The 139,220-nt window shown below is 52.9% G+C and overlaps 5 protein-coding genes across 6 annotated transcripts in view; 1 reads left to right on the plus strand and 4 right to left on the minus strand.

Annotated features, from left to right (window-relative positions):
* The first annotated feature begins 13,122 nt into the window (after positions 1-13,122).
* Positions 13,123-31,273, plus strand: LPO (lactoperoxidase). Its single transcript, XM_058675669.1, has 13 exons — positions 13,123-13,146; positions 17,597-17,674; positions 18,483-18,567; positions 20,877-21,037; positions 21,380-21,491; positions 21,784-21,913; positions 22,424-22,630; positions 24,098-24,422; positions 25,016-25,176; positions 28,439-28,691; positions 29,232-29,405; positions 30,321-30,558; positions 30,745-31,273. Exons 2-13 carry the CDS (start codon positions 17,599-17,601, stop codon positions 30,950-30,952), a joined length of 2,130 nt encoding a protein of 709 aa, XP_058531652.1. The 5' UTR covers positions 13,123-13,146; positions 17,597-17,598; the 3' UTR covers positions 30,953-31,273.
* A 481-nt stretch (positions 31,274-31,754) lies between these two features.
* MPO (myeloperoxidase) lies at positions 31,755-40,724 on the minus strand. The gene is made up of 13 exons (XM_004591200.2): positions 40,649-40,724; positions 40,428-40,521; positions 39,594-39,769; positions 39,344-39,467; positions 39,124-39,253; positions 38,827-39,033; positions 37,781-38,099; positions 36,634-36,794; positions 35,373-35,628; positions 34,780-34,950; positions 33,812-34,049; positions 32,968-33,182; positions 31,755-31,861 (listed from the first exon to the last, which is right to left on the minus strand). Exons 1-12 carry the CDS (start codon positions 40,722-40,724, stop codon positions 32,975-32,977), a joined length of 2,160 nt encoding a protein of 719 aa, XP_004591257.2. The 3' UTR covers positions 31,755-31,861; positions 32,968-32,974.
* A 7,205-nt stretch (positions 40,725-47,929) lies between these two features.
* TSPOAP1 (TSPO associated protein 1) lies at positions 47,930-70,159 on the minus strand. The gene is made up of 32 exons (XM_004590987.2): positions 68,957-70,159; positions 68,179-68,286; positions 67,869-67,997; positions 67,174-67,353; positions 66,402-66,614; positions 65,185-65,262; positions 65,009-65,092; positions 64,724-64,813; positions 64,461-64,583; positions 64,140-64,244; positions 62,967-63,017; positions 62,623-62,643; positions 62,084-62,288; positions 61,356-61,528; positions 60,341-60,456; positions 59,988-60,097; positions 57,127-57,960; positions 56,827-56,978; positions 56,120-56,497; positions 55,804-56,043; positions 54,993-55,160; positions 53,617-54,453; positions 52,965-53,064; positions 52,715-52,866; positions 52,039-52,207; positions 51,630-51,701; positions 51,240-51,272; positions 51,029-51,135; positions 50,871-50,942; positions 50,582-50,692; positions 49,924-49,983; positions 47,930-48,070 (listed from the first exon to the last, which is right to left on the minus strand). The coding sequence occupies exons 1-31, from the start codon at positions 69,287-69,289 to the stop codon at positions 49,954-49,956; spliced, it is 5,574 nt and encodes a 1,857-aa protein (XP_004591044.2). The 5' UTR covers positions 69,290-70,159; the 3' UTR covers positions 47,930-48,070; positions 49,924-49,953.
* A 15,427-nt stretch (positions 70,160-85,586) lies between these two features.
* SUPT4H1 (SPT4 homolog, DSIF elongation factor subunit) lies at positions 85,587-91,251 on the minus strand. The gene is made up of 5 exons (XM_004590985.3): positions 91,113-91,251; positions 90,699-90,805; positions 86,715-86,770; positions 86,386-86,439; positions 85,587-85,695 (listed from the first exon to the last, which is right to left on the minus strand). Exons 1-5 carry the CDS (start codon positions 91,179-91,181, stop codon positions 85,628-85,630), a joined length of 354 nt encoding a protein of 117 aa, XP_004591042.1. The 5' UTR covers positions 91,182-91,251; the 3' UTR covers positions 85,587-85,627.
* Positions 91,252-93,408: 2,157 nt separating this feature from the next.
* The window catches only part of RNF43 (ring finger protein 43), a 67,891-nt gene continuing 22,079 nt past the window's right edge, over positions 93,409-139,220 (minus strand). For both annotated transcript variants that reach the window (XM_058676577.1, XM_004590986.2), the window contains 8 exons: positions 109,109-109,231; positions 101,761-101,835; positions 101,539-101,670; positions 100,750-100,854; positions 98,961-99,122; positions 98,414-98,516; positions 96,491-97,840; positions 93,409-94,046 (listed from right to left, as the gene is read on the minus strand). In XM_058676577.1, the coding sequence (XP_058532560.1) occupies positions 94,003-94,046; positions 96,491-97,840; positions 98,414-98,516; positions 98,961-99,122; positions 100,750-100,854; positions 101,539-101,670; positions 101,761-101,835; positions 109,109-109,231 (2,094 nt within the window). In that variant the 3' untranslated portion in view covers positions 93,409-94,002. The remainder of the gene's footprint in view (positions 94,047-96,490; positions 97,841-98,413; positions 98,517-98,960; positions 99,123-100,749; positions 100,855-101,538; positions 101,671-101,760; positions 101,836-109,108; positions 109,232-139,220) is intronic.

The raw sequence follows: 139,220 nt of genomic DNA on the forward strand, positions 1-139,220 counted from the left end.
CGATCCCAGTCAATGCTTTTTCTCAAGAAGCAGACTCAGCTCCTGATACCTAATGGGTTTCATCTTGGACAGCCCTCTTCTCCCAGCAGTGTCTTCCAACATGTCAACCTGGCCCTTCGGTGACATGCCAAACCAGAGGGGGGTGGGCGGGGCAACAGGAGTGTTCAAATGGCAGGACTTGATATTGGTTCCCACGATTCCACCCTCTCCAAGAAGAGGTTTCGATTCTCTAGAAATCTAAGGCTGTTTAAATTCACCTCTCATGCTCTTCCCTTTGAGATTAATCTTTAACAAGTGGGCCTTTTCTTTGTAAAATTCTTTTTCTCATCTTTTTATAATTCCCAGAACTTTGTATCACCTGCAGTGTTCTTTCAGATTCATCTTTACTTTACAGTTCACTGACATTCTCCAGATCATCAGTAATCTTTTGAAAATCCACATTTATCTCCACACAGCAATTCTGAATCAAGCTTTTGGCTATTACTTCAACAGAATCACTTGGCTCTGGGCACTGAAGCTGAAATTGCATGATGAAGCAAATTGCTTTTGGTGAGAATTCTCAGTCCTCCAGTCCCAGACCGTAAGATGTGTAGTTATGTGGTTGCTCCACAATTCATTCATTCAGTCAATTAATTCCTGCAACAGAGACTGGCATAGTGGTGTAGTGAATTAAGCTGCCACCTGCGATGCTGCCATCCCACCTGAAAGCTCATTTCAGCCCTGACTGTTCCACTTTCAGCCCAGCTGCCTGCTAATGTGCCTTGGAAGTTGGCTTGAGTTCTTGGGTCTCTGCCATTCATATGAGACACCTAGATGGAATTCCTAGCTTGTGGATTCAGCTCGACCAAGTCCTAGATGTTGGAAGTTTGATCTCTGCTTGTCTCTATGCCTTTCAAATAAATGTAAGTACACTTTTTAAGAAAAGAAAGAACACTTCGGCTTCAGTACCAGGAAGTTGAAGGAACAAACCTGGAGATAGAGAGGTTCTGTGGGAACTTGTTGCATCACTTGGGCAAGAATCAGTCTAAGTGGTACAAGGAAGCAGCTCTGAACCTGGGGGTGGAGAGCTAGTTGCTAGTTGCTTTGGAGATGCAGGACCAAAAACAAGGAACTTCAGCTGCCAGGCTGTGTCAAGCTCGGGCCATGACCCACCCAGCACTGACCTTGCTTTCCAGGGCCATGGTCATGACTGACACTGGACATCTCAGCTGTGCCGAGTGGGAGTTTCGAGCCAGACTTCACTACTAATGCATGTTATCATAAGTATGTGTTTGCTTACTGACAGCTTCAAAGAGCTGGAAAGCCCACTCATGCCCCAGCACCCATGCCCCAGCACCCAGCTGTGCTCTTACTCTTTGCCCTCTGAGGTGCTCATTCCCAGGGTACTCATGTGGTTTGCTCACTCACCAGTTTGGACATTTGCTTAAAAATTACAAGCCCAGAGCCAGCTGCCACTTACTGCCTGCAATGCCAATATCCTATATAGGTGCCAGTTTGAGTCCCAGCTGCTATATATCCAATCCACTTCCCTGCTTATGGCCTGGGAAAGCAGCAGAGGATGGCCCAAGTCCTTGGTTCCCTGCACCCACATGAAAGACCCAGAAGCTAAGGCTCCTAGTTTAAACCTGCCCCAGCCCCAGCCCTTGCAACTCGTTTAAGGAGTGAACCAGCTAATGGAAGACCTCTCTCTCTCTCTCTCTCTCTCTCTCTCTCTCTCTCTCTCTCTCTTCCTGTAACTCTGCCTTTCAAATAAATAAATATCTAAAAAATAAAATACAGAGTGTCTCTCCCTCTCTCCTTTCAAGAGGCACCCTACCTCCTGGCTTTCTCTCGGGAGGTGCATTCCCCTTCGCTCTCCTTTCCCCACTCACCTGGTCATTTTGCAAATAGATTTCTCTGTCTGAAACCAGTTCCTGGCTTTTTATTTCTATATTAAGCTGAGGAAAGAACTCACCAAGCTTTTGTGGTAACATATTTTCCCTGGTACCCCATATGAGGTGTGAAAAGGAGACTTAGACTGGAGCCACGTGGCCCCACTCAACCAAAAGAAGACTTCACAAAGGGTCTTCAGACTCCAGGTGGTCCCGAACCTGCAACCTTGTATGATGACTAACTTCCGTCACAGCAACTTGATGACCCAGACCATCTTTCTGTGGATCCCACACCTCCAGGGGCTTCTTTACCCAAACGATGCCCCATTTCAGCAGGAAGTAGCTTTACTCTTTGCCTTTTACTCTTACAGAAGGAGGATGTGGGATTCCAAGAAGGGGTCTCAGACCCTCCACGCCTGCTGAAATCTTGGCTACCCTTGAAGTGGGTGACACAAGCATTGCCCACCCATTTCCTAACTGGTTAAGAGACCACCAGTAGGGAACCTTTCACCTATGGGTTCCCGCCCAACAAGGAGTGGCCAGGGAAGTCTTAAAACCCTGAGACCCTTCCTCAACCCTTTGGTGTCTCTCCCTCTCTTGTTTGGAGAGGCACCCCACCTCCCAGCTCTGTCTTGTGAAGTGCTTTCCCCTTCCCTCTTTTTTCCCCACTCACCTGGTCCCTTTGCAAACAAACTTCTCTGTTTGCAAAAATAAATTAATTAAAAGAAAATAAAATATAGACTCTGAATGTTTCCTCACTCCCTTTTTAAAAATATTCAAATCCTTTTCATCTCACTATTTTTATCTTTCTTAAATATTTATTTATTTATTATTGCAAAGTCAGACTTACAAAGAGAGGAGAGACAGAGAGAAAGATTTTCTGTCTGCTGGTTCACTCCCCAACTGGCCGCAACAGCTGGAGCCGAGCTGATCTGAAGCCAGGAGCTTCTCCTGGTCTCCCACATAGGTGCAGGGTTTCAAGGCTTTGGGCCATCCTTGACTGCTTTCCCAGGCCACAAGCAGGGAGCTGGATGGGATGTGGAGCATCTGGGACATGAACCAGCACCCATGAGATCCCAGTGCATGCAAGGGGAGAATTTAGCCACTAGGCTATCACACTGGGCCCAATCTATCTTTGCTGTATTTTCTTTATGGAATTGATCATTGCTTTGCATTGTGTTTTACTTTTAAAATTTCTTTGTTGTTTATCTATTCACCCCAACTATATGTAACTTTCATTTGGTTAAAGACTGTCCAGTATACGACATATTGCAAGAGTACCAATGCTTAAATATTTATTGCAGGACCTTTTTTTGAAAGGTTTTTGTTTTAAAGGCAGAATACAGAGAAAAGGGTGGACAGACAAAAAGAGAGATCAGAAAGATCTTCCATCTGCTTGTTCACTCCCTAAATGGATGCAATGGCCAGTGTTGGGCCAGGCTTAAGCCAGAAACCTTCCAGGTTTCCCATATGATTGCAGGCACCAAACACAAGGGCCATCCTGTTACTTTCCCAAGCACAATAAAAGAACTGGATCAGGGCCCGGCGGCGTGGCCTAGCAGCTAAAGTCCTTGCCTTGAACGCGCCCGGATCCCATATGGACGCCAGTTCTAATCCTAGTAGCTCCACTTCCATCCAGCTCCCTGCTTGTGGCCTGGGAAAGCAGTCGAGGACAGCCCAAAGCTTTGGGACCCTGTACCCGCATGGAAGACCTGGAAGAGGTTCCTGGTTCCCGGCTTCAGATCGACGCAGCACCAGCTGTTGCGGCTCACTTGGGGAGTGAATCATCGGACGGAAGATCTTCCTCTCTGTCTCTCCTCCTCTCTGTATATCTGACTTTGTAATAAAAATAAACATATCTTTTAAAAAACAGAGAGAACTGGATCGGAAGTGGAACAGCTGGGACTGCAATGGGCTCTCATGTGGGGGTGGTGGCATTGCAGACGGTTGCTTAACCCACTGCAAAATTATGCCAGTCCTGTTGCAGTCACTAAGTGAATCAGTGAATCAACTGTGCAGCAATCTCATAGCTAACCATCTTATGTCTGAAACAGGAGACACTTGAGCCCCTGACACCCACAGTAAGACCTGGATTTGGGTTTTGTCTCCTGGCTTCATCCTGGCCCAACCCAATGTGTTGTTGGGGAGTGAATCTTTCTGTCTATTTCACTGCCTTTCAAATAAAGTGAAAATAAATAATTTTAAAAAGTTGGTGGGAGATGCATATAATGAAAACTTATGCATGCATTTCAAACAATTCTCGCACCCAAATAAACATTGCTAAACACCGTTTTCTATGAGCTGTATGAAATTTTGTCTTAGATAGTTGGCCTCCCTCCTGCAGTTTCTTATGCAAAAAGTCGCTTGGGAATCTTGCTCTAATGGAGGGAACCAAGAACTCTGCATTTCCAACAAGCATTTGCATGATGTCAGGGCTGCTAAACCGTGGGCCAGATTTTGGACAGCAAAGAATTAAACTGCGGTGTCCTGGGGTAGGGACCACGTAGGCATGCAGGCTGCTGCACTCAGAGGAGGCAGAGGCAAGTTCCAAATGTCACCTCATATTAGCATCATCTGACTGCCCTCACTGAGCTCCTACAAAGAAAGAGACTCTCAGCATCATGCTGGCCCACATGAAAACAAAGGAGAAAATCTCAGGAAAGAGGCCCCTCTGTCCCAGAGCTGCACATCAAGTGGCTGAAAGGCAGTGCTATGCCTCTGCCTGTGGTGCCCCCCTCTTTAGTCTCCCCATGGATTTGTGAGCATGGAAGTGAGTGAATTTGACGTGAGAAAGCTCCATACTACGACCTGCCTGGCGGTACATCCAGTTGCCATGTAAAATCACAATCCCCCTCCTCCCTCAACCCAAGAACCGTTCCAACAGTGACTCGGTGACCATCTGTCAACTTGAATGTGAATGGATGCTGGCCGGGCATTTTGTGAAAATGCAGATTCTGATTCCACAGCTTTGGGTGAGGCCTGGGATTGTATATCTCTGTACAGCTCCTAGACCACTACTGGTGAGAACTCCACAGTGAGTAGAAAGTTCAGCTGAGTTGATAGTTTCCAAACCTGCCAATGCATTAGGCTCACTTAAGGAATTTACTGGAAATGGAGTTTCTTCAGTGCCAATACCAGAGATTTGAACTCTGCAGATCAGGAGCCTGATCTAGACACATTTTTCCCAGGCTTCTCATGGACGCAACGTGGGAAGCGTTTGGGAGCCACTGAACTAGGAACTTACCACATGGATTTTAAACTCCAAACTTGCTTTTCTTAAGGCTCTGACAAGTACCAATCAGGATGGGGCGATGGCAGACTTAAGGCACAGCTCCTGCCACATCACACAGTGAACAGCGTCAAGATCAAAACACTCCCGTGCTATTTATGACTCCTCCATCCTCACTCATCACTTTCCCAAAGATCTTAGACTCTGCCATCCTTTTGAAGATTCAACTTATGAGGGGCTCTCAAAATAGCACAATGAATGATTTCTCCTTCAACTCACGGTGATACGACATCATTATGTTCAAAAGAGGAACTTCCTCATTGAGTTACTTGGAGAATTTTTCAGAAGACAAAAATAGCAGGGAATGCTAGGGTAGTGTGATATACTGAAAACTTTCCACAAATAGGACTCAAACAGTCAGAGCCTGTCAAAGCCACGGTATTCCTGGTGCCATGGTGCTCCTGGTGCCACGGTGCTCCTGGTGACATGGTATTCCTGGTGCCACGGTGCACCTGGTGCCATGGTGTTCCTGGTGCCATGGTGCTCCTGGTGCCACGGTGCTCCTGGTGCCATGGTGAACAGGGACTTGCTGGTTTCTACTCCTAAGGCTAAGCAACTTCACCACAGCAAATGTCGAAGAGTGCAGAAGTACACACAACTGGGCCTGGCGCAATGGCGTGGTGGCTGGGGTCCTCGCCTTGAACTCGCCGGGGTCCCATATGGGCACTGGTTCTGATCCCAGCGACCCTGTTTCCCATCTAGCTCTCTGCTTGTGGCCTTGGAAAGCAGTCGAGGATGGCCCAGGGCCTTGGGGTCCTACACCTGCATGGGAGACCTGGGGGAGGTTTCTGGCTCCAGGCTCCTGGCTTCAGATCGGCTCAGCTCTGGCTGTTGCGGTTGCTTGGGGAATGAATCATCGGATGGAGGATCTCCCTCTCTGTCTCTCCTACTCCGTATATATCTGACTTTGCAATAAATACAAATAAATCTTTTTTTAAAAATACACACAACTGTTAGCAACTCCTGATTTTCTTACAGAAAATTTCTTTCATCAGTAGCCTCTGGGGTGATGCAGCAGCTTTAGGGAAGGGTTCCTGGAGCTGGGTAGGGGAACCAGCTGCAAGAGGTGGGACTTATGTCCTACTGCATGGGGCGGGGAGATGGGGGCAGCGATTAAGAGAGCACTGATTAGTAGGACGTGAAATCCAGTGAGGACTGAAATGGGCTCCAGGTGGCAAGCGCAGACAAGAAGAGCATTTGCCAAGAACAAATACTCAAGAAGACCAGTTCGCCCTAACAGGTGTCCTGGCAGGTGGACAACGGCCAAAGGGAATAGGTGTCGAGGCAGATTGTACCTGCATCATGAGGCCACACTCACCCGAGACTGGTGAGGCGACCCTCCAGTGTTGTTCCTGCACACAAAGGTGTTTTCTGCTCCCATGCAAGCACTTTGTGTCCCTCCGCCCTTGCTTCCCTATTTCCCCTTCTCTCTTCCATTCTTACCTCAATGCATCTTTCCCAGGGAAGGGTCTTCACCCCGTGACTGTGTTAGGCTCACTGTTAGATGCTGTGAGTTCGTAAGCTGGTTCCCTTTCGTCCCAACATTCTTTAGTTTACTATTACACGATGTGATTTGTGTATATATAAGTCACTGTCAACTCTAAACCACACAAGAACAGACATCAAGTCCATGTTAAATCCCAAGACATTCCCAATATGTAAGTGCCCAGCATATCGCAGGCATATGTTCAATGAATGAACGATGCTTTTATGTCTTTCTGTTCCCTTAATCAATAAGGTCCCCAGGAGCAAGAGTCAGGCTCAGTCTCTCTCTCTTTAAGATTTATTTATTTTTATCGGAAAAGCAGATTTAAAGAGAGAAGGAGACACACAGAGACACAGAGATCTTCTATCTGTTGGTTCACTCTCCAAATGGCTACAATGGCCAGAACTGAATTGATCCAAAGGCCGGAACTCCTGGCAAGGAGAACAAGGACCCAAGGACTTGAGCCATCCTCCACTCCTTTCCCAAGCCATAAGCAGGGAGCTGGATCAGAAGTGGAACAGCTGGGACTTGAACTGGCATCCATGTAGGATGCCAGTGCTGCAGGCTAAGGCTTAGCTTGCTATGCCATGGCGTCAGCACTTAGTCTCTCCTTGCATCCTCAGATAAACCAAGCAATTGCTCAACACAGAAGTAACTGAACAGAACAGAGCTGAATGGGATGATTAGGAGAAGCAGTGTCCAAGGCATTTGGCTCAGCGCAGGATCTGGCCAGGGGCAGCTGAGAGTGAGGTCACTGGCTCGCAGTGGAGCTCCCATCAAGATGAGTCACTGAAGTCTGCAATGAGTTGGGAAAAGAGACCATGTGGGTTGCAACTGAAGCCAGGAAATCCTGCCAGGCTTGACTCCAGGAGATGATGCCACAGACTGTGTGGTCCCCAGGTCCACAGGACTTCCAGGAGGCAGGGGCAGCCAGCCCAGACTGCTGAGTCCAAGAGAGGAAATATGGGACCAGCATTGTGCAAGTTAAGCTGCTGCCTGCAATGCTGGTATCCCACATGAATGTCAGTTTAAGTCCCAGAAGCTCCAACACTGATTCAGTTCCCTGCCAATGTGCTTGGGAAAGCAGAAAAATGGCTTAGGATCCTGCACCCACATGGGAGACTCAGATGAAACTTCTGACTTTGACTTGGCCCAGTCCTAGCCACTGTGGCCATTTGGGGGAGTAACTGGCCATTTGGAAGATCTCCCTGTCTCTCTTGCTCTCTCTCTCTCTCTCCCTCTGTAATTCTGCCTTTCAAATAAATAAATCTTAAAAAAAAAAAAAAAGGAGCAAAAATCCTGCCTGTACCAGCTGCTCGGCCTCAACATGGTATAGCTCATACCCACATAACCAAAAAGCAGGTTCCCCAGGAAGTGACAGTGGACCCCATAGGCCCAATTGTCTTCCTTTCTCCCCATCAGACAGCAAGCAAGCAGCCCATGGGAGCCACACAGTTACAAGGACGGCCAGGCAACCCCGCAGCACAAGCCAAAAAAAGAAACCCATTCCCTGCCTGCTGTCTGACACGCAGCCCAGCAATGAGGACATGGCACTTAAGCCGTTTCCTTTCTTAGTTTCTGCCCTGATCCTCCTTGGATTGTAAGTGGGGATTCAGACGAGGCTGAGACGCCAACGGGTGGCCGTGTGAGACTGAGCGAGGCTCAAGTAGTTGCTCACCTCTCATGACTCCCAGATCAGCCTGGGGAGTCAGGCCTTGCACACCGGCACACACTGCCAGGGTCTCACAGACCCTGGAATGTTACTCCCAGACCCTGGGGTTGTTACTCCCGTGGACTAGAGGAGGAAGCCAGGACTCAGGAGCCTGTGTGACTTTTCTGGGGTCCCACAGCTGCTGAGCTGGGTAATCAGCCTCTAAATCCTGCTTTGAGCTCACCCCACCAAAAATTTTTTTTTAATTTTTTTTATTGTATTTTTGTTGACAATATTTACATAGTTAATTATGGTAATTTTTTTTTTTTTTTTTTTTTTTTTTTTTTTACAAAGTCAGATACACTGAGAGGAGGAGAGACAGAGAGGAAGTGGAGCTGCCGGGACCAGAACCAGCAGCCACATGGAATCAAGGCGAGGACCCTAGCCACCAGGCCAAGCCGCCGAGCCCCAAAAATCTTTTAAACATTTAATTTTTAAATTTTGTTTGAAAGAGAGAGTTACAGAGAGGAGAAACAGAGAGATCTTCAATCCTTTGGTTCACTCCTCAAATGGCCACAATGGCTAGAGCTGGTTCAGTTCAAACCAGGAGTTTCTTGCAGGTCTCCCAAGTGGGTGTAGGCTCCCAAGGCTTTGTGTCATCCTCTATTACTTTCCCAGGCCATAGCAGGGAGCTGGGTGGGAGGTGGAGCAACCAGAACTTAAGCCAATTCCCTTATGGGATGCCAGTGCCATAGCTTAGTCTACTACAGCATGGCATCAGCCCTTTATGCTGCCCATGGGGGAGATCTGAATGGATTTCCTGGTCTGGCCCTGGCCCAGCCTCTAGCCATTGCATGTATTTGGAGAGACAGCTGGAAGATGGGAGTTCTCACTCTCCCTCTCACCTAAATAATCATGATTTTTAAGTGTGTAATGTTAAAGTTCCTCTGGAGGTGTTTGGTCACAATCCTCTTCTGTTGGCAGTACAGCAGAGGCCATGGCTCCAAAACATGCTCCCCACCCGATGGCTTACCCACTGCAAGGACTTCTCACACTCATGAGTCTTTATTGAGAACAGGATTCCCTACCTCCCTGTTCCCAGTTTCAGGCCCCCTCCTAGTGCTGTGAGAAGAGTGAGAAGCAAACACAAATAACCACTGAACCCTCCCCAGGCTCCTGCGAGGGTTTCTGTGGCTCCTCGCTCTGAGCCAGCCTCCATTCCAACCTTCCAGAGCTTCTATTAATCTCACGTGCCCCAGGTCACCCGGGTGGAGCTTCAGAAAGAAAGTAGTATGGGAGGGTTTGGGGTAAGGGGGGGAGAATCCCAGTACCTATGAAACTGTGTCATGTAATACAATGCAACTAATGAGTAAATGAAAAAAAAAAAAAAAGAAAGAAAGTAAGTAGTGTGAGCTCAGTCATTTAGTTCCAGTGAGCGCCCCTGCCCTAGGACTCAGAAGGTGCCACCATCGCAGGTGAGTCATCCAGGGAAACAGGTGCCTTCCCAGGGGTGACCACCCAGAGCCGCAGCCTCCATCGGGCACAGAGACCCAAGAAAACAACTTTCCCAGCCCTGGAGGCACATGGCTCTGTGGCTTCTGAGAGAGTCCCTGAGCAAGTAGGAAACAAGCAGTGAAGTTTCATCCCAAAGCTATAATGGGCTCAAGCTACCATTTTCTTCCAACTGTAGATGGGCCAAGATCCAGAGGTCCCACCTGATTTCTTGGGGGTCTCTGTCTCTATCCAGCTGGAGATGAAAACTGGGTGATCTAAGTCCTGGGAAAAGGCAAGAGAGGATAGAAAAATCCCAGAAATCACAGCCTCTGGCTACCCTTTATGTAGCCGCAATGATTCAATCAGGCTGGAAAAGTTTCCAGGAACAGAACTGAGGGTTAAGAACTCAGACTTATGGGCCTGGCACAATAGCCTAGTGACTAAAGACCTCACGTAGTATGTGCTGGGATCCCATATGGGCACCAGTTCATATCCCAGCTGCTCCACTTCCCATCCAGCTCCCTGCTTGTGACCTGGGAAAGCAGTGGAAGACAGCCAAAAGCCTTGGAATCCTATCCCCGTGTGGGAGACCTGGAAGAAACTTCTGGCTCAGCTCTAGCCATTGCAGCCACTTGAGAAGTTAGCCAGTAGATGGAAGATCTTCTTTTCTTTCTCTCCTTCTCTCTGTAAATCTGCCTTTCCAATATAGATAAATAAATAAATAATCTTTAAAAAAAAAAAAAACCTGGAACTTACAAGACCCAGCTAAGCCAAGGCGATTTTTATGCCACTGTCATCATCTTTATCATCAAAACAAACATTAAGAATTGCTCAAGAGACTTATTGGAGCCCTTGAGGGGTTTCTGCTCTACTTTGGACAATAGAAAAGATAAAGAAAAAGATAATAAGAAAACCAAAGGGGAGAAGAAGGGATCTAAAGGGTAATGCTTTATGGAGCTTAGCAGGTAAGGGAGGCTTGCTGGAAAAGCACTTGAGCCAGATACTGGACTTGAACAAGAAAGAAGAGAATCAGCTGGGTGGGCGATGGCAGAGGGAAAAGCTCCTAAGCAGGCGTGAGCATGGTGTGTTGGGGAAGAAGGAGTGGGTTTGTCTGAGTAGAAGAAAACCATGGGTGAGGAGTGATGGGCAGCAGGTGGGGAGAGAGGTGCCCTGGCGGAACAGGGTCATAAGATCTTGGACAACTCTGCAGCTTGGTCCCACAGGCAGGGGTGGGGGAGCTGTGCACTGAAGGAGGGGGTGTAGGGTAGAGAGAGTGGTGGCAGAAGAGCAGTGGCAAAGGTGTGCATTAGAGCAAAATCAGACCATGTGAGGACATGTGCACTCTGACCCCTTCTGTATAAGGGAAGCCTGGGGCTGCATGCAGAGTACAGGGTTATAGGATAGGGCAGAGTGTGCCCCAGACCTGGGGGTCCCTGGCAGAGTTCCCAGCCTCAGAGCCCACAGGACCCACCCAAACACTTAGTGAACCCATTCTCTTTGCACGCAAGGAAACTGACGCCTGCAAATGAAGAGTCACTTTCCCAGCTGACTTGCCCAGTATTTCATGGCTGTAACAAAGTGCTGACCCTTGGCACTTCACAGGAATGGGAGGTTTATTTAGTTCACAGAGCTGGATGCTGAAGTGCGTTAGACCTGTGGCATATCATGGGGACAGCACAGCCAGGCCAGATGGAGCAGGAGAGAGGGACCCACACACAGGCATCTGGCTGACTCCTGTGCGACAGCTCACTCCCATGGGCACTGAGATCCCCACAAGACCTGCTTAATCCCACCTGAGCACTTCCAGGCGCCTAAGCATCACCCATAGGGCTGCAGCTCTTAAAGGTGTCGCTACCACCCCATGTAGCCACTCTGGGACGAAGCTTCCAACACATGGCTTCTTGAGGGCAATACCACACGCAAACCACAGCCCAACTGCATGCAGATGAGGAACAGGAAGTTAGGAGGGAACCCAGCTTGCCAAGTCTTCATCATGCAATGTGGCTTGCATCTCTACCAACAGTTCAGAGTCATCTGTGTGGATGTCTGTGCATATGTACATGCACAAGTACTTGCTGAAAATGGGGTATTTAACCAGAATGCTGCATCCTCTATGGATTTACCATCAAACCTACCTCTTCAGACTCCTCACAAAATCACAATAATAGTCAAGACAGCTTTTGTTTCAAATCCCATGTTTGTGACTTATATGATAATTGATCACCCCATCTCTACTGCAATCACTCAGGATTTATTTTGGCTCAACTGCCTTGGCTGAGTTCTGAGATCTGTTATCTTTCCCAGCGATATCGCTGCACCACCCTGCCAAGGCAGGAAACAGATCTGACAGTTTTTTCATCTGAAGCAAACCTATCAGAATTCATAATGTGTGAGCTAATGAGGAAGAAAAAGAACTGGAAGAAAAATTGGGAAACCCATAATATTAGATAGTTAAGAGGGAGAGAGGAAAAAAGGAGGAGAAATGGAATATTGATGGGAAACAGGAGGATGGCCTTAATAAAGAAAAAAAAAAGGATGCTGCATGAGTGAGATGAGTGAGAGTGGAAAGAAACAGCACTTCTGCCACCCAAGCAGGCTGGGTCCTGGGGTGCCTCCATCTCCCCAGAATCCTTATGTTGTGCTCATCTTAGAAGCCACCACACACCTGCTTAGTTGGGAGCAGGCGTTTGGTACAGCAGTTAAGATGCTGCTTAGGATGCTCACATCCCTTATTGGAGCATCTGGTTTTGAGTCTCAGTTCAGTCTCTAATGCTGACATTCTGCCAAGGCAGCAGGTAACTGGGTCCCTGCACCCATGTGTGAGACCCAGATGGAATCCTAGGCTCTTGATGGCTTGGCCAGCTCTGGCCACTGTGGGCTTTGGGGAAGTTAACTGGCAGATAGAAAGTGTGTGTGTGTGTGTGTGTGTGTGTGTGTGTGTGTGTGTTTGCCTTTCAAATAAATACAAGTAAATACTTTCGAAAATCTGATCAACTCCCTCAACAGCACACTTGATCCGTGCCAGAATCTTCTAGAAGGAAACTATCTTTTCTTTCCATGACTGGTACAGGGCTGCATGTTTAAGCTGAAACACCGGAAGAAGCGGAGTTGCCTTACCCAGCTTCAGTGGCATTGCGACACCCATCCTGACCTTTCTTGCGTTTCCTTGTACTTCTACCTGAAGTCACAAGATGTTTCCTGATGAACCAAGTGTCTACACCAAGCCAAGCCAGCCCCTGGAAACCTTTTCTCTGGCCTTTTCCCAAGATAAATACTTGCTAGAAGGTATAAAAGACCAATATCTCCCAGCAGACCAGCTCTGCTGGCCACAACAGGTGACCCAAGCCCCCAGCAGGTAAGACTTGCGAACCTCACTCTGTCCCTGTTTCTGCCAGGAAATCAGTGATAATATTCCTAAAGGTTTCTCAGAAAGCTTAGTACACATTTGGACTGGCCTTCCTAGTGCTAGAGTTAGCCACCACCACTGCAGGTCTTCGTTGTTTGGTGTGACAAAATGGGATCCACTGGGGGACAAAAAGGCTTTGTGCTCCTGAAAACCACGTCTCAGAATCAGTTCTGAGAGCAACGAGGCATCCTAGACCTCTCCTTCCATCTTGCTTGGAAAGTGAAGCCTAGGAGGCATCGTGTGTCCAGAGTCACAGAGAAGGCTGGGACGGACAGCTATAGGCTGCTGCCCCATGCATATTCCTGAGACTCATCTGACAGGATGGGATCCAGCCACCATCGTGGGGGTTGTGCAGTGTTTGAAGGGCTTCCCTAAGTCATGGTTCTCAGATTCTCACTTTGTTGCCACATCTCACACCTGCTGTCTGCAGCTGATCTGAACATACACTCAGCTCTAAGTGTCTGCTCCCGTTGGCTTAACAGCCCTGTGGACAACTGACTCCCGCTCAGGCTCAGGCATGCAACAGGATTCATGCTGGAATGCTGGGAATCACATAAGGTTTCTTTGTGCAACTGAGTGCCCCAAGCCTTTTGGCCCAGGTAGATTATTCCTTCTGTGGAGGACTTGGTAAGAACCACCGAGGATGTAGAAGGAAAACAGACTCAGTTTCCCTTCCTCCACACTCACGACGCCCTTGTGCTGGCCTCCTGCCAGTCCTGATGCAATCTGCCAGGGTAATAAGTCAGAGCCCACAGACAGAGCCCTCAGGCTCTGCATCGGCCCCGCTCCTTCAGATACCAGTGGCAAGCACCCTGCTCCTCCTTTTCTTCCAGCTAACCAGCTGGCTGTGCCTCAGGGTCCTTCCAAGTCCCTCTCTTGCCTTGATTAGTCTGTTAGAGGAGCTCACAGAATGCGGGGAGACACTTGCACTTACTGTAAAGGACACTACTAAAAGGGGCACAGATGAGGAGGCACTTTGGGGGAGTGGAGGAGGAGGGGGACAGAGCTTGCACACCCTTGCTGGGCTGCCACCTCCAGGAAACCACACCCCTGTCCCCTGACCCTGAGTGTACCCAGCTACCTGGAAGCTTGCTGCATCCTGTCCTTTCAGGCTTTCAGAGAAGCACACTCCACACACTCCACACACTTGCACAGTTGTGCAGACCTGGTGTTAGGGGACTGCAGAAGGCAGGCCAGCAGGACCCATCTGTTTACATTCCTCCTGGCCACTCTAGCAGTATACCTTCTTCCAACTAAGGGGGCAATACACCCTCATGAAATGAGGGTCTTATGTACCATCAGACAAGGTAGATTGGTAAATTTCTTTGGGGCTGGGGAAATGAGTTTGCATTGCCCACACTGAGGAAGAGGAAGTGTGGTTGCCATGGCCTGACTCAGAAAGGGAGTAACGAGCCAAGAACCATGGATGAAAACCTGTATCTATCTACGAATACATCTCATGTAGCCATTCTCATCACAGCATTCTGCTCTTGAGCCTGCAGCTGCTCCCAAAGACCAACTAGCATGCTCCTATGGGGGCCAGGGTTAGCTCTTCTATCATTTCCTGCCAGTACTCATGAAGAAACTCTGTCATTCATGGAAAAGATGGCTGGTAATTTCTTCCTTTCTCAGGTCCCCTTCCTGGTTCCTTGCCAACTGCTTACCCAGCGAGTCTGTGCGGAAGGCCTAGGGGCTCAGAGTGAGACTCTGAGCACCCAGTTGCACAAAGGAACCCCTAGAAACCTCAAAGCACGGACTCTTGGGTCCCTTCCATGGCATTCTAAGAACCTGCAATTGCCAGGATGCCCAGGCCATGAGTAGGTCTTTGACGGTATGAGGTGCCTGCTACAAGCCCTCACCTTTCTCACTCTCTGCCACCACCCAATGCTCGGCTCCTCCCCTATTCTGGGAGTCTCATCCGCTTGGCACATACCCCATACCTTTTAATGTTCTGACACTCTCCTTGGGCCCTGGGAAAACCAAGAAAATAAGAGAGGACCTTGAGGAACTCATGGTCTGACAGTAGAGCCAGATATGAAAGCAGGGATGCATGAGTTAAATCCTACAGAGAACCTAAAGAAGAAATGACCTAAGCTTTCATGGAGAAATCGGGTGACCTTCACAGAGGAAGTGACATGTTGCCTGGGTAGAGATGTGGCTTGTGGACAGCTTGGCATGAGTGGCCTGGGCCTTACATCTACCTCCAGATACTCACACTGAGGAGAAGGCTCCAGGCTTGGGGAATGTTTCTATGTTGTCCTTGGTAATGGGAATGTAGGTAAATAAAAACACAGCACAGAAGTCTCTGGTTGGCCTTGCTCGTTTGAAACCCCATGCCCCTCTTCCCTGCTTGGTTCTGGCTGAGGAACGTGTCCCTGTGGGACCTTCTTGCACGTCCCTTTTTCAGTGGCACAGCCCCCCATGGGCCTGTCTCTGTCTCCTGTTGCATGCCCTTCACCCCCATCAACCAGGAACAAGGTAATGGAAAGCAGCTTGACCCAACAGGTCGGCAGCTACGGGTTTCCACCTCAACTCATCTCAGATGACGACACATTTTCATTGATGAACCTTCTAGTCTCACTTTCTGATGGTAATTTGTTATACACCACATTGGTCATTCAGAGAATAATGACATGGCTGCACAGAAGCTCCCTAGCGTTTTGAGAGAACCAGTGCTGTGATGCTTGTTGGGGTCGGGAGCTGGGGTGGGAGTGGGGAATCAGTTTTTATTGGATATAGAGTTCTAGTTTTGCAGGATGACAAAGTTCTAGAGATCTGTTGCACAACAGTGCAAACAAGTGAACATACCCTACAGTGAAAATGGTTGTGGTTCAATGTTATATGATTTTTTGAAAAGCTAACAATACCTTTTATGCCCAAACTCTTATTTTTGTTTGCCTGAAAGGGCAGATTTCTGCTGACTCAGCAAACCTTGCCTTGGGTCTCCTGGAGTCACAGGAAAGAATGACACAGGGAAAGGAGGCGGTCATGGAATGAACTTTTCGGGGCTGGCACTGTGGTACAGAGTTAAGCTGCCACCTGCAACACTGGCGTCCAATAGGGGTGTTTGTTTATGTCCTGGCTGCCCCACTTTTGACTTAGCTCCCTGCTAATATGCCTGGGAAAGCAGTGGAAAATGGTTTAAGTGCTTAGATCCCTGCTGCGCATGGAGACCTAGATGGAGTTTTAGCCTCCTGGTTTTGACCTGGCCCAGACCTAGCCATTGCAGTCATTTGGGGAGTGAGCCAGCAGATAGAAAAATCTTTTCCTCTCTTCCTGTTTCTGTACTAAACTAACATATATATAAATATTTATATACTATATATGTATATATATAAATACTTGACAGAGTTATACACAAAGAGGAAGAGACAAAGAACAAGAGAAAGAGAATCTACCATCTACTGTTTCACTCCCAAAGTGACCCCAACAGCTGGGGCTGGGACAGGTCAAAGCCAAGAGCTGGGAGCCAGCTTCTGCAGCTTTCCCAGGCCATTAGCAGGAAGCTTGATGGAAAGTAGAGCAGTCAAAATTCAAACCAGTCCCATACAGGATGCCCATGTGGCCCCTTAAACTGGGTTCTTGAAGGAGAGTAGAGCCGCTGGCAGAAGGGCAGAGCTGGGGACTGCTTGTCAGGCACACATGTCTGGTGCTGAACCTGGGAGACAAAAGGACAAGGCAGAAGGCAGGAGAATATTAGAGACACACTTTAGGCTCTAACAACACTTTTCAGGTTCAAGAAGACCTGGGAATCGGGCCCTGGCTTGTGTCACAGCAGATTAAGCCACTACTTGAAACACCGGCTTCCCATGTCAGAGTGTGGCTTAAAGTCCCAGCTGTTCCACCTTGACCCAGCTCCCTGCCAATGTGGCTGGGAGAATCTCTCTCTCTCACCTCCTTCCATCTTCCTCAGCACCCAGCAGGAGCCTGTGCATGTAGCAGATGCTCCATGAGCGAATGTGACTGTCCCTTGCAGGGCCCGGTCTCCCAAGGGTTAACTCCACAGCTTAGCTTGTTTCTCAAAGGTGTAACAGGGCATGCAATCTTGGCATGACACATTTAGCCCCCCAGCCTAACTGCAAGTTCCTGCTTCCTGTTTGTCAAGTTATATCCCCAGGGGATTTTAGGGTGGCCACTTGAGGATTGGATAAATACTGGGAGGAACTAGGCAGAGTATAAAAGGCAGCCTGGAGCTTCAATAAATGGCATTCAGCATTCTCCTTACACAAATGACGCAGTGCGTGTTGTCTTCTTCTCAACCCTAGTCCCTCCGCTCGGCTCGGGATACATGGTGATGCGGGCATTGCCAACAGTCCCTTACTGGTCCCCTTGTTCTGTATGCAGTCCTTCCCACTGGGGCTCCCGTGAGACTCCTGCATGACTCTGCATGTCGTTTCAGGAATGAGGCTCCCTCTGCACCACCCTGCGCTCCTGGCTGTCCTGTTCTCACTGCAGGCTGCAGCATCTGTCATAGGTGGTAAGTGCCTCAGGGGGCACTGTACTAAAGGCAGGTGGCTGAGGACAGTAGATGCCCATCATCTTGCAGTCTGGGAGGTGAGAACCCCAGAAGGAGGGGGCTGGCAGGAGCCATGCGCTTCCAGCGGCCCTAGGTTAGGGAGCCTTGCTTGGTGGCTCTTGGCTTCCTCGGTGTTCCCTGGCTGGTAGCTGCGTCCTGCCAACCGTCCTGTGACTCCACACAGACTTGCCTGCGTGTCCTCTCCCTACAACACCCACCACTTTAGGGCCCATCTAATCCAGTCTGAAAGGATTGCACCTGCAAACCCTATGTCATACAGGGTCCCAAGCACACATGGATTTCAGGTGTGGGTGCTGTTTAACCCCTTCCGTTCTCCTCATCCCAGGAAGGGGTCCTGTGACCACACTGCAGACCTCAGCCTGAGTGCCACCAAAAAAATCCCACCGCTCCCCTCACCCCACCCCAGCCCCTAGTCAGAAGTTGGTGGCTAGCATGCCTTTTGAGGGTCCGGGAGACCACCTCTCCCGGAAGAAGCCCGAGTCTTGTGCTCTGCTGGAGGCCACCTGAACAGTCATGCTCAATTGGTTGGAATTCCAGAGCGCCATTGGGATGTCACGTTGAGAACCCAGCATATGCTTCCCGTTCCGAGCTTTTCCCTTTAGAGAGGCTCGTGAGCAGGTCCCAGTCTTGGATCTACCCCCTGCCCAGACATGAGGGGTGGAGGAGCAGCTGACAAGGAGGGACACAGATGCAGAGGGCGTCTCACCGGAGCGGAACGTGATACTGTCCTCACCCCACCCCCCAACAGGGACCACCAGAGCTGCCGCCATCTCTGACGCTGTGAGCCAGGCCAAGGACCAAGTCAACAAGGCCTTCCTCGACTCCCGAATCAGGTATGCTTCTGTCTCTCTCTTGCTCTCACATCCTCTCCACCTTCTACCTACACACACACATACACTTCCCTTCACATGGCCCCTGGGAAGAACAAATGTCTCCATGCCAGCCCTGACCAAAGCAGAGTTCAAACTTGCCCTTCTACCCCTCCCCACTCACCAAACCCTCTGCTTTGGGGGTCCTTGGAAGAGGACTTCTGATCTAATCTCATACCGACTCTCTGACCTGGGACATGGGGCACCCTCAAGTCACACAGGAGGTTCCCAGGTAAAAATTCTGCCCTTGTGCAAGTAATGAATGACCTTGGGCCTGGTTCAAACCCTGGCTTCAGGCACAGATGACTTGGAAAGGGAGTGCTCTCAGGGACACCACAGTGCAATAAGGGAAGCAAGAAAAGCACAAGGAAGAAGCTAAGCATGCATGTGTCTTCAGGTCTGGCCTCAGTCTGACCTCACAGGGACACCTGGGGTATAAGGTGCTCCCTCAGAGCCTGTCTCCCCTCGGAGCAAGAGGTGGGCTACCTGCTACAGGTGAGGAGTTGGGCAGGGTCCCACAGCTCATCTCCAACTCCCAGGAGCCTCAGACCAGCAGGGCTGCCAGCACAGGGATGCACAGCCCCATGCATCTCACTGTCCTTGGCTCAGAGCTGCCCAAGGCCTGGAGGAAGTGCAAGAAGCATTGGCTAGCTTCCCTTCCTGCCTCCTTGCCTGGTTCTCTGACCCCCTGGGGGTAGAGCATCAGGAGGGAGCCCCTGGGAAGCCCCTGGGCAGGGTGAGGGAGCACAAAGACTCCCACCAGGGATCCTCCAGGGTGAAACCTGGGAGGGACTCACCTGGTCATGGCAAGAGTGCAGCTCTAAGGCTTCACCTTCATGCCGAAATCCCACAGAATTCTGAATGGAACTATATACAAAAGAGCTACTTTGGAAGTCAAAAATGGTCAAACAGCACAGTCCAGCCTATGGTTATAATCAGTATCCTCACTTCACTCATCAGGAAAGTGGGTGCACAGAGGCTGAAAGCTACCCAAGTGCACACACCTAGCAGGGGGCAGTCAGGACTAAACCAGCCTATGGACTGCTAAGGCCGCGGGAGGTCTGCAAAGGAAGTCAGGCCAGAGGCAAGGGGATGCTCACTCGGTGGTCAGGCACTGAATTCAGCCGATCCTGGAGGGACCTAGATTCCAAGCAGGCTCTGCCTGGTTCCAGGCTCCCGCTCCAGGCCAGCACTGCCCAACAGGATTTCCTGTGATAGAAAGTTCTGTATCTGTCCATCCAATGTGGTGGGCCCTGCCCACAAGTAGCTGTTGAGCACTGAATTGTGGCCTGTTTTCCATTGTGTTTCACTCTAACATGTGTCTGTCTAAACAGCTGGCAGCACCAGGCAGCAGCCTGGGCCTCTGGGCCACCTAGTCTCTTGCAAGAGCAGCAAGAACAATGGGGCTTATTTCCTGAGTGTTGTTCCCCACCCCAGGGTGGGGGAGGCTGGCAGTGAATAGGCCTACTGAGCGCTCCGTTGTGTCAGGGCACCAACACGTGCCTACCCTGCTCACCCCTATAGTCCTGCAAGCAGAGACACTGTGCTGTTGGCACCTCACACAGAGGTCATGGCGTGCTGCGCAGTCACAAGTCTGGCTGTGTGGTCAGAGCCAGAAGTCACCTCTCATCTCATACCTGGGGAAAGTGAGGCACAGTTGGGGGTACAAAGTCCTCAGTGGGGCAGGGAAAACTGGGGGAGAACTTTCCTGACACCTCCCCCTGGATCCACCTCCGTGCTGTCACAAACTTCACAGTGGAAGGATTTTGGTTTCCCGTGATCCACATGGAACATCAAGGCAGAAAGAGGCCGAGCTACAGGTCCGAGGTGTTCGACCCCAGGCTGGGCGTTTTGGCCCTTGCCCCCAACTCCACACCAGCTGCCCCGAGGCCAGATGCAAGGAGGGATGCCTTCAGGGGTGGGGATGGAAACCCAGCAATACCTTATCTTCACAATGCTCCCCAGATTCAGTGGCATGTCAGCTACAAGCAGGCATTCTTTAAAAGTCTGAATCGGGATGCCCCAGGAACGTGGTGGTTCTGGGGTTCCCTAACACACCCCAGCCACAGCCACTCCAGACAGAACTGAACGGCTGCAGGCGAACTCCCAGGGCATGAAAGATGGCCAGGAAGGGGTGCCGAGGTCCGCTGGCTTGGCCTCCTGCACTCCGTGCCTCCCTGTGCCCACACCACCTCAGGGCCCTCTGTAGGTGGCGAGCCACCAACCCCTTGCACAGGGACCAGGTCAGGATGCCCCACGGTTCTCCTCCACAGGCTAAGGGCCACCATGAGCTCTGGGACTCCCACCACACCACGGCTCTCAGAGTACCTCAAGCATGCCAAGGGCAGAACACGCACCGCCATCCGCAACGGGCAGGTGTGGGAGGAGTCCTTCAAGAGACTGAGACGGGCCTCACCCTCATCCAACATCACAGGTAAGGGTGCTCCTGAGGGCAGAATGGTGTCGTCATCCCATGGCTGACGGGAGCAATTCTGCACTCCAGGAAGCACTTCTCGGAACCGCAGTCCAAGCCAGCAGAACTAGCAGTCGCTTAGAGAACAGCTGTCTCAAACCAGTGTGGCCACTTCTGTCAGGGACGGGGGCATCAAAGCCAGCTGCATGAGGGGATTTGCAGAGAATTTACCGAGACTGTACCCTGTTCTTGTGCTAGAACATCGGGGGGTGTGGGTACCCCTGGCTCTGATTTCCTGCCTCCCCCAAGCCCCCTGATGGAGACCCAACTTAAGCAGCCTGCTGTGGTCTGTTTCAGGCCCAGCCCTCGACTTGGCTTCGCTCTCCTGGGAGGTGGGCTGTGAGGGCCCTGCGCCTGTCCTGAAATGCGACTTTGACAGCCCTTACCGCACCATCACCGGGCATTGTAACAACAGGTGACCATGAGCCAGAGCCCCAACCAGGGCCCAGCCCCTGGGGGCGAGGCTTGAGGACTCCCACCATCTTATCCTCAACTCCCCACCGGGACCTCTGCACCTGCTCCTGGGCCTGGTCCATTCCCCAGTTCTTAAGGGGAGGCATGGGAAAGGGTGGGGTGGGGGCAGAATCCCTGAGTTTGAGGGACACCTCCACCGCCTCCCACCCCTTCCTGTCCTGGACGCTCCTATGCTTCGGAACCAGGGGTCCACCAGCCTGCCCAAGGCTGAGCGCTGTCTCGCTGGGTTGCAGGAGGGAGCCCGCGCTGGGTGCTGCCAACAGGGCGCTGGCACGCTGGCTGCCGGCCGAGTACGAGGACGGGCTCTCCTTGCCCTTCGGCTGGACTCCGGGGAAGACGCGCAACGGCTTCCCTCTGCCGCTGGTGAGGAAGGGCGAAATTGGGCAACCGGCACGGCCTGGACACAGGCGCGGGCAAGAGACCTGGGCGCTCCCTGGCGGTGTTCACGCGCCGCACCACTGGAGGGCAGCAGAACCCAGCCGCCCCAGGCCAGACGCCCTGGGGTCCCAGAACAACCGGCCTCCCTGTTCGGCACTGCCCCGGTTTCCCCTGCTCCAGCGCCTGGCGCGCATCAGCTGTTGTCTGCTGTGAGATCGTGTCTGTTGGCCTCATCCGAGCTGACAGCCGCTCCCCTGGGCCCCCGCTCCTGTTTTCAGGCACCTGGCACTCCCAAGCCTTTATATGAGAGAGACAGCAGCCTGGCTTTGTTCTCCTCTCGAGTGGAAAGGGCACTGGCTCGTGCAGGGTTGCAGTTCTTCCAGAACTGACTTCACTTGTCTTGGAATCAAATCACGGGGCCTCACAAGCTCCTCCTGGGGGCTAAACGGGCACTCTTCCTGGGTACTCTGTGACCTCCCCTCTCTCCACCTGCAGGCCCGCGAGGTATCCAATGAGATCGCAGGCTATCTGAACGAGGAAGGTGCTCTGGACCCAGACAGGTCCCTGCTCTTCATGCAGTGGGGTCAAATTGTGGACCACGACCTGGACTTTGCCCCCGACACCGAGCTGGGCAGCAGTGAGCACTCCAAGGCCCAGTGTGAGGAGTACTGTGTCCAGAGTGGCAACTGCTTCCCCATCACGGTAGCCCCCATCCTGGTCCCTGGGGGGGTCCCCAATAAGCCCCTCGCCCAGGTGACACAGCAGAACACCCCAGTGCATCCACTAGTGTCTCTTAGTACTTGGTAGGTCTTGAGTGCTCATTAGATCGCTTCCCAGGCCTCATAAATTGTTATTTATTCAGTAAGTGGACATAGCCATCTACCCCACGCTGGGCAGTATGCTAAGCCACCAGAGATTCCAAAGTGAGAGAGATGCTGCCCCTCTTCCCAAGGACAAAGGGCGACCCTGGGGAGCCCTAGGGAGCAGTCTTGTCGCCTGGTGAGGTGGGGGAAGCCTATAAGCAATGCCTCATCCCAGACGCTGGCCAAGAGAGTCCCCACCTTACCAGGGTCCCCCGGAGTCATGTTGCCCATGGTGAGGCTCTTGGCACGCTGCCATAAACCGTGACTTCATCTACTGTAAGGACCGCCTCATCTCCTAGAAAGGGCTGAGACCAGACGGATGGCTCCAGTGAGCAGCAGGGATCTGCAGGACTTTATCCAGCAGGGAGAAGCATTCCAAGTGCATCCCTCTCCTCGTGCCACAGTCAGAAAGCCAGACAGCCACTTAAACTGCCCATCAGGGCACAGGCCGGGGTCGAGAGCATGAGCTGTGGAATGCACTCTGCCTCCCCCTTCCAGCGTGAGGGTACTTGGGCAAGTCAATCTTGTGGAGTTTCCGTTTTCTCACCTGTGAAATGGGTCTGAATTGTCTAACTTCCAGGGCTCTAGGGACATCAGAATGGGATAAAATGTGATCATCTCTGGCACATGGTGGGCCCAGAGTGATTAAATGGTAGCAGGTATGCATTCCTTCTGAACAGACATTCCCAGATCACATCCTGCTTCCCCGTCCAGGCTCTTGGGCTCTTTTCACATCGAAACTGCGAGGCCTAGCCATGAAAGAATGAAGGATTAGACTGCAGGGTGCCAGGAGCATCAGTGTATTAGGGGCCCAGGGAGGGTAACAGTGGCTGGGGGCATCTTGGGACAGTGTCTGGTGCCAAGATCTTAGAAACATGCCACCACTGTCTTCACATATGAACTGGCCCTCTAGGGGAGCTGCCAGGGCCCCCAGCTATGCCATTCCTGCCGAGCTGCCAGAGCCCCCTGCTATGCCATCCCGGCTGAGCTGCCAGGGCCCCTGCTATGCCATCCCGGCCGAGCTGCCAGGGCCCACTGTGCCACCCCTGCTGAGCTGCCAGGGCCCCCCACTATGCCACCACTGTCAAACTGCCAGGGTCCACTGTGCCACTCCTGCCAAGCTGCCAGAGCTCACTGTGCCATCCCTGCTGAGCTGTCAAGGTTCACTGTGCCACCCCTGCCGAACTGCCAGAGCTCACTATGCTACCCCTGCCGAGCTGCCAAGGCCTCCCGCTATGCCACCCCTGCCAAGCTGCCAGGGTCCACTGTGCCACCCTTCCAGTCACCCAGCCCAATCTCCCCACAGTTCCCACCCAATGACCCCAAGCTGGAGACTCAAGGGAAATGCATGCCTTTGTTCCGGGCCGGGTTCGTCTGCCCCACTCCACCTTTCCAGTCCCTGGCCAGAGAGCAGATCAACGCTCTGACCTCCTTCCTGGATGCCAGCCTTGTGTATGGTCCCGAACCTGACCTGGCTAGCCGCCTGCGCAACCTCAGCAGCCCCCTGGGCCTGCTGGCCATCAACCAGGAGGTCTCCGACCACGGGCTGCCCTACTTGCCCTTCGACAGCAAGAAGCCAAGCCCCTGCGAGTTCATCAACAGCACGGCCCGCGTGCCCTGCTTTGTGGCAGGTGAGCCCAGGCTGGGACCAGGAAGGCCAGGGGTCCAGGGCGGTGATCTGCCTGTGACCCTTCTGGAGATACACACCAAGCCACTGATGTCCCTGGCGCCAGTCCTGTTCAGGACAAATCTAAGCCCCATGGGTTGATCTCCAAAATCAGTAGAAAATGAGATTGGAGATGAGTATCAGAGTGGGTGTATGGCCCAGCGGAAGAGACACAGGTTGGGATGCCCTCACTCCACATCCAAGTACCTGAATTTGAGTGTTGGCTTCACTTCCCATTCTAGCTTCTTGCTCCTTTTATTTTGAGGATACCTCCTGAACCCTCTTCCACAGTCCTGTGCGGTCAGCCAGATTCTCCCCATTTTCACAGACAGGAATACAGAGGTCCAGCACTATTAAACCACTTGCCCAGCTAAAAAGCGTGAGTGTAGAACTGAGATTCCAATTGGTGATTCCCACCCACTCATCCCCATCCCTCTCCAGTCAACTTCCCTTAAGTGTATTGGAGGAGGGGCTTAGGAGAGGGGCTAGGGGCGCGGTCAGGGGCTGGGACCTAGAGTTGTCCCAGGAGGATCCACCTGCCTGCATCTGGACTTCTAGGAGACTCTCGGGCCTCAGAACAGACCCTTCTGGCTGCGTCCCAGACTCTGTTTCTCCGTGAGCACAACCGGCTGGCAGGAGAACTGAGGGCACTCAACCCTCAGTGGGATGGAGAGAAGCTCTACCAGGAGGCCCGTAAAATCCTGGGCGCCTTCATTCAGGTATGCCCCCGGGGGAGTGGGCACCTGCTTGTGGCTCGGCCCCCTGCTTCACGTCACACACTGTCCCTCTTCCACAACCCTCTGCGGCTTCACCCCTATGACCTCAGTCCTATAATTCCTCCCTCCCTCTTTCCATTTCTTCAGCAACTCTAGCCAAAATCAACTGCCCAGATGCAGAGTGTTGGAGAGTATTTCAGGCATTGTCCCCTCAGGGTCCCCTGCCCTGATGCCATTGTTGGGGTTGTAGGCACTGTCACTCCTGGGATTGCTACCACGCTGTGATTTGGGCTACTTTGAGTTGATTTTCTTCCTTTTGAATTCCCTGCTCCTAAGATGCATGTCATATGCACACTCAAGTGACACAGTTGCTTGGCTGACTAATCAGAAAAGACATGTTGATATTAACCACATATTTTAAGCAGCATTTTACTTCAAAAGGATTATACCGTCTTCGAAAGTTACAAAAACTACAGAAGGAGGTCGCCTGCGCTCCTCACAAAGCCTCCCTCAGTACTAACACTGTGCATAAGCCTGGTACAGCAACAAAACCAGGCATCAGGCATTCCAGTAAGCCAGACAGCATATTCGTATTTCACCCTTTACAAATGCAGTCGTGGTGGGGGATGTTGTCCATGTAACTGTGTCATATAACCACCACCAGCATAAGGCTGCTTAGCTGGACCTCACCACCTGACTCCCTCCTGCTACCCTTGATGGTAAAGCCTCAACAACCTGCTCCTCCCCGACCCTCACACAGGTTCTCCAGCCCCATGGTTATACTCTCTCACTCCTCTGATGAGAAATGGAATCAGATAGTGTGCGTGCATTGACAGGGGCTTTTTCATGAAGAAAAAAATCTTCCAAGTTCATTTCAACCAACTTGCTGCCTGTATCCATTCATTCAGTCTTTCCTAAGGCTGAGCGTAGACCATGGGGTAGATGTGCTGTTGTACATGAACCATTTACCTACTGCCAGGCATGGGTTAAATGCGCAGATAAATACCTACATGAAACTACATGCTTCACTCTGGAGAATTTTCAGGTGCTGTTTCTTCACATAGTTTTTCAGTGTCACACCTTTTTCCTCTGCATCTGGGATTCTGTTAATATGAATATGAGCTCTGTTGTCCGCGTGCCACAGAATGCTGGGCTTCTGATTTTTAGAAGATCAGTTTTCTATCTGTTGTTCAGATTCAACAAATTCTTTCCTATCCCCGATTATTTTCACTGTTGGTTCTACCCAATCTTTATTTCTTCTTCTTAAAGATCTGTTTACATGCTTAATCAATAGGCTGAAAGAGAGAGGAGACAGATTTTTCCATCCACCAGTTCACTCCAACCAAATGGCCACTCCAACCAGGTCTAGGCCAGGCCGATGCCAGGAGCCAGGTACTCCATTCTGTTCTCCCATGTGGGTGGCAGGGGTCCTAGGACCTGAGCCATTATCTGTTTTTGCCTTGCCAGGCATGTTAGCATGGAGTTGGATCCCAAGTGGAGCAACCAGAACTCTACCAAGCATTCTGATACAGGAGACTGGCTTTAAAATCAGCAGTTTAACATACTGTACCACAACACTGACCCCCAGGATTTGTTTTTGTTTTTCAATTTCAGTTAGTTTATTTTCAGTGTTAAAGTTTCATTTTACTTCTTTTTTTTTTTTTTTTTTTTACATATAGTTCCTACCATCTTGCTAAGATGTTCTGGCTTTATTTGTTTCAAGAGAATCATTCATTGATTTTTTTTAACCATTTTTTGGTCTGCTTTAAAATCTTTGTTGAATGATTTCAACATCTGACTTGTGTTACTGTTGGCTTTTGATGATTTTGTTTTCTCACTCAAATGATGTAGCTTTGTCTTGGTATTAGCAGTGACTTCCAGGTCGATCCCAGGCATTCCAGTTTCTATGTTAGGAGACTTGGTTCTAATTTCTATTTCGGTACGTGGTGACCTTGGTCAAGGTTAGCCTGGAGGTCCTGGGCTGCTCCTGCAGCTTGTCTGCTCCAGTAGTAACTTGGTTGGCTGAGCCTCACGCTGCTCTCCTGGCCAACTGCATTCTAATGCTTGCATACTTGCTACTCCATGCCTGTGCTGCGCTCTGCAGAGCCGAGAGGTACTTCTCTGGCTGCCTACTGTTGCTAAGTAACCTGTAAGGGAGTAGATGCCTCTAGACCTAGACCTGCTCAGTGAAGAGACACAAAGGCCTCCCTGGGGCCACCACTCCAGGATCAACAGAGCAGCCAGTGGCCTGGAACATGGATCAGGCTGGGTGGCCAGAACTCACAGAGACTGGGATGTGTGTGCCAGGGCCTACAGCCGACTCCCCTGACCCGTCCTTTCTCTTGGCTCCTTATTTTTCTGTTCCTATGGGAGATCCCGGAGTACCTGCTCCTCCAGCCCTGGTCCAAGGGTGTGCACCTCAGAGCCTTCACATCCTGGAGCCCTGGAGTTCCCCTTGAGACACTTTCTTCTTCCCAGCTCTCACAGTCCTTTACTCGCTGCCTGTTGCATCAACACCCAAGAGGTGCGGGAGAGGGCGTCTGTCACATAATGAGTGAACAGGAACAGAACAAAGTGAGATGATGGCATCTCATCCTGGAGCCCAAAGTCCTGTGCATGGCCTGTCGGTCGGCTGCCACCGAGATCTCATTCTCAAAAGCTCCATAGTTCTATATTTATTATTTAAAAATTGGACCCAAGAAGTAAGGCTACTGGCGAGGTTCGCAAAACTCACCCAATGTCTAGGGAGTAGAAGAGGGACGGCCTGGGCTGGGCGGCTTTAACAAAATGTCAGAGAGCACAGCTCAACACAGCATCCTGCAGCTGTACGTGCAAGGTCAAGGTGCTCCTGAAGCCTGCTCTTGGCTGGCAGAAGGCTGATCGTCATCCTGTGCTCGTGTGTGTCCTCTTCTTACAACGTCACCAGCCATCTTGAGTTAGGGGCCCAGGCTTAGGACCTTGTTTGGCCTTCATTTTTTCCTTAGAAGGACCACGACAGGGTTTCCTTAAAGTGACACACAAGGACTGCCACTTTAGCCTCCAATTCATAAGCTTAGAGCAAAGATGGTGATGGGGCTGCACCTCAAATGACCACATCCCATTGTGTGTTCAAAGAGGAAAAGTGGCACAATCAATTAGCACTGTGTGCCGTGGTCACAGGAGTGGGAATTGTGGATTGTGATTGTCCGTCCGTGTGACCACAGACTTCCTGAAGTCTCCCTGTGCTTTCTCACACCCTTTCCCTGGGACTTGCTTTTTTCCCCAGATCATCACCTTTAGGGACTACCTGCCCATCGTGCTAGGTGCCGAGATGCAGACATGGATCCCCCCGTATCGAGGCTACAATATGTCGGTGGATCCCCGAATTTCCAATGTCTTTACCTTTGCCTTCCGCTTTGGCCACTTGGAAGTCCCCTCTACCGTGTCCCGCCTGGATGAGAACTACCAGCCATGGGGTTCAGAGCCAGAACTCCCCCTGCACACCCTCTTCTTCAACACCTGGAGGATAGTTCAAGATGGTACGTCCCTCCAGGGGAGCGTTCGCTGCAGGACCCCAGACAAGAGCAGCAGATCTCTGCTCCTTAGCATCCCCAGGGTTCCCTGCCTCCTTTCCAGGTAGGCTTCTCTGACCTCAGAAGAAGGAATGAATTATGCGATTGTCCAATAAGTCACTCTCCTCCATTCTCCCTGAAAGCCTTCTGCTGGCATTCAGGACCCTTAGGTTGGACCTGGCCCTCTCGCATCCCTGGGCTGGGCTAAAACTGGCTTTGCTTGAGGCCTGCCAGAGGAGGGTTCATGCTGCCCCTTTGTGTGTTGCTGGGCTTTCCAGGGGCGTGTAGAAAAGGAGAAGGTCCTGACACAATGACCTGGAGCTTGGTGTCCATACTTGTCCCTCATGCCGCAGGGCCCGTCCCCAGCCGCAGGCAGTGTGGACTCCCCCCCCCACCCCCAGCACACCCCACCTGCTGCCTGCTAGGCTGCTGGAGCCAGGACTCAGCTGCATGGCATGTCCCCACTCAGCCACATCTGAAGGATAGCCGCTGGGCCTCCCTTTGCAGGGGGGCTGGATCCTCTCGTGCGGGGCCTACTGGCCAGGAAGGCCAAGTTGATGGATCAGAATAAAATGATGACAGGAGAGCTGCGCAACAAGCTTTTTCAGCCAACACACAGGATCCACGGCTTCGATCTGGCTGCCATCAACATCCAGCGGGGCCGGGACCACGGGCAGCCTGGTGAGTGGGCTGGGCTCTCCCCAGCTGGGAGGAACATTTAGCTACTCTCTGGGCTCCTGGGGACTCCCCTCTGAAACCTTGGGAATCCAACTTCGAAACTAAAAGCAAGACATGTTGGGCTTGTTTGTTTTCATTTTTGCCTGAGAGGCATAGAGATGGAGAACAAGAGGCAGAGAGACCATCCCTTGGTCCACCCTTAAATTCCTGCAACAGCCAGGGCTGTTCCAAGGTGAAGCCTGGAGCCAGGATCCTAAGTAGGTTTCCCATTAGGGTAGCAGGGAACTAGGTAATTGAATTACCATCTGCTATCTCCCAGTGTGCACAATAGCAGGGAGGCAGAAAAGGAAGCAGAGTGAAGACTTGAGCCCCCTGGCACCCTAATTTAGGATGTGGGCATCCCAGCCGGGGTCCTCACCCCTGGGCAAATGCTCCCCTCAGCCCGGTTTTTAAAACTTCACTCTGCTTATCCCTCATGCAGAGCCAGGTGCATACATCTGCTTCTCTCTTGGAGTTGCTCAATTAAAAAACAACAGCTAACCTGTGAAACCAGCTTAAAAGTCCAGAAAAGATGAAGACCAGAAAACTGGTAGCTATCGGGTCTTTCACCCCCATGGAAGGCAATTGCCTGGGCTCAAATCCAAGCTACACCTTTTTCTACCTGCAGGCCCTGGGCTGCCTTGTTCTGCGCCCTCTTCCAGCTAACCACTCTGTACAGTTCTTAGAGTACTGCCTGGAGCCACAGTAGGCCCCGTGGAACCTACTAGACACTAAAGTGCCAGTCACTGCCTCTGTCATGCCAAAGGCCATGAGTTCAGATGTTCTGGGCTGTGCGGCTGGAAGGGACATGTCCCCAGTGGGAGCCGTGAGCAAGAGCGTCCCGCAATGACGTGGCCTCATGGCTTTTCTTGGCCCTAGGGTACAACTCATGGCGAGGCTTTTGTGGCCTCTCACAGCCCAGGACCCTGGAGGAGCTGACTGCTGTACTCAAGAACCCAGAACTGGCTAAGAAGTTACTGGATCTCTATGGGACCCCAGACAACATTGACATCTGGGTGGGAGCCACTGTCGAGCCCCTGGTGGAAAGAGGGCGGGGCGGGCCTCTCTTGGCCTGCCTCCTTGGCAAACAGTTCCAGCAAATCCGCGACGGTGACAGGCAAGGGCCGCCTGGCTAGATGGAGGGCACAGGGGACCCCTTATCCCAGGTGGGGGTCCCAGGGCCACTGGGGAGGGCCAATTCCAGGCCTTAGCACAGGTGGGGCTATTTCATGCCCCCCAGGGGCCTCCTTCTCTCCCTTCAGCAGTACGAGCAAATGGAGAGACCATGTCTCTGTCTCCACAGGTTCTGGTGGGAAAACCCCGGGGTCTTCACAGAGAAGCAGCGGGATGCCCTACGGAAAGTGTCCTTCTCACGTCTTGTCTGTGACAACACCCACATCACCAAGGTCCCCCTGCACCCATTCCAGGCCAACAGCTACCCCCAAGGCTTTGTGAATTGCTCAACCATTGATAAGCTGGACCTCACACCCTGGGCCTCCAGGGAGGAGTAGGGCCTGGGACCCATAGTTGCCCATACTGCTCAGTAAAGCTCCCCCTGGTCCATGACACCTCCCATTCCTCAAAGCTCCCCAGGGACACCCCAGTCCCAGCCCTGGTTGTCAGCCAGGCTTCTGTGCACTCACCAGCCAGCAGCTGGCCCTAGCCCAGCAGACAGACACCTGTAGCTCTACCACCCGGCCCCTCCACCTCTACGGAAACCCTGTTTTCTGTCAAGCTTAGTGCCTGTGAGACGCCCTTCTGGTCTGGGCTGTCAGCTCCCTGAGCCGACAAGGCGATCAGTGCACTAAGTAAACAGCTGAGGATGGACTTGAGCCATTGGCAGTGATGTACTCGCCCCCTTTGGAAGCTGACCCCAGTCCTGCATCTGAGAGGATATGTGCGTGGGGAAGGAGCGGGGCAAAGGGGCAGCTCCAAGAGTTCTCAAAGAAGGGGAAGGCGCACAGGGCTCCTGGGGAGAAGCAGTGGCCATCGGGCAACCAAGAGAGGGGCTTGGAAAGTGGTCAGTGGTGCCAAATGAGAAAACAGAAAGGAGAACCAAGCCAGGATCCCCCTGTCAGGCAAATGCATTTCCTTTCAGAAGCCATTTCGGAAAACACCTTCCCTCGAGAAGGTTCTTGGAGTCAGTGAAGGCTCGGAGGGGACATCCCAGGAATAGTCCCTGAGCTGCTGCCCAATAGACAGACGCATGGGCTTTAAAAAAAAAAAAAAAAGATTGATTGGTTTATTTCAATGGCAGAGAGGTAATGAATGCAGGAGAGAGATCTTCCCTCCACTGGTTCACTCCCCAAATGGCCACAACAGCTGGAGCTGGATTGGTCTGAAGCCAAGAGCCTGGAGACCTCTCCAGAGCTCCTCCTCAGGTCCGCTTCCACTGCCTGCCCACTTCCATCAGCAGGGAGCTAAAACAGAAGCAGAGCAGCCAGGACTCGAACCAGCATTCTGACATGGGATGCTGGCATTGCAGGTGGTAGCTTAATCCACTGTGCCACAACACCAGCTCCATGTGTGTGCTCTTTTGAATTGAAGAATATTTTTGTGCAGGTGGGGTTAGGGTGGTGAAGCGGGTCCAGAGAGGGTTAGTGCAGTAGGGCCTCCAGGCCCCCTGAGGGATGGGGTGCATGTGGGAAGGCCTTATCTGTCCTGCAGGCAGAGCCCCAGAGCACAGCCCCATTCCCAGCCCCACTGCCCTGACCCTGGTGCCCTGCTCTTGGAGGGGCTGGGAATGAGCAGCCCTCTCCCACGTGTGAAATGGCAGGAGGAGGCTCCCTTTTGTGTTCTCCTCACAGAGGGCTCAGCTTGGCCTGGAGTGCTGGGGAGCAGGTGAGCCCTCAGGATCCTTCACACCTTCTGGTCCCATATGGGGAGGAAAAAAGGAGGGATGCGGATACTGGGGAAATCTGCTGCCCCTCCTTGCTCAGTCTGGCCCACACCCCCACCCCACCCCCCACCAGGCCCAACCTCCCAACCCCTCCTCCCCGTCTGGCCCAGAGCAGAGATCAGAGGTTCCCGCCCTCTAGGGACACAGTTCTAGAAGTCCCATCATGCAGGGCAGGGGGTGGGGATGGCCCTGCTGCCCATCGAACTTCTGCTGCTTCCTCCCATTCCCTTCCCAGCTTGGGCAGCAGGCCTGGAACAGAGTGGGCAAGGGGCAGAGACACCTGCTGTAGCAGTAAATGGCCAGGAGGGTGTGGGGACTGCCACTCCTCATATGCAGGAAGCGATGGGTATGGAAGCGAGGAAGACGGTTCTGTTCTGCTTGGTCTGGGCCCCACACTGGCAGGAGCCAGCCAGCTGCCTTCCGAGGATGCAAAGCCCAGGGAGGGCTCCCCAGGATCCTCATCCACAGCTCTGAAACATAACATGTACACACACGTGCACACACCCATGGGAGAGGAACCGGCATTCGTGGTCTCAGAAGGACAAATGGGAGCAGGCTCACCTACAGACAGGGATCTGTATTTCTAAACATCCAGCCAGGTACCCCCTCCCTATAGCACCCCCTTACCCAGCCTCTAGGCCCTCTCCCTCCAGGAAACCAGGTCCAGCGCAGGGAGTGAGCTGCAGTTGACAAAGTCCCGGGGGAATATTTTGGACAAGAAGATGTTGTTCCCGGACACGGTGGTGATGCCTGTGTTGTCGCAGATGATGCGGGGCAGGGAGATCTGGGCCAAGGCCGCCCGCTGCTGTGCGCTGAAAACACCCTGGTTCTGCCACCAGAACCTGCATGGGGAACATAGCAGTCACTGTGCCCGGGTAGCTCCTGGTACTCATGGGAGCACCGAGGGAGTCCCAGCCCCTGGCAGCACAGAGGTCTTCCCATCGGTGGCCTCCCACTCATAGCCCCCAGGTCCAGCACTGCTTTCCTCTCGTCCCCAGCCCTGTGGCCTCTGCCTGACCGAGAGCCATCCCTGCAGTCAGTCACTGGGGAAGACCCAGGCCGGGACTGCCCATGCAGGAGTAGAACTCCTGCCACTCTGAGAGGAGGTCCTCTGTGCTCATGTCCCCAAGGAGGTGCCTGCAGAATAGCCAAGACCTGGATGTGAAAGTAGCAGGACCACAATGGAAGGGAAGTCATGGGAAACCTGGGCAGCGGCTTCAACAGCAACTGACACTTCTCGGGGTACACAGTGGCCCCACCAAGAACAGACAACAAGGCAGGCCTGGTTTTCATCTTCTGGCATGACCATGGCACTGGCTCTCTTCCTGTTACACCCCCACCCCCGGCCCCCTGCAGGTTCAGGGCAAGTAAAAGTCCCCCCTGGAGTCCCTTTAGGACACATCAGAAACTCCCCAACTCCCACAGCCCCTCACCCTGATGCCCCCATGCCCTGCCCCTTGCAGCCCCTCACCGGTCACCATCCCGCAGCTGCCTGAACTGGGTGCCAATGAGGCAGGCAAGCAGCGGGCCCACACGGCCGCCAGGCTGCAGGGGCTCAGCCACGCCGCCCATCCAGATGTCAATGTTGTTGGGCGTGCCATACTGTGCCATCAGCTTCCTTGCCAGCTCCAAGTTCTTGAGCACTGTGCCCAGCTCACCCACTGTGCTGGGCTGTGGTAGCCCACAGAAGCGTCTCCAGGCATTGTACCCTGCATGCAAGTACAGTAGGGACAGGTGGCTTGGGTAGGTCCATGTGTTACAACTCCTGAGGTGGCAGGTAAGATCTTCATGCGCACCATCAGCCCACAAAACCCACCCTCCCCAGCACCCAGGGGAGCGCTGAACCCCTAGAACTAGGTGGGGGAACTGAGGGATAACGGCCGGGCATCTGAGGACCCTCACTTTCTTCTCTTGCTCTCCCAGTTTCAGGCAAGGCCTGAGTTGCCATAAATCTTGCCAGGTCCAAGAATAAGGCTAGGGCATCCCCCAGAACAGTGCTGTGCATCCGTCTCTGACCCAGGTTCAGCCAGGCTGGCCACCCTGTACATAGGCTCTGGCTGGAGGCAGAGGCTGAGCCACGCTCCAAGGGCAGTGTGGTCGCTGATGAGGCCAGAGCCCATGGCCAGGTTCTGAACATGCCCCACCATCAGCCTGCTCATCAGTGGGGGTAGGAGCAATCATTATCTCTCCCCCTCAGAGCTCATGCATGACAAGCCACATAAGGTGAGGATGAGGGGGACTGAGTTTCAGGCTGTGGTTACTGCTGTCACGCTGATGCTCTGTTTAGGGGTTCAGCATGCAAAGGAGTTAGAAATGGAACACATACACCCAGAGGGAGAGGCAGGGGTCTGAGTCAGCTGGCCAGGGCCACTATGGGCAGCAAGGTGCACAGAAGAAGGCAGGGAGATGGGGGTTCCCTAGGTGGTGGCTTGCCCTCACCTGGCAGGCCATGGTCCCTGCTCCGCTGCATATTCAGAGCAGGCAGGTCCAGCCCAATCCTCATGACCTGCTTAAACAGCTGTTCCCGGATCTCATCCACAGCAATTTGATTCTGGCGATTCAGCTTGGCGGGGGTGGCCATGAGGCCCCGCAGGATGGGGTCAATGCCACCTGGGGGCAAGAGGAGCAAGGTAGGGGGAAAGATCTGGCTCTGTGTCCCAGTTCCGGTCAGAGGCAGGGCAAGTCCAGGTGGGCTGAGGGAGACTGGAGCAGTGGGCGGGCCACACACAACACCTGGTGCCACGGTGGCCCCCAGGAGCAAGCCCTCACAGGGTCCTGCTTGGCTGCAGCGGTACCTGACTCTCAGATGATGCAAAGTGGCCTGGACCTTCTGGGTCACAGAGGGAGAAGTCAGCGCCCTCTGAGGACCACATATGCTGCCCACTCCTTACTATTCCCCAAAGATAGTCAGGGGCTCTGAGGCTGGAAAGGCAGAGCTCCAGAGGCCCCTCCCCGCTCTGACGGCTGTCCCCAAGCCCACCCCAGCCGCTTCAGCTACCAGCCCGCCCTCTGCTGGCCTGGGGCCTGCTCACCTTCCAGCACTACCCTCCAGGTGGCAAAAAACACCGTACTGAGGGGCACACGGGAGCTGGGCCCTGTGGGCTGGTACCGGTGGTCCAGGCGGAATGTGAAGGGCTGGATCAGGGTGTGGCCATAGCGGAAGGCATTGGTGAAGACGTTGGCGATACGTGGGTCCACCGAATCATTGTAGCCGCGATACCTGGGCATGTACTTCCTCATGGCTCCCGGCCCAAGCACCAGGGGCAGGTAGTCCCGGTAAGTGATGATCTGAAGCAAAGTCACATGGAATGGCCTGACCTGTGGGCATCCCTTTTGCCTGCTGTGGTTGCCACCACAGGGCCAAGTCTGTGTCTAACAGAGTGGCACAGGTGGGCAGGCACTCTGCTGCTTACTGGCTGTGTGTCCTTGGGCAAGCTATCACCTCTCTGAGCCCAGGTCCCCAAATGTATATTAAGGATGATGACATGGTCCATTGACTTAGGTGACCCAGTAACAAACACCTTGTTGGTGACCATTGCATGGCCTTGTGTTTGGGTTTCTGCTGTCTCATTTCTCCTACCCCACAGGTGCCTTGAGAGTCAGGAAGTGAGAATTGCTAACACTGTTCACGGTGCCCAGCAAGGCCCCATGACAGGGCTCCATTCAGGTTCATGGACAGGGAAACACAAGGCTACCTCCACCCCGGCACAATCTCCCCTGAGCCAACGAGAGTTAAAACACGGGCTCCCTCTGCAGCTGACCCATGAGTTCCCTCTGGTGCTCAATAGAATCCCACTTGAGTCCTAGTGCGAGTGACCCCACCCCAGCACCTGTGGCTGTCTCTCTGGAATCTCCATGTGTGTGTGTCTTGGAAAGCACTTGAGGATGTGGGAGCATCAAAATGGAGACTGAGGAACACTTCCTGGGATAAATGAGGCTAAAGACGTCGGAGGTTGGGTGGATGATGACAGAGGCAAGGTGGGGGGGAAGAGCCAAGCATGGCAGTGAGAGAAGGGAAAGGAGGAGCGTTTACTGAGCCACTCCAAGAGGCAGCCATCCAAGAGGCATCGATTAAATGGTCCCGACACCATTCCTGGACTCACGGGAAAGAAGAAAGCCTAGGAAGGAAATGCTGGAAACAAAGTCGCCTTTGTCAGGTGTGTCCAGTGGTTGGGCATATAGCTTTATGGCCCCATACTGAAGGAGCCACACAGCTCAGGAGGGTCAGTGGCTTGCCCGGGGTCAGAGAGCCCGGATGCTTCAGGAACATTCTGGGCACCCAGAATGGCCTACCTGGACCATGGCCCCCACGATTTTCCGGGCTTCCTGGTAGAGCTTCTCTCCATCCCAGCAGGGGTTCAGGCGCTTGAGCTGGGAGGCCAAGCGGTTATGCTCCCGCACGAAGAGGGTGTGCATGGCAGTGAGCTCAGGCATCTCACTGGAGCGGGTGTCCCCTGGGGGGGGGGCAGCAATGATGGTCTCTCCCAGAACAGATGGGCTCCACGGAAACTGCCCAGCCAGCCAAGGCTGGAACCTCCCTCCGTGCCCCTGATCTGCCCTCAACTCTGCATCCTGGGCTCCACCTTGCAGTCCCCTTGGCAGCCTCCCTCCCACAGGCCCTGATCAGGGTCTCCCTCTGCCAGGCCGCTGCTGGTCAGGTGCTCACTCAATAGGCATCAGACCTGACGCATGACCCCAAACTAGGAGCTCTTTGAGGACAAGAACCATGGCTTATGTCTTTCTGTATTTTGCCCCCTCTCCTAATTCACACACAGATGCATGGGGCTTGACTCAGTACCTGGTACAAAATACACGATTCATAGACATTAGCCTGTTAACTGATCCTCCGGATTCAGGGAAGGCTGTTAAGTGGCATACACATTAGCACACCCTGTTTTCTAGGTCTTAATGACCACAACATCCTATCCAGCTAACATTGGCTACCACCTCAGCATCCTTCTCAACACAAGACTCTGTAAGGTTCCATTTCTAGAGAGTTATCAGTCCCACCTTTGTCACCTGCCAATCATGAAGCCCAGCAACGCTTGGGACACAGCTAGCACAGCTGAGAAACACTTTTAATTTCATTTAAAGCAGTAAAATGAAAATAGCCCCATGTGGCTAGTGGCTGCTGTACTGGACACACTGTGTCTGTCACACCATGCTATGTTATGGTTCTGAAGGCTGAGGGAGCCACGTTACCCTCTCTCTTTTCAGGCTCCTGTTCTTGAGGAACTCAACTCCTTCCTGCCAGAGACCAGAGAGACACAGACAGAAGCTCCTCAGCCATCTTAGGCTGGGAAGAAGCTTGTCTTGTTGCCTGCTTGTCACCATGGCAACTGATGAACTTCTGAAAGCCCTAAACTGTAGTTGCCCTTGTGGCCCCAGCAGGGTGCACGCCCTGTGCCAAGCCCTCCACGCCAACACCCTCAGAACTCACCTGCCAGGAAACAGGGGATGCGCGCCGAGCGGTTGGTGAGGAGGCAGGGGTCGTCGTGCAGGTTGTCGAAGGGCAGCAGGGCCCGGCCGTGGTCGCTGAAGCGATGGTTGACGGCCAGCAGCCCCAGGTGGTTGGTCTGGTTGCGGAGCCGCTGCGCCAGGGCCACCTCACTGCCGTACACCATGCTGGCGTCCACGAAGGAGGTGAGTGCATTCAGCTGATTGCGAATGGTGATGTGGTTTCCAGGGCAGGCGGGGCATGAGCGGAAGAAAGGGATGCAGTCGCGCTGGTTCTTGATGCGGGGGTCGTTGGGTGGGATCTGCAGCACAGGGAGGGAGAGGCTGGCTCCCTTCCTTGAGGCAGGTAGGTGGGCGGGAAACACCACTCCACACCCCTCAACCGGAACTGAGGCCTCTCAGGACCTGGGGTTGCAGGACAGAGACCTCAGAACTTCTCAGGAGATGAAGGGAACACCTGCGGGGCGGGGCTGTGGGGCACCCCCTGGAGGGCAACGCAGCCCTGCTAACTCCCCCACCTCTGTCTCTTCTCTGCGTCTGCCTCCCCCCTTTCTAATCTCGCTTCCTCTGTCTCTCACTCTGGCCTTGTCATTCTCCCTCCCTTTTCTTCCTCCTCTGTGGACCCCCACTCTCACCCTGCTCCTACCCCAGGTCACGTGAGGAAGCTCTCCTCCCTGGGGATGCACCCACAGAGGCTTGAGAGGCATGAGGGAGGAGCCAGGACTGGGCCCTGAGTCACAGAGCCTGTGGCTCCATCAATGCCACTCAGGCAGCCAGGACAGACGTCCATGACCCCCAATGGGCAACACCCCAGTGGGTGCCCTGGCTGGCAGCTGGCTGCAAGGAGGGAGGCAAGTTCCGTCTGACAGGCGTTGAGTGCGGACACATCCAGCCTTCCTCCAGGAGGGGCTGGAGATGAACACTTGGCCCCATCTGGAAGGCATGCTTTCCTCTCCCCCCACCCCACACTCCCCTGCCCACTGTCCCCACCCGCAGGTGGCTGTGGGCGGAAAAGGGAGTAGCAGGCACCTTGAGGGGAAAGCAGGGCGCCTGCTGCAGGCAGCTGGTCTCGCAGTTTAGGCCAGTGGTAAAGGAGACCCGCGCGGCCGGCTCGGGTGTGAAGTCCAGGTCATGGTCGATGAACTGGCCCCACTGCATGAACATAAGCGAGCGCTCCCTGTCCCCTGTCAGCTGCTCGTTGGGGAAGCGCACAATGGCGTTGGAGACAGCACGGGCCTATGCCACACGGGAGAGCGGGGACATCAGGGTCGCAGGGTCCCGGGGACTCCGGGCCTCCCCGCGGCCCCGCCGCCCGCCTGCGCTCACCAGCGGCACCGGGAAGCCGCCGCGCTTGGCTCCGGGCGTCCAGCCGAAGGGCAGCGAGACGCCATCCTCGTACTCCGCTGGCAGCCAGCGAGCAAAGGCCCGATTGGAGGCCCCCAGGGTGGGGCTGCGTCTGCAGGAAGAGGACAAGGAGCTGTGAGGAGGGGGCGAGGGAGGGACGGGAACCAGGAGGCCCCTCTGCGCCGCTGCCCCGGGGCTGCACCTGTTATTACAGTGCCCGGTGATGGTGCGGTACTTGTCATTCTCCGGGCACATCATCCCCACGTCCTGGTAGGCGCAGCCGCTTGACATGGACAGCAGCCTCAGCTGAAGGGGAGTCAGAACATCTGCCGGGGAGTTGGAGAGAAGTGTGAAGGATCCCGCCCATCGGGGCCCTGGGGATGAGTGGCAATTGCGGTTACTAGCAGGGGTCTCTAATGGAGCAGGGACCCGGATGAAAGGAGCCCTAGTACCAGTGACATTGAAGGGCTGGGGTTGCAGGGTTCGCAGCTTCCTCTCCAACAGCTCCAAGGCCACATGCAGATAGTCAGCGGCCCTCGCGGCTGTCCTGGTGGCCGCGACTGGCTGCTTGAAGTAGGACAACAGGTCCATGGGGCTGGCCGAGCCGCTGCGGAGCCGCTGCTTGATGCTGCTTGGAGAAGGGGAAGAGTGAGGAGAGCAGGAGGGGATCCAGCAGTGCCCACCAGGTGGACATGCAGACAGGGGAGACAGGGCCCCAGATGGGGAAATGAGTGGTTGGTTGGTGTTTTTTTTTTTTTTTGTAAGTATTATTTTATTTATTTGAAATACAAAGTGACACAGAGAAAGAGAAGCAGAAAGAGATCTTCCATTTGCTGGTTTCAATGGTTGGGTCTGGGACAGGCTAAAGTCAGGCGCCCAGAGCTCCATCGGGGTTTCCCATGTGGGTGACAGGGACCCAGGCATCAGGCCCCTCCTGCTGCTGTCTCAGGTACATTAGCAGCAAACTGGCTCACAAATGGAGCAGCCGGGACTGGAACTGGCTCTCGTATGGAATGCCAGTGCTAGAGGGGGGAGCTTAACTTGCTATGCCACAATGCCAGCCCCAAAGGAGCTTTTTAATTTTTACACAAAGAGTTGAGTGTCCAGACAGAAACAAGGCCCTGAGACGATGTTACAGACTTTTTCATGTCCAGGGTCAGAGGAACACAGACAGACAGGGTCTAGCATCTCACATAACAGGCCCACCCTCCATGCCCAGAAATTGCCCAGTGCCTGCTCCTTCTCCAAACCGCCTCATGCTGCGCCAGCAGGGAGCACCTCCCCACCTCTCCCGCCGCTCCTTGTAGGCCTTGTCCACCAGCCACTTGGCCTCCTCCATGCAGCTCAGCACCACTGGGGTCTCTACCTTTCCCAGCACGGCTGCCCAGAACAGAGAACACAGCATCAGCAACAAGCCTGAAGCACCCCACCAAGGCCCAAGAAAAGAAGTGCTGGGACTCAGACCCCCCACGCCCTCACCACCTTGCCTGTCTTCCTAAGCTGTTACCTGGAGTGACGCCATCACAGAACTGGAGCATGGCTGCCATGGCCAGGAGTCCTGCTAGGGTCAGGAGCAGCCTCATCTCTACAACGAGACCCCCAGCCCAGCAGGTGCCCTGAGGAGACAGTCCCACCAGCCCTCACCCTCTGCAGTCCCACTTCAGTGGGCCCTGGCTGTGGTTGAAGCCAGGCCTGCTCCATCGAGGGGTCCAGGCACTTCCACCCCCTCACCAGCCATGACCACCCAGGCCCCGAGGAACGCACCTCCACAGCACACCTAACACTGACAGCATCTCCCATCTGTATCTGAGCTTTTATGGCCTCTAGGCTGGTAGTGGGGCGGGGCTGAGGGAGGTCTGTCCCCAAAGGCTGCACCCTCTTCTCTCCCTCCCCTACTGATGTTGCAGTGCCCAGAAAAGAACGCTGAAACGGAGAGGAAGGACAGGAACAGGGGACTAGCGACGTTTCTGGTATTTGAACTTGGCACCCCCACTCAGGGGCTTCTCAGTTCCATATTGTTTGTCTAGACCAGTGCTATTTGCAGCAGGTACACACAACTAACCCCTCTGAAACCCTGGTTGAACAGAGTGCCCAGGGTCCCTGGGAAAGGAATAGGAGTCCAAAAGCAGGAACTGTGAGGAATAGAATGGCCTAGGGGAGAAGGGATGCCGGAGGGGAGACCCATTGTGATAGCCACCCATCAGCCTTGGGGTGTCACCCTGAAGTGCAGCCCTGGTTCCCGCCAGGCCTGAGGAGACAGGAAATCTGGCTGGAGGCCGTTGGGCTTTGCAGGAAGAAGGACCCTGGGAACATGGGCTCGGGACCAAGGTAACTTCCCCTCTCCATCCTCCTCCTGCCGCATGTGTGCCAGCTGGCCTGAATTTTACGAACGAGGAGAAAGTGGAGCTGCTTGTGGTTAGCGGTCAGCCCAGGGCCTCTCTGAGACAGCATCCGTGCCATCAGGAGAATCTGGGTTAACGGTTCTGGGTCAGTCTAAAACACAAGGGCAAGTTGCTTTCCTGAGAAAGGCAGACCAGGAGGCCACCATTCTTGGCAAGGAAGGCAGGGCCCCATCTCTTAGGACTCTGCCCACTCTCCTGGCCCTCTCAGGCTGGGCACTGGCCAACTGTAGTTCCCATGTCCCATTCTGCTAGCCTACCTTCAGCCACCTTCCTGCCACCCACTCTTGTTTTCTACAAACAGGCCTGGTCTTGGCAGAGGAACAAAGGCTGGTGACACAGCTGGGCCATCTTCCTGTCAGCTGTGGGGTGCAGGGCCCGAGGTCCTTGGAGAGAAAGCACTCCTGCAGCCTAGCTCTGCCAGCCTAGCTCTGCCAGCCTAGCTCTGCCAGCCTAGCTCTGCCAACTGCTTGCTGTCTTGTGGTCTTGGTCGGATGGCTGTGAATCAACTTCTAGAATTGTATGACCTTTGGGAAATGCTTTTTTAATCTCATGAGTAACCTATTTTCATTGATGAGAAGTTAGAGAATACTAATAAGCATAAGTAAAAATGAATTGAAAATACAAGAAGTTAGATTGTGGCTAATATTTTTTTCCTTCAACACTGAGCATTGTTTTTCACTTCAATAAGGAGGAAGGAAAAATGTTTCATATTCAGGTGTGCACATTTTTTGTATGTTTTAAAATAATAAATTCATTTTATTTTTGATGATATTTATATAGTTAAAAGGGTTGCATGTCCATGTGGACCTCCAATTAGGGTGGGGCGGGTCAAGCAATGGGGGAAAGTAGATGAAACAGCTGCCTTCAATCCCCTTTTTTCTTCTGGTATCTGGGGAAAGTGGAGTGAGGAGAGGGCCACTCCCAGCAACCCAACTGCATCCATACCCAGGAAGGCCACCCGACGTCAATCCAGGGTTCCCAATGAGGAACCTGTTCTGAGGATACTGCTTTAAGTGGTTTTGATAGTTCTGCAGGCCCAGTGCAGTAACCTAGCAGCTAAAGTCCTCACTTTGATTGTGGCAGGATACCATATGGGTGCCAGTTCTAATCCCGGCAGCCCCACTTCCATCCAGCTCTCTGCTTGTGGCTTGGGAAAGCACTCAAGAATGGCCCAAAGCCTTAGGACCCTGCACCCATGTGGGAAAACTGGAAGAGGCTCCAGGCTCCTGGCTTTGGATTGGCTCAGCTCCAGCCACTGCGGCTGCTTGGGGAGTGAATCAATAGACAAAACATCTTCCTCTCTGTCTCTCCTCCCCTCTGTACATCTGGCTTTGCAATAAAATAAATAAACCTTTAAAAAAAAAAGATAGGTCTGAGATACTGTTGATTTCATTGCTCCAAGGTTGAGGAAATCCCTCCCAGGTCCACTGGCTGATTTAGCCCACCTTAGAGTCTCAGCTCACTCAGATACTTACCTGGGAGAGCTGTCCAATTTGTTCTACCCTCTATACTACTAGACATCCTCTGCAGGCCGCGATGAACTGCTTGTCATGTCGCCCATGAACATCTGGGCGTGCCGCTCACCACACAGGCCTCAGCAACCATGGAGACCTAGTTCTGACACAGGTACTCCACAGTCAGACCACAGATCCTATGATTGTCCTATGATTGACGGTCCTCCTCCGTCTGTGTCTGGCGGACACCTCCTCCACCCCCTCCACCCTGGATCCCACGTGCCTGCTTTGGGTGTGTTGGTGACTCAGCGCGGCCAGACATGCCCCAGCCATGTCTTGTCCCACGTCTTGTCTTGTGACCCACCAGCTCCCTGTCCTGGGGGGTAGCCTTGGCAGGCCACAGCTGAAACTGATATTTTAGGATTGTAAAACTGTGGTCAGTATGACAGGTGTGGGCACACACACACATACACACACACACACACACACACACGCTATGCCCTCTGGGCTCCCTACTCAGCTCAGCTTTCCCTAGTCTGTTCCTCCCGAGGCAAAGCCGAGAGGTTGTGGGATAACGGCCCCCCTTGGCTACTGCTTGCAAAACAGCTTGCTCTTTTTCAACACTGTTTAAGAAATGCTTCAGTTGGGATTACAGCTAGGTTCCGTGTGTGTGTGTGTGTGTGTGTGTCTGGAGAGAAGGAGGCAGCCTAGAAGGCTATGGAAGGTGAGGATGACAGGGGTGAGGGGTGGTGAGGGGTGCTGATCTGACACTACAGTCACACTCAGCCATACTGTGTTTTCTCTGATAATTTTTTAAGTTAATTTTGATTTCTACAGGTAATATCTTGATGTGTTTTGAATCGACATTTTGTCAAGGTTTGTTTATCTTTTCAAAAGGCAGACTCAGAAAGAAGGAGAAAGAGGCAGACTCTGTCTACTGGTTCGCTCCCTAAATTGTCACACCTGGACCAGGCTGAAGCCAGGAGCCAGGAATTCCGTGTGCCTCTCCCAGGCGGGTGGCAGGGACGCAAGCACCTTGGAACATCTTCCTGTGCTTCCAGGGGCATTGGCAGGGAGTTGGATTGGAGGTTGGGTGTACCCACTTGGGGACCCAGAAGAAACTCCCAGCTCCTGGCTTTGGACCAGCCTAGCTCCGGCAGTTGTGGCCACTGGGGAGTGAACCAGCAAATGGAGATGCTATCTATCTATCTAGCTAGCTATCATCTCTCTAGCTATCTATCATATAGCTATGTGTCTCTCCCTTTCTTTCAAATAAATAAAAAGAAAACTTAAAACAATCTTTCCTACTTTAAGATCATAAACATATTCTCCTATATACTCTTATAAAACCTTAATGCTGATTTTTTATGTATAGGTCATTAATCACTCTATAATTTTTTTGTGTGTGAATAGCACAAAAGATTTGCCTTTCTTCCCAGATGGTTCAGTTATCCTGATGCCTTTAACAGAATAATCTGTCATCTTCCCACCGATCTGAGATCCCGCGTTTGTCATTTACCATCAATTTTGCATTTCCAGATAGTTTTGTTTTACTAATCTGTCTATTTCATTGCCAATATCATATCACTGTAATGACTATAATTTCCTAATACGTTTTGATTTCTGGTAAGATAAATTCCCCTTCCTCGTTCTACTTTTCAAAAGAAACTTCCACATTCTGATGTATGTACATTTCTTCGGAGTCTTTGAATGCTAGGCTTGTTCCATAAGACATCTTGTTGATTTTTATTGCTATATATACAAACGTGGCAGCGCTGATATCTGTGTAATGTTGAGTCTTCTCATCCTTGTTCATTCATCCACTCCACATGTGTTTATTGGGTCTCCAACACTCTTCTGGGTACTGGGACACGATCACTAATGGGTTATTGGGTGTGTGAAGTATACACCCTGGCTAACACATTCCAGTTATTTGTCTTCTTCTATATCCTTCACCAAAATACTATTGTTTTATTCATAAATGACTAGTCTCATTTCTTGATAGGTTTTTTTTTTCTCCTTAAGTATTCTTTTTAAAATTTTATATAAACTGATGAAATTTCTCCTCAGGACTTGTAAAATTTTATCAGCATTTCTTTTTTCTCAAAAGTATCCAGGTAAGTATCCAAAGAAAAGAAAGGAGGGTCAGTGCTCTAGCATAGTGAGTAAAGTCACCACCTGCAGGTACAGCATCCCACATGGGCACCAATTTGGGTCCTCGCTGCTCCACTTCTAATCCAGCTTCCTGCTTATGGTCTGGGAAAGCAGTGGAGGATGTCCCAATTCCACAGGACTCTGCACCCACGTGGGAGACCTGGAAGAAGTTCCAGTCTCCTGGTTTAGATTGTTCAGCTCTTGCCATTGCGGCCATTGGAGGCGTGAACTAGCAGATGGAAGAACTTCTCTGTCTCTGTCTCTCTTTCTCTCTATATAAAAAATCTTCCAAATAACAATAAAAATTTTTAAAATAAACTAAAGAACTGTTGAACTAAAAGAATTAAATCTCACCTTTATTAATCAGACTCATTAAGGTTTTAAAAAGACTAATAAACTTAATGCCAGTTAAAACATGAAAAAAAAATCTATTGGTTCCTGGCTGTGAGGTGCGAATTTGGCAAAGTCAGGCAAGCTTCAGCTGGGTGGCTTTCTCTTCCTGCCAGCACCACTTGTTTCTAATTGCAGTGGCCCAGCCCAACAGCAGCAGACTGACCACAGCAGAGTGGGCCTCGGTCCTGGCCCCATGCTGCACTGATCTGGGTGGGCTGTGGGTTCTGTACATGACCAGACATTGCAGCACTGGAGCCATGGGGCTCCATCTGGTACCTGGGCTTTCCTTGCAAGTGGTCAAGAGTCCCTGCTGGAAGGCTGGTGAGAGCAGCTGCTGGAACTTGGAGGGTGCACAGGGAAGGGGACCACCATACCCTGGAGATTAGATGGTGATACTTCCTGTGCCTGCCAGGACCGCCAGCCAGCTGTCACTGACCTGCGACTCCCACCCACAGACATCTTCACTTCTCCGCCCTTGGCCCCTGGGGAGAGGGACAGTAGGCAAAGACAGTCCAGCCACCTGCTCCCCATCATGCAGCTGCTGGATCTCTTTGGCCACCCTCTGCACCCCCTACACGCCCTGCTCTGAGGTTTCTGAGTATCATTGCCTCTTTCATCAGAATCTTGCTGTCTCAGAGAGACCCCTTTTTTATGTCAAATGGAACTACGTGTAGCATTTGCATGCTGGTTGGGCTCTTCTCACATCTAGTACTTCTACAGAAGTCAACCCGAGATGGAGGTGTGTGCTCTGCCCACATCCTCAAGGGGATGTCTTCTCTCTGTGTGTCTCCCCCGTTCCCTTCCCCAGATCTCTTTCTGATTCCATCACCAACCTGCCCCAGCCCCAAACACCTGGAGCTCAAGAAGCTGCCTGCCTACTTAGAAAAAATACAACTTGTAGAGCAGTTGGTACATACAACAGGTAACTCACCACTTGGCTGCCTGTATCCATAGTGGAACTCCTGGTTTGTGTCCTAGCTCCTTTGCTTCTGATCCAGCTACCTGCTAATGCACAACTGGGGAAGCAGCAGGTGATGACTCAAATTCCTAGGCCCCTGGCACCCACATAAAAGACATGGGTCAAATCCATGGCCCTGATTGTTGGGGACATTTGGGGAAAGAACTAGCAGATGGAGTATCTGTGTGTGTATGTGTGTGTGTGTGTGTACATGCGCACCTTTCCAAAAGAGAGGGAAGGAATGAGTGTGCAAGAGAGGGCAGCCTGTTTAGTGTGGATCAGCCATCGCCCATCGCTCTTTGGTTCTAACCTTCAGGGTCTCAACTTGAGTTCAAAGCCCAATAGGCCTGACCCCCCACCTCAAGAAGACCCCTCCCTGGTACAGTCCAACACAGATTTTGTGAAAATAGACTTTATTATAATAAAATGTGGTTTTAAACAAATTCCCCCACCAGCCCACACTCCTGGAGATCGAGGAGAGGGTAGCGTCCAATCAGACGAACTCCCACCACGGCGAAGGAAACATGCAAGACACACTCACGCTCCAAGGGCAGGGGCTGGATAGAGGGTGCAGGGCCCTCATCCCATGATAGATGTGTAGGAAATGTATGAAAATAGGTGCATGAATCTGGCCTTCCCCTTGGCCCCCCAACTCTGACGGGGGTGCCAAAGGAAAGCGATGCAAAAGACAAGTTGAATTCAATGAACAAAATAAGGCAGACTGCTGCTTGCTGCCCACCGGCCCTTGGGGTTTGGGGCCAGAAGACCCTGGGCAGAAGGGGTGGAGCACTGTGGGTGGGGTCAGGCAAGGCCTTTCTCCTTCCCCAGCAGTGGGCAGGCTGGGCCATGTGGGGAAGCGGGGGGAGGAAGCTGGACCGAGGCACTGAGTATGTACAATATATACATGGCTCCACGCACGCAAAGGGAAGCGAGCTGGGGAGGATCCAGTGCAAATGTTTCCTTCAGGGCAGGGAAGACTTGATCTGGACAACCAGAGCCACCAGACGGAATGGGCCCCCTCTCCCCCAGGGTCCCCAGCCTGGCTTGGCGAGAGCTCAAGAAGGGACCTGCACAACATGGTGAGAAACCAGGAGTGGTCGAGGGGGAACAGAGCCCGGATTCCAGTCCTGGCCTGGCTGAGGCGTCAGTGGCCTTGACCATGCTACTTACTCACTATGGGCTCAGTCTCCCCTGCTGTAGGAAGGGGTCCAGCTAGACGGTTCATCCATAAAGACACCATCTGGACCGGACCCTTACTGAGTTTCTGATTCTCATCAAAGGCCCCAGCGCCAACACAGATGTGCCAAAGTCCTGTGCCCAGCCCTGATGGCCACAAGGTCTCAGGGGGCTTCTTGAAGCCTCTTCAGCCTACAGGGCTGGCCACAGCATCACTCCTTCTTCCCAGAGCCTAGGCTCCTGAGGAGCTGCTTCCCCTTGGAGAGAAGGCTCCGTACCATCTTGTTTGTGCCCTGGGGCTGCCCTGGTTTGATCTTCATGGGGCTGCCAGGACCCGGGACACAAGCCCAGCCTGGGGGCCTTGAGGACCCTGGTGTGGTGCTGACCCAGTCCTAGAAAGTGAGAAAGATGGGGCAGAGTCAGGGTCGACTCCTTGGTCCACTTATGACTCCTCATCTATGCCGGCTCAAGGACCCAACCTCCAATGCCCCGGAACCAGGGCACCCCAGCCCCCCACCTATCCCTGCCCAGACACACAGAACACAGGAGGGATGAGAGGGAACACTGGATGAGGAGTCTGATGGAAATGCAGTCTCAGCTCTGTCCACCTGTGACCCTAGGAAAGGCCCTTCCCCTTCCTGGGTCTCAGCAGACAATGATAGACTGACAGCTCAAGAGTTCTTGAGGGGCTAGCTCTGTGATATAACAGGTAAAGTCGGTGGTATCAGCATCCCACACGGTTGCTGCTCCATGTCTCAGTTGCTCAACTTCCAGTCCAGCTCCCTGCTAATGATCTGGGAAAGTGGCAGAAGATGGCCCAAGCACTTGGGCCCTGGCATTCATGTGGGAGACCTAAAAGGAGCTCCTGGATCCTGGCTTCAAACCGACTCAGCACCATTACACTCATCTGGAGAGTGAACCAGCAGATGGAAGATCTCCACTTGCCCCCGCAAGTCTGCCTTTTGAGTAAATAAATAATCATTTTTTAAAAAGAAGAATGCTCAGATCCTGACCACTGAATGGGTATCCTCAGCTCCTCAGCTTGTCCTCACTCTCTCTCAATTGAAAAAAGCATGGCATGGGCCACGTAGTGTGGCTGCCCCCACCAGGGAGGGCATCCCCCCAGCTCTAACCCACCTCTGGCATTTCACCAACAGGACCTCCCTCAGCCAGCCCAGTGAACAGGAGCCCAGAGCCTGCTCCACATGGAGGCAATGGGGACTCTCCTTTGAATTTCCTGAAGTCACCCTTGATTGGCAGAGGTGGGGGTCCCCAGGGAAAACAGTCATGGGTAGCCTGCAGCGCCCCCCACAACACACACACACACTCCTGGAGGCCTCCCTTCCTTTAGCACCCCCTCGCCAAATCTCATCCTCCTCCTGTAAGCCACTGGGCTGCTGCTTGTATCCCTGGCCACCCAGGCAGAGTCCCTCAGGGGCCTAAGGATAGGGAGTGGGCACGCGGGGGAGCCACCCAAAAGCCCTCCTCTGTGTGCTGATGTCCTCTCCACACCCCTGCACCTGGCCCTGCATTTTTGCCTCCTGCCAGCCTGAATGGCCCCCAACTCTCCCTTCCCCCAAATCCCATCCATTGCCCAGAGCTCAGGCCAGGAAACAGGTGCACAGCCAAGGTCCCAACCCTGCCCCGCAAGGCCTAGAGGCCAAAGTACCTACTGCCTCTGGCCAGGCCTGCCGCTCAGCTGGGGAGCCCAGCCCCTCCGCTCCCTCCCAGGGTTCCTCCCATTGCATCCCAGGAGGACAGGATTGCTGGGAAGCAGGGGGAGCACTGGCTTGGCACTGACTGTGGGTTTCAACTATTCAGGTTTCTGTCTTGTCCTCCAAGCAGACAAAATGACAAGAGCCAAAAGGAAATTAGACATCTGGTCACCCCATAGGTCACCACCATGCAGAAGACAAAATGGGGAGGCTCTGACTATCAGTGGCCTGAATGTGCCATCCTTCTGTCCCCAGTAATAATCACAGCCTTATAACACCAAGGCCATGTGGCATTACACTATCAAGGATGAGTCATGGCTTGGGTGTGTCACAGTGGGCAGCCAAGCTAAGGAGACAGCTGGCACTGCCCAAGGTAAAGAGGAGGGATAGTCCTGGATCCAAACTTGGCTCATGGTCAGATCTCATTCCCTTGCCTGGAAACAACACATGAGACAAGGCAGAGGGCGAGGGTGTTATCTGGTCATGGTGGAGGGGGTGGCACAGGACACGGGGGCTGTCTCCCCACTTACATGTCGCTCTCTACATATATCTATCTCCAGCTAGCACTGGACTCTTCTCCTCCTCGTTCTCTGAGAACAGGCAACAAAGAGAGGAGACGGGTTACACACAGGCCCACGCGCTCTCCGCCGGCAGCAGCAGATAGCCCGGGCACAGGGGCAGGTCCTGCTCCATGTACCCTTTGCATTTGGAACTGCTGCGCTTCAAAGCCCTGAGTTTCCTCCAGCAAGTCGGGCCCCTCACCCAGGCCCTGCCCTGAGGCTGCCTGCTAGGCCGCCCAACTCAGGAGGGACACATGGACCTTGCAGCAGGGTGGAGGGCAACCCAGCTGGGTGGGGACACCCTGAGGGGACAACGCAGATGATGACCAGCCAGGGGTGAAGGGGCAGGGGCCTTCTGCACATGAGTCCCTCACCTCTGGCAGCACTGGGGTGCCGTCAGCAGCTCAGATGACCTAGGGGTCAAGGTCACTGCTGTCATACCTCTGCAGCCAGAGGTTACATGCTGGGATGCTTGGCTGCCTAGCAGTGGCTCAGCAGTGACACCCTGGACACAGGGGGCACCTGTGTTGTTGTCCCAGCCATGACATGGTCCTGATACCACCGCCCCCAACTGCTACCAGCAAGGCACAAACTAAACTGCTCAGCTGGGATTCAGTTGCTCACTGACCTGAACCTCGGCCTGGGGTGCGCTGGGCTGCCTGTCGGGGCCTCCTGCCTCAGGCCCAGGGTCCTCCAAGAAGTTGGATGGAACCAGGCCTCTCTGTCCATTCAGCTCTCCCTGGGGAGGAGAAGCTGGTGAGACTGAACCCAGGAAAGAGGTCCCGGCCTTGGCCTGATCCCCTTGACCATGAAGTCTCCAGAGAGCAACAGCCAGAGCTAGAGGGCCAGGAGCCATCTCTGCCCCAGCCAGCTCTAAGAGGCACTTCCCTGCCCCCATCCCCCATCAAAGCTCTCACGTAGTAGAAACCATCGTCGTCCATGCTCCCGAACACAGTGATGATGTCCCCTGCCCGGAAGGGCAGCTCCGCCTGCCGGGACAGCAAGAGACAGGTGTGTGGCCCACGGTGGTCATGCCATTTTCCCCTTTACTGGAGATGTCCTGGGGGTCCCTCACCTCCACATCCATATTGGGGGAGTTCTCCCTGGGATTGTAGTCAAACGCAGCTACCATGGAATGGGCTGATTTCAGGCAAGCCGAGGAGATGATGGGCTGGGGTGGCCCTGTTCAGGGAGAGAAAGCTTGAGGCCTCCCTACCCCAATGCTACTCCCTCCTACTGTGACCACCACCTCCACCCCCATCCTGACCTCAGGGGTCACCCCTCACCTGGGCCGGGCTGGGCAGAGTTGTCCGTCTCTGCTGTGAAAGAGCCAGCCAGTGAGTCCTGTGCCACCGGCCCGAGCTCATCTCCACGGCGGGGGTGGGGGGGTGGGGGCTGGCACCAGGCAGGATATTGGCCTTGTGCCAAGGATAGGGAGGCAAGGATGGGCAGAGAGAGGACATGCCAGCACCCTCCTCCCATGCCCAGAGAGGGATGAGGTGAGCGCCAGGCTGCACAGGACTTGCAGTGGTGGCAAGGGGAGCTTTGGGGAACAGGGGTCCCCAGCAGCATCAAGCCCCCCACGGGACAAGAAGCCTTGATCCCCTCAAGTGCCTTCCCGAGGTGGAACAGTGCCACCCACCCACAGGCACCAGGGAGGACATGGTCCTTCCCACCTTTCTTGGCACGTCGGGGCTTGGGTGGAGGCCCTGCTGTATGAGCTGTGGAGTACACAAAGGGACCGTTTCCTGATGGATGAAGACAAAGAGACAGGAAAGAGAGACTGAGGCAGGGCAGGTGTAGAAGAGGACAATGAATACTTAGGGTCAGGTCAGGGTTCCCTAGCTTGGCCTTTAACGGCTGGCAACTCCCAGCCCCAGCAAGAGCCAATCCCCCTCCCCTGCAGGACTCCAAGCACAAGTCACAGGGCATCATGTTTTCCTGCAGGGGCCCACTTCCTCAGCCACAGACTTCCCCATGCAGGGGCTTGGCTGGGCCCTGCTGGGGCTTGGACAAATGAGGCTGCCCAGGCGTATGTGACCCCTGGGGTGGGTCTAGGCTGGTGCGGTGGGAAGCAGGCCCTACCTGAGGCCTCGGCGAGCACCTCTGGAGACAAGTAGCCCTGCCGCAGCAGTTGCTGCTTCCCCATGGCACTGTCCACGGCCACCTCGGCCACCATGTTGCAGGGGATGTAGCCTGTCCGGCCCCCGCTTTCACCCCGGTAGAAGCCATCAGCATCCTTGTCCCCAAACACCTGGTGGCAAAGACCAGTTGCCTCAGGAGACCAGTTGGGCTTGCTCCCTGTACCCCAGACTCTCAACCCAGCAGCTACCCGCACCCTGAGGCGGGGGGAGGGGTGCCAGAAGACCTTTCTCCTCTGTGAAATAGAAATCAGGGATAATAGCAAGCAATGATCCCAGGGCTCAGGGAAGATGACTTTCCATAGCAGTCACTGCCTGTAGGCCTGATGCCCCCGACCCCAGCCTGAAGCCCCGAAACCTAGGAGCAGCAGAACCATGGAAGCAGCAACACCAGCACAAAGGGCTGGGCGTTTGCACACTTCCTGCACAACCCACAGACCATCCGGCAAGAGTGACATTCATGTTATCTCCATTTCACCAGCCAGCAGACAGGCCCAGAGGAGTGAGGGCCTCCAGGGTCACACACTGACCCTTGTGGTGCCAAGCGAGAGGGAGGAGGAAGACGTAGGCCAGGCTGGGCTTTGCGGCAGGGGGTGGGGGAGGGAGTGGCTCAGTCCTACCTTCAGGATCTGGCCCTCCCGAAAGGGGAGCTCCTCTTCTCCAGCATCAGGGTTGGGGGACATAGACACGGGGTCATAGTCAAACAGAGCCACGAAGAGCCGGACAGGGAGGTCCTGGTGAGCTGGTGCTTTGGAAGGACTCCTCGGAGGGGCTGTGGACAGCCCAGGGACTCGATGAGTTCCAGCGCAGGACTTAGGAAAGGCCCCCCTCAAGTCCATACCAACCCCCACCCACCGCACAGGCACTCACCCAGCTCGTTGACTCCTGGCCTGGGGACCCGAGCCCCTCTCCTCTGCAGGACCCTCCGCCCAGAGCTGTCCTGCCCCCTGAGTTCCCCGGGCTCTACTGCCTGCAAAGAGAAGGTCCCAGAGGGCCAAGGTGACACAGCACCCTGCCCGCCCATGCACCCTGGCTCTGCCTGGCAGCAACAGCAACAACAGCAGCAGCAGCAGCGTAAGCAACACAGAAAAGCAACCACATAGCAGGTCTCACCCAACCTTCCCAGAAACCCTGGGGTGGGGGTCCAGTCCCAGTCCCCCTAGAAGGTGAGTGCAGCAGAGGGGACCAGACTTGGCCTGAGGAGTGTGGAGAGGCTACGCCAAGGATAGCAGCCTCCAAACATGCTGCCATGGTCCGTGTCCTGAAGATATCGCTAACTCTGCACAAGCGAGGGTCACTAACAGGCGGCCAAAAGGCGATGCCAGATACCCGAATACTGTGCCTCCCGGCTGCAGGTGGCAGAAGCAGCAAAGCAGTGAGATGTGGGTGGGAGGAGTGCGTGAGAGAGCCCTGAGGCCCAGCCCCCCTTCTGCTGATGGAGGCTGCAGAGTGGAATGGGGGTGACCAGTGGCCAGCAAGCAGCAGGCAGGGGGGCTGTCCGGGCTAGGGAGTGGACACAGACCCGCGAGGGAGACTCCTTGGCTCGGCCAGTCGTGCTGCGGCCTCTCCGCTCTGGCTCCCCTTTCTCCCAGGCTGGGAGGCGTGGGGAGGGGCTGGGGCCTAAACTGGCCTTCAGGGACCCCCTGGGCCTTGCCACAGGTGCTGTGGCCCAGGCCTCCCCATCTCCGGGGTAGCAGGAGCCGCTGATGCTCAAGCCCCCGCTGCCTGCCTCCTGTTCGTCCTCAGAATCGTACTCGATGCTGATTTCCAAGCATTTGGACGAGAGGCAGCTGGCCAGGCTGGATTCTGGGGGCCGGCCTCGGGAGCACCTTCGGGAGAGCCCCAGCCGCCCTCTCCCACCAGCCTCTAATCCGGTCTTGCTGCCCTCTGCCACAGAAGGGCTGCCCCGATCCCGCATGGGACCCGGCCGCCCAGAGGCCTGGGACGGACCATTGCTGAGAAGCCGGCTGCAGTGTTCCCGCGGGTCAGGAGGCCGTCTGCGGTTCGGGGGCTTCTCGGGGGAGCCCCCTCCTCTCCTCCGGCCATTTCCGCCAATAACTCCTGGCCCATCCTCCAGGCGGTCGCCAGCCCTGGAGGGCTCCAAAGACAATGGACCTGGGCAGGGGCCTTGGAGCTGGCCACTGTCGAGCCCCAGCAGAGCAGGCTCCAGCAGGCCAGGGGCTCTGGAGGACGGGCTTGCCCCCTGTAGCTGTTCCTCCTCTTCCTCCTCCTCTTCCTCCTCCTCCGGGATGCTAAACAGCTCCTTGCTGCAGAACTGCTGGAAGGGCAGCTCCAGGATCTGTTCCAGAATCTCTTCATCACTGTCAGCCTCACAGAAGGCGTCCAGCTGGGGCTGCGCCTGGGGGGAGGGCGCAGCAGACAGTGGCAGGGACAGGCGTCCATGTGGAGGGGCGGGGGGGGCGGGCATCGGGAGCTGTGATCTTTGCCCTCAAATGAGGACAGGGGTAAGGAGCCCACAACCTGCCCCCAGCCACTTCAGAAGGAAAAAAAAAAAAAGACTGAGGCTGCCCTGAAGTCACACCCACATCTAAGCAGAACTGAGGAGTATAGAGATTTGCCCCCATTGGGCAGCTGCCACGCCAGTCATAGTGGAGAGTTCCCCTCCTCGCCTGAAGCTCCCAGCACAGGGCTCACAGATGGCACCAGTTCCCCCTGCCAGAGCCCTGGGTCCCACTACCAGAGAAGGCTCAGAAAAAAATACGGGCTCCCCCTCCCCCGTTTCCTCCCAGGAGGGCAGAGACCACTCTACCTCCGCTGTCTAGGTCAGGGCCCTTGTCACACACCTAGAACGTCGTTGGCACTCAGGGGCGGTGGGAACAGCTGCCAACACCCGGAGTCTGAGGTTTGGGACCCACCAGTCTCTCCCCACCTCGTTACCTTGGCCCTGATCTCCCTGCTGCTCTGGCCAGCAACCTGCTTCTGAATGGAGCAGGCCCTGGAAGCCAGATCCTCTTCTTCCTCTTCCTGGATATCTGACAGGTCTGAGTTGCGGCCATGATCCACGAGGGAGTTCACCAGACAACCCCCGAGCCCTGTCGTGTCCTCCTGCAGGAGATCAGCAGGAAGCAGCAGGGTGGGAGGGAGGGGACATCAGTGAAGGCCACCAGGGGCCACAGGGTCAGGTTAGCCCCTGCCGGAATGAAAAGGGTCCCTTGTGGAGGCTGTCTGGCTAAAATGCTGCCTCGGACACCTGCAGCTTTTACTGAGTGCCTGGATGACAGCCCCAGCTCCGTTCCTGACTCCAGCTGCCTGCTAACGTGCATCCCAGGAGGCAGCAGCTGATGGCTCAGCACTCAGATTCCTGCCACACTCAAGTGAGAGACCCAGACTGAGTTTCTGGATTCTGGCTCAGCTTGGCCCAGCCCTGGCTATGCAGGCAATTGGGGCAACATAAATAAATAAAACCAAGTAGATGGGAATATTCTCTCTCTCTCAAATTTAAAAAATAAATAAATGTTTTTAAAAGGTGACCTGGCACAGGGAGAAAGAGCCCAGAATGGAGGGTGTGCTGGAGGTGGAGAGGAGGATGGAGGATGGGAGCCAAATGAGAGAGAGCTGGGAAGAGAGATATAACAGACAGAATCAGAGCACAGAGAACGGTGTAGCAAACAAGCAGAGAGGGTGCTGGATATGGGTGGCAGAAGATGACCACATCTTTGAGGTGGCCCAGCATGTCCCTGATTCCTACCTCAGCCCTGGATCCCAGCCCGGACCCTGTATCTCCTCCGCAGCAGGCCTCTGAACCGGGTGGCCTCTGGATCATGGCCCCCTGAATGGAGCAGGAAGCCAGGCAGGCCTCTCTCGCCGTCCACTCAACCTCCTGCTTGGCCAGGGAAGGAGCTGCAGGGGCACAGCCTCCCTCGGCCAGGGCTGGTTCGCTGGCCCTCATCTTGTCTGTAGTACCCACAGCAGCTTCCCCAGCTTCCTCCTGAAATGCAGGACACTGAGGCTGCATCCCAGCCCTTCTCTCAGCCTGCACCTGCCCAGTCTCCCCAGACAGGTACCTGGGAGCAACGTGCCAGTGTTTCCTCTTGGGGTCCTCTTGGCAGCTCTCTGCCAGGGCTTGCAGGAGGTCCCCCTGGGGGATCTTGCGTTCCAAGGGGAGCAAGGCGCTGCAAGGGAGGGCCAGGGTCTCCAAGCCCTGGAGAGGCTGGAGCAAGAGGTGATCTGGCCTCGGGGCTTGGTCGTGGAGAGGGGCAGGAGGCCCTGGCAGGCAAACAGGCTGGAGACAGGGCAGGGGCAATAGGAGCGGGGATGGAATCAGCCGACTCGCCGTGGGGCGACATGGTGCGCACGGTCACCTGGCGACACACCTGCAGCAGCTGCAGCTGGGACAACTCCACCAGCACACTGCCTGCCGTCGGTGAGGCCACCTCCATGATCTGCAGTGGGGAGGGAGCACAGGAGGCGGCAGGCACGCTGAGCCACCAAGGGAGGACGCAGCAGCAGCTGGCGTTGCAGTGGGCCGGTTGCCCGTCAACCTTCCGCATGCCTGCTCACAATGCTTCTAGCCTCACAGCTTCAGTGCTGTCACCGTTTTCAAATCTATCACCTGCTGCCAAGGCCCATGCTCTTACCCAATCTGCCATGCAGTGCCCAAATGCCCGGGATCGGACATCCGTGGATTGGGCCCAAGAAACCAGGCCTCTGAACAGAGCCAGCCCACAGTTTAGGACCCCAAGTCTAGGCAGGCAGAATCCCTAGGCCATACCTTCTGCCCATCGGCATAGACAGCATAGCCCATGACCCGGACACCGTTGGAGGTCCCAGCAGCATCGATGGTGACTGGAAGCCAGCTGATGATCAAGATTCCAGGGGAGGGCCCTGGCTCTATCTGCACATCCAGGGGAGCATCAGGTGGGCCTGGGATTGAGTGGGGCACAAGACCCAACAATGCAAATAAAGCACTCCTGGCTAGGAAGTCCCGCCCCTTTGCTGAATCTCTCCTCCCACTACACCCCCAGGTCTAGTCTGAGGCAGGTGCTGGACCCCTGTGCTCAAGCCTGCACACCTGCTGGGAGTGTGGTGAACTGCAGGGCTGCAGCTCGTTGTTCCAGCCTCTCCCAGCCTGGGTCCCAGGGCCCTTGGGTTGGGAGCTGGGCCTCTACTCTGGCCTGATAGAGTGTGCCAGGTCGCAAGTTGCAGAAGGTGGTCCAGTAGGTGCTGGGGCGGGCAGGTGGGCACTCCTCCCCGTTGAGGTAGATGGCATGGGTCAAGTTGCTATTGCCGGGCACCCAGGTGATCTCAGCAGATGTGGCTGTCAACCGGTGAACCCGCAGCTGGCTCGGGACCACCCCGGCCCGAGCACCCACAGCTAGGCAACAGCGCAGAGGGTCTGAGCCGCCTCTGCTGGTCAGGGCCTGGACAGAAACATGGAGGGGCTCAGCCTGCAGGTCCAGGTTCTCAAGCACAGCCTTGGGGGTTGCCCCAGGTCCTAGGGCCTGCCGCAGCTCCCCGTTCACGCAGATCCGGAAGCCAAGCAGCTGCACACGCTCTGGTGGTGGCTCCCACGCCAGCACCACACTGCGGGCCAGCTGCTTGAGAACTACCAGGTGGCGGGGGTAAGGCACGGCAGGCGGGTCGCCCAGTCCCTCCAGCGAGGGGCTCACACCCAGCTCCTCGGTTGTGTCCTCCTGCTGTTCATATCTAGGCTGGTTCTGGCCCCCGCTGTTCTGGGCCTCACTACGACAGCCGCTCCCACCTCCACTCAGGAAACTGAGTTCAGGCCCTGAGCTGTGGGACAGGTCGGCCAGCTCCGGCGGAAGGGAGGTCAGGAGGTCATCATCGGACACACGCTCTACAAAGTTGGAAGGGACCAGGCCCCGTCGGCCGTCCATGAGTTCCCCTGGCAGGGGTGGGGGACGGGAAAGGGTGGGGAAAGGGCAGACAGAGAAAGGAGAGAGAAAAAAAAAAACAGGCCAATGATGCAGCAAAGCCACTCGCTGGATTCCAGTCACAGGTTCCCTGTCAGTGTAGGGAGGGGACAGGAGGAGTCACTGTGTGAGTGACTGGGAGCGAGGCTGCTGGCATGCAGGCTGGTGAGAAGCACCTGGAGGCTTGCTGAAACGCCCATCCAACGCCGCCGGGGTGGAGCTGAGCACACAGCTCCAACCAGCTCAGCACAGACGGAGACGCAGAACAACCACGTCTAAGTGGCCAGGTGGAGAAGAGCTATTTCTAGATGCAAAGCCACGGTGTCTAGCAAGCCGTGCCTCGGGCCGTCCCTTAACTGCCACCTAGCACAGGGTGCACAGCTGCTGGCCCTGGGTGGAGGTTCTATGACTGTGGATTACGACCTTCTTTGGAAACTCTCAGGTCAAGTTGAGAAAACAGAGTAAAGCTCTGGCAGTGGATTTTACACAGACCTGAGGACTTGGGGCAGGGTGGACGTGCAGCCAGGCAAGGCAAGTCAGGGTGGAGCTCCAGGTGCCTGGCCCAGCCTGGCCCAGCCCTGGCTGTTGCAAGCATTTGGGAAGTGAACCAGCAGATGAAAGTGCTTTGTCTCTCTTTTTGTCAAATAGGTGAATAAATCTTTTAATTCGAAGGTATAACTTCTGACCTGGTTACAGGGAATTAAAAAGCAGTTACCCAGAACCCTGTCTTAATCCCCAGAACCCTAGAATATGCCCTTATTTGGAGAGAGATGTTTGCAAATGCAATGAAATTAAGGATGTCAGGCTGAGATCCCTAACTAGATCACTTGGTGGGAGTCTAAACCCCTCCTGAGTGGGAGTGTTCTGAAAAGACAGAGATCCTATGGGAAGCAGGGCAGGCAAGGCGACCACAGACACAGACTGTGTAGCCATGGTCATAGCCAAGGGACACCTGGCAGCACAACTGGGTTGATAGTGGTGCTGAGCCCGGGATTCCCACCTTGCAGCCTCCAGAAGAGGGCAGTGAGAGAGTCAAGAAGCCTACGCCTGCCGTGATGGCGTAATGGTTAAGGTCCTGTGGACGCCAATTTGTGTCTGGCTACTCCACTTCCCATCCAGCTCCCTGCTTGTGGCCTGGGAAAGCAGTCGAGGATGGCCCAAAGCCTTGGGACCCTGCACCCATGTGGGAGACCCAGAAAGAAGTTCCTGACTCCTGGCTTTGGATCAGTGCAGTACCAGCCGTTGAGTGAATCATCAGACAGAAGATCTTCCTCTCTGTCTCTCCTCCTCTCTGTACATCTGCCTTTCCAATAATAAATAAATCTTAAAAAAAAAAAAGCTGCCAGTATCTATCTATCTATATATATATATATATATAAAAAGAAGAAGCCTATCCCAATCTAGCCCGGCCGTCCAGCGCAAGTGCCAGTTCCTGGTGGTGAGTGCACCAGGCGCTGCCTGCTTCCAGAAACAGGTATTTAGGATTGACCTTGACTTTCTTCCCAAAGTCCAGTTCTCTGGGAAGCTATAGAATTCTGCTCCTATGGAGAGTTTCACTGCTTAAGCCACAAAACCAGGCCCTACCACTGTCAGAAGCTGCTCCAACCACAGACACAAGGCCCAGGGGAAGTTGTTGAGCAGGCTCTGACGCCTACGGACCCATACCAACATCTGTCCTAGACCCTCCATAGAGAAACATGGCCCCTGCCCTGCCCTGCCCAGACCTCACCCAGTGTCATCCTTAACACTGCTGGAGGATGCCACCTGGCACCAGGTCAGGGCCACCCTGAGCAAGTGTCCCTAAGCCCTTCTTCCCACAGGCCCTGCCCACTCACTGCAGGAGCCCTGTGGCTATGGCTCCCCCATATTGACTGCAGAATCTTCTTAAAGCTCAGGTCTCCAGTTTCTCCTCCCTGCACTTGAACAGAGGGGACACCGAATGGGCACAGCAGCCCAATAGCAGAGGAAGGGACAGAGTGACCCCTTGCTGCCTTTATACCTTCAAAGAAGCCATCCTCGTCCATGCTGCCATAGACATAAATGTATTCACCGGCTGTCAGCGGAAGCTCCGCCTCTGGATTTTCATTGGGGCCCTCAAAGGGGTTGTAGCTGTGAGAAGAGGAACAGAGGATGAGGAGACGGTGGAGGACAGGGACCTGTCCGGGCCTGCCATACCTGCCTTCCCTCCCCATGGGCCTTCCCAGAGAAGTGGCTCAAGGTGCCCACCTTGTCCCACCTAGCATGTCCAGTGGGGACCTCCATACCATCCATAACAACTCCGTCCCTGCCCCCTCCTCCAAATCCCCTTAGATGTTGGACAGGAATCGGGTAGAGTGAAGGTGACAGGCTCACCTATAGCGTGCTATGAAGACCTGAATCCTGGCTCCTCCCCGGCTGCCCTCTGGCACTGCTGGGAGCAGGGAGACGCTGTCTGCCTCAAGCTCCTCCACCTCGCTGGCTGTGTCCACCTGGGGGGTAGACACAAAGGGCTGGATCCTCTCCAGGGCCCAGGGCCAGAGGCAACACAGGCAGGTGGGCCCACTGAGGGGAGCCGCCCAGTGCTTTGAGGCAAGAAAGAGAGCATTTGTGTGCTGGATGAGGCCAGTGGCAAACAGCTGCCTGACAACATCTCCATCAGAAAGCCTGGCAAAGCCCCTGCCTCTAGCCTGGTGACAATGCTACTGCGGTTTGGCCCTGGAGCTCAGAACTTCCTGTCCACTTGCCCGGCTCATGACTGGGAGTACTCTGGATCCTCTGACTCTGGTTCAGGTGGCTGAGGCTGGCTTGGAAGCAGGTGGTCCTCTCTTCTGGGCCAAGCAAGGCCTGGCAGAAGGGGCTCCAGGAGGCAGCCCCTCAGGGCCGGCTACACACCCAACAGTACCGCTCCTTCCCCCCAGGGGGCAGGAGAGTTTCCCTTTCTGAAACCCTGGAAAGCAGGGCTGCTCCTGATCCGCATCCCTCCCCCTAGGGTTTTTTCAGGGTTTATGGGTAGGAGGAAGGAAGAGATGAAAAAAAGAGGGATGATCAATGGCTGAAGAAGGGATGACAATAGATGCCACATGTCTGGCACCGGCTGTGTGTTCCCACAGAGACAGGCTCCCTGCAGGTGGCTTGGCATGTCATCCCTCCTCCAACCACCAGAGAAGGCGGAGAAACTGAATTCAGGACAGGTCTGGTGGCTCCTGGACAGTCACCACAGCTTCCACCTGCACTCCCTGACCGCAAGGTAGAATCTACCTCCCAACTTGGGACCTCCCTATAGCCACCCAACTCCCCAGGGACACCAGGAGAGGTCAGACTCCACCGCCCCCGCCGACCTCTTCCCCACACTGGGGTCAGAGCCCCAGTCTCTCTCCGCAGCACAGACCTCGGGCGTAGGGCAGGACTTGGGGCTGTTGTGGATGGATTCGGAGCGAGAGGAATTAGAGAAAGATTCTGTTTTCTTAGCTGTCCTTCGAGAGATTCCAGTGAGCATGGCAGGAGTGGGCTCAGAAGACTTTGGGGTGCAGCGCCCTGGAGAGCCTGGCGGGAGGTCAAGGTCTAAAGAGAAAATGGGAGGAGGCTTGGGATGTGTGGCCTGAGGTGAGACCAGGAAGGCAGGACACAGCCCCATGGCTCTTTATCCAGCCTGATGCCTCCTTATCCAGATTTCCTTCCAGAAGGGAGGTCTGTGAAGGGAAACTTACTAAGCAGAGGGACACTGATGCCTACAACCGTAGGAGCAGCTTGATGTGATCCGTGTAAGGATTCCTATTGGCCAGCATAGGGCCTCAAATCTCACAAGCCCCACCCACAGCCATGTGGCCGGTAGGTGAGCAGAGCTGGAACCACCATATTTGACTGCTCCCCAGTCCCTGACTCCCCATGGCCACATGAACCCCTCGCAGCTATGGCCACAAGGTCTTGCTGGTGGGAAGAGCAGTGGCCTGAGCTGCTGGGCCAGTCTCCCAGCAGCCGCTCCCCTGGAGCGCTGTTTATCTTCATCAGTGCTTGCAAGGCACGGCTGGGACGCTGTGTGAGCTGCTGTCCTTCCCGCTTTCTACCAAAGCTACAGGCCTGGGGATTCCAGCTCAATGTTCCTATGGTCCAGCTTACCTTTGGGGCCAGACCCCTGGCAGGGCTGGGGGGCAGAGCAGCAGCAGGGGTGTGATGGCTGATCACCAAGGGCACCACAGCCCAGGGCGGAGGTAAGCAGGTCCAAGGGGCCAGGGTGGAGGCGGAAGGCCTGCAGCTCCTGTGCCAGGAGGCTAAAGCGTTCGGTTTGGCTCCGGCACTGCTCCTCGAGTTCTCGAACCCGTGCCTGGGCCAAAAAGACCCCCCATGAGCCACCAGGCCTGGCATAATTGACCAGTGCCAGCCCGTACCATTGCCACACAGCCTCAGTCCACAGCCACTTGCCCTCAGTCCAGCTGTCCCCCATGGTCTCAATGGTGTCTAAGTTGCAGATGAAGCCTTGGGCTGGGACACATCCTTGTTGCCCTCCTCCTACCCACCCCTCCCACCAATATGACTTCTGGGGCTCTTTTAGCTCCACCCTGGCCCACCCGAGGATTCCCAGCTCTGTGCCAATGACACACTTCCAAGTGGGCCTAAAAGGGGAGGGGAAGGGAAGGGCGGGGGCCAGGGAGCTGTACCTGCATGGAATCCAAGGTGGACTGTGCAGGGAAGGAAGGAAAGCGCAGAGCAGAGGTTAGAACGCCTACCCTGCAGGTCACTGACCAAGCGAGGGAAGGGCAGAAAGGGTTTTCCCAGCACGCTCCTCCGTCAGGTCGGCTCTTCGGACTGACTCAGCAGTGCCCAGCTGGAAGGAGGCTCAAGGCAGCCCCTGGCGCTGGGCAAGGGGAGCCCCCTACCTGAGGACTGGGCCTTCCCCAGGCCTTGGAGCAATCCAAGACCCCTCTTCCAGCCCCTTTCCCAGGTACCCAAACATTGTCTAGGGGCACAGCTTGGAAGTACCGCCTCCCTCTCCGGGCCCTACCTCCAGCAATTGCACAGCCCCTTCATGTTCCCTCTTGGCTTCGGCCTGGGCCTGCAGGTGGGAGGAGGCAGATGCTGCAGAGGCAGGAAGTGGCAGGTGGGGGGACCAGGGGAGGGAAAGACAAGGGAGAAAAGGACTGGGGCGCTGGGAAGCAGGGACTGACAGGCTGCTCCCTCCCCAGCTCTCACCCTGGAAAGGGGCAGGGAGGGCAGAGCCTGGCTGCTTCCTCTTCCCAGAATGCCACTCTCCTGGTGGTCCTCCCAGCTCTCAGACACTCCTCCTTAGCCTCTGTGACCTGCCCCCTTACTCCACTTGTAAGGGCTAAGGTGCCCTGGACAGTGTGCTGGGCCATTTTGTACCCTCCCCTCACCCCCAAGGGGTCCCATCAAAGCTACCACTTGCATGCTTGAACTTGAGCTCAGAACTCAGGACTCCCCACCTCCCAGCTCTATTACCCTTCTCCTCCACCACTCTCCCCCCCCCCCGCCCCCAGCAGGTGCAGACAGCAAATATTATCACAGAGGGATTCAGCTGGAACTATAGTCAGTCTCCAGACCGCATTTCAAATCACTTGTCCTCTGGCGCAGATGGCCGCCACCTACCTACGGACCCCTGCACATCCCCCCGCCTTGCTCCCTACTCCACAGCTGCCCCCACAAACCACCACATGTGATCTTGTGCAGTTAGGAACCTGCTTAGACCTTTCTACCCACAGAGTGCAATGTCCGCACCCTCCTCAAGGCCAGTATAGCCCCAACACTGCTGGCTCTTGGTTACTCCTGCTGTATCCTAACCACACTGCTCTTGGATCCGGCTCTCTCTGGCACAGAGCACCTGCAGGTGTGCTCCTTCCTGCTCCTGAGCTCTTTGCCTACTCGTTGCCTCTGCAGGGAGGCCTCCCTATTGACTTTCCTAAAGTGGCTTCCTACCCAGTCCCAGCCGCTCAACCACCTCGCCCTGTGCGTCTCTCTCAAGTCCCTCCCTGGCCAGAGCCTCGAATCAGCTCCTCTATGGATCTGCTCCTGTGCTGGTTGGGCAGGACTCAGTCCTCCCTCACCACTGTCTCCTGAGTGCAGGGCCCAGCATGCAATAGGTGCACCATAGATGTGAGCCAGGTAGGTGGCAAGGCTGCAGCCTGCCTGCCTACCATGCTGCCCTCGCCCCTGCCCACACCTGCTGCAGCCTGCGGACTTCTTCCTGCTTCTCCCGCAGACTGAGCCGAGCCTGCTCATGTTCCACCTCCAGCTGCTGCCGCCGCTGGGCCACCTCCCGCATGTGCTGCAAAACAAGACCCTGGGTCAAGGCCAGTGCTCCCAGCTCCACAGTTTCTACAGGAAACTCCAAGAATAAGGAGCGTTGGGTCCCAGTCGCTCCAAACTCCCTGTGTTAAATGGGAACTGGAGAAGGTAGGGGGCTGCTACATCCTGCTGCCCCCTTTCTTTCTTTCTCTGCACCAGAGTCCAGTGCCCTCCCTTCATCACACAGTTCCCTCACCTTCAGCACCTGCTCCAGGCTCTCCAGTTTGCTCTGCAGGCCCTGACTCTTGCGAAGGGCGGCGTCCCTTTCCTGCGTCACCCCTAGGAGCTGGCCCCTCAGCTCCGAATTCTCCCACTCCACCTGGCAAGGGAACCGGAGCAGGGAGCGGAGTATATGACCTTGGCCTACTCCCTCACCAGGAAGGAACAGGGCTGGCCATGCCCAACTGACCCTCTTGCTGGGGACCCAGACCCCCGAGCACATGTGGGCAGAACTGGTACCTGCTCCTTCTCTGTGGCTCTCCCATGGAGCCGCGAGTTCTCCTCCACAAGGCGGGCATTCTCATTCTGGGCTTCTCTCAGCTGTAGTTCCTAGGTGGGGGCACGGGAGCTCTGTAGGGGCTGCCAGCACCCAGACACTAGACCCTTCCTCCCCTTGCCTGAAGCCAGCAGCAGCTGGGAAAGGAAAGTCTGGCATTTCAGGAGGGAAGCCCTGACAGGGAGTTCGCTATCCAGCTGCCCCAGGGAAGGAAGACAAGGTTCCTGGGCAGCCCCCCCAGAGCTCACCAGCTCCTCACATCGCCTCTGCTTCTTGCGGGCTTCCTGCTCCAAGCTCTCACATTTCTTCCGTTTCTTACTGAGCTCGGACTCCTTCAGGGTCAGAATCAAGGGCTCCTCAGTGTGGGGGAAAGGCAGATCTGCCCGGCCAACAGGCCCCTTCCAGCCCCTGACCCAGGACTCACCAGCTGTTGCACTCTCTGCCGGCTCTCTGGCTCTGCTAGGACCACGGTCAGGTCGTCCACATTCTGCCGGAGAGTGGCCTGCAAAGCCCAGGGGCAGGGGCTTGACACTTGCTCCCAGCCTAGCCTGGGTCCAGTGGGATAAGAGATTCCCCACCTCAGGGTTCAGCCAGCAGTAAGACCCCTGCCTCACAATTGGGGAGAGGGGCACTGCCCGGCACCCCCTGCTCGGTACCCCCCCAACCGGTTGTGCTGAGAGCCTGGGACCTGTGTGTCCTCAGGGAAAGCTGTGTTATCCAGGCCAAAGCTTTCCCTTTTTAGCTGCCAGCAGCGGCCCAGCTCTGCACTCAATAACTGTCCCAGGTGTCCTTCAGAAGGCTGCCTGAGCCCCCGGGAATATGGTGTTCCCAGAGCTCACGAAAACTGGGTTTGGCCTGGAGCAAAGGCATGCCTGGCCAGACCCCGTCCCTGGCTCCCCATGGCCCACCCGTTCACACCTTCCTCATCTCGCCCCAGTGCATCATCCACCTCTGCCTCACATAGAAGGGCAAAATCCCAGCAAGAAGCACTCCCCCCACCACCACCAGAGGCCCTGGGAACTGTGGGCCCCTCCTCCCATCTCACTTCCCAGAAGGAGGTGGGCCTAGGTGCTGCCCTCCTGGGATGGGGGAGGACAGACCCCTAAGCTCAGGAAGCCTGGAGCCGGTTCCTGTCCCTGAGAACAGAGGGTGCCTGGCCCCTTGCCCCCCGTTCAGTTGACGGGGACCTGTACCTGGAGTCCAGGCAGATGTACCGCCGCCCCCAGGAAGCCCTCAGGGCCAGGCCAGGCCTGCCGCGCAGACTCTGAAGGGGGCGTCCCCGCTCCACTGCGGTGGCGGCGACGGCAGGAGGCGGCACGGGCTGGGCCCCGGGCGGCTGCCAGGGCAACCAGGGATTTGCTGCTGGGCCATACCACTGGCAGCGCAGCAGGGGCGGCCGGGCGGGCCCCGCGGGGCGCAGGTCTCCCGAGGGCGAAACCCCGGATCCTTGGGGGGGGCGGGAGAGGCTGGAAGGGGGCCCTGCCCCGGACCAGGAAAGCTCTCCAGACCCTGGGAGTGCGCACGCCACCATCGGCTTCTCCAGGTTTTCAGCGCGATCGATTCAAGTGGGAAAGGATCCCAGGGTCGCCCGCACCCCACACCTGCACACACCCACACACCTGCCCTGATGCGGGCGCTCACCTCTCCCGGAGCCCCCGGGGCCCCCGGGGCCCCCGGGGCCCCCGGGGCCGGCGCCCCTGCCTTGGCAGGGACTGCGAGGTCCTGAGGCCGGGGCGGAGGAGGTGGCTCCTGTTGGTTGCGCAGGGCGATCTGCCTCTGCAGCCGCAGTACCTCCCGCTGCGACTCGCGCAGCAGCCGGTCGAAATCCCGCACGTGGAGCCACTGGGGACCCTCCTGGAGTGAGGGGACAGAGAGCAGAGTAAGACCTAACCCCACGCTAGCCCCCACCTGGCCCGAGAGACCGGGCGGAGACGTGCACGTCTTCCCTTCCCTCCCTGCGGGGTCCTGTTTGCGCGCCTTTGCAGGCACTAGCCTCGCTAGCCTGGAGATAGACAATCACGGTGACTGCTTTGCGGGACGCTTGCGGCCCGCCCGTCCTGTGCTAAGCGCTTAATGAACATTCCTGCGCACCAGCGTGAGGTGTGTGTGTGTGTGTGTGTGTGTGTGTGTGTGTGTGTGTGTGTGTGTGTGTGTATGTGTTCAAGCAGTCACACGCGCTTGCACAGGTCTTCAGCCTGGGGCGCAGAACTGCCCAGGTCTGAGGCGATTGGCTCCACCCCTTCAGTCCAGGCTCCTTCCCCGCCCCCTCTCCCACCTGGGCCGTTGCCAGGGGAACCTACTCCCCAGCATCCTCCACCACCTCCCCGCTTCATTTGCATTTCATTTACATCGGGTCCGCATCCCACAGGCTGAGCGCGGGCCGCTGACAGCATCCAGCCGGGCCTCCACGCACCTTGCCTACCAGGCTGAGTCGGGCCTGCAGCTCCCTGCACTCGCGCTGCAACGATGCGATCTGCATGTCCTTAGCCAGCAGCGCGCTGGCGGTCTCGCTAAGGTCCCTGGCTCGCTGGTGGGCTAGGGCCTTCCGACACAAATCCAGGCTGGTTCCCGGATGGGGCACAGGGGCACTCACCTAGCCAGAGGAGGGGTAAGGCCAGGGGTCATCTGAGGGCTGGGGCGCTTCTCCCACTCCCCAGCTAATCTTTGCAGAAGATGCCAGAATGAAAACTTGTGAGTCTGGCCTCCTGCATCAGTATCCCAGCTGGCTGTGGTTTTAGAGACCAGCCTACCCCACCCAGCAGCTGCCAAGCAGGACTGAAAGGGTTAATGCCGCCTCTTCAAGGAGGCCCAGAGACTGCTGCTAATTCGGGGCTGCCACCCCTATTCTTCCCCCACTCCAGCTCCACACCCCAGATGAGCTCAGCCAGAGGCTGCAGTAGGCACCACACGTGGCAATCCGGCTTCCTGCTCCCTGCCAGCTCAGGAACCTCTTCTCCCAGGCCTCCTCTCCCTCCTGTATCCCAGACGTCTCAGCTGCCTCACCTGGCTGGCCTGGGCCCTTCAGACCCTCCAGTGCCTGGGCCCCGGCTTTGCAGGGTGCAGACCCCAGCTCCCCTCTTCCCCAGGGGCTTCGGGCTCCATCCTCACCACCCTCAGGTTGGTTTCCTGCAGCTTCTGCGCCCTCTCCTCCAGGCGCTTGGCAATGACCGCCAGCTCGGCATTCTTCCGCTTCAGCCGCCGCACTTTCTCCTCTGTCTCGGGAAAGCTGCTCTTCCTCTAAGAAGGGGTCAGCCAGCATTGGGGTATGTGGGAAGCCTGGGACCCCGGACCTTGGCAACCCTGACCCAGTGTGGCTTAGCCACTTTGGGTTTGGGTCACCTCCAGGAGCCCCTGCCTAGACACGTGTTCCTGAGTGAGGAGGGCATGGAGGCCAAGGGCCCCGCTTTCCAAGCCTTACCAGCATCTGGTTTTCCTCCTTGAGGATGGCACAGCGCTGTCGCAGCTCCCCCAGGGCCCTCAGTAGCTCCAGATTGGGCCTGTTGCCGAAGCCCACGGTCAGCTTGGCCTGACACGGGAAATGATGGGGGACAGCCCCTCAGTGACCCTCCCCATGTGGAGTCCCTCCTATAGCAGCAACCCCCCTCCACAGCCCACGGGCACAGTGAGATGAGCAAGTCTTTGCCCGTCCCAGGCTTTCCAACACACCAGCACAGGAAGCTCAAGAGCGGGGGCTGTCCAGCTGTCTGTCCTCAGCTTGGAGTCTTCCCTGTGGCTCCTGCCCACATTCTCCTGGCCCACAAGTCCCCCGCTGACTCCTGAGGTGCTATCCTTCCAACTCACACCCACCCCACCCCTGCTCCCTGCTGCCTGCCCGTGAGCCTCCCCCTGAATCTGCTTCCCCTGGACTCTGACTTCACCAGACGCCCCCATGCACCCCAACACCCCCCAGCTACCAAGGACAGACAGATTCTCAGAGTAGCAGGGAGGAGGCAATGCAGGGGCTGGGCAGCACCAGACATAGACAGACAAATGCTACCCCCGCCTTCCCCCACCAGAAAAAAAAAAATGGAGCCACTGAAATTTCTCTCCAAATGAAGGGAGGACAGAGAGAGATGGACACTTGGACCAGACAGGCCACGGGAGTGGGAGAGGTGGGAAGTGCGGTGGCTCATCTCACCTAGCCCCCTAGTCAGGCTGCAGGCGACAAGGAAATCCCAGCCCTCAGCAGCTCCTACCTTAAGGCAAGCCTCCACCTCCTTCTCCTCCTTCGACTTCAGGTGCCAAGGTCCAGAGTCCACTGTTTGCTCCCCCTGGGGAAGCAGCCCAGCTTCTGTTCCCTCCAGGCCCATGCCCACCTCAGCCCCAGGGTTGCAGGCTCTCTCCAGCGTGGAACTCTCCTCAGGCCTCTGTGCTCCAGCCTGCAGAGCTGCCGGAGTGGCAGCAATGCTTGGGGCTATGATTCCAGCTTCACCCCCCTGGCCCGGAGGCCAGCTCTGCCAGGCAGACAGTGTCCATGGCTCCAAGGCTCCAGGGTCGCCAGGTGGCGGGAGGGTTGTCAGTTGCTCCATGGTAGTGCCAAGGGGCCCCAGAACCTGGGCCGGGGGACATCACCCAGCCACAGCAGGTGGCTGTGGAAGGTCAGGCTGGGCCAGACCCTTCCGCTCTGAGCTGCTAGCTTCACCAAAGCTCCATCCGAGGCTGGCCGGGTGCTTCCTCCCCCACAAAGCAGGCTTATGAAGGCGTCAGAGCTGCAGGAGCTGGAGCAAGGGGTGCCGCAAGCACTGTTGGATGGATGGTGGCTGTGCGTGTGTGTGAGTATGTGGAGCGGCAAGGGTGTCCCCCGGGGCTGGGAAGGATGTGCCGAGGCCAGCCCAGCAGCGGCAGTAGCAGCAGTCCTGTCTATAGCCAGGTCTGTCTGTGTTTAGGGGAGGATGCTCCCACTTGTATTTGTTCAGGGCGGTGGTGCTGTGTGTAGCTTCGCTGTGTCAGAGTTGCCAGTTGTTGCTGTGTGTGTGTGGGTGGGTGGGTAGGTGTCTGTCTTGCAGCGCTGTGGCGATATATGCTGCTGTCACTGGCTGTCGTTGAGGGGGTCAGTGCTGTGCAGCTGGGTGCACCGGGGCTCTGTGGCCGTCATCCTCTGTGAGTCTGATCATCCGTCATGACCCTTTAGCCTGGTTGGAGTCCTCGGGAGCGGTGTGTGTTGGGGGAAAGCAGTGAGCCCCAATGATCCGCTGTGGTCCTTTATCTCCTGCTCAGTCTCTGCTGCTGCTCACTCCCTTGGTGGCTGGCAGGTCTGGTCCTAAGGAGGCCTGGGTCGATGGGCTGCTTGCCTCATAGTCTCTGCCCCTGCTGGTCTCAGTTCTGGGGACTGCAGGGGTCCCTCACAGTCCCAGAGCCTGGCGACGGTGGGCGCCAAAGAGGACTGAGCCTCAGAATGGGGGGCGGGAGGTGGCGAGCAGGGGAGAAGCAGCCCTCCCCTCCCCCTCCCCTCCCGCACACCAATAGGAAGTCAGCTGCTGGTTTCCATGGCGATGGCGCCCGGACTGGTGGGCTGGACCGGCTGGCAGGGCCGGGACAGAGGGAAGAGCAGGTTCCTCGCCGGATGCCAGTCCAGCACTCGCCACGGTAGCTTCCCAGCCCTCGTCCCTGCACACCCTCCTCCACCCCAGGTAGGGACTGCAGACGGACCTCACTACACCGGGTGGAACAGGAAAGCCGCGGAGAAGGGCAGGACCAGAAAAGACAGCAGCTGAGGTGAGACAAAGAAATTAGGGCACTGGGACCAAGCAGGCTGAGCAGCAGTGTCCTCCTGGTGGATCGCGCTGGGGATGCACCCTGGCTGTCCCAGGCCAGCCGAGGAGACCACCTGGCTTGGCCCAGAATTCTCAGGGAATCCGTCTGCTATCCAGCCTTAGGCCTTTTTGCTGTGAGAAAAACGGCTTTTGTAGGACAACGATGTGGGACCCCACCCTCCCCACACACACACAGTCAGCCTCTGTGTGGGACTGGATGGAGTCTAGATGGAGTCCCCCAACACAGGGTGTTGGGAGAGGCCCTGAACGCAGCCACCCCACACGCTGAACCTGGGATTCAGTGGACAAGTCGTCTCCGTTTAGGTCGGGGGCCCTCGTGTGGCATCCCAGAGAACAGCAGCCACGGCACTGAACTATGAGAGTCCCAGCTTGTGAGCCCCACCCAGGTCAGAGCGGTGGTCTGGGGATGCGTCTACGTGGGAGGAGGGGACATCTTAATTCCCTAAAGCAAAGTGTAGGCTGATGGGCACACCGCCACCTGATGTGTGTGGCCAATGTTTAGGTCAGCGTGCTCATATGTGCGTGCAATTGCATGCATGCATTTACAGAATAGACAAATTTCTGTATATGTAGAGGGGCCACAGTGTGTGTGTATTGTATCTGAGTTTCATTGGGTGTTTATGCATGTATGTTTCTATGTGTGTCACTGCATGTGTACATATATTACATATAATTTTTTATATATATGTCACGGTGTCTATGTGTATGCTGATATATACATGGAAGGCTATCACTGTATACCAATTATAGCATCTGGGTCCTAACACATGTGTTGTCATGTGTCACTGCTGGCACTACAGGCACTACACCATAGGTGATGTGTCAGTGTTTGATGACCTACAACACATGCAACAGCACGGACACAGACATATGTTTATCCAACAGTGTCTGTGAGGGATTAGTCCCAAGGCCCATGACTGCTTGAGCTCCTTCTGTAAAATGGTCTGTTTCTGCTTGATGTCCAGGGAGCAGAGGCCTGGATGGAGTGGAGACAGACCCCAGGCAGGGTGTGACAGACCCTGAGACGTGCTTTTTCCCACAGGCAGAGAATCAGCTCTAGATGAGCCGAAGTGCCTACTATCACGGAACACCTCAGCATTGTCACACTGAGTGTGGGATAATAAGAAAAAGGGCTGTGAATGTTCAGTACACTTGACTCCTGAAAGCCTGTGATGAGAAGGGCCCATTGTGTTGGTGTATGTACATGTGCCTGTACATGCATGGTGACAGGCTGACACATGTCCCTGGGTATCTACATGTGTACCACCGTGTACGAATGTGTACCACACACATGCGTATGAAGGCTCTGCTTTTTATCATGTGGATGTCAGTATACATTTGCATGCTTTTCTGTATGTGACCTGGGCCACATATGGTTATGTCATTGTGTGATGGTGTATCAGGGTAATTCCAGAAGTTCATGATCAGTTAAATTTAAAAAGACTTTATTTTACTACAAACAACCTTGAAATCCAGTCACTGCATAAGGCACAGTTTCCACAAACTATTGGAAGCATGATTTCAACATTATTTGCATTAAAGTAAACTTATCTTTTAATTCCATTTTCCAGGATTTTTTGAAGATCCCATCATATTGATTATATGCCCTGGGTGTGTGTGTAGCCCTGTGTGTCGTGTTGTGTCACGTGAGCTATGTCACTGAGCTGTCTCACTGTCCTTGTGTGTTCCTGTCATATATGTGTGAAAATGCACACGTGCTAGTGTGTGTGCTTTGCTTGTTAGTATTTATGGACTTGTGTATGTGTGAAATGCCGCATGCTGGCTCAATTCTTACATTTTAAGGGTCCCCAGGCCTTTCTTAGATTAAAACTGAAGATAAGCGGCTTCAGTTCATGGCTGTAATTGGTGGAGGGACAAGGCAGAGGCAGCAGAGGGCAGAAGGTGGGAGCACCCCTCCGTGTCCTGCCCTCTCTTTCAGATTGCAACAAGTCCTTCCTCCACCGGCCTAGGCCTTTCGCTCCCCCAGCTGTGGCCTGGAAGGCCCAGAGCCCTGCATATCCTATTGGGAGGGCGAGCCTGACCACCCCGTCTCAATCCTAGTGTGTAGCTACCGTAGCCATGTGCCCTCTCCCCTCACCCAGCAACAGAGACTCAGACAAGAGAGAAACAGAATGCATTCTTTATTACTGTCAGCAGCCCTTCCATACGCCCACCCTTCCATGTACCCTCCCTTCCAGGGACCCCACGCTTCCCCATCCACCTGCTACGGGTGACCCTGGGGTCTGCGTGTCCTGCGCTGCCACCCCACTCCCGACCCCTCCCTGTGGCTCCTGCCTGGACTTTGGGTCAGCACAGCAATGGTGGCGGGGGCGGCTGGTGCCCCTCCCAGGTTGTCTGGAAGGGAAGGGATATCGGGAGCCTTGCCAGGAGTCTAGGCGGGAGAAGGGATGCCTGAAGTGCTCACCTGTGCCACCGGGTCCTGAAGTGAGGCCGCAGGTGGTGGCGGCAGCGGCGGCAGCGGCGGCAGCGGCGTGGTCTCCGAAGCCCACAGTACACTCATCCATAAAGTAGGAAACACTACACCCTCCAGTGCTGTTAGTAGTGCTTTCTACTTTATGGGTGACTGCACTGTCTGTCTATCCTTCGGTGCGTGGAATCTTCAGGCCGCCCGCTCTTCTTTCAGCTCCTGCTTGGGAAGCCCCCCAGCCTACCCTGTGGCTTCTGAAGACCCCCGCACCTTGCCCACGGCCCTCAGTGGGCCCGGCCCAGGGCCTTGTGGGCGGTGACTCAGCATGGCGCCAGACTTGCCTGCTCTCCCTCTCCCCCACCACTTCCTCTTTGTTTCCCTCTTCCCCTCCCCCCAGGCTCCACCCCAGCCCCACATTCAAGGACCCTCAGGTAGAGGCCATAGTGGTTCTGGAGGTCTGACCCCAGCCCCCAAGCCTGATGTCCCCTTTTGACCACAACACCCACCCTCCAGAAGGCCACTGAGGCAGCCACTGCCAAGTTCTTGCCTAAGCCTGGGTCCACAGCCTACCCGCCATTGCCCCGTGGTCCAAAGCCTGCCAGCCACTGCCCTGCAGCTTCCCGGCACAAATCCAATAGTCTCATGGCCAAAGCCACTGCCATGTTAGGTGAAGGAAGGCACTTGGCACCTCTCTCTGTCTCCGGTCCGAGTTTCTGGACCTTGCCACCTCTCCCTTACTCTCCAGCTGCTTCCCTCTTTCCCCCAGGCCAGGCGCCAGACCCTTCCACCAGAGAGGATCCTGAGGCGCTGCCCCCCAGAAGTCCTGCAGGTCCAAGGGTTGTTGCATCTGTGTGCCTGGAGCTGCCCTGCTCAGTGCTGGCACCCATGCTCCTGTCCTAACCTCAAACCCTCAGCCTGCAACCTTAGCCCCTCAAGGTTCAGGAGGCGTAGTATCCAGAAGCCCCATCTGGGGCTAAAGTGAAGGTTGTAGCTCTTACCTGAGGTTGCAGGGCTGGAGAGGAACAAGCCCCGGGCTCCAGGCTCCGAAATGGGGTTCCCTTCAAGGCGGGCAGGGCTTATAACCCCGAGGCCACGTGGGCCAGAGCTCAGGCGCCCAACGGTCTTGGAGCCCGCCCCCACACCGCAGCAGAGATCAGCCACCCCTCCCCTCCCTGGGGAGGACAGACTGACAGGAAACCAGAGACAAGGCCAGGAGTGGCGGGAGGGGGCTGAGAAGATCATCTCATGCTCTGGACAGGTGGCTTCTGGGACCCCAGCCTTGCCCCCCCACCCCATCCCCCATCCCTAAACTGTGCACCAGCTACAGCAGTTAGTGCACGGGGCTGGGACTGACTGACTAGGGCGCACAGAGTGGGTGTGGGGGAGGGGTGCCACAGGAGCCAGGGCTCCCAGGCAGGTCTTTGGTAGGTGCTCAAAATAGGGCACTCCGAATCCCAACACAAGCGAAAGACTTTCTTCCTGAGTGCTATCCCCACAGACCCTGGCCCAGAAGACTCCTTTTCCTCTTGGACAGTCAGGCCAAGCCATAGCTTCCCTATCGGTGCTCCCCAGAGGGGCCATGGGAGTCCCAGTGCAGGAGGGGGCCCTGGCCAACATGATACAAAGTCAGCTGTCCTTATACCCTGCCCCGGGAGAACAGGCCTGACCCTCTCACTGCACAGTGTGTGGGGTGGGGGTGGATGTCACACTCAGGTCAGAGGGATTGAGGATTTATGCAGGGACCAGTGAGCAGGGCAGAGGAATGATGAGGACCAGGGTGCTCAGATGGGCTACTCAGGTGCATGGAGGCCAGAGGGAAGAGGCTTGGACAGAGGGAAGGGAAGAGGCTGTGACAGGAGGTTCTAGAGGCCACCGGATGTGGGCACAGGGCCCACCCACCTGCACACCACCCCCGCTTTCCCCATGGGGAAGGCAGGAAGCTGCCCAGCTCAGGGCCCCTGGCTGGGGGAGGGGAGCAGGGTGCTGGGACTGGGCAGGGGGAAGCTGGGCTGGGGAGGCTGAGTCTGGGCCACAGCTTCTCCCCCCCACTGATCTTTGAGCCCCTGAGCAGGGGCTTGGTTCTGGAATCAAGAGGAATGAGGTTGCAGGAAGGGGGCAGAAGAGGCAGAAGTGAGAGGAGACTCCTCCCAGAAGGTCATGGGCCTGCCCCGTTCAGGAACAATGCCTCAGGGAGATCTCAGAAACAGTGGGCTGCAGAGGCAAGGCGGAGGGAGGCTGGGAGGGAGGCTGCCAGCAGCCTGCGCCACCAACGAGGGACCCCACGGTCAGGAACGCCCTGTCTTCCCAGGTCCCTAGTGTGGCACAGTCATGGGGTCTAAAGAGCAAGTGGGAGGAGGGTGACCCTGGAAAATCCAACTGACCAGAAATGGGATTGTGCTCCTTTAAGAGACCATGGCTGCCGAGTCCCTGGGTGGAGGGGAAGTGGCTGCCTGCAGCGATAAGCGGATAAGAGTATCGAAGTTGTGCAGTGATCTGGGCTCCTGGACCCCCAGCCTCCAGTACCATATTCCCAGCCCCAGCTCATTTGCAGCAACCCCTACTGAGGGTGTTCTCAGGCATGAAGAGGTGCCCCAGGGTGGGAGCCAGGGAGCTAATGCCTGGGCCCAGCCTCAACTGAGGTTCCAAGGGGTACCCTGTCACCTAGCTGCCTCCACCCTGGTCCTCTTCTCTTCCTAGCAAGGTGGCGTGGAGGGGGGCATGGCTGCTGCTGCTCCCTTGGGAAACCAGGCCAGTCTCCCTCTGAGCGGCCTCACTGCCCACCACCACTGACTTGTTCTCTCCTGGAGGGAGCCGGGGGCCAGCCTCTTTGCTGACAGAGCTTCTGCAAGAAGTCTGCAGCTTCCCGGAGGGGCTGGGTCCTTGCTGGCCCCCATCACAAAGGGCTCAGCATGCCCGCATTCTGGCTTCCCATTCCCCACCCCAAACCCAGCAAGGACTCTCAGTCCTGCTGAGACAAAATCCAGGATAGGAGAATGGGCAGAGTCCATCACAGAAACACAGAAACATCAAGAAGTGTCAGAAGAACAGCATGCAGTGTCAGGTGTCCACTTGCACGTACACCAGGGGTGCCATCCTGGAAGCTCTGCCCTGGGCCAGCATAACCCACATGCGTGACCCATGTGATTGACCAGCAGGTGCCTCTGGACACACACACAATCCATAGAGCCCATCAGATGTGTCCTAAGATACATGCTTTGAGAAAGGCCTCCTCCCTGAAAGACACAGGCAGCCCCACCTGGGTACCCAGGGCCAGGGCACAGGAGGATGCCTGGAAGGCATTGGGGGAGGGTGGAGACCACAGCCCCTCAGTAAAGAGGCCTGTCACTCCTGTCCCCACTCCTAGTCACATACTGAGCCTGGCAACCTCAGCTCATAGGCTCTGCTGGACACTGCCCTCCAAGGCCCATGCCAGTGCCCGTCCTGTTTCAGGGGTCAGCTTCCCACTCAGGCAAGGTCAGAGGGTAGGAGCAGCTGCAGCAGCCACAGGGTGGGACCAGCCCTTCACCAGGTGAGAGGGAGGGGATGGGAGCCTGGGCTTGGGATACTGGAGCATGCTCCAGGCTCACACGTCCTTGCTCCCACCTCCAGCTCAGCAACCTCAGACGGCCACCTGTGTGTGTCAAGGTGAGCTGAGGAACAAAGGACACAATCAGAGAACCCTGGACACTCACAGTTGGATGAACAATGCAGCAGAGGTGGGGGAGTTGTGGATTGGTGTGCATGAGCTACTTGTACCCAAAGCAGGGGCAGTGCTTCAGGTCTGATGGGAGCGCCCGGATCCTACATGGAGTGAGCAGGGAAGCCGGGGGAAGGTGCGGGGTGGTGAAACAGAACACACATACATCCCGGCACACACACCGACATCTCACAAAATCATGGCAGCAAGCACAGTGTAGGCCTTCACGTGGGAGGGCAGGAGCTACCAGCTGGGCAACTGGGTGCTGGAGAGGCAATCTCAAAGACACAGGGCCCATCAGAGGGAGCTTCCTGGAGGAAGTAAGTGCAAGTGGAAGGGAATGTAGGAGAGACCATGCAAGGGCAAGAGAGAATAGGAGCTTTTCCAGGCCTAAGTCTTCAAGGCGAGCAGAAACAGGAGGTGGGAGAAATGACCAGAGCTCACGGTTCACAAATGAAGGTCAGGAAGAAAACCAAACCCTCTCTTCCAGCCACATGAGCCTAAGCGCCCAGTGAGTGGGTGGGCAGGCAGGCAGGGGAGCAGGCAAGAACACAGAGATGGCAGTCCAGATAACCTGCTTGCGTAGAGAAGAGGGGAGCAAAGCCGCAAGACCTAACCACTCACAAACAGGAAGCAGAGGAGGCAGAGAGGACCCGCCCTCCAGGGAGCTAGGTTGGGGCAGGCCAGGCCATGGAGGAGAGAAACTGAGTCGCCCAGCATTGAACATGGTGTCAAGACTAATGGGAATCAGTTGTCCCACATGTGGAGACTCCTTCCCCTCTCCCTAGCCGGTCAGCCAGGGGAAGCAGGTGCAAAACAGAAGTGTTCTGAGAATCTGAGAATGCCCATGTCATCTTTACCCAGAGCCCGGGGATTGCCAAGGGCCCCAGGCAGGGAGGAAGGGTAAGCTATGTCCCCCAGGCATGGCCTGCACCATCCAGAATTCAACTTCAGGCTGTCCTCTCTGCTCTGACCCAGGGCCATTCCAGAGTGCGGCGGCCCACCCAGAGCAGGGGTTCGACTCTGTTCTCTGGGGATCAGAGCATCCAAGGTCAAACAGTGAATAGCCCTGAGTCAGGAAACCGAGCTGCAAGCCCAGAGATGGGCAGAAGGCAGGCAGCCTGGGTAGGTCCCTTCTGCAGCCTCTGCTCAAGGCTGAGTAGGAAGGGGCCTGGCGGCATGGCCTAGCGGCTAAAGTCCTCGCCTTGAACGCCCCGGGATCCCATATGGATGCCGGTTCTAATCCCAGCAGCTCCGCTTCCCATCCAGCTCCCTGCTTGTGGCCCGGGAAAGCAGTCGAGGATGGCCCAAAGCTTTGGGACCCTGCACCCGCGTGGGAGACCTGGAAGAAGTTCCTGGTTCCCGGCATCGGATCGGTGCGCACCGGCCAGTTGCGGCTCACTTGGGGAGTGAAGCATCGGATGGAAGATCTTCCTCTCTGTATATCCGGCTTTCCAATAACAATAAAATCTTTTTTAAAAAAAAAAGGCTGAGTAGGAAGGAGTAGCATTGGGAGAAGGGGTGCAATGTTGGGAGAGGAGGAGGGAGGTCACCCTGACCTCTGGCATGGGAGTAGATGTGAAAGCAGGAGCATTCTCCTCCGGGATCTCCTGGGCCCACAAGCAGGGAAATGAAAGCTCCCTCCTGGCTTCCTCCACCCCCAGGTGCCTGAAGACTACAGCTGCATCTGCTACAGTTGTAACGGCTGCATATGAACTGTGTGTGTCTGAGGGCTGGCTCCTGTCCTAGAGCCCTCTATGAGTTTCCATCAGCCCAACCCCCTGTGTGCCTAACTTCAGTGTCACCAAACAAGACCACACCTGGGGACCAAAGACAAGGGCTCTGGTCTCCACGCTACAGCTCTAAGCAGGGCAAGGCAGGATGGATCCATCACCAGATTGGCTCCCAATTCACTGACCCAACTGTTTCTTCATCTGTAAAGCTGGGGAGGCAAGAAGCAGACCTTTGGTGCAGAGGCTAAAATCATGGCTTGTTGTGGTATAGCTGTCCGCAGTGTCGCCATCCCATGTGTGTGCCAGTTTGAGTCCCAGCTGCCCCACTTCTGATCCAGCTCCATGCTAATGCACTTGAGAAAGCAGCAGAAGATGGCACATGTGCTTGAGCCCCTGCCCTCCTCGAGGAAGATCTGGCTGTTGGCTTTGATCTGGCCCAGTCCCCACTATTGCAGCCATCTGGGAAGTGAACCAGCACATAGAAGATTCTCTGTCTTTCCCCCTCCTTCTGTAACTCTGCCTTTCAAATAAATACATAAACATTAAATAACTAAATACAGGGCTTGGACAACCACATCCCCTATTGTGTCCCTTATGGTAGTGCCTGGTTTGAGTCCTGGCTACTCTGATGTGATGCAGCGTTCTGCTAACATGCACCCTGGAGGTAGAAGACGGTAGCTCTGGGACCTGGGCCTCCACCACCCACAGGCCTGACTTGGACTGAAGCCGAGGTTCCGGGTTCTGGCCTGGCCCAGCCCTGGTTGTTGCATATACTTGGGGAGTGAACCAGTGATGAAAGATCTTTTTCCTCTGTCTCTCTTACTGCCTTTCAAATAAAATAAGGGAGAAAAAAAAAACTGAATTCACTTAAAAAAAAAATAGGTAGGACATTAACCAGAAGACCTATCTGTACTCTAGAAAGTCCCTAATAGTGAGGGTGCCCAGAAACCCCGGTGGAGGAAGGGGCAGTGCCTGTGACTCCAGACTGACACAGACCCCTGTGCAGATACGGGCCCTCCTAGCTGGCTCACGGCAGACCTTCTCCAGTCCAAGGAAGATGGGGTGGGGGGCTTGGGAGCACTCTTTTGTAGAATTTTCCTCTTATCTTGCCTGGGGACAAGAGGCCAAGGGCTATCTGTCCCCTCCCACCGTCCTCTGGCCCCTACAAGGCCCCAGGTGCCCAGGAGGCCAGCAGTGGGAGGGAGAGTTGGCTCTGGGAGGGCAGCTGTACAACCCTCTAGCTCAGCTCCGGCACACAGGGATCTGGGGGAAGGTGCTCAGTATGGAAGTAAGGGGCTGGTCATGCTGATTGACAGCGTAAATGATGGGGTCTCCATCTCAGAGCTGAGGAACCGGAAATTCTGAGGTTGTTTCACCTTCCTGAAAAGCGGCCAAGAATCTACACTGTGAGTTTCTGTTCCCCGGAGGGGGACTTGACTTGGAGTGCCCCTACAAGGAACAGGTCTCTGTGGGAGCAGCAGCTTCATCTTAAACCCCAAGAGAAGGAAGCTGGGAAAAGCAGAGAGAGGGACAGGGTAGACACCCCTGCCCCCCCGGGGGGTCTAACCAGGTAACCCAGGGGTCTGCAGATTCTCCTACGGTCAGTGGTCACCCCAACCTCTTCCTTCTGAGCCTATTACGCAGTGAGAAGGGAGAGGGTTGGCCACCAAGGCAGGCGCAGCCACCGCGCCTGGGTGCTGGCAGCAGCAGTGGCAGTGGGCTGCAGCAGTTCACAGCCCTGGAGCCGTTAAAGTGACTCAACCAGAAAGTGCGTTTGAAACGAGGCTCAAACCTCAAAAAGACGAAGTGAGAGAGACAGGCCTGGGTGTTGGGGGGAGGGAGGCCGGGCTGGGTGGAGGCCTGGTCTGCAGCCAGCCTGGCCAAATAAGGGCAAATGATCGCAGGCGGGCCAATGGGGTGCAGGCGGCCCATCACAGGGCTGCGGCTTTGGCTTTGGGCTGGAAGACAGTGAGGCCAGGGACTAAATGGGGATGGGGGCCCAAGCCGCCCTCCAGGGGCCAGGGAGTGGGTGGGCAGTGAGGCATTGGTGGCTATACCCAAAAGAGACCAACAATGAGGTCAGTGTCCCACCATCCCAAGGAAGCACCACCAGGGAGCTGGGTCTTAAGGTCACCTGAGGATGAGGAGGACCCTTATGCCCTGCATGGCAGTTATGAGCCCCTGACCCCCTTCTGCCATGCACAAGGGAAGGGACACCTGAGGACCTCAGTCTCACGCAAGGTGAAAGAGCTGGGCTACCGGCCCGGCCACTGACGCCTGGCAAGTGACGTGACAGAAACTGCTTTCTCTTCTGTGAAAGGGGAACAAGCAGGCCTCATGGGATGGCACCAAGGGTCCCATGCAATCACAGAGGGGGCTGGTTTGGACCTAGAACTTGCCATCTGAGTGAAAGTGACTGTTACTGTAGGGACACGAGCCCACACAGCCTCCAGCTGCTGTGACTCCTTTGCAGGGACACCAGTTGGTTCTGGGGTCTGGCTTCTGGGTCTGTAAACGGGGAGTTGCCCTGTGTCCACAATCTCTCCTGCTGCGGATACAGACTACATGTCCCTCCAGTCCCTCAGGGACACGGGCAACTCCAGCTCACTCCTTGTCCTGGTCCAGCTCTGCGGGACTGTACCCCACCTCCATACCTGAGACCCTGCCTCCATCTTATCTCCCCACTTCTCAGGGTGCAGGGTAGGGAAGTGAGTCTGCCAGACCACCCAGAGAGAGTGCTACAGCTGCCTGGGGGTGGGGGGCGCCTGAATCCCTCCCTCCCTCCTGTGGCTCTTCCCTTCCTTCAAGGTCACAGTCAGGACCACTGGGCCCAGGAGGACAGTTGGGGCAGGCCTCCTACCCCTGCCCCCTCTCAAGTGTGGATTTGCATTTCCCCCTCTGCCTTCTGCTACTCAAGCCCCGGGGGATGAGGTGACAGTTAAACCCCCACTTCCTGGCTGCTGACCCCGAGTGCTTACTTCCTTTCAGGTATTTCCCAGCAGGAGGGAAGGGGATGAACAGGGGATGGCAGCTGCTGGGTTTGGGAAGAGGAACAAGGAATCAAGTTTGAAGAGAAGCTGGGGTCCCCCACTCTAGCAAGCCTCTCCCCAACTGTCTCTGTAGCCCTCAGCTGGCAGGCAGAGAGCCCACTTGACTGTCTCGGCCCCAGGCTGCCACCATGCCTTGGGACTATTTTTTATTTGAGGCATAGACAAACATTGTAGCTTTTTTCCCCCAAGTTTATTTATTTATTTGAAGGGCAGAATTTACTGAGAGAAGGGGAGCAGAAAGAGGTCTCTCATCCCTAGTTCACTCCCCAAATGGCCACAGCAGCTACAGCTGGACCTGTGGGAAGTTAGTGTGTGAGGAGTCAGACAGGGTAGTAGGCAGTTAAGGTTTCTGGAACTCGGGTGAAGTTACTTTTTAAAAATAGAAGTCATATTTCTTCCCCATTTCTTAACTTTTCTTTCAAGGGGAAACACTGCAGCTTTAAGAGAAAGGTCCTGAGCAGGTACTGTTGGACACACAAAGAAGGGGTGACTTTCCCTGGAGGTCAGGCTGACCCAGTCTTTGGGGTTCCATCCTCCTGGCACACAGCCAGCTAGACTCTGTTCTGAGGTTGCAGCTTTAGCCCTGAGGCTTCACTTTGCTTCAGAGGAAGGTCTCTGAACCCCAACACCCACTCTACAGCAATTTTTACCAAGCATGGCCATTCAGTCTGGCTCAAAAGGGAGACAGCCACACAACAGCAATGGAGCCGACACGAATCAAGGAGGTAAAAAATACTGGAACCATTTCACCCATGATACCAAAAATGGAGATTTTTAACAGTGACTTAGAGCAACTGCAAGTTCAATCATATTTAGAATCTTACATCTAAATAGCAGGAAGCATATAATATCATATATAATATATATTATATATACACAGGGAGCTGGCGTTGTAGCAGGTCCCACATGGGCACTGGTTCACATCCCGGCTGCTCCAATTCTGATCCAGCTCCCTGCTTAGTGGCCTGAGGAAAGCAGCAGAAGAGGGCTCAAGTGCTCAGTGCACTGCCACCCACATGGGAGATGCAGAAGCTCCTGGCTTCAGCCTGACCTGACCAGAGCCACTGGGGCCAACTGGGGAGTGACCCAGCAGATGGAAGATCCATCCGTCTCTCCCTCTCTGTAACTCTGCCTTTCAAATAAATCTTTCTTAAAAATGCAACCATCACCTGACACACCCTTCATGCCCATTTCAACAGATAAATACTATCCTGCCATTAAATACCATGGCTCTGTTAGCTGCATTTAGTAACATCACCTAGAAAAAAGTCAGGGCTGGAACGCAGACACTGTGCCTTTCGTTGGACATGTGTTTCCTTCACGAACAAGTCTCAGTGCACCAGCAGGGTAATTGGGCTACAGTTGGAAGGAACGGGGGAGGAGAGAGGTTGGGTGTGTAGGGTCAGCAAGTACTAGGAACAGCTGGAGCGAAATGCAAGATGTAGGTAGCGGAACTGAAGCAGGCCTGGCCTGGTTTCCAGTCTCCACACAGGGCCCCCTGAGCACATCCAGGCCACTGCCCCTCTTGGGAAGCAGAGGTGGTGGTAGGGCCAACGTGTTAACTTCACCCCAAAGTAGTACATGCTTCTCACGGGTTCCCTGAACCTCCCCAAAGGCAGCAGGGGACCGGGGTGGGGATAACTGGCGGAAACAGCACCAGAACCAACTTCCTGATCCTGGCCTGGTCTCAGAGCCTGTATCATCATTCCTTAAGGATGCTGAGACCCAAGGGTTTATGAGGCTCAAACGGGACCAAGGATGCAAAAGCTCCTTCTCTTTGCCAACTGTAAAATGCTGTTCACACAACAGTCTTGATATAAAACAAGAACCAGGCTTCCAGGGTAAGACGTATAGTATTAATGTCCTGTCTTTCATCCACACGAAGAGATCAGATGCCACAGAGGGGCAGGCTGGGAGTTAACAAGGCAGGGGCCACACCCAAAACAAGGCCTCAGTCCCCAGACCCGGTGGACCCAAATGGAGTTTAGGTCTTCCCCAACAAGATCAGAAGATCCTGATCCTTGCTCTATCAGCCACATTCATGTGTAGGCACTCGACCCCCCACATGTGGTAGGTAGAGTGGAGAATGTGTAGCTAGCAGACAAGTGTGAGGCAGCCTGGACACTACGATTCTAGTTTCCTTCTGACTGGAGCCTTTCCCTTGTGGACTGAGAGCCAACAACGAACTTGGCCTTGGGCACACTCACAGCCGTAGCAGGCAAGAGGGGCAGATCCTTTTGACAGCTCACCGGCAGATTGCTCGCATAGCTGCAGAATGCCACTCGCCAGCGCCCGTGTCTGGGACTCCCTCTGCCAACAGCCTCATTCGCCACCTCAGCCTGTGTCCTTGGGCTCCTAGGGAACGGGTCTGCGGCCTGCCACCCCTCGCACCTTCCAGCTCCTCAACACAGCCACTGTGATCCTCCTCCCCCACACATCCAAAGACTGCCTCCTGCCCTTCCTGCAGGCTGACAGTTAGGGCCCAGACAGCCCGTGTGGTTATTTGTGCACACCTCCTCTCGCCTGCCCTCCCCACAACTGTTTCCATTCTCACTGAACAACCACGTCCGGGTACGACGCACAGGACAGGAGTCGGGGCTTTCCAGGGGACTTTTTGAGACAGTCAGTGAAAGTCGGGCGTTGGCTGCGGGGCCTTGGGCACTCTTGCTGAAACCCACCTCCTTCCCTCTAGACCCGGACCCCTGCCTGGCGGCAGTGCTTCCCGACACCCCTTTCAAGTCTGAAGGAGCCAACTAAGTCACATCCATGTAAATCCTCCAGTGGCAAGACCGGGCAATCCCCACAAAACTCGTTAGCAATTAGGGTTAAGTGATCACTCCCTTGGAATCTGCAGGCACTGAGAACACGGCTCTGGTTTGAGGACCCACACACAGATGGACACAGCAGCCCAGTCAGTGCCAGCACCTTTGCCGCCAGCTCACGAGGACAAGCAGTGATGGACCAAGTCAGCTCCTCCCCTTCCTTCCACACACCCCAGTGCGCAGGTAACAGGAGAAACCGACTCACTAGCAACACCAGGTGGTGGAGGGGCACACGGCCCTGGGGCAGGCACCTCTACCCCAGGCTCGGCTCACCCAGCAGCTGTGGGTTCAGCACTTCTGCCCCATGATTTTGTCCAATGGTGCACTTACTGTACATGTTCAAGAACAGTTGAACAGAGAGCACATAGGTTTCAGTTTTTATCAGTCACATTATAGAATTATCACGTGGCTTCATCTTATCATAACAAATCTGAGGCAAATGGGCAGAGGTAACTCCCATTTTACACATGGAGGGAAAAACAAAACAGGAAAATCAACATGGGACCCTAGCAGGATTTCTGTGGAAATTTAAATAACTGAGAATTTATGGTGAATTTCTTGCTCTATGAGTGAGTCACCTTGGCTAGTAATGTGGCACTACTCAAAGCCACCCACTGGGACACAGGAGGAAAGGGCTCACCCAGCAGCCACCTGTGATGTGCACATCCCCAGGTAACGGAATGGGAGATATGAGTACATGGCAGCGGCCTAAGGTATAGGAAGAAGAGCAAAAAAACAAAACATACAGGAAAAGAAAAAACACGGTCCAGTGCAAAGGGCACCGGGAAGTCTCGGGACGTCTTCAAGGGGTAATATGTGCAGGTCTGGAGGACAGCAAGACGCAGCTGGAAGCCACAAGGACGCCAAGCCGAGAGGCCACCCTGGCACAGGTCAGCAGACGTCCCCATGACAGCCGTGGGAGCACATAGGGCTGATGGCAGCCCTGGAGGCTCACTCAGGTGACAGGGAGCACAAGAGACTCTGCCGTTGTGGGCAGACACAGGGCAAGCTCTTGTGGTGCATAGCTAAGAGAAAGCGACCGGGAGGCAAGAAGTGTCTCACAGCCTGAACAAATCCCTAGGGCTTTATTGGCATCTGCCACAGGCTTCTGTGGTGGGCAAGAGCCCCAGCCTCGGCAAGGCAAACCAGCAGCCCACCCTGCCCTCCGTTCAGTCTCTGCCGATGAAGCCCCACCCCCCCTCAACAGAGGTCTGAGCACCGCAGAGGCCCAGGGCCAGGGGCGTGGCTCTCCAGGGGCGCAGCAGAGCAGGGAGTATTCTGAGTTCAGTCCATCTACTTTCACAACAGATAGGACGCAGCAGACGGGAGGTGGAGGGCCGAGTGCCGGCTACATCCAATCTCGCTAGGTCTTTATAGCCGTGTCTCTGGATTTGTAGGCCACTCCTCGACTTTTCAGCTCCCGCACGATTCCTGGGGCAGGAAAACAACCAGCTTGGTGAGGGAAGATTCTGAAGACTAGGCAAAGACCCTCCTCCGCTGCCACCTCGAGAGGGGTGACCCACAAGCTGGAGTTCCAAGACTCCTCACCCAGTCCTGCCTGGTGGCCCTGCACCACCGAGAGCCAGGCAAGGACCAAGAATAAGCGGGACATAGGTATTCACTCCAAGCCAGAAGGCTTTGGGTTCTGGCTCCTCACTTCCTAGCTGGCTGACTTCAAGTTATTTAACCTTTCTGCGCCTTGCTTCTTCATCTACAACCTCAAAGTTCCACGGACTGGGACCGGCACAGTGGTTCAACAGGCTAATCCTCTGCCTGCAATGCCAGCACCCATGAGTGCCAGTTCTAGTCTGAGCTGCTCCAATTTCAATCCAGCTCCCTGCTTATGGACCGGCAAAGCAGCAGAGGATGGTTCAAGTCTGTGGGCCTTTGTACCAATGTGAGAGATCCAGAAAAAATTTCTGGCTCCCAGCTTTGGACTGGCCCAGCTCCAGCACTATGGTAATCTGGGCAGTGAACCAGTGGATGGAAACTCTTGCTGTGTCTTTCCTCTCTGTAAATCTGCCTTTCAAATAAAGTTGGAAGGACTGGTAATCATGTAAAGGACTTCAGCTGAGCCCAGTACAGTAAATGAACAGTGGCTGTCATTATCACCGTTGTTACCTTGCGGCAGGCGACCAGTGACTGAGACCGCATACACTCCCGGCTTAAAGTTACCTGAGAGAGAAGAAAGGAGGTTGCACTGGAAGTAAAGACTAAAGACCAACCGGAGGCTTAAACTACAATAAAAGACATGCTGCAACTCCAAAAGAAAACATTTTTTTTTGCTGCAAGTGACTCTAGGGCAAAAGACGGGGCTTCTGTCTTTCCTGCAATCACACCCTTCCTCCCTCCCCAAGTTTGTTCTCCTGCTCATTTAGGACCCCCCATGGAAGCTGAGGCATCTAACACCAGGGCAACGGGGCCAGGACAGGAGAAAAGGAGATACTTACTGACTCGCTGCCACTTGGAGACCCAGCTGTCCTCGGGACTCATCATGGCGATGATTCTAGGGAGGGGAAAAAGAAATAGTCAGCGGGGCCACCCAGGCTCCAGGGGACGGAGACCCAGGAGTGCCCGGCCAGCACAAGGATTCCAGGATAAGAATAAAAAACAAGTTGGAAGTCTGAACAGGAAAGCAGGGCAAACAGCACTCACACAGGGACCGACAAGGGTCCTTCATTCCTCTGGCCCCAGGCCACGGGTCACTGGACAACCACGCTCAAGGACATCGTCTCACCAGGCTGAGTCCCTGGGAAAACAGGGCAGCTTCAGCAGCACACTGCCAGTACGACTGCTTACAGCCAACGCAACACCAGGGTTCTGGGGCCTCATGCAGACAGGCGACTGAGTCAGAACTGCAGTCTTCCCGACAAAAATGAGTTAAGACTTAACAAACTCTTAAAAAATTATCTGAGGGCCTGGCACGATAGCGTAGTGGTTAAAGCCCTCGCCTTGCACGCTCCGGAATCCCATATGGGCGCCAGTTCTAATCCAGGCAGCCCCGTTTCCCATCCAGCTCCCTGCCTGTGGCCTGGGAAAGCAGTTGAGGACGGCCCAAAGCCTTGGGACCTGCACCCACGTGGAAGACCCGGAAGAGCTCCTGGCTCCTGGCTTCGGATTGGCTCAGCTCCAGCCATTGCGGCCACTTGGGGAGTGAACCATCAGAGGGAAAATCTTCCTCTCTGTCTCTCCTCGTCTCTGTATATCCGCCTTTCCATTAAAAATAAATAAATCTTTAGAAAAATTATCTGAAAGGCTGAGTTACAGAACAACAGAAAGGGAGAGAGAGAGAGAGAGTTTTTCTGTTCTCTGGCTCACTTTCCAAATGGCAGCAATGGCCAGGGCTAGATTAGGCCAAAGCTAGGAGCCAGGAGCTTCATCTGGCTCTGCCACATGGGGCTAGGGGCCCAGGTACATGAGTCATCTTAAGCTGCTTTTCCAGGTTCATTAACAGAAAGCTGGATCACAAATAAAGCAGCTGGGACCTGAACCAGCATCCGGATGGGATGCCAGCACTGCAGGCAGTGAATTACCTTGCTATATCACAGTGCTGGCCCACACCAAGCTCTGTTGTTATTGTTGTTGTTATTATTTAAGAAAGATCTTTATTATTATTACTATTTAAGAAAGATCTTCCATCTGCTGGCTCACTCCCCAAATGGCCACAACAGCCAGAGCTGAGCTGATCCAGAGCCAGGATCTTCCTCCAGGTCTTCCAAGCAAGTAAAAGGGTCCCAAGGCTTTGGGCCGTTCTCGACTGCTTTCCCAGGTCACAAGCAGGGAGCTGGATGGGAAGTGGAGCACCTGGGACAGAAGCCAGTGCTGATTTGGAATGTGGGCACTTGCAAGACAAAGATCAACCAGTTGAGCTATTGTATCAGTCCCCTAGGTGGTCTGTAACACATATATAACCTCTCCAGAATTTCATTAGTAAAGGTCAAAATTCAAGGAAAAATGGGCTGAGCAGTGTCGGCGCTGGATGAGCATTCTCTCTCCTTACTATTCGCACCATCCTTCCCCAGTAGCAAGAACGCTGGTGACATACACATACATAACAAACCTACTTTACACAGAAGAACCAAGAACCAAAAGCAGGAAATGAGCAAGTGTTTATACTCTCAAGGTTATAGCCATTCTATACTCTGATTCAAAGAAGGGAGCAGCCCAGGCTGGGCGATAGCGTAGCGGCTCAAGTCCTCGCCTTGAACACACCGGGATCCCATACAGGCGCTGGTTCTAATCCCGGCAGCTCCACTTCCCATCCAGCTCCCTGCTTGTAGCCTGGGAAAGCAGTCAAGGATGGCCCAAAGCCTTGGGGACCTGAAGAGTCTGCTGGCTCCTGGTTTTGGATTGGCTCAGCTCCAGCCGTTGCAGCAGCTTGGAGAGTGAATCAGCAGATGAAGATCATCCTTTCTGTCTCTCCTCATCTCTGTATATTTGCCTTTCCGATAAAAATAAAATAAACCTTAAAAAAACAAAAACAAACCCAAAGATGGGAGCAGCCCAAGTGAGCAGCAGCAGGCGAACAGGGAAACAAAGGCACATGCTACAAGACACAATGCTGAGTGGGATAAGCCAGTCACAAAAGGGCGAAAGTTCCATCATTTTAGCTCTATCAACTATCTAGAACAGTTAAATCCCTGAAAGACATAAAAAAGAGTGTTTGTGGACTCGACACAATGGCTCAGTGGCTAATCTTCCCCTTCAAGTGCTGGGATCTCATTCGGGCACCAGTTTGTGTCCGGAGTGCTCCACTCTCTGCTCATGGCCTGGGAAAGCAACGGAGGATGGTCCAACACCTTGGGACCCTGCACCTGCATGGGAAATCCAGAGGAGGCTCCTGGCTCCTGGGTTCAGACTGGCTCAGCTCTGGCCGTTGCAGCCACTGGGGTAGTGAACCAGCAGATTCTCTCTTTCCTTCTCTCTGTAAATCTTCCTTTACAATAAAACATAAATAAATATTTAAAAAACAGAAAAGTGGTTAGCTGGTGCTGGAGGGGGGTAATGGTGAGAGTGTTCTGTAGGTGCTGGTGATCAGGCAACAGTGTGACTACACTAATGCCCCTGAACTGTACAAGTACAGCAAAACTTCACCCTGCGTCTTAGGAGCAAGCTTCTTAGAATGGAACTCTCGCTATCTCACTGCAGTTTGCAGGGTGCTCTGCCCACACACAGCAGTCACTTCACCTGCTCACAATGATCGCTAAAAAATTAACAAAGGGAACAGAGTCCCTGAGTGTGCACCCCACAAACAGAAATCAGAGCTCCACACCAACATCTTTCTTCCCAAAATTTTAAGTCCAAAACAGGCGTAACTCCAAAAGTACAGTGTCCTCTGGCTCCCACTGTGGGGAAGTTCCCCCTACACCCACAATGGTGCACACCAACACCCTGCCCACGCTCTGCAGAACGCTGTCAGTGCTGACAAACGAGGCAAGCGCCCGGTTCTGTCAGGCTCAGCTCCAAAGTCATCATCAGGGTTCCCACCGTGCAGATGAAGCACAGCCACATGGGTGAGCCTGAATCACCAGAGTCCACACTCGGGTCACACGCGTGTGGAAACAGCTGTAGATTGCACACGCAGCTCCAACAGCTAGAGACAGAGCAGCATAATCTGCTCCACGCCACCAGTTTGGCTTCACTCTCAGCTGACATCACGGACAACAAAACAGAGGAGGGAAAGCCCTCCAAGTCTCTTTTCCAAAGATGCAACACATGTTTACAAACAAAAATACACTGAGGAGTGATCCCTACCCCTCCTCCCTTGCCCACACAGGGAGCAAAAATAAAGGCTGAAACATGCGTCACACCTCCCTTCCTCCCTGCTGTAGGCCCACATGGGCCAGCATCACTCTCAACTATGTAAATGATACTAAAATAACAAAACAAATAGAAGCTCAATGGATTAAAAAGAAAGGGAGGATCTCCTCGAGATCCCTAAGAGCTTCAGCTGCGGGCAGTAATCTGTCCTTACTGTACCCTTCCTCCCCTTCATTTTCAAAAGGGATCTTGGTGCACTCAGCCCTTACTCAGTGTCTCCCCTCCAGGCCCTATACTAGGCAGAGCACAAGGGAAACACAGTTCCCACCGTCAAAAGCAGCACACAGGGATACACAATACGTTTTCTAGGACCCACATTTCAAGAGCTAAAAATGAAACTAATTTTAGCATTTTACTTAACCCAATAAACTCAACACATCACTTCTAAAATACTCTCCTTTCCTCCCTACCCCCTCTTGCTTCTTGTTCTGTTTTTCCAATAAATAAAACAAACACTGTTGGGAGAACGTGTACACTACCCTGAAGTAGTCACCATGTCAAGTGTTGCACTGCACTGGGCGCTCAGGAACCCCTGAATCCGAGCAGGCCGGGGGTCCTGCACGTCTGCCCTGTGTGGACAGGCAGGAGCGTGACCGGCTATAAGGGAGGCTTACCCATCAAAGGAGGAGCTGGTGCAGTCATACACCATCTCCCGGTTGCCCTTCATCTGCAGGTACGCGTCACAATTGTCACAGCCGTCGTACTCGAACTGGTCGATAGTCTGATGGGGGGAGAGAACCATGAGCTCCAACCGGGCCAGTCCTTCCCTACTGCGCCCGTTCAGGCTGGCGGGCTGGGCCGCGTCCCCCTGGCGGGGCTGGGTGGGTCCCCAAGGCCGGAGGGGCTGGGCCGGGTCCCCCTGGCGGGGTAAGCCGGGTCCCCAGGGCCGGACACCCTTACCCTCCTCCGGCTCCAGCTCCTACCAGGTCAGCCAAAGCGCCAGGCCTAGACCTCCGGCCGCGCCCGCTGCCCGGCGACCCGCACAGCCTCGGCCTCCCACGCCCCCCACCGCGCGCCCCGACAGACACCTTGACCAACGAACACAGCAAGCAAGCCCGCAGGTGACGCAGGTCCTTCGGCACCGTCTCCAGGGCCATCTTCCAGAACGAGATGCACAAGATCCTCAACAGCCGAAGACACCGCCACTAACTCCGAGAACGCCGGAAGTAAACAGTCGCTGCCGCAGCGTGCGTGCGTGCGTTGATATCCGGCGCCTGGCTCCTCCTCTTCCTGCGCGCGCAACCTCCCCCCTCCCACCTGAAGAGATGGTTTCTCCCTGGGCCGGGCGGGGAAAGCGGGACGGCGGGCCCGGGGGGAGGGCTCAGGAGGAGGGGCGATGGCGGGGCGGGGCGGGGCGATGGCGGAGGCGGAGGCGGTGCGGCGCCTGCGCCGGAGCGCGAAGGCCTCCCGGGCCGTAGGGTTAACGCCGCCGCTCTCTCCCGGGACCCCGGTTTCCTTAGACGGTGACAGCGGAGTTCCGTTTGAAAAGCGAAAACAAATCTAGAACGCCCTTCCCGAAAGGCGACAGTGCCCTAGGGGGCTCCCGTCCCCGGGGACCGGTGACCCGCGAGCCCACGCGCGAAATGCACACCATGTGTTCCTAAAAATCCCTGTGTAGGTTTGATCGGTGCGGCTGACCGTCTATACGAGAAGTAGTCCTGAGCTTTTAGTAAGGAATGTGTGTGGGACGCCTGGCGTCTTTTTTTTTTTTTTTTTTTCCCTTTATTTCTTCGTTTTATCCTGTGGGGAAATACAAGCAGTGGGCGCAGGTTCGAAACTCGGCCACGGATGGTCAGCGCCCCTCCCCAACCTTCCGGGGAGAAGCAGAAGCCGAGATGGTGGCGTGAGGGAGTGGGCGAGGGTCTCCTCGGGCCAGGGGCCGTCTCCATGACCAGCACGACCCGCCTTGAGCGCCTGTGAGGGTCTGGGCTGGAACTTCAGGTCCGCGGAGCCTGGCCTCCTGATTAAGACGAAGCTTCTTCAAGGCAGGCCTGTTTGTGGGGGCTGTCCCCAAACCGAGCTCCAGCGAGTCCCACGGACTGAGTTATAACCCCCCACTTTGGGATCGTGTCTCCACTGTCATACAGAAACCCTCCCGGAACCCTGGGCGGTGGGCGCCATCCTGTGAATGGAGAAAGTGAGACAGAGGCTATTTGCTCAAGGCCCTAAAATTACCTATTGACAGAGCAGGGATGGAAATCCAGGAGTGTGCCCTTCCTCCCTCCCCTTGCAGCTGTGCTCGGGCCAGTGATGGGATATGCGATGCTCATATCCCATGAGGGTGCAAGTCTGAGTCCTTCCTGTGCTCTGCTTCTGATCCAGCACCCTGCTAGTGTGCTTGGGAGGGTAGTGGGGGTGGCCATGGGAGACCTAGATGAAGCTCCGGGTTCTGGGCTTTAGTTTGGTCCAACCCTGGCATTTGTGGCCATTTGGAGAGTGAACTGGTGGATGGAGGATCTTTGTGGTTCTTTCAAATAATTAAAACACATGCACACACATGCAGAAAGTCCTTTTTGCCATGCTCTCCATTCTTCCCTAAACCTCCTAAACAAAAGGGTAGTCCCTGATTTTTTTTCGCCATGTGGACAGGATGACTTACTGTAATGACAACAAGACCATAAGACCAGAGTGCATTTATGGATAAATATATTAGCAAATAAATACATTTCTCAACATAGTGCCTGATTCAAGCATCTCTCTGTCTGGTTCAGATATAAATACCCAAGTGGGTGCTTAGGTGTGAGTCTTCCCACTGACGGAGGAAAGAAGGGTCCCATGGAGGCTCTTTGCCCACTTTGCCCCCCCACATTCACATTCCTTATGGGACAATGCCTGAGGGGCTGGCAATGGTCAGGACACCCCAGAGCTGAACAGCACCCCAAGCAGGCTCCTCGGCTCCTGCCCACCCGGGACGGGACGGGACAGGCTGCCCAGGCCACACCTGCTCCAGGGCCACTCCCTCGCTCTTTCTGTAGGTTGTGGGCCTGTTGTATGGCTTGTATTGGGGAGGCAGGCCTCTGGGCCCTCCAGACCCCAGAGTCACATTCAGCTATTGCTTTGTGCTCCCCAAATCCTTGTCCCTGCCCAAGACACAACTTCTCCCAGAGAAGGGATTCTCTGCTGTCCCTGGGCTGCTGCAGTCCTGTCTTCTCTACCTTGGATGAAGTCCAGGGGAAATTCCCTCCTGTTCACCTTCTGAGGGACACTGAGACAGGCCCTGGAGAGGCTGGGGCTGCTGGACTGACAAGCCTCTGAAGACAGCAGGATGCAACTCAGGTTCTCCAAGGTGCCTCAGTCTCATCAGGAACAGAACTTGGGCAACCTGGCTACCCAGAGCCTCCCTCCCCTTAGGGCCAAGAAGGGGGAAATGGCTGTCCTGGAAAAGCTGTGGTGCTCACCTTTTAAGGCTCTGCTCTGTCCTCCATCCTCTTGCAAAGGAGGAAAATGGAAGAGCTGGGTTTACCCCTGACTCAGTGGCTCTCTTGGTGGGGGGACAGAACTGGTATGCAGAGCTCACCTGGGGAAGGAGGCGAGAAGGTGTCACAGGTTCTGCTGAACCTGCCCACCTGGGGTTGGGGACCAGAGCAGCACCTTTCTAACACCTAGCTACCTAACTTCCTGTCCTCTGAAAGCCAGCCTTCCAGGGACTGGCCTCCACGTGCATATAGTCCACGGCTGGCTGCCTGGCTGGACACAGGCTTGCTGTGCTGGAACCGTGTTCTGCAGACAAGGTCTGGAGCTGGGAGCAGCATCTGCTGCCGTCTACCATTGACCACGCTTCTTCCAGGGGCTCCAGGAAGCACAGCCCAAAGCGACGTGTCTGCTGAGGTCCTTTCTTCTCCCAAGAACAGGATTTGGCCAGGTAAGGCCCCCGAGTTGTCCGGAGCACTCTCATGGCTGGAGCTGGGCTTGCCCGCCTCACACAGCCTGTTCACACAGCTCCTCCAGTTCCTCTTCTGTGCCTGGTTCAAAGACAGGAGAAAAGAGGTCACGGAGAATCAGGCCCAGCACCCACAGCGCCCATCTGCGAGAAGGTGTACTGTGAGACGGCCAGGGAGAAGGAGGAGCCTTCGGACGTCTGCAAGCTGACAGGGCCGGGGGTTGTGATTGCAGGACAAGGAAGAGAACAACAAATAAGCAAGTAAGAGAAACATACCAACCAGTGTGTTACTGACACTTACTACTCATGGATTCACTCGGTCAGAAATTATGGACATTCGTTGTGAACTGAGCCTGCTATCATGAGCCAAATAAAAGGCAAAAAGCCTCAGCAGGGCCCTGACCACTCCACAGGAGAAAGTGCACATGCAAATGGCTGTTAGGCTGGTAGGCCAGGACTCAGATCATAGGAGCCCTGCTGAGAGGAAAGGGAAGACCAGGACCAAGTGCAGCAGTCAGGAGGGGCTTCCGGGAGTAGGGCTAAACATGCTGGCCTTCAGAACAATAGGAAGGATTTAGTTGTTGCTTTTTAAGATTTATTTTTATTTTTGGAAGGCAGAGATGTTGGAGAGGAGAAATAGAGACAGATCCCGCATCTGCAGGCTCACTCCCCAAATGGCTGTAATGGGCACAACTGGGCCAATCCAAAGCAGAAGTTGCTTCTCTCTCTCCCATGTGAGTGCAGGGGCGCAAGGATCCAAGCCATTCTCTGTTGCTTTCCCAAGTGCAGTAGCAGGGAGCTGGAGCTGAAGTGGAGCAGCCAGGACACATGGCAGCACCCATATAAGATGCCGAAGTGCTGGCCCCAAGAATTGTGTGAATGGGAGTGAGCAGGGGTAAGCAGCAGGATTTTTTTCCCAGAACAGGCTCCTGCCCTGACCTTTAGGCTGTAGCTGAGATACTGTCATGGAGGTCGTTGGTGCTGGACCTAAGGAGACCATAGATGGTTGAGGCTGATACAGTGGCATAGCATGCTAATCCTCCATCTGTGATGCCAGCATCACAGGTTCTAGTCCTGGCTACTCCACTTCTGATCCAGCTTCCTGCTAATAATAGTCTAGGGAAACAGTAGAGGATGGCCCAAAGCCTTGGGTCTCTGCACCCACGTGGGAGACCTGGAAGAAATCCCTGACTCCTGGCTTCAGTTTGACTTAGCTCACTTCCACCTGTTGTGACCCAATGGAGGAGTAAACCAGCAGATATAAGATATCTCTCTTTCTCTCTCCATCTCCCCCCCCCCAACTCTTTCAAGTAAATTAAGTAAATCTAAAAAAAAAAAAAAAAAAGCCAGTCACAGAGGTCTGACACTGGCAGCACAGAAAGTACACGCATGACAAACACAAGGCCCAAGCATGCATGAAATGCTCTGTGTAGCAGCTGCCTTATAGATGCCTTTCCCCCCACAGCTCCGGGGGTTTCCTGGCTGGCGGCTCCCTGCACTCAGAGTCTGATATGGGATCTAGTGTAGGTTAAAGCACGTGGGATAGAGGGAGGAAATGAGTGAGTGAGTGAGGGAATGAATGACAGTGGTCCTGCAGGATTTCCAGATGTGAAGCTTTCTGTTTAAGACCCTCGGGGTTCCCGTCTTGGGTGGAGGGGTGTCGTCTAGCGGTTGTAGTGTTCACAGAGCTGTGTGTCACCCACCTTGGGGGAGGATGGCAGGTAGGGAGCCCTGGAAGTGGGGGAGAAAAATGTGCCGTATTCCATGCGTAGTAGGAAGAAGAATACACAGCTTTCAAAGTTGTTTTTGTTTGTTTGTTTGTTTTTTACCACTCAAATAAATACCTTTTAACTCTATTTCCCCACAAACTTTTCTGAAGTATCCTGGTATCAGGGTCAATAACCAGTAAGCTAACATTGAGAATTCACATTGTCCCCAATGGTTGTAACATGGGGATATATTGAATCCCCAGGAAAATGTGGTTGGCCTTATGGGTCAGGGTGCTGGGAAGGGGTGCTCCAGGTGCCCTTGACCATAGGGCGAGAGGAGAGAACCTGGGACCCATGGGAGTGAGCCACAGGGTTCGCTGCCTCTGGTTGCATCCCTGTGCAGCATGCACATGGCTCGTTTCCGCAAAGCCTGGTGTGGTGCTTGCCTGTGGTCATGGCTTCTACCAGATCAGGTTCTCCCCAGGGAACACTTCCAGCCTGCTGAGTACCCAGAGCTGACACCGAGCTGTGAGCCTTGGCAGAGCTGTACCCATTATCAAGGCATCAAACACCATGTTGCTGTTGCTGCCCTGGCCTCCAACTACCCTTCTGATGGCTCCGTCCGCACTAGTCCCTCCCTTGGAGCCCTTCCTGTGATCTGGCAACTGAAAGAGCAAGGTTGTGGAACTGCAGCCATGTCCTGTGCTGAGCCAGGTATTCTCAGCTGCCATCAGCCCCTAGCTGGCTCACTCCCTGTCTCGCGACATCCAGCTCTTCCCTCCCCTCCCTACCCTACCCACTTCCCCTGAATACTCACCAGACTGGGCTGGCAGCACCTGGCAGTGTGAGTAAGGGCATGGCCTGCTCCCCAGGGGGTCAGAACTCCATCCAGAAGGCCCTTCCCCAGGTGGGTGTGGTCCTATGGGCCGACGTGGAGTCAAGCACAACCACACTGGCTGTGAACTTGAGTAACAGGGACCTGGGGTTTCTGGTAGCAGCCTCCTGTCCAGGCCTGGAGGTCTGAAGACTAATGGGTGGGCCTCTGGAGGCCACGGGTATGCCAGGCTGGTACTGAAATGGGGGACAGCCTGGCAGGCGGGGTGTGCAGTTGGGTCCTGGGTCCGAGGGGCCAGAGGTGGCTCTGCAGGGCCACCCCGTCGTTTCCTCTGCGGGTGCCGGCTGGGAAGGCTGGATTTCTGCAGGTTGCAAAGACTGCTGGGGCTGGGGTTGGAGGCTTCTGCAGGGCGGGGGGCCAGCTCCATGGGAGCCCTGGACCGTTGTGAGTTGGGCAGCTGCCCTGAAGGGGCAGCTGGGTCGGACTTGGTGACTTGTGGTTCAAGAGATGGTGGCTCTGGCTGCACCTGGGTCCGAGGGGCAGCAGGCCTGGACTGGGGCAGCCCAGTGTCTGGGCCAAGCTTCCTGCTATGCCACCGGAACCGTTTCTTGTAGTGGTGGTGCCGGTGGCGGTGGTAGTGGACGTGGCTAGAAACTTGGATTTCCCCTGTGGGTGCCACTGAGTCCAAGGAACGGCGCCTGGAGGTTGCGTTGGGCTGTGGCTCTTCCCGCTGGGCATCCCCTTCGGGGCTGCAATATACCAAGGGATCAAAGTCACTGCTTAGGGAGCTGCGGAAGGTGGAACTGCTGCCGTGGATGCCCTGCAGGCTGATGTCCGTGCAGTTGACCACTGAGTCACTGGAAGAGCCATGACAGGGCCCTGAGCTGGAGTCGCTGGCTGGCCCATCTGCCAGGTAGCCACTACGTTCAGTACAGTAGCTTTCTCCAGAGCCGCTGCTGTCATGAGGTCTGGTCCTGCGCAGGGGCCCTGGGCAAGCAGCAGGGTGCTGTGTGGCACATCGGAGGCGGCCTGGTCCCCAGCCCTGTGCATAGGGGCGCTGGACTGCTGCAGGACACTGCTGCTCACCTGGAGCCTGGGGGTGTGTGGCTCTGTGGAGGCGCTGGGCTCGAGGGCCCATGCCAGGTTCCTGGGATGGAAGGAAGGAACGAGGTCGCGGGGGCCGAGCCCCTGGACTTCGGGAAGGGCCCAGCAGGTAAGCAGCAGGGAGGTGGTAGTGGGCATGGCCGGGATGCTGGCGGATGAGGTGGAGCCTCCGGCCTGGTTCCTGGTAAGATCGAGAGGCTCCCAAGGACTGGGAAAATGAATCTCCCTCTGGAAAAAAGAACCAAGAGCACAAATGCTTGACTCCAAAACTCTAATGGAGAACGCATTCAGAAAGGTGTGGCTCTCCCCACCTGGCACAGACTCTGCTGTGAGCTACCCCTACCTGCCTGGGCCCTGCATCGTCCTCACTGCCCACAGCCAGCTGTCTGCCTGGAAGGCCCATGGCACACCCTAACCCTTGTCCCGCCCAGTGGTGTGGGAGGTGCTCCGCTAGCCCACCTTGCCTCTGGGTGAACGAGAAAGGCTCTCTTTCCTCAAAGATACTCATTCTACTTTCACCTTTTAGAAAAGTGTCAGAATATACTGATTTTCATTACTGCCAGAAAATTCAAAAATATGCAAATCACCCAGATTGAGAATCAAAATACAAATCACTTGTAAATACTCTGGCTGTCTTGCCCTGCCCCTCAGTCGAGTCCTCCTTGAACAATGCAGTGCCCAGTGCATTTTACTGCGGCCTTTGCTCTGTCTCCTAGCTGCTGGCCAGGAGCCTTTTCTGAGGGAAGCCATGATCTGGACCCATCCTCCTGCCCACAGGGGAATCCTTGGTCCACGTCCTACCTACGATGTTGAACATGCAGAGGGGACAGGTCCGGTGCTGATGGAGCCAGGGGTCCACACATGTCCGATGGAATTCATGCAGGCAGGAGATGACCCGTAGCTCCTGGAGAAAACAAGGGAGTCCAGATGTTCCTACAGCACAGGGGTGGCCAAAGCCAGAACCCCTGCCCCCCTCTTTGGCTCTCCTTGTTATCACTTATTTACAGCAGACTTCACCACAGCCTAGAAATGGTATGAGCTTTAGTGATGTTATGACCTCAGGCAAGTTTCTTAACAGTTTTGCACTGTAAAATGAGGATAAAGAAACTAATCTACCCCCACAGCCCTGGGGCTAACAGGAGATAAGGCATCTAAACCACCACCTGGCATTTGGTACTGGTTCCCTCTAGAGAAGGCCAAGAAAGTAAGCAAACCTCAGGGCAGCCCCCTCCCTTGGCTCCACGTGGCACACACTGGACACTGACACAGCCAGGGCACCGGTGCGAACCCTCGACCTGTCCACCCATCCCAGCCCGGGCACGGATGTGCACCACGTGGCCTGCCTTACCTGGCCCTCAGAGAACTCCTCCAGGCAGACAGCACACACGGGGGCGGAGCTGCAGCTGCTGCCTGAGTCTGGCCACTCGGCCCGGGCCCTCCTGCAGCTGGCCCGGTACCTCCGGGTGGCCAGCTGGCTGATGGCCCAGGCCGTTCGTTGTTGAAGAGGATCCTAGGGGAGAGGCAGGGGACTCAGAACAAGGCAAGGGCTGGTCTTCCTTGCTGCTGGGCCCCAGGCGGGCTTCAGTGTGCAGGCCTCTAATCAGATCACATTGTCAGCTGACCCGTGGAAGCTGTCCTTTCAGAATTCATGCACAGCTCTGCCAAGCAAGTCAAACACTCCTCCCCACCTCCTCGTCAGCCCATTGAGCTTTTCCTCTCTGATGACCCATGAGAGAAACTCTATCCAGCTGTGGCTGGACACATCTGGACTTGGGCATCTACCGGCACATCCAATGCCACATGATCTGATCTGAATTCCAGATTCCCACTGACCATCCAGGCCACGCCCCTGTACCCCCATCCCACCCCTCAACTTCCCCATCTCAGAAAATGACAATTCCATTCTAATTGCTCAGGCCCAAAACCTTGAGTCCTCTCTCACTGTGCATGAGTAATCAACCCATCAGTAAACCTAGGCTTTGCCTTGTAAATCCACCCAGAACCCAACTCCCTCCCTCACTAATCCAAGCCGCTGTCTGCATTCCTGTCCCAACCTCTTTGCTGGCTCCCTGTTTCCAGTCTTGCCGCCCTGCAATCTCTGCTCCCCACGGTGGCAGGAGGGACTGCATGAAAACTCCGAGTCACCTCTCCTGCTTACATCTCTGCAAGGGCTCCCACGTCACCAACAACAAAAGCAAAGTTCTGACAAGTGCCTGTGGCCAGCTCCAGACCACCGAGCTCCACACTGCATGACTCAGTCCTCTACAGCAACCTCTCTCTCGCCTGCCCCACTGCGGCCACATGGTCTTAAAGCTGTCCCTCGGACATGCCAGGTATGCAGGTCTTCGTGCTTAGCCTGCTCTCTGCCTCAATTACATTCCTCCTGGAGATCTGCGCAGACCACACCACCGTCCTGTGGTCTGTCACGTCATCTTCTCCATGTGGCCTGGTGGCCTTCCCTAAACCTGCTTCTTCTTCTTTTTAAAGAGTTATTTATTTTTTATTGGAAAGGCAGATTTGCAGAGAAGGAGAGACAGATCTTCTATCTGCTGGTCTACTCCCCAAATAGCCACAAAGAGCCAATCTATACACAGCAGCCAGGAGCCTCCCAGGCAGGTACAGGGTCTCAAGGCCTTGGGCCCTTGCTATGCTTTCCCAGGCACACTGGCAGGGAGCTGGATGAGATGTAGAACAGTCGAGAATAGAGCTAGTGTCCTTCTGGGATGCCAGCACTTGCAGGCAGAGGATTCAGTCCTGTGGACCTGCTTTTAAAGTCACCCTATACCTCCCACACACTCTTTCCTCTTTCTTTTCTAGCATATCCCACTACCTGGAATATTATGTATTTTTACTTTATTTATTGTCCAGTTCTTCCCAACAGAACAAAAACTCCTTGGGGTAGAGATATTTTTGTCATTTTTGTTCACTCCACTATCCCCAGAAGTGCCTGACACTTAACAGGAGCTCGGCACACTTGATGAATGAATGAGCCAAGTAGGGAGAGGCTGCTGGGGTGTGTGGCTGTCAGCTGTCTCATGGGCCCTGAAGCCTCCATCTTGCTCACACTCTCCTTCCCACTCCCCACCCCTCGGCCCCGTCCACTGGCTAGCCTCTCCCAGGGAGTCCACACTGCTCACCGGCCTGCTGTGGCGGGGGCGGCACCGAATGCGCAGCACCGAGGCCAGGATGACCACGAAGATGGTGCCCACCACCGTCAGGAGGATCCACACATCATAATCCGGCTGGAAAAGTGAGCAGAGAGGACAAGGGTCATGGTTCTAGAAGGAGCCAGCCGAGAGGAGATGCCGGGGCTGAGAGACGCTTGCAGAGCTCAGGTTCCCCCAGGCGCTCGGTGCTGGTCCTCCTGGGATGAGGGACTCCCAGCCTTCATTGCAGGAACCACCTGTGGAGGTGGCAGGATGGGAAAGGGGGGCTCCCTGCTAGTGGGACAGGCAGTAGTGGGGAGGTGCTGCTGGCCTAGAATCTCCCCTCTTGCAGTAGAACAAATTGGTAACAAAGGCTTGGGAGAGGGGCAGGTGGTGGGCCTGGTTAATAGGACAAGGACAGAGTAGGGAGTGACCAGCACCCTCAGGAGGGGTATAAGAGAAGTGGAGGAAGGAGCAGAGTAGGGGATAAGGATCCTGGCCATTGGAGAGATATCCACCAGGGCCGGGATGGCAGGAGCCATTCTCACAGCACAATCCTGCGCCAGGACATCCCAAAGCTGAAGATGACCTTAGGATGCATTGGGCCCAGAGAGGGAACAGCCACTCACTCAGGACACACAGCTGACGGATGCTTTTGGCTCCAAGAGTTTAAGGACTTTGAGCAGGGTGGTCATGGGACAAAGAGGGGGGTGGGTACTGAGAGCAAGGGCGGGCAGGAGGGGGAGGCAGTACAGTGCCCAGGGGGGCTTCTCTGCTTACCCAGGCTGGGGGCTCCTTCAGCTCAATCCTCACATGGGCCTTACGGTTCTTGTACACGAAATCCATCAGCTTCTCGGCATCACGACCCCAGATCAGCACCACAGGCCAGGTCAGCCCCAGGGGTTGCTGCAGCTGCAGGGCCAAGGTGCCCCCAAGGGCTGCTGTGACTTCTCTCGGTCCTCATCCAGCCCCCACCTCCAACACTCCGCTACCCCTGGGTACCTGCTCAGCAGCAGCTCGGTCCTCAGTGATGTCAAAGAGCACGGCACTGGCTCCTCGCTCACCTGCCATCCGGGCCTGCAGGGACAGAGCCGGGTGTTGGCTTGGGGCTGCACAAGGACGCAGCCGAGGAATGGCCCGGCCTCCCAGACACCTGTGTTCCTAGGACACACCGCCCAGTGACACGGAAGGCTTCCTTGCCTTGTCCCCTGATCTCACCCAGGACCACTGTCTTCACAAGACAGCTTTAAGTCTTTCTTCTTTTCTTCCATTCTATTATTATTATTTTTTAAAGATTTACTTTATTTTTATTTGAAAAGCAGATTTACAGAGAGAAGGAGAGACAGACAGAGATCTTACATTGGTTCACTACACAAATGGCCACAACGGCTACAGCTGAACTGATCTGAAACCAGATAGCAGGGTCCTAAGGCCTTGGGCCATCCTCCACTGCTTTTCCAAGCCATAAGTAGGGAGCTGGGAGGGAAGTGGAGCAGCCAGAACTCAAATATGTGATGTCAGCAGTATAGGCAGAAACTTAGCCCACTATGCCATAGTGCTGTCTCCAATGGAATAAATTCTTTAAAAATTTTTATTTTATTTTTTATTGGAAAAGCAGATATACAGAGAGGAGAGACAGGAAGATCTTTCGTCCACTGATTCATTCCCCAAATAGCTGCAACGGCCAGAGCTGAGCTGATCTGAAGTCAGGAGCCTAGGTGCAGGGTCCCAAGACTTTGGGCCATCCTCAACTGCTTTCCCAGGTCACAAGCAGGGAAGCTGGATGGGGCAGCTGGGACACAAACCACCACTGATATAGGATCCTGGAGTATACAAGGCGAAGACTTTAGCCGCTAGGCTACCATGCCAGGCCCTGGAATAAATTCTTAACAAGAGCCTACTGGGATGCCAGCTGGTAGACCTGGCTCTAGCACTTAGGGCAAAGGAGACATTGCTACTGTCATCCAAGTTCAGCCTGCCTTTGCCAAGCAGGGAAAGGGCAGAACAGGGAGTGACCAGTGCTCCCAGGAGCCGTACACAGAGGAGGGAGTGTGCAGAGAAGGGACCAGCTAGGCTTGCCAGGACAGCCCTGTCTGACAAGAGGGGTCAACAGGGCAGCATCCAGCTCAGGCAAAGTGCCAAAAGCCTAGAATTCTATCATCACCCCAGGCCTTTGCAGCCAAGTTCCTGTCACAGCCCACCTCGCCCCTTCCCTGCCTTTCTAGTTCCAATTCAAGGTGCTTGCCTTTCTAGTTCCAATTCCAGGACTCCACCTTCTCTCCTCTCCCATAGGGTGCCATTAGTAGCTCAGGCAGGGAGGCCCCATTCCCACAAGGACACAGCCATGCATAAGCATGTTCCCTGAGGGCCTCAGGAATCCAGCAGAATCCAGCCAGCCAGGCAGAGCAGGAGGAGAGAGCAAAGCATGGGAAGCCAGGGATACTGTGTGGGGGCCAAAGGGCAGAGATGGGAGCCCAGGGTGGGGTGGAAGCAAGAGGGTGAGCAATAAGACAGGGCGAGGGGCTTATTCTTGCTGCTGTCTCGCCTGGTCCGGCTTTCTGGAGCAAAGGCTGGTCTTGCAGAGGCATCAAGCTGCAACCAGCCTGCTCCTCCCCGTCTCCCCCGCCCCCACCGCCCCCACCGCCAACGCCCAGGATCTTTGTATAGGCAGCAAAGGGTTAACCCTCACTCACAGGGGTGGCAGGAAGAGGAGCCAGGCCTGGGACTTAGTCATACTCTCCCGCCTTTGATCTCCTGCTTTGCCCTCCCAGGAAGAGCCTGTTAGGGCAGGTCTACTGCCAGGCCGGCTGGGAGCAGTGCCTTTGCTCCCACTCCCTGCGCCCCACTCCCCAAGCAATGGTTGGAGGGGGGGGTTCTGAACCTACTGCCTGGAGGCGGGAGAACCAGGGTCTCTGGTGGTGGAGACCCTGTCTTGACTAGGTTGGTGACTTCCAGATTCATTCACCCCTGCTCCCCAGGGTGCCTGTGCAGCTCCAGGGCCCAACCTCACCAGGCCAACTGCCCAGAACTTCATAGGTCCCAGAGCAGAGATACTGGAGATATCAAGAGAGCACAGGTTCCATCTCTTCCCCCACACCCTTGCCCACCTGCTCCTAGGAAGCCCACCCTGCCTCGGTCACATCCTGCAGGCCTCTCCCATCTTTGGAGTCCTCCAAAGCTAGGGCAAGGCGAAAAGGACTTCCTCCTTGGAGGAGAATCCCACCGACTCACACTCTGGGGACATGGCGGAGGGCTTGCAGGAGACATGCCCGGGTCCCCATGAAACTGTGTAAGCCTGGGCCAGCCTGGGAGAGCATGGCCAGGGCAAAGACTCAGGGCTTTGGAGATTTTCTTACTTCCCCACCCCTCTCTCTTTGAAGAATTGGGGTAGGAACAGTAGAACGCAATTACTGTGCCGTTCAAACACCCCAGCCCATTACAGCCCATAATTACAAAGTTGTAAAAGTGATCAAAGAACCCAGAGAGTTGGCCAAGAGGAGAAAACAAACAGGGCTTGCAAGCGGTGGGTTCCTGTGCCCAGAGTTCTAGGAATCAAAAACAAGATTTGGGGACAGAGGGCCACCCCATGGGGGCCCGGCCGGGAGAGGTACAGGGAGGAGAGAGGGGGCATCTTGGGGAACTGGAAACTGGAAGGCAAAGGGAGGGTGCGTGTCCACTCCACACAGGGGACCTTGGCCATGCAAACACAACACAGAGACCTCTTGGAAGCTTCACAGCGAATCAGATCCAGGCGCAGTGGCCAAGACTGCCCATGGCGGCGAGCAATAGCAGTCCTCCCTAGGAGAGCAGGGCCAGAGAACAGTGAGAGCTAGCAGCAATCCTGCCTCTCACCGCTGGGCTCGCTGGTCAGCGGCTACACTTCTCTGGGTCTTGGGTTTTGCTCTTCACAGCACAGGGAGCCTCTGTCTATCTCCACTGCATCAAAATTAACAGTGCACCTAACTGTGCAGGGCCCTGAGCCAGGGAAGGCCAGGCCCTCCCGAACAGCTCATAAGCTAGGTGTGGAGATAAGGCATATATGCACATAAAATTATAGTGCTGACAACAGCGGTATAGAACACGATAAATGGAACAGACTAGCAGCTTCCAACCCTTTCTCACCTCAAAACTTCCTTCCTGCCACCATCACTCCCCAACCCCATATCTGACACAATACACAAAGCAGATCATAGTGAGGCTGTTCATTTTGAGGTGGGAGGAGGGGAAGTCCCTCTGTCTCCCCGCACCCAGGAGAACCTCCATGAAACCTAGCTTTGCAGAGCCAGGGGTCTGAATCCTGAGCGGAGACCCCTAGTGCTGGAGGTGTGCCTGGAGGGAGGTAGGCATTTCTGCCACTCCCTTGGCTGTCTGGGTGGGGCTGGGCAGGGAAGATTCAGTACAAGGAGACCGATCCACCTGGGCTGGAAAGCTGAGGGAGTGTACCAGGTAGTGAGGAGCAAGAAGGAAAGAGAAGGGGGCTCAAATTTGACATAGCAGTTAGATGTCACTGGGACCCCTGCATCCCATACAGGAGGGCCTGGCTTGAGTCTCAGCTCTGCTACCAACTCCAGCTTCCTGCTAATATGCACGCTGGGAAGTAACAGGTGATGGCTCAAGCTACCTAGGTTCCTACCACCCACTTGGGAGACCCAGATGGAGTTACTGGCTCCCAGTTTTGGCTTAGCCCAGCCCTGTAAACTATGAGGAATGAACCAGCAAATGGACGATGCCTCCGTCACTCTTTCGCTTGTCCTTTCAAATAAAATAGATCAAACTTTTTAAAGGAGAGGGAAGGAAATTTGCATTTGCCCAGACTGCCTAGATTTGAAACCTGGCTCTGCTATCAATTTATCAGCTTTGAGACTTTGAACAAATCAGTTTATTCCTCTGTGCCTCCATTTCCTATTCTGTATGGTGGCACAGCAACCTGATCTGCTCCCTAAGGTTTTGCTAAGAGCACATGAATCCATGTAAAGCACTCATAATAAAACCTGGCACCAAAAAATGCTTTTTAAGTATTAGCTATTATTACATCAACAATGGGTATAGATGGCTTCATTTATTTTTTACAACTCTACAAGACACCCAGCTCCACTTAAAAAAAAAATTTTTTTTTTTTTTTTAAGGGCCTGGTACAATGGCTCAATTGGCTAGTCTTCCCCTTTCAAGCGCAAGGATTCCATATGGGTGTCCAAGCTGCTCCACTTCCCATCCAGCTCCTTTCTAGAGGCCTGGGAAAGCAGCAGAGGAATGCCCAATTGCTTGGGACCCTGCACCTGCATGGGAGACCAGGAAGAAGCTTCTGGCTTCTCTGTCTCTCTATAATTCAGCATCTCAAATAAACAAAATAAATCTTTTTAAAATTATTTATTTTTATTTTTATTTGAAAATCAGATGAGAGAGAAAGATCTCCCATTGGCTGGTTTACTCCCCAGATGGCCACAACAACCAGAGCTGAGCCAGGCTGAAGCCAATAGTCTGGAGCCTTAAAGCGTCTTCCAGGTCTCCCACCTGGGTGCAGGGGCCCAAAAACTTTGGCTGTCTTCAGGTGGTTTCCTAGGGACATTAGAACAAGGAGCTGGATTAGAAGTGGAGCAGCTAGGACTCAAACCGGTGCCCATAACAGGATGCTGGTGTAGAAAAGGCGGTGGCTTAACTTACTATGCCTCACCACTGCCCTTCTCCTTCTTCCTCCACTTCCACTTTTGAATTGAGAAACAGGAGGGGCTGAATAACACGGTCAGGATCCTGAGTGGAAAGGCAGTCGACGCAGGATTCCCACCCAGGACCTGGGTCTCCAGAGCACCTATGCTTAACCACCAGACACGGCCTGCACTCACAGACCTCACTCCTGCCAGGCAAAAGGCCACCAGGATTGGTCCAGACAGGGTGTGATAAATGCCTGGTTTGTCACAGGGGTTGGCTTGGAGTTGCTAAGAAAGAAACAGAAACTGATCTGTGTGACTGGATCAAGGGTGGTGACAAGAATGTAAAAGTCCTTAATTTGGTGAGGGTTTCAGAGAAAAAACCAACAAGTAAAAAAAAAAAAAAAAAAGAAGAAGAAGAAGAAGAAGAAATAAAGAAAAAAAAAGATCCAACCTTTTTTAATCTCTAAAAGCATGGGCTGATGCTACTGTCGGTGATAGCAATAATGTATTGAGCAGCTACTATGTCCTTGGCAGGAGGCTGAGAACTTCCACCTGTCCCTCCTGTCCTCCTAAATGCTTACAAGCCCCATGATGAGTTCCTGTGACAGATGAGGAAACCCAGCCTGCAGCAGGGAGCTAAAATGCCCAGGCCACACAGAAGCAGAGGAGGAGCCAGCCCTCAACTCCAGGGTTGTCTGGCTTGACAGTCCCAATCTAGTGCCACCAACAACACCAATAAGTCAGAGCCGAGCTGACTGAGCACTGATCACTCCTCCCCAAAGAACGCAGCTTTCTCTGACGTCTCCCCTGAGCTACACGCAAGACATCTGTAGGGACAGACGTGCAGCACGTTGAGCTGCTACTTCGAAGCCTATAGCCCACATCAAAGTGTCGGTTCAAGTCCCGGCTACTCTGTGCTTCTGATCCAGTTTCCTGCTCATGGACCTGGTAAGGCAATGGAAGATGGCCCAAGTACTTAGCCGCCACACATGAGACTTGGAGGGAGCTCGTGGCTTTTGGCTTTGGCTTTGGGGGAATAAGCAAGGGTCGCACTCAGCACAGTCAGTGACTGAGGTACTATTTCTTTTTCTTTTTCTTTTTAAGATTTATTTTATTTTTACTGGAAAGTCAGATATACAGAGAGGAGGAGAGACAGAGAGAAAGATGCTCCATCCGATGATTCACTCCCCAAGTGGCCACAATGGCCAGAGCTGAGCCAATCCAAAGTCAGGAGCTTCCTCCGGGTCTCCCATACGGGTGCAGGGTTCCAAGGCTTTGGGCCGTCCTCTACTGCTTTCCGAGGCCACAAGCAGGGAGCTGGATGGGAAGTGGGGCTGCCAGGATTAGAACCAGCACCCATATGGGATCCCGGCACGTTCAAAGAGAGGATTTTAGCCACTAGGTTACTGCACTGGGCCCCGAAGTACTATTTCTAAAGCCATAACTGCTCTTCTGCTAGGGTGTTTGAGCTTAGGCATTCCTTGGTACCTGACATACGTTATTTTCATCTCCACAATAATCACAGGGTGGGATATCAAAGTCCCATTTCAGGGTGACAGAACAAAGGCCCAACAGCAGGTCGCTGAGCGCGCTCCTCGCTCCACAGTGTCTGTGACCGTGTCATCTCCCTGCTCCAGACACAATATTCCAGAGCTTGAGAAGAAAACCACCTACGGTCTGCCAGGCCTCACGCATGTGTGGAACCACACACCGCTCTAGAGGAACAGCGGAAACTCTGAGTTTTAGAAGTTTCTAGACACTTGCATGGATTTCTCTGTAAAATGACCAGAATAAAATATTCCTTCTTAATAAATAAGGAGAAGAAAAAGGAACAGGGCAGTGAGCTTCTCTCACCCCTTCTCCCTTTCCCTCTCTTCTCTTTCATACATGCACCATCACAATGACATACTGCCTAATGGGAAGTAGACACTAGACAACAGGTGGTGGACACCAAGGCACATTACGAATTCAGACGCAGGTCAGCTTCGCCCCATCACGATCCTTTGCCCAACCTATGCAGACACCACACACGCCAGCTCCTCCATATGTGTCCCAGCAGTCGCCTCTCATCTGCACCTCCACCCCCTCGCATCTCACCCCAGTGGTGTCAGCAAGGTCAAACCAAGGGAACATCTTCACCTACTTGCGGGTGGCACACGCTGAACTGGCCTACATCCCTGCTGCTCACAGGAGCAGGTGAGAGCCCAGGCTGCTTCCTTGAGGTGCCCCAGATGATCAGGAAACCCACCAGGATTTGGACCAAGACCAGTGATATTACTGCCTGCTCTCGCTGCCCCTGTGAGGATTCCCCTGCCCTAGGTACACCTGTTCATGCCACACGTCGTCTCGTCACCCCCTGCAGACACATCCAGTGGCACTGTCTGCTGTTTTCTCACACAGAGCCCAGGAAATGTTTCTGGAAGATGGAAGAAGTCTTCCACTGACTTCTCCTCCTGGCAGTGGCGCTGGACAGGGGTCAGGGCTTGGAAAGCCATCTGATAGGGGCAGAGATGGAGATAAGGCACATGCCAGGAAGAAAGCCAGGAAGGTGTGCTGGGTGTGGCTGATGGTGAAAGCACAGAGGCTGAGCACCTGGCCCTCTGGCATGGGTTAGGACAGCCTGGGGAAGTTGGGACAAGGAACCTCTTACAACCAGGAGCTGGTGAAACTCAGGACATGTGAAGGTCAAGTGTGTTCTCTACCTTACTGGCCAGCGACAGGCAGGGCCGGGGCGCCCGCTGGGGGCTCTCCAGCTTGACAATGCTGATGAATCCAGGCTCCAGATTGTCGTCGTCACTGGCATTGCATAGGTACAGGGGGTGCGACTGTGGAGAGAGAGAGACAGGTAGGTTAGGAAGGCTCCAGAGAGCAGGAACAAGTGCCAAAAGGAGCTCACGATTCTACATGGTTCCAGGCAGGTCCCATGCAGGTCCCAGGTGCTTTCTCGGTACTGTGAGAGGAGGCCTCATGTTGGGATGATCCACAGGAACCTCCCGACCATTAACTGTCATTGCAGCAGTACTGGGGGGCCAAGGACATTTGGGGTGTGCCAGAGAGGGGGGTCCTCCATGAAGAGCCTGCTGCAGAGCAGCTGTGACAACAGAGTGGGGTGCGTCTCCAGGCCCCGGCATCTGTCACCTCCAGAGCCTTGTGCCAAGTCCAAATCCTGCAGGTCAAGACAATGTCCATGTGTTCCTCCATCGGCGTCTTCAGAATCCAGTCTTATTCACCCAGGCCACGGAGGACGCTGCTGCCACTTCTTGCCTCCTTGGTAAACCCCAGCAGCTGTTGTCCCATGCAGTTCCATCTGTCATATGCCTTAGGTCTCCTCGCTCTGCACTGCCTCGCTTCTCTCACTATCCTCCCTGGAATCCGCCCTATGTTGTGCCATATTGGAGTACCTGTTTAAATCCTGGTTCCCTGATTCCAATCCTGCTTCCTGCTAATGTGCCTGAGAGACAGCCCGAGTACTTGGGTTGATGTCATCCATGTGGGAGACCAGCGTGGAGTTCTGGGTTCCTGGCTTCAGCCTGGCCCAGCCCTGGCTGTTCTGGGCAAAAAAGAATTATCTTTCCCTTCCTCTCTCCTTCTCACTTTGCCTTTCAAACAAATAAAAACAACCTCTTTTTAAAAAGTCAGACCACTAGGAGGACAAAGCATGATTTATTTGGCCTTGGATCATCCTGTGAGCTGGGACTCCCACACAGTTGGAACCCAGTGTATTCTGGCAAGGAGTCTCCTGCTAGGAAGTTTTCCACATTTCTCTCTCAACTGCTGCTGCAGTCTGAAGGACTTTCAGAGAAAACCATCAGAGAAATCAGAAAGGAGCTGGAATGTATGAAGATACTGAAGAAGAGGCTCCACTGATGCTGGATTTGAAAGCACACTTTCTGAACGCACTTTCGGGCTCGCCTCACTGTACCACCCCGAACACAGTAGCTTCTTTTTTTTTTTTTTTTTTTTTTTTTAATTTTATTTTAAATTCATTAATTACATTGTATTATGTGACACAGTTTCATAGGTACTGGGATTCTCCCCACCCCTCCCCAAACCCTCCCACCATGGTGGATTCCTCCACCTTGTTGCATAACCACAGTTCAAGTTCAGTTGAGATTCCCCCATTGCAAGCATATACCAAACATAGAGTCCAGCATCTTATTGTCCAGATAAGTTCAACGGCTTCTTAGGTATACACTCTCTGGTCTGAAGACAGAGCCAGCAGACTATCATCCCGATCAATTAAAAGCTCCAACATACCATCAGCAAAAATTTACATCACCATGGAATTAATTGACATAGTAACGAGTAACCAATATGGTAAAAGTAAATGCGATTTCTTATCCACCTTCTGTGACCACCTCATTGACATTTCAATTTAGGTTTATACACAACATATAACATTCATAACATAACTTGTTATACATAACATCGTGTCATCTTAAATTAAGGCAAACATGTGGTATTTAACCTTTTGGGATTGGCTCATTTCCCTTAGCATTATGGTTTCCAGTTTGGCCCATTTGGCCATAAAGAACTGCATTTTGTTTTGTTTAATAGCTGAGTAGTATTCCATGGAGTAGATGAACCATAGCTTTCTTATCCAATCCTCTGTTGATGGGCATTTTGGTTGCTTCCATGTCTTTGCAATTACTGATTGTGCTGCTATGAGCATAGGAGTGCATGTTGGTTTCTCATAAAACAAGTGTTCTGGATATATTCCTAGGAGTGCTATTGCCGGGTCATACGGTATGTTGTATTTGAGTTGTTTGAATGTTCTCCATACTGATTTCCATAGAGGCTGTACCAGCCTGCAGCCCCACCAGCAGTGGAGTAGGGTTCCCTTTTCCCCGCAACCTCGCCAACAAGTGTTGTTGGTGCTTTTATTCATATGGGCCAGTCTTACTGGCGTTAGGTGGTACCTCATTGATGTTTTAATTTGGATTTCCCTTATTGCCAGGGAACTTGAGCATTTTTTCATATGTTTATTTGCCATTTGGGTTTGTTCCTTTGTGAAGTGTTTGCCCATTTCCCGTGCCCATTTCTTGAGTGGCTTGTTTGTTTTGACATTTTGGTTGTTTTGTAGCTCTTTGTATATTCTGGAGATCAGCCCTCTATCACCTAAGTCGTGTGCAAAGATCTTCTCCCATTCTGTGGGTTGCCTTTTTTACTTTGTTGATTGTTTCTCTAGCTGTACAGAAGCTTCTTAGTTTGATGAGGTCCCAACTGTTTATTTTGGTCTTGATTTCTACTGCATTTGGAGTCTTTTTTAGGAAGTGAGGGCCTACCCCTAAGTGTTCCAGTGTGTTTCCAACATTTTCTTCCAAAAGTTTGAAGGTTTCTGGATGTAGGTTTAAATCTTTTATCCATTTGGATTTGATCTTAGTATATGGTGAGAGATGTGGGTCTATCTTTTTGTTTCTGCAGGCTATCAACCAGTTGTCCCAACAGCATTTTCCGTAGTGTAGTGGTTATCACGTTCGCCTCACACAGTAGCTTCTTGTGAAATACATTCCGTCCTCCCCACCTGCCTGTATGCTTGTGCATGACTCAGTCTGGACAACAGGCACAGCGATCGGAAGGAGTTCCATTCCCATCTCTGAATCGAAGGACTGTGAGTCTGGTGGTGATCAAGGTGGCAGAAAAACTATACCCCTCAGGCTCCAGAAAAAGGCAGGGCCCTGAGGATGGAGTTGTCTGCACTTCAGTGAAGTTGTAGCTCCTGCCCCCAACAAACTGCATGGCCCTGTCATTTGTAAATCCACCCAATCGATACCCATTCATTCCCTGATTCTATCAACACTGAGGACGCCCTCTGGGGCAGGCACTGCACAATGCAGTGGGCAGCCGATGGTGAGTAGGACAGGCTCCTGGCAGTAGAGCAGCTGAGACCAGCACACAATCACACAGCCGTGATGCTGACACAGCATGGGTGGAGTCCAGGAGAGGACACACGAAGAGGATGGCAGGAACCCCAGAGCAGAGGACAGGGACGTTTTCGCAAAGAGCGAGTTGATCACTTCCTTGATGGTTGAATAGGTACACATCCACTCCGTGCAGCCAACAAAACGGGTCAGGATGGGAAGGTGCATGCCTACCAAGGAAGCCATGTGTGCTGAGGCATGCAGGCTGGGGTTCAGTCCGACTGCACCGACATGAAAGAGGAAGCCAGGCATGAGGCCTAGGAGCAGGGATGACCAGATTTGCATTTAAAAAGGATTCGCCTGCTGACTGGTCAGCTTCCCACTGCAGATCAAAAGATTGAGAGCTGCCTTCAAGAAACATGAATTCTGGTCTAGTGTGATGGCTCAATTGGCTAGTCCTTCACATCTAAGTGCCAGGATCCCATATAGGCAGTGGTTTACTTCCCAGCTGCTCCACTTCCCCAGTCAGCTCCCTACTTACAGCCTGGGAAAGTAGCAGAGGATGGCCAAAAGTCTTGGGACCCTGCACCCATGTGGAAGACCCAAGAGGGAACTCCTGGCTTTGGATCAGCTCAGCAACACCCACTGTGGCCATTTGGGGAGTGGACCAGTGGATGGAAGACCTTTCTCTGGTTCTTCTTCTCTCAGTATATCTGTCTTCCCAATAAAAATAAATTTAAAAAAGAAATTTGAAAAAAAGAAAAGGAAAAAGAAACACAAATTTCAAACAGCAATCCACACTTTGCATGGTCACTGGCTCCCATCCCGCAGTCAGGACTGTCCATGTTGAGTCCAATACTGCTCCCTGAGCAGAGGACCACTGGGAGAAGGGGACAGTCATGTTGGAGAAGAGCAGCTCTTACGTACTGAACAGAATTAGGCTTTCCAAATTCATCTGGATGCTTAAACCCAAAGTCTGTGGTAGTCGTTGATGGATTAAAGATTGATGGTGTAAGGGCAGATGCTTGATCCAATCATAGTGTCCAAAGGTGGAGCGTTTGCACTGTGATTGGATGAGGCTGCTGGGGGCAGAGGCCAGTGGCTCTGGAGGAGGAATGAACTTCCTGTCACACCCTGCTTCCTGCTGTCCATGTGATCATCCCTCATCACCCTTCCTGCCTTACCAGGCGCCTAAACCAGCAGGGCCATTGATGTTGGACTGTGAACCTCCAAATCGTGGGCTGAAATCAACCTTTGCTCCTAAAGCTGTTCCACTTAGATATTTTAAAAGAAAGGAAAAGCTGACCCAAGCAGTCTGTATGGATGGGATCTGAGAAGAACCACACCCTGCCCTGAGACCTTGCCAGGAAGCGGTGGCTGCAGAGCAACACCATACTGCGGGATTCCTCCGATAGGGCAGAAGGGGGTCACCACAAGGGCCCGGCTATGAACTAAGAACCATGGAGGCAGGGATGGGAGTCAATCAGCCATTGGAGAAGCCTCCTGCAGGCCAGGGCCAATGACTTTTCTCTCTGCGAGGCAGGTGTTACCATTGGCACTTAAAGAAGAGAAAGTTGGGGCCCGACACAATAGCGTAGTGGTTAAAGTCCTCACCTTGAACGTGCCGGGATCCCATATGGGTGCTGGTTCTAACCCCAGCTGCCCCGCTTCCATTCCGGCTCCCTGCCTGTGGCCTGGGAAAGCAGTCAAGGATGGCCCAAAGCTTTGGGACCCTGCACCCGTATGGGAGACCCGGAGGAAGCTCCTGACTTTGGATTGGCTCAGCTCTGGCCATTGCGGTCACTTGGGGAATGAGCCATCGGATGGAAGATCTTCCTCTCTGACTCTCCTCCTCTCTGTATATCTGCCTTTCCAATAAAAATAAATAAATCTTAAAAAAAAAAAAAGAGAGAGAGAAAGTTGGGCTTAGAGAAGTGAAGGTCACCTACTACATTGGAGTTCTGTCTGTCATGGACTCAATGAACATAGTCAACCCTCCATTGCTCATGCTGATGATAATGATGAAGATAATTCGAGCTCATGTTTATGGACTCAATGCTGTGGCCGGTGACTTCCAAATCCTTCCTAATACTTCTGGGTATTAGCTCTTTTGACCCTATGGCTAGAAACAAATCCTTGACAAGACCTATTTATGTAGAAAATGGCGTGTGTGATAGAGTGATAGTGAGAGACAGAGAAAGATCTTATATTTTCCAGTCAGAAGATATGGAAATTTCTTGCAAAGTAACTAAAAAAAATTTTTTTTTACAATTTATATTATGAAAATATGTTAGCATTCTTCAACTCGTGACCAAGGAAAGCTGTCTTACTAATTCTAGGCTCCTAAAGCAAATGGATGGAAATACCAGTTCCTGAGATGCTCGCAGTCACCCCCAGGGTTCTCTTCTCCCTCCACTCATTACTCATGATGCTCCCTGGGCGACCCCAGCTGACCCCATGGCCTTGGTCCCACATAAAGTCATTGATTATGTATGAACTCCCCAACATTCTCTTGTGCCCTGAATCCACATGAGAGGTCTCCAAAAGGGCCATGGAAATTACATATTATATAAAAATAATACATGACGGCCCGACAGCGTGGCCTAGCGGCTAAGGTCCTAGCCTTGAACACACCAGGATCCCATATGGGCGCCGGTTCTAATCCCGGCAGCTCCACTTCCCACCCAGTTCCCTGCTTGTGGCCTGGGAAAGCAGTCGAGGACAGCCCAAAGCTTTGGGACCCGCGTGGGAGACCCGGAAAGAAGTTCCAGGTTCCTGGCTTCGGATTGGCACAGCACCGGCTGTTATGCTCACTTGGGGAGTGAATCATCGGACAGAAGATCTTCCTCTCTGTCTCTCTTCCTCTCTGTACATCTGACTTTGTAACAAAAAATAAATAAATGTCTAAAAAAAAAATACATGAACTTCAAATGTGTTTTATATCAAACTTAACTCTATTGTGTGCCAAGTTTGAAAGCTCCCTCAGATGTGCAGCAGCCCCGTCCTCTGGACATTTAAGAACTTAACATGAAACCCATTGCAAGTACAAAACTGAACTAATCTTTTCCTTTCTTTTTTTTTAAAGATTTATTTATTTTTTTTATTACAAAGTCAGATATACATAGAGGAGGAGAGATAGAACGGAAGATCTTCTGTCTGATGATTCACTCCCCAAGTGAGCCGCAACGGCCGGTGCTGCGCACCGATCCGATGCCGGGAACCAGGAACCTCTTCCGGGTCTCCCACAGGGATGCAGGGTCCCAAAGTTTTGGGCTGTCCTCGACTGCCTTCCCAGGCCACAAGCAGGGAGCTGGATGGGAAGAGGAGCTGCCGGGATTAGAACCGGCGTCCATATGGGATCCCGGGGCGCGTTCAAGGTGAGGACTTTAGTCGCTAGGCCACACTGCTGGGCCCAAAACTGAATTAATCTTTCCATTCTACCCAAATTTCCCCTCCAGGGTTCCCTGTCTCGGGGGCTGGAACCGCTATCAATTATTATCAATCAATCGCCTAAACATTTGTATAATTTGTCCTTTTTCTTCCCTTTTCACTATGCCTATTTTCATCATCACTATCCTAATCGACTGAAATATTCCTCCTTTTTTACATTTTTTTTTGTATGTAATACAGTTCCATAGGCTCAGGAATTTCCCCTTCTACCCTCCCCACTTGCCCTCCCCCAGCACAGTTTTTCCCTACACATTACAGTAGTATAGACCTTCAGCAACAGTCACATTCCATCATTCTGCTATTTACGTGTATCTTGCCATTATAGGTATAGACATTGTGGCAAGTTCCTGAAAGACCCTCTCCCCAGAGCTCACTTATGCTGTGTTACAGTTACGGTGGTCCACAACAGTCACCTGAGTGTGTGATTCTTCTACCTGAATCTCTGACAAAGCTCCTCATGGCTCTTGCCGTAAAGTCTGCACTCTTACCCACAGCTCTGAGGTTCTGCTCAGGCTGTTCCTTGCCCCCAGGTCTCACCTCCAGGCTTGCCTTTCCTGTCCCAACTGTCTTCACCCCTTGCAACTCAAGCTACAGAAAGGCCTCACTTCGCTAAACACCTGTGGCTCATGCGGCTGTCCTGCCTGGGCTCCCTCTATTGGAAGTGCCAGCTTCCCTCCCTCTCCGCACCAGGTTACCACTGAGTCTTTCCGTCCTGCCCACCATGGCCCCTTCAGCAGGGCCTGTGAACTAGACTCAGTCAATGTGTCAAATGAAATATTAAGGGTCTCCAATCTCTGACAGGCAATCACGAAGACAGTCCGCATACCCAAATCCTGCTAACAGTTGCTTTGAGAGACAGTACGCAGAGGGTCTTAGCCACAAATACTTCAGTCACACTACAACATCTAAATACTGAATTTGTCTTCTGCAGAGTAGGAGAAAGAATGCGAGCTGTTTGGTAAATGTTGTTCTGTGTTCTTTCCTTTCTTTCTATTCCAAGAAAGCAGCCTCATCAGCTATTTCCTTGTCTCCAGAAATGTTGCCTCAAGACTCCCCCTCCCTGGCCTTGGGGCAATGGGAGTGTGTGGAAGGTACCTGGAAATGCAGGTGCTGGCATGGGTCCAGCTCCTGAGGAGGGAGGAGGTAGAAGAGGGACTGGACTGGAGAGCCCGGTCAGTATCGGGACTCTGCGGCCGGTGGCCCAGGCAGCGGGGCACTCCTGGATATGACAATGAGCGACTGTGGGGTTCTGTAAGGCTGGATGTAGGCCAGAATGAGGCACCTGAGGGAGTTAGGGGAACACTTGTGTTTGGACAATGGACGTATTGGTAGTGCCCAGAATGGACAAAGACCTGGGTTCCCTGAACTGTTTTAGGACTTCAGTGCTACCCTGTGAGGAGATACTCCCTTGAAAATAAAGTTCCAGGGCCCGGCAGCGTGGCCTAGCGGCTAAAGTCCTCGCCTTAAACGCTCCCCGGGATCCCATATGGACGCCGGTTCTAATCCCGGCAGCTCCTCTTCCCATCCAGCTCCCTGCTTGTGGCCTGGGAAGGCAGTCGAGGACGGCCCAAGGCTTTGGGATCCTGCACTCGCATGGGAGACCCGGAAAGAGGTTCCTGGTTCGCACCAGCCATTGCGGCTCACTTGGGGAGTGAATCATCGGACAGAAGATCTTCCTTTCTGTCTCTCCTCCTCTCTGTATATCTGACTTTGTAATGAAAATAAATAAATCTTAAAAAAAAAAAAGAAGAAAGAAAAAAAAAAAGAAAATGAAGTTCCACCCAGCTAGGGTATTGAAGTCAGATTAAAAGAAACATAAGGGGGCCTGACGTGGTAGCCTAGTGACTGGAGTCCTTGCCTTGCACGTGCCGGGATTCCATCTGGGCACCAGTTCCTGTCCTGGTGGCCCCATTTCCCATCCAGCTCCCTGCTTGTAGCCTGGGAAGGCAGTTGAGAACAGTCCAAGGCCTTGGGACCCTGCACCCACGTGGAAGACACAGAGAAGACTCCTGGTTCCTGGCTTTGGATCAGTTTAGCTGCAGCCATTGCAGCCACTTTGGAAATGACCAGCATATAGAAGATTTTTCTCTCTGTCTCTCCTTCTCCTAGTAAATCTGTCTTCCAAGAAAAATAAATAAATCTTTTTTTTTAAATATATTTTTATTTGGAATTTTGAATGATGTGGTACAGTTTCATATAGATAGGTTGGGATTTCCCCCCCAAACTCCTGCAGATTTTTCCCATTTTACTACAAAAGTGTAGTTCTTCATAACGAATTGTAATTCTATCAGTCTCTTATTTAAGTGCACCCCGACATTGTTGGTACAGACAACGTCAGACAGTCCAGCATCCCATTGTCTACACACGTCCAACTGTTTCATTGGGAATCCATCTTTAGTCTGAAAGCAAGGATACATATTCCATTATTCCCCCACATCTGTATATGATAGACCCCAGTACTCCATCACCATACATTTCCCTAATTGAGAAGCCATGAAACAAAGTCAACAACTGGTATGAGTTAGAACAGCCACATCAACAACAACAACAGCAACATCAACAACAAATTACAAAACCAGCAAAAAAGGCGCCACTGAGTAACTAACTCATGAGTGACAAAAAGGAAGCACAAAAGTCTCTTGGGAAAAATGATGCCAACATGTAATCCATGAGCCAGTGACGAATTCGACAAGGGAAAAGAAATTACTTAGAATAAGCCAAGCTGAAATTAAAAAAAAAAAAAAAACATGGGATACAGTCAAAAAAGCAAGCAAACAAACACACAAAAAAAGTCTGAAAAAAAAAAAGGAAAGAAAGAAACATGAAAGGGCCAGTTTTGTGGCACAAAGGTTCAGTCACTTTGATGTGAGTTGCCCATGTCGGAGGGCCAGCTCCCGGTTCCTGGTTCCTGATTCATGGTTCTCATCTCAAAACTGCTCCAACTCTCATTTAGGGAATAAGCCAGCAGATGGAAGATCACTTTCTCTCTCTCTTTCTCTCAAATAAGCAATATAAATAATTCTTTTTTAAGATTTATTTTATTTTTATTGTAAAGTCAGATATACAGAGAGGAGGAGAGACAGAAAGGAAGATCTTCTGTCCGATGATTCACTTCCCAAGTGAGCCGCAATGGCCAGAGCTGAGCCAATCTGAAATCAGGAGCCAGGAGCTTATTCTGGGTGTTCCACACAGGTGCAGGGTCCTAAGGCTTTGGGCCATCCTTGACTGTTTTCCCAGGCCATAAGCAGGGAGCTGGATGGGAAGTGGAGCTGCTGGGATTAGAACCAGCACCCAATTGGGATTCCGGCACATCAAGGTGAGGACTTTAGCCACTAGGCTACCGTGCCGGGCCCCCTCCCTTTTTAAAAGAAACGCAAGTGATGTGATTTTTTGGGGCCATGATGTTTGTGGTATGAGAATCCCCCTCACTCCACCTGCGTATGATCTGGTTGCTTTCCAGTGAGTATTTTTCAAGTATTTTCAGATGAAAAGCAGCAACAATAGAATAGCCCTTCAAGCCAGGCCTCTGGTTGTCACCTGGTGAGCCAGGGTTCTTCTCTGGGTGTCATCCAGGGACTGTCTTTGTCCCCGTTCTCCAGGGCAGTTGCAGCTGGGAAGAAGGGCTCCTGAGGAGGAAGAAGAGCTAAATGCCCTTGCAGGGGAGACCCAAGCAACCCCCCTGAAGGCTGAGTAACTGCATGGCAGGTGACCTTACCAAGCAAGAAACGGGCTGGGGGGATTTGCGGAGTGTGTGGCCTGAGAGGTGTCCACAAGGGTAAATCCAGGGTGATTGCCTCTCCCGGTCCTGGATCATCCTGACTCAGAATCTGGTCCTGCATCCCATTTTACATCCTTTGAGGTGGGGGGGGGGAGGGTGCACTCTATTTCTTCCTCTTGACTCTGTCTGCTTTTAACTTGCTGGTTTTAATTTTCTTTCCCCTCCCTTCCAAGATGGACTCACGGTTCAAACTCCTACTCCACCACTGACCCGAGTGCCTTTTGGAAAATTACTTCATCTTTCTGAGCCTCACCTCATTGAGGCACAGACTGGAGGTACTGGATGTCAAGTGCCTAGCACAATGCCCATCTCTCAGTAAGGGCTCGTTCAACAGGGGCTGTCGTCATTGCATCTGTAATAACCAACCCCTCCTTATCGCTGGAAGGGACAGAGCCCCTTCGGATTCCCTCTCTAGGCAGTCACCGGTGCCTCTAAATACCAGCACCACACAAGGCGCAGGCTGGGACAGCTCATTATCCACGGTCACTTCCCTCCTGTTCTCTGCCCTCCCAACCCCACTGAACAAGCTCTTCCAGTTCTCAGCCTGCTTCCTTCCCATGGAGGAAGCCATGTGATCTCATTCCCTCCTCACAAAGGGCATTCCAGGGCTCAAGGAGCCCCAGACTTAATGCCCCTCTCCCTTTACCCACAGCATCACCTGCTCTTGGGGTGTGCACTTCTGCAAGCCATTCCCTGTTGTCTCCCACTGCCCAACCACTCTCCTCCCCCCCACCTCAGCTGCAATAATCCCCTGCTCTCTGATTCCATGTGCAGACCTTCACCTAGGCCTTGGACAGGTAACTTTACTGCCGGCTACAATTTTGCCTTTGTAATCAGGAACATTGGCCAGGCATCAAAGGCATCCTTCTCCCCATTTCCTCTTTTCAGATTTTATAATCATGCTCTCCTGTGCAACCTCCTTTACTTGAACTTAGAACCACCTGACTTTTATCTCGGGCAACAGGACACACCAGCATCATAAAGCAAAGCTGCTCCTGCAGCCAGGGGGTTGGGCAAAAGAGATTGGCCTGAAATTGCAGCTTCCAGTTCCCAACACAGGAACAGCCTCCAACGAGGCTCGGTTAGGTCACCTTGCCACAGAGTTACCGACCCAAAGTTCATGTTGACAGGGGGAGAGCCTAATGGTGGTCATTTAGGCTCAGATTTAGAAACCTCTGGATTGCTTTCCCCTCCTTATATTAACTGGCTGCTGTCTGTCCTTCTGAGTTAAGGCAGGAGTTTGGGAACTGTCCGGAGGAGTTAATCCAACTAAAGCATGTGGATGAGGAAAGTGCATTCTGCTCCACTGTGTGATTCTTCAAGCTACAAAGAGAACCCTTGTTGGTGGGGAGAGAGAAGTATCAGCTGAGGCCATCTGATGGAAGTGGACTTGCAGAAGATGCCTGACCCAAGCCACTGGCAGCCCAGTCCTGAGCCAGCAAACACCCCAGGACGGGGAAGGCGGGGGTGCTGGTAAGCAAGAAAGCTGTCATGAGTAGAGCTGATAGGAGGCATCAAAAGCTAACAGGAACAGAATGACAAAGTCTGAGAAGGAAAGCAGCTCATCTGATGGCTAGGCCTTTAGTAGTTAAAGGAGAAACACAGTTTGACTTAGAGCCAGTTGCCATACAGTTTACCAATAAGGGAGCTTCAAGCTTTTTATAGATGAGGAGAGTGAGGCTCAAGTTACAGACTGCTGATGGTTATACAACTAGTTAAAGGTGACTGAGGTTTCCTAAATTCAACTCCAGGACCCGTCTGTTTCACCAGGTTGCCTTCAAGTATACGAGGGGACTTACCAAAGCTCATGGAGTGGGGGGGACCAGTATTGTGGCACACGTCTTGTGACACTGGTGTCTCATATCAGAGCACCAGTTCAAGTCCCAGGGTTCCTGCCCTTGCTTGGAATACTGCACTGGAGTTGCTGGCTCCTCGCTTCAGCTTAGCCTCGACTCCATTCTTGCAGGCATGGGGGAAGTGGACCAGCAGACAGATGATCTCTCTCTCTACTTTTCAAATAATTACATAAATATTTTTTTCCAAAAAGGTTTGCTTATTTGAAAGGCAGAGTTTTACAGGGTGGGGGAAAGGCAGACACAGAGAGATAGATATCTTCTGTCTGCTGGTGCACTCCCCAGATGGTCCTACATAGGCAGAGGATCTATCCCAAGGACCTGGGCCATCTTCTGCTGCTTTTCCAGGTGCATTAGTAGGGAGATGGATTGGAAGTGGAGCAACTGAAATATGAACCAGTGCCCATATAGGGTGTGGATGTCACAGGCAGTGCCTTAACCCATCATGCCACAATGCCAGCTCCAATAATTTTTTCTAAGTTCATAGAACACAAATTTAAAAAAATAAATAATAGTTATTCATAATAAATAATAGTTATTTCATAATACATATTTTTCATGACTTTTAGAACATCTTCCCATATGCTGGTGGTAATGGTGTATTTTGTGTAGGTAATAAATATTAGCCATGAACTACAATTCATGGGATTGTAGTGGAAGGCTCCAGGGCCTTTGTTCCCAGAGTTTTCAAACCTGAGTGATTAACAAGACCGAAGCACAGTCTGTCTGCTCTTGCTGCCTTCCAGCCTCAGCTTCCTTCCTCCCTCCCAGGATTTATCTCATCTCTTCTCCTAGCCACAACAAAGGTAGTCAGGGGCAGACACGGCTCATGGATGCTTTCCCAATGAATAGGCCCTGTTTGTTTAGGATGAGAAAGGTTTGTCCTGAAATTAAAGGTCATAGAAGCTCAGACCCAATAATGGTCATTCAGTCAACTACCACTTGCCTTGCTCCCTCACCCCACATTAAAGGCTTCATTCTTCAGTGTGAAACATACCTGTCCTCTTCTCACACCGTGGGAGGTGGTCATTGGACCTCTGGACACAAAAATGTCCCCCGTGGTAGGACTGTCTTATCTGGCATCTTTATAGCAGTGACTGGGCAGGATTATAAGGACACTAATGAGAGGACAGAAGAGAGCAAGGAGAAAGAAGAGCTAAGAACCTGAGTTGTTTTTGGAATAAATTGATGACATCAGAAAGTTCATTTGGCAGTAATCAGGAGACAGATCGTTTTTTCTAATTAGTAAATTTTTAAAAGACTTATTTATTTATTTTGTTGAAAATTAGAGTTACAGAGAGGAAGAGACACCAAAAAGATCTTCCATCTGCTGGTTTACTTCCTAGATGGCTGCGGTAGCCAGGACTGGATCAGGTCAAAGCTAGAAGCTTCATTCAAGTCTCCCATAGGACTGGCACGGGTCCAAGCACTTAGACTGTCTTCCATGGATTTCTGAGGCACATCGGTAAGGAGTCAGATCATAGGAGAGCAGCCAGGACATGAACTGGCACACATTTGGAATGCTACCATTGCAGGTGGCAGGTTTACCTGCTATACAACAATGCCAAAATCTATCTATCTATTGATTTATTATTTATTAAGAAACAGAGAAAAAGAGAGTCAATGCTCCCATCTGCTGGTTCACTCCCTGGACCAAATTCCTGGGAGATCAGAACACTGAATATCACATGTAGGTGATAGGGACCCAACTACTTGAGCCATCAACCCCTGTCATCCAGGGTGGGCCTCAGCATCAAGCTAGAAAGAGGAGCAGAGTGGGAATTTTCACATAGGCACTGAGGTTGAGCTTTTTCTTATAACTGTGTTTCCACATAGAAAGAGTTCTTACTCTGACTTAGCCCAGAATGGCCCCTAATCATAAGGGTTCTGGGAAGCTACTAATGAAGTTAGAGGCAGAGAAGATGCAGCCTACCACATATTTGAGTTACACCAGGGATCTTGAACATAAAGCTATGACAAGGCTGGTGCCATGGCTTAGTAGATTAAGACTCAGCCTGGGGTGCTGGCATCCTACATGGGCACTGGTTCAAGTCCTGGCTCCTTCACTTCTTTTTTTCTCCTCCACTCTGATCCAGCTCCCCATTAACAATTCTGGTAAGGCAGTGGAAGATGGTCCAAGTGCTTGGGCCCCTCTACTCACGTGAGGGACCTGGAAGACACTCCTGGCTTCAGACTAGCACAGTTCCGGACATTGTGGCCATTTGGGAAGTGAACCAGTGAATAGAATATCTCTGTTTCTCCATCTCTCTCTGTAACTCTGTCCTTCAATTAAAAATAAATTAATCTTAAAAAGAAAGTTATAAGAAATGAAGAACCAGTTCCTAGGCCCACAAGAGACTAAGACCTTGGAAGATACATAGTCATGCAATTTGCACTCCATCCTTCTCTTAGGTAAGCAACCCAGGGCTTAGCCATCCAGGAAATTTTTTTTTTTAGGTTTATTTATTTTTATTGGAAGGTCAGATCCCCAAGTGACCACAATGGCAAGTGCTATGCCAATCCAAAGCCAGGAGCCAGGAACCTCTTCCAGGTCTCCCACACGGGCTCAGGTTCCCAAGGCTTTGGGCCATCCTCCACTGCCTTCCCTGGCTACAAGCAGAGAGCTGGATGGGAAGTGGAGCTGCCGGGATTAGAACCGGCGCCCATATGAGATCCTGGTGCATTCAAGGTGAAGACTTTAGCTGCTAGGCCACCGTGCCGGGCCCAGCCATCAGGGATTCTACCAAGGCCCTGAAAGGCTGAGTTCTAACCATTGTGCCAGGAAGATCTTGCCTCCTACAGTGACTGCCATCCTATAAGGGGCAATACCAAGGCTCTTGGTCCAGCCAGGCCTTTAGCCAGAGAGAGCCTCTGCAGAAAGATGAGAGCTAGAGGAAAGCAGCTGACTTTTTTTTAATATACCAGAGGCCCATCTGCGTTCTCAGTAGAATCACCAGCTTCTTGTTAAATTGGATGCTTCAATGTATGAAGGTGAAATGGCCTAATTAACCTGGTTCCTTCGCGCGCGCACACACATACACACACACTCCATGGGTTTCAGGTCTTGCCTCCTGCTCAGACACTGGAAGAACTTGAAGCTGTCCCACCAACTCTGCCCGTTGCTGCCGTCTTCTGCAGCTGGCTGGCCCTGCTGCAGATAAGCCCTTTGAAAGTAGACATTGGATCTAGATGGGCCAGCTCAACTCAACCTTCCATGTTCAGGCTTTCATCGATACATTCTAAGTGAGAGTTGGGTAGAGCTGTGGAACTTGCAATGGCTAATCCCAGCCCCCTCCAGCCCCTGGGCAGTCACACACAATGTTGCATTGACATTGCAACGTGGTGGGGGAAGAAAGCATGGAGGATGGACCTAGGCCTCATTTAAGGAACAATGGAGGGGTGGGGATTTGCACTTAGAAATCACATCAGGAGGTGGATAACGTTATTCAAGCCACCAGCCAACTCAGATGCCCAGAGTTTCTCTCCTCAGAAGCCACTGGGGGGTTGACTTGGGGCCAAGGAGGCTGCTGTTTAAGGGAGGCAACAGCCAGGAAAGGCTTGTGTTGGAGACAGCCCAAGAGCTCTAGCTGCCTGCTGACAGCCCTTTGACCACAATTCGAATCCTTGTCCATGGGGTGGCCCTGGGGAAGGGGCCTGCTTTGGGGGGCAGGGGCTGTTTAATGATTTGCCAGCAAAGAGCAAGGCAAATAGACTGCTGGCAGCTGCCTGGGTACAGCAGGAGAGTGGATTTTGCAGCGTAGCCTTCTAGGCAGGAGATAAAAGGGAAAAGCCATGGCCTGGGGAAGCACCTCGGAGGGACTGCCATTTGGGGGTCAGCATTTCCCTGGGTCTCTGTGGATGGTGCCTAGGCAGCTTGGCACTGGTGCCAGCTGCTATTTCCATCTCTGAATATTTTAGTAATGCCTAATAGCCACATCTTTTGAGCTTGCAGGAGCTACAGATACATAAATCATGCCAAAATTCTAGGCAAGAAAAGAGAACAAAGCCAGAAAACCACTCTCTAAACTCTTGCAAAGTTTGTTAGATAATATATAACGCGAAAGCACCGTGATTCTGTGTTAAATTCCTTTTTCTTTCTCTTCCTGTCAACCTTTCCCATCTCCTTGATGACACCTCTACCGGCCCCTGTGAGTCAAACATGCCAAGATCCTCATTCCTGCCGACCTCTCCCTGCTTTTGCCCTTGACTCCCTGGACCAGCCCAAATTGAGTTTTCCTCTAATTCTCTGACCAGACTTCAGTCCCCAGAAATAAACACTTAATCTTCATATGTTGCCCCAAAACCATCTATTACAAAGTATTTAATTGATTCATTTTTTTGAGAGACAAAGAGAGATCCCATCTGTTGGTTCACTCCACAAAGGCCCATAAAGACCAGTGTTGAGCTGAGTTTGGGCCTGGCTGAATCACAGTGTTGGTTACTGAATCCAGGGCTCCTATCCTAATCTAGGAACCTAACTGCTTCAATCCACAATTGCCTCTGGAGGTGTGCAGAGGGGTGATGGGGCAGGGTAGGGGGCAGGATGTAAGCAAGAAGCTGGAGTTAAGAGCTGCAACCAGGAACACTCCCAGGCATTCCAGTGTGGGATGTAGGTATCAACTGATATCTTAATTGCTAAACCAAATGCCTGGTCATCATAAAATTCTTTTTTGTTAGACTTTTATTTGAGAGAAGGGAGAGGGAGGGCGAGAGAGAGAATTCTTATTTGCTGTTTCATTCCCCATATACCTGCAAGGGCTGGGACTGGGGCAGGGCTGGGGTGGAACAAATCCAGGTCTTCCGCATGGGAGGAATGAGCCAACGACTTGAACCATCTCCACTCCCACCAGGGTCTGCCTGGCAAGAAGCTGGAGTCAGGAGCTGGAGCAGGGAATCCAACCCAGACACTGCAAAGTGGGATGTGGGCTTCTTCTTCTTTTTTTTTTTTTTAAGATTTATTTTATTTTTATTACAAAGTCAGATATACAGAGAGGAAGAGAGACAGAGAGGAAGATCTTCTGTCTGATGATTCATTCCCCAAGTGACCGCAACGGCCGGTGCTATGCCAATCCAAAACCAGGAGCCAGGAACTTCTTCTAGGTCTCCCACACGGGCTCAGGTTCCCAAGGCATTGGGCTCTCCTGATCTGATTTCCCAGGCCACAAGCAGGGACCTGGATGGGAAGTGGAGCTGCTGGGATTAGAACCAGCGGCCATATGGGATCCCGGGGCGTTCAAGACAAGGACTTTAACTGCTAGGCCACGGCGCCGGGCCCAGGATATGGGCTTCTTAATCGCTAAATAACCACTCATATTCCAAATCAGACAATGTGCTATTTCTACCCACCTTCTCATCCATTTCCTCCAGTAGAACACCTGGTCCTTAGGAGTTTGATAAAATACCAGTACTTTCCTCCAGCTTGTAAGGTAAGATCCTGAGGTTTAATTTACCATCTGCATTAATACCAAGCACACAGCAGATGTTAAGAAAAAGGTATGCTGCATCATTTGTTTTGACAAACATGAGATAAAATAAGTTTGGAAGGACCAACTTTGTGGCGCAGTGAGTTGGGGGCTGCTGCCTACGCCAGCATCCCCTGTGGATAATGGTTGATCAAAATTGGCTACCCAACTTCTGATCCAGGTCCCTGCTACCCATACCTAAACCCATGACAAATAACTCTTACCATTACACCCAAATCTCCTCTGTAGCTCTGCACAAAACACACATCCTTCAGGAACACCTACCTGCCTGTGTAATAACCCGCCCCCAGTTAGTGTGTGTGTGTGTGTGTGTGTCTTCTTGATCTCAAAGTGCTGAGTCAAGCAGAATCCTGAACGAGGAAGAAACAGCCATCCACAGGCCAAAACAACAGCTCCTGTTCTGAGACTAAACCCTGAGTGCAGATTTATGGCTGCCACACACACACACACACACAAGGGTCTTAAGGCCAGTGGTCAGACACTACATGGAAATTGTGCCTTCACAGAGCATGCCACATAAACCCAGGGGAGTCACGGGGAGACAGGAGACGCACGGAGAATATGGCCTTGCTACACTAACTTACTCTCACCATATTTGCTTGGCGGGTGGGACTCAGCCATTACAGGATTTTTTATCTATTCTCCAGATGGATGAACTCTTTCTAGAAAGAGTAACTTTGAAAGCAATTCTTGCACACTGTCCGCCTCCCCCTATCTTACCTGCTTTGGCTGAGCATCTGCACTGAATTTCAATCCCTACACCAAGATGTCATGAGGGACTGGCCCAGGGATCTGCATGAAAAAAGTTCTGGGCAAACTTTATATATACTTCCAACAGTATTTCAAAAATCTTCCAAATAGGTTACTTTTTTCTTACCTTTGGCAGAAGCAGAGATGAAAATACATTTCTTTTCTCTGTCCTTTACATCCTGAGAACTAGGTATGTTGCCCACATTTGCAAGACTGCAGCTGGGATGCAGGGGTATGGTCTCCCCTTCTTGTTGTCACCTTCCGAGCAGCAGTCGGGGCACCCTCTGGTCCCTCTGCCTCTGTGGATACAGGCAGGCCACCTCCTGCCAAAGGCAGTGTTGGGGGCAAATATTTCAAACATCCCTTGAGTTGCCACATGCATGAGCTCTTTGCTACTTCTCAATTGCTCCAACCTTTTTATTTTTTCTTGCTAAATGCAGATACTCAGAAATGCAAAAAAGAAAAAGATAATCAAAGTGCTGATAAATGGAAGAGGAATCTTCTCAGTTATTAAACTGGCTCCCTTGCAGGGAAATTCCTGTTTGCATTGGTCAGGAGCTCCGGGGAGGTGCCCGCCAGCAGACTGAGTGGGTAAGGGAAGTGCTTCGAGAGGCAGTGAGGGGAGCCGAGATCCTGGGCTGAGAGGTCACAGAGCAATCAGGATCAATAACAGCACTTCGGATTTGCACACTGTTATCAAGGTACAAAGCAACACTACCCTTTGTCCCTTTTATTTTTACTCTGCTAATGGAACCCTTCACCCTAAATTAAGATTATTATTCAGCTTTGATGTTATATTTTATATTGGCAAAGTGCTTTATAATCCTTCATTAGCTATTTTATTCTCCCTTATGAGCACCACTCATTTCACAAATTAGGTAACTGAGGCTTGAAGAGACTAGGCAATGCATATTGGGTTTGCAATCAATTCTGAAAGTGGATTTCATGAACTAAATCTCATGAAGGGAGATCTGAAAGACCCCCAGGAAGAGGCGTAAGAGCCCTGAAATTATGACAGCTTTCTTGGGAGCTAAAGTTCCAAAGATCTAGCTAGCAAAGTATTTTGGAATTTTACTTTATTTTGTGGGCAGGAAAATGGAGAGCTCTCTACCTAGCTTAAATTTGAAATGTGACCACTAAATCTGTCTTTAACAAGAAAACAGTTCCCACATTGCTTAATTTCCTTCACAGCAGGGTTGAAAACAGAGCAGGTTTGAAGCCAATGGTGTCAGTCTTTTCCTAAGGAAGAGAATGATGCTACAGAAAGCGTTTAGCCCTACAGCACTTCCCAGATGTCTTTCTCGACCCTCTTCACTTGCTGACCATGAAGTTATTCAAGTTTTTCTACTTCTCTATCTGCTGCCTCTTCCTCTTTCTTTTTCCCTCTCATTAAAAAGTTGTATGTATTTCCTAAGGATAGATTTCTTTGATCTCAGTTCTCCTTCTTCTCAAGTTCTTATTCTCTTCGATGTCTTTAATGATGATTCTCAAATTGTTCTCTAAAGTCAAGTTCTCCTGCACTTGAAAAGGCATGTCAGACATTATTTCTTTGTCATCCTCCAGGTACCTCTAACTCAAATACCAAACCTAAACATCACCCTCTCTCCCTGCACTCCACCCTAAACTAATAACCCCTCTTCACTTACCTGATCTTGTTAATGGCACCGTCATTTTCCTAGAGACTCAGGCTGAGCACCTAGGAGTCATGCTGACTCCTCCCTGAATCTAATCACTTGTCTTTGAAAACCTACTCTGCCAGGGCTCCCAAGTCAGAGCCATCACAATGGACTTCCAGTCTCCAGCCTCTCATGGAAAGCCCTGTACATGACTGTTAGAAACCGGCTTCCTAAACATGACACTAGTGACATGGCTTGTGTCACTGTCCTGTTCACACGCCCTAACTGCCTTAGCCTGCCCTGTCATGGCTTCAGCTCAGTTTGACTCCACACTTCCACTCCGTCACTGCCTTGCTGAGTCTTGATTTTAAAACAAATGGGGTTACCACCACCTGCCCAAGAAGAACACTGCAGAGATGAAATAACACATTTAAATTTCAAGCAGTTCCTGCACACCAGCAGCTACTCAAACAGTATTAGTCCCTTGCCTTTTTAGCTTTGTCTCCCCCACCCCCCATCTCTCCCAAGTGTACTGCTGCCTTTTCCAAGCCAAACTGCACTCCTCGCTGTTCTCTCACAATCTCTCGGAATGCTTCTTACTCCTGGTCTGTGACTTATTAAAATACTAGTTATTCTTCAAGGCCAAGTTTATATGCTACCTCCATCATGAAGAATCTCTTCTTCATTGGAAATGCTCAGTACATTTGGCTGACATCTATCTGTGGTCTCCCACTTTCCACCTTCGGCTTTATAGTCTTACTAAATTGAAGACAGTTTTGTTTCTTTTTTTTTTTCTAATGTCCCACTTAGCACAACATGCCTAATGTAGCAATCAATACATGCCTGCTGAATTAATAGTAAAAATGCAAATTTTTGGTCTCCTGAGTGTCCAATTGCTTGTGATTCCTATTTCACATTAAGCATGCTTTAGAAACAGTCTCTGGAGGGAAATCTGAATTTCAAATAACTTGAACAGAGAAGCTGAGTCAGTCTAGACTTAAATTCAGTCTTCACTCAGCCAACAGAAATGGTCTGAATCCAGTTCCTGTTGGAGATATTGTAATCTGGCAACTTGCATGAGCCACAGGAATTCATTTGAACACACTTAAATGGGAACATACTTGTCTTAGGAATGGGGAGGCTACATTGCATGATATCTACAGAAATCAACCCCTCTATGTCTCCATGACAATGGCTTCAATGGTATAGAAAGGAGATCTAAAAGGCCATTTTGTTTCATTGGTTCTAAATGTGTCTCAGTTAAGATGCAACTCATTCAATACATTTCCTCTTGGCCTAGTAAGCAAATGGCTAATTATATGACATCAGCCACCATGGGGTGGCTGGAACATAGGTGGCCTCATGGTGCCATATAATGTGGCTCCAAGTTTCTGAATCACCAACCACAGGTGCATCGACTCTCCCCTCTACCGCACACCCCCTTTCATAAAACCACCTTATCTGATATTTCTGTTGACACAGTGACTACACTTAGAGCACTTTCCTTTGCTTCTTCTTAGTGTTTGTTCGGGTGGGAACCTCTGCAGATGCCTATAAATGAGTTCTTATGGTGCAGGAGTAACCACCCAGTCATCGGACCACGCTTTTGTCTTTAGGTAGGCTGACCTCAGAAAGCAGCAGCATATCTAATTGCTAAGCCAACACCTACCTGAGATACTTGAGAAGCTGAGCCTCCCTCCTAGCCAAACACCAACCTACTGGAGTTGCTGTGGGACCCTGGGCATCATTAGGTCTATTCCCAGAGCCATCTTTCTCCCTAAAAATCAATGTTGCTATATGTTTCCCCAAGCCCTAGTTACAGGGCAGGTCACCTATGGCCAAGCATTGTTTGACAAGATAATAGGGAGCCACTGACATGCCCATTAAGTAGGATGCCAGCAGAGAATGTGCAGAATTTTCTCCCTGGGCACATCATGACAGGCCTTGAAACACTTGATGACCATCTGTTTTCTTCCCTAAACTGAGTTAGGTCCTGTCCAGGAGTTAAAGTTGTGTCGAGGAGATGACACATAAACTTAAACACAAAGTACTTGGCAGTACAAAATGACGTATTTTCTACTGTAGGATTTGTGAGGGGAGGTGGATCTTCTGGTTAACTAATAAAGAGGACAGAAGTTGGATGGAAGAAAAATATCCACATGAAATTAGTAGCATCTGACCCATCAGCATCTATTCAGCTGATTTTTTTTCCAAAGACCCCTAGCTGCTTTACATTTGGCAGTCTGATCCAAGGGGCAAAACAAAGGGGAAAGCAGGGTTCTTGACCAGTTTTTCTCAAGTCTTCAGGGTACAAGAATATTTGCCTGACTGAAAAATTAAACGGCAAAGATAATCTGGATGGCTGAGGGAGGGTCAGACCATAAAAGCTGCTGAATGCCAACAGTTAGGACTGTTGTGAAAAAGGACCCATCTTACCTTCTTGAATCAGAGTGTCACACTGTCAAAATAGTGTTTTAAGCAGAAGAATTGAAATCTTATATTGTGGAGTAAAACTCTAGAGGAAAGAAGAGGAAAGTGGTGATAGGAAAAGAGCCATTCCAGGAATCTAGTATTGGTATGATGAGAGCTTGAACCCTGGCGGTAACAGTTAAAAGAAGGGCTGAGTCACAGGCATCATAAAGGAAGTGTTGAAAGTACTTGCTGGCAGCCTAGACTGTCGGGATGGAGGCAAGGGAGGAGTTAAGAGGTCTAATCCTGGAGAATTAGAAAAGGGAGCTTGCACTGACAAAATGGGGAAAATGGGAAAAGAAGTTAGCTTTGAGTAGGGAAAATGAAGTCAGCCTTGAGAAGATCAAATTAGAGTCTGAAATAAGAACTGCAGCTTGAGTGGAAAGACAGGACTGCAGATACTGATTTGCCATACAGTGTTTACATCTTCAGTACTACTGATGGAGGATTTCCAGCGTTAAATTTAATACGTGAAAGTGCTTAGAAACTGAGTTAAAATGGCTGAGTAAATGAGAGCTATTTAAAGTGGAGTCTGTGGTTCTTGGTTCATTTGAGCTGGTCCCACCACAATGAACTCAGAAGGGATGATGCTGTGGAAGCCCGCTATGCCAGACTGAAACTTGAATCATTTGGCTTCTAACCTAATCTAATGTACAACCTAAGCGGTTCTGTAGCTCAGAGAAGTGGAAAGAAGAAAGATGGAAATTCCTAAAGGGAAAGCAACCTTGACATTCTCTCATTGAGGATGAGATAGAGCACCAGGTTTTATTCTCCCTGTGTCATTTGGTTGTGTGGCTAATAGTTTCCCCTAAAGCTGCTATCTGCTGCCTCAGTCACTAAGCCATTTGCCCTCAGGTTGTAGGTAAATGACTTACCCTCAGGCCACCAGCCAAAGGGTCTTGACCTTTAGCTTGCACTTAATCTCTGCCAACAGGACAGACTCTCCCTAGGCACTCACTTGCAGACATTAAAGCCACAATCACTTCCACTCGGGCTGAATGCTCTGCACGGAAAGACAGTTGATACCTGTTGCAGTGATTGAGATTACACGGTGGCTAGCAACCTAGAACTGTGGTTTTCGAAATGCGGTCGCTGGACCAGCAGTATCAACCTCACTTAGACATTTCTTTTAGAAATGCACATTTTCAGCTCCTGTCTCAAAAAATACTAGCCAGAAACTTTGTGGGTAGACACCAGTAAACTGTGTTTCAACAAGTCCTCTGAAACGGATTCTGGTACTTGGCCAAAACGTGTGAACCAATGATCCTGAAAGACCAAAACAATCCCAGACAGTTTCCTTACTACAGGCAGAAGGAAAGCAAGCAGGGTGGGAAGGCAGTTTCAGCACTGCTCATTTCCCAAATGGCAGACTCTACATTCGAGTACAAAAGCAGGGCTTGCCCCATCACTGATCCCTCATAGATTCGTATGTGACCTCAGAATTAAACAGGACATTGAACTGAACAGATCAGATAACATGCCCCAAAGCTTCCTTATACAGGTGCCTTATAAATTCTGTATTTCTGCAATTGTATTATATAAATATGACCTAATACAAAGCTTCAAATAACCGCTCTCCTGTTCTCCATGAACAAATAATTCTGAGCAAATGTAAAGAAACTTAGTTTTGTTTGCTTTAGTGCCTGTGTCTTTTTAAAGGCTCCAGTTACTTGTTTTTTTTTTTTTTTAAGATGGAGCTACTACTTTTTCTAAGCAGCAGCAGAGATGGAAACAAAGAGTGCGCTGCCCATCCTTGGCAAGCTGCTCAGCCCGAAGCAGAGCACACTACGATTGCAAGGCCACGTGCCCTCTAGCTCAGCCACCTGTCTGGGTTCCTCTAATTTCAGCAGAATAAACGTGGGCTAACTCCAAGTCCAAAATATGTAAAGGGAATGATAATGGACCCAGAAAGCTGAGCACAATGGAAAACAAAACACAGAAAACAGAAGGCATGAGCTCAGAGCTTTCTAATGAGCACGTTACAAGGGCCCCGTGAAATTACAGAGTGCAGCTCGTTTTAACTTTTTTTGTTTTTTTCTGGAAGACTGTTTCATGGCCCTCTCCTTTTCCTTAAGTTGAAGGAAGTGAGGTGCGTGGTAAGATACAGTTATGTAGATGAAGAGAGAAGCTGCTTTACATTTGGCAGTCTGATCCAAGCGGCAAAACCTGCAACTTGGGCATGAACACTGCTGAATGTAGAATTTTACTTCACTTGTCCATTCCAATCTTGCAGCCTAAGGTTCCTAAGGTGAGGTGTCTACCCTGGCTGCTACAACAGAGTATCCCACAGAAGAGGTGTTGATTCACGCAAACCCTGGGAAGGAACAGTGATCCCTCAAGTAACGGGGTCTAGGCCACTCCCAGCTGTGGCTCTGCCTCAGTCCCCACCACCCTGGGCATTTCAAGCGTGAACGAGCAGATGGACTCCCTCTCAGTCTGTCTGCTTCTCAAATAAAAAATATGTATAATATGATTTTTAACCTGGAGTCTAATCTAAATTCTGCTCCTGGGCTATCTGGAACAAGCTTTCAGCAACAATTAACTTTCAAACTAATCTGAGCATCTTTAAAAGTATTCACCAGAAAAGAGTCTTCTGTAATAAGACAAGCTGTGTTTCATTTTCCTGTACCATACCCAGAGCATTGCATGTCAAGACAAGTCTCATAACTCCCAAGTCCGCAGACTTTGAGCTCTTCAGCTAAATTCTAAAACAGGTCTAATGATCCCGTTTACTAAGTAGCTAGAGCGCTCATCATATGCCTAGGAAAATTACAAATTTAATTAAAAGGCAAAAGAAAATCGATGAGAAATGTAAAAGAAAGGAAATGAATATTTTTTTTCTTCACAGAATGAAGTGTCCATGATGACCCATTGTCCACATGGTTATTCTCTCTTTACTGGGAACTCTGGCATAAATTCCTTTTTATATGCTTTATTTGGCACTTGCTATAAACTCTCATGCTGGAGTTATTTCCAGCCTGTATATGACATTATTTTAAGGTCTCTGTTAGTGAGCACCTTGAGGGCAGAAATGTCTCTTATCTCATGGTCCTTTGGGCTTCCTCAGGGGGCCAGTATTGTGCCTTGCACTAGGGTCTAACATACTGAGTAATCATCAAGCTAATTAGAGACATGGAGTACACTGAGAATCAAACTTGGAATGAATCCATGCTGTGTAAAAAAAGGTGAGAGAAGGGGTAAGGAGGGCGGTTGCAAAGCTTTGTGTGTAGGAAAACAGAGTTGAAAAACGAAATGCTCAACTGCAGGTGAGAATTCCTTCCCTATGGTACCTGATCAGGGCCATCCCCACCCCCTTTTTCCTTCCAGCATCAACCAGGTGCAGAACAAAAGGAAATTAATGATTTAGTTATTGCTGCAGCACTGAGAGTTTTAAAGTTAGTCATTCGGAGCAGGTCCCATTGTATGTCCCTGTGTGCCTTGGGTCTCAGTGGCTTGCTTGGAGCACCATGGCTTCAATCACCATAGTGGGGGCCAGTGCTGGACGCCTGGCTTCTGAGCAAGAGAGATGAAAGACTTCTTCTAATGTAATAACTGACGGCCTCTCAGTGCCGTTTGAACTGTTTACAGACTGAGTTAACGATTACAGGCAATGTGTATCTTGGCCAGGTGCCCGAAATTCTTACCCACCCGTCAGATATTATCAAAGAGCCCTTCCATGCCTGGCTGGAGTCCTTCCAAAGCACCTCACAGAGATGCCGACACAAAAGGAGGAGTGTTCAGAATGTGCTCGCTCGTTCGCTTGCTCTCTCTCTCCTGGGGCCAGGGCAACAGAGTGAGAGTATTAGGCATGAGTTAGCTGCTGAGGACACTGAGCTTTTGGGACCACTTGGGAGTCAGGGAAGGGTCAAGGACAGCACCGGGGCCAGGAGAATCAGACTCTGGGGTAAGCGGCAGGGGAGGTGTAGGTAAGAGTCTTTGCAGCTGGCAGCTCACAGGATGATGGGGATAGGGAAGTAAGACCCCTGAAATGAAACAAAATCTAACCGTGGGATGCAGCAAGCAGTCCCTGGGACAGCATACCTGCACTGGACTTACTGTTAAGGGGTAGTAGATGGAGGAAGGAGGGAACTACGCAAGTTCCTCCCTCCCAGTCCCTGCCAAGGGCAATGCACAGGTTGCAAAATAACATCACTTTAAGATCTGAACAGAGTAGGAAACTTCAAAAAAGACAGAAATAAAGGTAGGGGGAACTAAGGAAACATCTTGTTATCGAGGTAACAAGAGGCTGAATGGCATCTGTCTGGGACTGTTATTTAATTACGTGCTAAAACTCCAAAGCAAGACAATGGATTTTTTTTAATGATTTCTTTATTAACTATTGGCCTCTGAAAGATAAAAAGTTGAATAAATGGCAGTCCCTACATATAAATCTAAAGTCAGCATGTTAGCAAGCTGCACACTCAGTCCAAACTGCACTATATATGCTACAAGTCTCTCACAGGAGAATGCCCGTCTGCAAACCATAAGAAAATCTGATGCGGGCCCGGCGGCATGGCCTGGCGGCTAAAGTCCTCGCCTTGAACGCCCCGGGATCTCATATGGACGCTGGTTCTAATCCCGGCAGCTCCACTTCCCATCCAGCTCTCTGCTTATGGCCTGGGAAGGCAGTCAAGGACGGCCCAAGGCTTTGGGACCCTGCACCCGCGTGGGAGACCCGGAGGAGGTTCCTGGTCCCCGGCATCGGATCGGCACGCACCGACCCGTTGCGGCTCATTTGGGGAGTGAATCATCAGATGGAGGATCTTCCTCTCTGTCTCTCCTCCTCTGTATATCTGACTTTGTAATAAAAATAAAATCTTAAAAAAAAGAAAAGAAAATCTGATGCCCAGGGATGAAATTCATGCTCTACAATTCATATGTAGATACAAGTTTCATAATTGCATTCTACCTCCTCGAGTTTTCTTCAGTTGGCTATGTTTGTTTTGTTCCCCTGTCCTAACCTGCTGGATGATGTAGCTGTTCGGGAGCGAATGGTGGTCCACCCAGTGTAGCTGGGGATAGGCTTTAATGGTAAAAGACTACTCTTCAGTTTATCTACCTTGAGGAAGATGAACTTAACATTATGATTTTGATAACACTGAAGGTCGGGCACCTACACTGGTTTGGTTTTTGAGATTCATTGTAATGCTTTATATGTCTCCAACAGAGAGTAATCCATGTGCATTTACCTAATTCAGTGCTCTCAATGGAAACACAACTGGGTAGTGTTGGGTTGCTTCAAAGAAGCATTTCAACATTACCTAGACTCCTGTCTACTAGGGATACAATTCTCCTTTGGGAAAAAAAATAGACTTCAGTTTGATTTTTAGAATACAGAGAACTTGGTTGCACTGACATTTATAGAAAGAATGAGAGTAGATGATAAGTTTGAAAGAACTGCAAAAGGAAATCCTACCAGTTAATAGTGAATCTTAGAATACATTTCAGGGCCTGGCAGTGTGGTCTAGCAGCTAAAGTCCTCGCCTTGAATGCACCGGGATCCCATATGAGCGCTGGTTCTAATCCCGGCAGCTCCACTTCTCATCCAGCTGCTGGAGGAAGTTCCTGGCTCCTGGCTTCGGATCAGCTCAGCACCGGCCGTTGCACTCACTTGGGGAGTGAATCATCGGATGGAAGATCTTCCTCTCTATTTCTCCTCCTCTCTGTATATCTGACTTTGTAATAAAAATAAATAAATCTTTTTAAAAATCTTTTTAAATAAATCTTTTTTTAAAAAATACATTTCAAAGAATTTCTTAGCATGTACCCCAATACCATTCTGGAAAACATCCTCAAATAAGGATGAGAACATATCCTTAGCTTATCTAGGACTCAACATCAGGTGGAATGAAGAAAATTAATGCACTGGACATAATTAATGCACTGGAAAACAGAGGAAATCGAGTGAGCAAGAACTTCATGTGATATCATTGTGCTTTTTGAACTAGGTAGAAACAAGATAATGAAACAACCCTTTTGATGTAGCACGGGTCAGAGTACGCCTGGAGTACTTACTATCCACGGCTTGGTGCCCTTAGTTTGTTTTTTTTTTTTTTTTTAAAGATTTTATTGTTATTGGAAAGCCGGATATACAGAGAGGAGGAGAGACAGAGAGGAAGATCTTCCATCCGATGTTTCACTCCCCAAGTGAGCTGCAACGGGCCGGTATGCGCCGATCCGATGCCGGGGACCAGGAACCTCTTCCGGGTCTCCCACGCGGGTGCAGGGTCCCAAATCTTTGGGCCGTCCTCGACTGCTTTCCCAGGCCACAAGCAGGGAGCTGGATGGGAAGTGGAGCTGCCGCGACCAGAACCGGCGTCCATATGGGATCCCGGGGCTTTCAAGGCGAGGACTTTAGCCGCCGGGCCCGGTGCCCTTAGTTCGTAAAAGAAATGAATACAGAAAAAGTTCAAAGTAGCCCAATAAAAGGCTAGGAGAACTTGGGGAGATGATTCATGGGGAAGGGCAAGGGCCACCCTGCTGAACACGGTGGAGAGCAGCAACAACAGGAAGGGTAGACAGCAGCAGTTGGCCCTCCAGTAACCGGTTGCTCCAGATGCAACCAGATGCATTGGCCCCACTGAAACACCAGCTGTAGCTTTGACTTGTAGGACTTGGTGGGGAGGGGGATGATAAAAATCGCCCCCTTCTTCCTCCCAGCTCTCCTCACCTTCAGGATTGTGAAAATCCATGGAAGCACACAATAGTTTAGCTCCTTTATAGATATTCTACCTTATCTAAACAGCCCAAACTCTCACAGGCTTCTCCAAATTGGGGCATGGTGCTATGCAGGCAAATATACCGAGAGAAAAACAATATTCCTTATCAGTTTTCCATATAATAGGTTTGCTTGGACAGATTGACAATATATGGAAAATAGATAAGAAGTACTGATTTCCTTCCTCACGAGATTACGACTGCAACCTCTTTCTGCCTTCAGCAACTAGCAAAACTAGCAAATATCAAACAGGATCTGAAACTCCACTGGGGGTAAGAATATAAGGTAATAGCTTTCAGGCAGTCAAACGGTCTGTCCCAGCATGCCCTCCCCACCCAGAGATTATGAACAGAGAATGACCAGTATGAAACAATACAATACAATGTGATGTGAAAAGTTCCCTGGTTTTAAAAATGCACAGCTCAGCTATTCCTGATCAGAGATCTAATTTGATGGCTAGATGCTTCCAAACTCACTCCCAAAGCAATTGCTAGGAAATCATTCCTTCTTCAGGAAGGATATTCACTATTGTGTACACTTCAACTGCTAGAGATGGTTACAGTTCCATCATAATAAATCTATCATGGCAATGAAATTGAAAAGCTTTTATAAAGCACTAAAGTCTACAAAACATTCTTTTAGAAGACAGAACATGTAAATTACTCTCTCACCCTAAAGATCGACTTGTTAATTTAAAATGTTCTACAGCTTGAAGGAAAGAGAAGCAAGAGATGTGGTTTCTCCAGCTGAAAGTTTCCTAGATGATGCAGCAACTGCTGCTTAGGAGCTCCTTCTAAATCAATGGCGAAAGGATGGGCATAGTCCGCCAGCGTACA

This window comes from Ochotona princeps, chromosome 17 (assembly GCF_030435755.1).
Source record: "Ochotona princeps isolate mOchPri1 chromosome 17, mOchPri1.hap1, whole genome shotgun sequence".
Lineage (NCBI taxonomy): Eukaryota > Metazoa > Chordata > Mammalia > Lagomorpha > Ochotonidae > Ochotona > Ochotona princeps.

What these genes read in the sequence shown, in the direction of transcription:
- TSPOAP1 (XM_004590987.2), bottom strand. Translation starts at nt 69,289, where the DNA reads ATGGAGCAACTGACAACCCTCCCGCCACCTGGCGACCCTGGAGCCTTG. An exon ending in GGGCTGTGCAATTGCTGGAG is followed by an intron (nt 62,644 to 62,966) that starts GTAGGGCCCGGA and finishes TTCCCTGCACAG; the next exon opens with TCCACCTTGGATTCCATGCA. An exon ending in ACGACGATGGTTTCTACTAC is followed by an intron (nt 50,693 to 50,870) that starts GTGAGAGCTTTG and finishes TCTCCTCCCCAG; the next exon opens with GGAGAGCTGAATGGACAGAG.
- SUPT4H1 (XM_004590985.3), bottom strand. Translation starts at nt 91,181, where the DNA reads ATGGCCCTGGAGACGGTGCCGAAGGACCTGCGTCACCTGCGGGCTTGC. An exon ending in ACCAGCTCCTCCTTTGATGG is followed by an intron (nt 86,771 to 90,698) that starts GTAAGCCTCCCT and finishes TCCCCTCCCTAG; the next exon opens with AATCATCGCCATGATGAGTC. An exon ending in CACTGGTCGCCTGCCGCAAG is followed by an intron (nt 85,696 to 86,385) that starts GTAACAACGGTG and finishes TTCCTGCCCCAG; the next exon opens with GAATCGTGCGGGAGCTGAAA.
- MPO (XM_004591200.2), bottom strand. Translation starts at nt 40,724, where the DNA reads ATGAGGCTGCTCCTGACCCTAGCAGGACTCCTGGCCATGGCAGCCATG. An exon ending in CGCCCTGCTTTCCCCTCAAG is followed by an intron (nt 38,100 to 38,826) that starts GTGCCTGCTACT and finishes CCTGTGCTGCAG; the next exon opens with ATCCCACCCAACGACCCCCG. An exon ending in CAGGGACCATGGCCTGCCAG is followed by an intron (nt 34,050 to 34,779) that starts GTGAGGGCAAGC and finishes ACTTGCATGCAG; the next exon opens with GGTACAATGCCTGGAGACGC.
- LPO (XM_058675669.1), top strand. Translation starts at nt 17,599, where the DNA reads ATGAGGCTCCCTCTGCACCACCCTGCGCTCCTGGCTGTCCTGTTCTCA. An exon ending in TGCAGCATCTGTCATAGGTG is followed by an intron (nt 17,675 to 18,482) that starts GTAAGTGCCTCA and finishes ACCCCCCAACAG; the next exon opens with GGACCACCAGAGCTGCCGCC. An exon ending in GCAACTGCTTCCCCATCACG is followed by an intron (nt 22,631 to 24,097) that starts GTAGCCCCCATC and finishes ATCTCCCCACAG; the next exon opens with TTCCCACCCAATGACCCCAA.